At 64.5% G+C, this 135,218-nt stretch overlaps 5 protein-coding genes, 1 long non-coding RNA gene and 1 gene segment (V, D, J or C); 2 read left to right on the top strand and 5 right to left on the bottom strand.

Moving 5' to 3' along the window:
- LOC132669813 (immunoglobulin heavy constant alpha 2-like) overlaps window positions 1–781 on the top strand; it is a 4,883-nt gene extending 4,102 nt beyond the window's left edge. The window contains 2 exon segments of the C gene segment in view: window positions 131–350; window positions 664–781. Of these exon segments, the coding sequence occupies window positions 131–327 (197 nt within the window).
- Window positions 782–44,926: 44,145 nt separating this feature from the next.
- Window positions 44,927–50,503, bottom strand: TMEM121 (transmembrane protein 121). 3 transcript variants are annotated; one of them, XM_078447742.2, is made up of 2 exons: window positions 50,261–50,503; window positions 44,927–46,718 (listed from the first exon to the last, which is right to left on the bottom strand). In XM_078447742.2, exon 2 carries the CDS (start codon window positions 46,543–46,545, stop codon window positions 45,589–45,591), a length of 957 nt encoding a protein of 318 aa, XP_078303868.1. In that variant the 5' UTR covers window positions 46,546–46,718; window positions 50,261–50,503; the 3' UTR covers window positions 44,927–45,588. The 3 variants fall into 3 exon arrangements, with proteins under 3 accessions (XP_078303868.1, XP_060483019.1, XP_060483020.1); XM_060627036.3 differs by lacking the exon at window positions 50,261–50,503 and adding an exon at window positions 48,638–48,743; XM_060627037.3 differs by lacking the exon at window positions 50,261–50,503 and adding an exon at window positions 48,634–48,732.
- Window positions 50,504–52,891: 2,388 nt separating this feature from the next.
- On the top strand, window positions 52,892–57,573 carry LOC144616608 (uncharacterized). The gene is made up of 3 exons (XR_013555941.2): window positions 52,892–53,383; window positions 53,603–55,677; window positions 56,903–57,573. It is a non-coding gene; the product is annotated as an uncharacterized LOC144616608 (long non-coding RNA).
- Window positions 57,574–64,151: 6,578 nt separating this feature from the next.
- Window positions 64,152–72,043, bottom strand: TEDC1 (tubulin epsilon and delta complex 1). 6 transcript variants are annotated; one of them, XM_060620975.3, is made up of 9 exons: window positions 71,607–71,850; window positions 71,432–71,510; window positions 70,662–70,882; window positions 70,241–70,396; window positions 69,032–69,130; window positions 67,983–68,085; window positions 66,536–66,622; window positions 65,970–66,137; window positions 65,599–65,866 (listed from the first exon to the last, which is right to left on the bottom strand). In XM_060620975.3, the coding sequence occupies exons 1-9, from the start codon at window positions 71,745–71,747 to the stop codon at window positions 65,721–65,723; spliced, it is 1,200 nt and encodes a 399-aa protein (XP_060476958.3). In that variant the 5' UTR covers window positions 71,748–71,850; the 3' UTR covers window positions 65,599–65,720. The 6 variants fall into 6 exon arrangements, with proteins under 6 accessions (XP_060476965.3, XP_060476957.3, XP_060476959.3 ...); XM_060620977.3 differs by having other exon boundaries at window positions 70,662–70,864; XM_060620982.3 differs by lacking the exon at window positions 67,983–68,085 and having other exon boundaries at window positions 64,152–65,866; window positions 71,607–72,043.
- Window positions 72,044–74,164: 2,121 nt separating this feature from the next.
- CRIP1 (cysteine rich protein 1) lies at window positions 74,165–75,831 on the bottom strand. The gene is made up of 5 exons (XM_078447745.1): window positions 75,708–75,831; window positions 74,718–74,812; window positions 74,586–74,643; window positions 74,414–74,460; window positions 74,165–74,293 (listed from the first exon to the last, which is right to left on the bottom strand). The coding sequence occupies exons 1-4, from the start codon at window positions 75,745–75,747 to the stop codon at window positions 74,420–74,422; spliced, it is 234 nt and encodes a 77-aa protein (XP_078303871.1). The 5' UTR covers window positions 75,748–75,831; the 3' UTR covers window positions 74,165–74,293; window positions 74,414–74,419.
- A 7,186-nt stretch (window positions 75,832–83,017) lies between these two features.
- On the bottom strand, window positions 83,018–88,175 carry CRIP2 (cysteine rich protein 2). Its single transcript, XM_078447744.1, has 8 exons — window positions 88,042–88,175; window positions 85,181–85,275; window positions 85,033–85,090; window positions 84,538–84,678; window positions 84,390–84,458; window positions 84,215–84,309; window positions 83,633–83,690; window positions 83,018–83,553 (listed from the first exon to the last, which is right to left on the bottom strand). Exons 1-8 carry the CDS (start codon window positions 88,082–88,084, stop codon window positions 83,486–83,488), a joined length of 627 nt encoding a protein of 208 aa, XP_078303870.1. The 5' UTR covers window positions 88,085–88,175; the 3' UTR covers window positions 83,018–83,485.
- A 3,348-nt stretch (window positions 88,176–91,523) lies between these two features.
- On the bottom strand, window positions 91,524–126,480 carry MTA1 (metastasis associated 1). 3 transcript variants are annotated; one of them, XM_078447756.2, is made up of 21 exons: window positions 126,152–126,453; window positions 113,170–113,237; window positions 108,959–109,052; window positions 105,254–105,304; window positions 105,025–105,151; window positions 104,894–104,957; window positions 103,470–103,587; window positions 100,787–100,889; window positions 99,903–100,002; window positions 99,399–99,587; window positions 98,266–98,340; window positions 98,119–98,177; window positions 97,689–97,804; window positions 97,311–97,462; window positions 97,029–97,218; window positions 96,796–96,885; window positions 95,653–95,805; window positions 95,491–95,526; window positions 92,860–92,891; window positions 92,354–92,505; window positions 91,524–92,172 (listed from the first exon to the last, which is right to left on the bottom strand). In XM_078447756.2, exons 1-21 carry the CDS (start codon window positions 126,177–126,179, stop codon window positions 92,022–92,024), a joined length of 2,148 nt encoding a protein of 715 aa, XP_078303882.1. In that variant the 5' UTR covers window positions 126,180–126,453; the 3' UTR covers window positions 91,524–92,021. The 3 variants fall into 3 exon arrangements, with proteins under 3 accessions (XP_078303882.1, XP_078303883.1, XP_078303884.1); XM_078447757.2 differs by lacking the exon at window positions 95,491–95,526 and having other exon boundaries at window positions 126,152–126,456; XM_078447758.2 differs by lacking the exons at window positions 91,524–92,172; window positions 92,354–92,505; window positions 92,860–92,891; ... (1 more) ...; window positions 95,653–95,805; window positions 96,796–96,885 and having other exon boundaries at window positions 97,111–97,218; window positions 97,311–97,415; window positions 126,152–126,480.
- Window positions 126,481–135,218: the final 8,738 nt, after the last annotated feature.

Here is a 135,218-nt window from a genome sequence, read left to right as displayed (position 1 = left end):
TCCCTGAGGCAGCCCCAGTCCTGCGAGAGGGCACCCCACTGTCCCGACCCCGAGGGCGCGTGGAAGGGAAGGCCTGGGCTCGCGCCCACCTGTGCAGGCATGGGTCTGGCAGACTCTCAGTGTCTTGCAGATTTCCGGGAGCCACTTCCCTGGCTGGTGCTGGACGTACCGCAGGAGGACCTGGAGGAAGACGCCCCAGGAGCCAGCCTGTGGCCCACCACGGTCACCTTGCTCACCCTCTTCCTACTGAGTCTCTTCTACAGCACAGCGCTGACCGTGACAAGTGTGCGGGGCCCAACCGACAGCAGAGAGGGCCCCCAGTACTGAGCAGAAGCCAGCCAGGCACACAGGTGGGGTGAGGAGGCAGAGGGGTGGGCTGACAGGGACAGGGGGCTCGGCCACCAGAGCATCTGCCTACTCCACACCCTTGGGGTTGAGGGGGGGGGGGTGGTCTGGCCTCCCAGGGAGGTGATCCCCTCACAGACACTGAGGATGTGGGCGATCCTGGGGCCGGGGCTTCAATGTCCCCCAGCAGGCTCTGGGAGTTAGGTTCCCTGGGTGAAGTCATTGTAGGATTCAATCTGTCTCCCCTGAGGCAGGCCAGGGCTGGGACAGGGCACTGGCAAGGAACTCCCTTGGACCCTGACCCCACTGTGTTTGCAGGGAGGAGGCTGGACGAGCTTCTGGGAAGCCCAGCTGGATGTCAGAGCTCAGTGCTGCTCAGAAACTGCCCGCCCACCCACACACACAGGCCGTGCTGGCACAATAAACTGATCCCAAAGGCAAAGGTTCTCAGACTCTGAATGAGAGGAGGGAAAAGAGAGGGACAGAGGTTTGGGGTAAGGGGACACCTCCCTCAAGGCCCAGGGTGAGGGTCCTTCACCTAGAACCCACCTGATCTGATCCTCCATAAGGCACAGGCACAGGACAAGAACTGTCCTTCACCAAGGACAGTATGAAGCAAGACTCCTGCCAAGAACAGCACCCAGCACCCTGGTCTTGGTCACTGGGCCCTTGTCCTGGTCACTGAGCCCAAGTCATGATTCACTGAGACCTGATCATGATCACTGAGGCCCTGGTCCTCATCACTGAGCCCTGGTCCTGGTCACTGAGCTCTAGTCCTGATCACTGGCCCCTATAGGGTCCTTGTGACTTAGCCCTGGTCCTCATCACTAAGACCTGGTCCTCATCATTGGGCCCTAGTCCTGATCACTGTGACCTGGTCCTGGTCACTGAGCCCTGGTTCTGGTCACTGAGCCCTAGTTATGATCACTGGTCCCTAGTCCTGGTCACTAAGCCCTAGTCCTGGTCACTGAGACCTGGCTATGATCACTGGGCCTTGGTCCTGATCACTGAGACCTGGTCTTGCTCACTGAGCTCTGGTCCTGATCACTGACCCCTAGTCCTTGTGACTGAGCTTTGGTCCCTGTCACTGGGTCCTGGTCCTGGTCACTGGGCCCTGATTCTGGTCACTGAGCCTTGGACCTAATCACTAAGCCATGGTCCTGGCCACTGAGCCTGGGTCCTAATCATTGTGCCTGGCCCTTGTCACTGAGCCCTGGTCCTGACATTGTACCCTGGTACTCATCACTCAGCCCTGGTCTAGTCACTGTGGCCTGATCTAATCACCATGTCCCTGTCATGATTATTTTATTCTGATCACTTATCCATGGTCCTCAACACTGAACCCTGTTCCTGATCACTGGTCCCTGGTCTGATGACTGAGTTCTAGTCCTGATCACTGAGCCTGGTCTTCTTGGTCACTGAGCCTGGTCCTGATCAGTGAGCCCTGGTCCTGGTCACTGAACCCTGGCCTTGGTCACTGAGCCTTGGTCCTAGTCACTAAGCCTGGTCCTGGTCACTGAGCCTGGTCTTCTTGGTCACTGAGCCTGGTCCTGATCAGTGAGCCCTGGTCCTGGTCACTGAGCCCTGGCCTTGGTCACTGAGCCTGGTCCTGATCACTGAGCCTGGTCTTGGTCACTAAGCCTGAGCTTTGTCCTAGTCACCGAGCCCTCGTCCTGGTCACTGAGCCCTGGTCTTGATCACTGAGCCCTGGTCCTGGTCACTGAGCCCTGGTCCTGGATCACTGAGCCCTGGTCCTAGTCACTGAGTCTTGTCTGGTCACTGAGCCCTCATCCTGATCACTGAGCCTGGTCTTGATCACTGAGCCTTGGTCTTGGTCACTGAGTCTGGTCCTGGTCACTGAGCCTGTTCCATACCACTGAGTCCTGGTCCTGGTCACTGAGTCTTGTCTGGTCACTGAGCCCTCATCCTGATCACTGAGCCCTGGTCCTGATCACTGAGCCCTGGTACTGGTCACTGAGCCCTGGTCTTGGTCACTGAGCCTGGGCCTGATCACTGAGCCTGGGCCTTATCACTCTGCCCTGGTCCTGGTCACTGAGCCCTGGCCTTGGTCACTGAGCCCTCATCCTGATCACTGAGCCCTGGTCCTGGTCACTGAGCCCTGGTCCTGGTCACTGAGCCCTGGTCCTAGTCACTGAGTCTTGTCTGGTCACTGAGCCCTCATCCTGATCACTGAGCCTTGGTCTTGGTCACTGAGTCTGGTCCTGGTCACTGAGCCTGTTCCATACCACTGAGCCCTGGTCCTGGTCACTGAGTCTTGTCTGGTCACTGAGCCCTCATCCTGATCACTGAGCCCTGGTCCTGGTCACTGAGCCCTGGTTTTGGTCACTGAGCCTGGGCCTGGTCACTGAGTCTGGGCCTGGTCATTCTGCCCTGGTCCTGGTCACTGAGCCTGGTCTTGGTCCCTGAGCCTGGTCCTGGTCACTAATTCCAATCCCTGGTCACTGACCCTGCTCCTGGTCACTCTGCCCTGATCCTGTCACTAATCCCAATTCTGGGTCACTGAGCCCTGGACCTAAAAACTGAGTCCTAGTGTTCATTACATGGTCAGGTCCTGAGTTAGTGGCCATTTATTCTGAGTTGGAGCCCTTGTTCATGGCCTGCATCACACTTAGATCCTGAGTTCTATTCCCATGCTTTGGGTTCTTAGTCCTGACCCTCATCAGAGTGCCTGCATGGTAGAGAGGGAGCCTCCCAGGTGATCCAAGACCCTCTTGGTCTGGGCACTAGATGGAGGGCGAGGTGATGACCCCATGTCTGGCCTCATCTTTTCCAGGGCCCAGCTGGCATGAGGCAGAGCCCCCATCCATGAGGGTCCCCGATACAGGGGAAGGGAGGAGGCGATGGTGTTTGTGTTCTCTTGTTTTTCTCTTTCTTCTCAGGCTTCACCTGCTGAACACCCAAAATAGTCCTAGGGGAGGCTGAGTCATTGTGAGTGCGGCCCAGGCCAGGTGTCCCAGCCAGAGACTGCTATTCTGAGAATCAGTCCCGAAAACAGAGATCTGGCCAGATGGCCCTGGGGCCTGGGGCCTGGGCAAGGGTCTGGAGGCTGTGGTGGCAGAGAAGTCCCCAAGACCTGCAGAACACTCCAGCCCCCACCACACGTGGGCCCGCATCAGGCCAGGATCAGTCAGGGTCTGTCCAGGGTCAGCTGGGATCACCTTGGACAGCCAGTGTCAGTCTAGAATCAGCCAGGATCAGCCAGGGTCAAACAGGGTCAGCCCGGGGTCAGCCTAGGTGTTGGCAGGATCTGAACAGGTTCTTCTGACATCCACAGGTCAGTAGGGCTCTCACCGGCCACAGGACTCAGCGGCATGCAGCCTCTAAGGCTTCTGAGGGTTGTGCCCACAAAACAGCCAGGCCAGGTGGGACCCTGGCCTTAGAGTCTGACATTGACCTCTGCTGGCCCTGCACCCACACACCCCTCCCTCTGTCGTGCTTCCTCTGTGTTAGGCCTCACAGGCAGCGATAGACTGTGGGCACAGCCCGGGGACTCCAGCAGGCATCCCCCTGGGCTGTGGACCAGGACAGGTACATTCCACAGGGCTCACGGCAGGACCCATATCCCACACCGGGGGACACTGAGGGTCCAGGAAGGGCAGACCACACCAGGGTCAGTGAGAGAGACAGAGAGAGAGACAAAGACAAGAGGGGAGAGAGACAGACAGGGGGAGGTGAAGACAATGGACAGGAGAAAGGAACAGAGAGAGCTGCAGAGAGAAGGTCAAGGCAAAGACACAGAGACGGGGCAGGACACGGGGCAGGCGCTGGAGACAAGCCCCTCACACATGCACCTGCACACCCATGCACGCTCACACACTCCTGCCTCCCTACACACGCACTCAGAGACGTGCCCGTGAACACACACTGACCTCCTCGGTCTCCAGCTCACACACTCACTCATGTCCAGAGGGGGACATTCAGACCCCCACATGCACACTCACACTCTCACACCCATTCTCCTCCCTCCAGGCCCTGGGGGCTCAGGGAGTCCCACTGAGGCTCACGCAGGCCCACCACTCCCTGTGGGGCTGAGCAACGTACCCGGGTGTCTGGGTCCCAGCCTCACCACTCACTAGACCTGTGCCTCCCGGCCCGCCTTGGGGGTCCCATCTGTGAGGTGGGCACAGGCTCAGGGAAGCCCACGGCTCAGGGAAGGCCCCCACACCAACGGTGCAGGAACATGAGGGCAGAGGTCAGCCAGCAGCTGGGAGCAGCCGAGCAAGTCCTGGGCCAGAGCCAGGGGGCTGTGTGCAGGTGGGGGCAGAGCAGCCTGGGGACCCCCTGTGCCCCTCCGGGGTCTGGCCCCTCGGCCGGTGGGGAGCCCAGCCAGCCCTGTGCACCGTTCACCGTCACTGTGCTGGCCGCAGCGGGGCCTCTGGGCCTCGAGGAGAAACCCGCAGGCCTGCCTGGGTCCCCAACAGGGGGCCGGGAAGTGGGGGCCCCCGTGCCGGGGGAGGCAGGAGACTCAGGCCTGGGGCCGGCGCAGGGTCCCCCACAAGGGCGCTGACAGCCAGGGCCGTGGGCCAGAGAGCAAGACAGCCACACGGCACAGCCTGAGGACAGGGAGGGACACCTGGAGGTCGTCAGGACAGAGGGCAGGGTGAACTTCCAGAGTGCTGGGGGCCCTGGCAGGGAGCACTGGGTAATGCACAGGTGCCCCATCACCGTGCTCCACACCCGAAGCCACCAGAGCACTGCGTGTCGACCACGCTCAGCAGCAAGAATGAAAAACGCTCTCAGCCCAGGTCCCACCACACGTCTGTGTCCCGTGTGTCCATGTCCCTCCGGCCCCTCCTCTCCTCCTCTGCACATTCGAAGGCCCCTCTGAAGACCCTTGCTGAGGAGGGCATGTGGGGGGGGGGGGCTAAGGGGCAGGGTACGCCCGGGCTGACCCCCAAGCCTCCTGGCGATCCTCACTCAGCATGTGCCTCTAAAGACCAGGGGCTTTGCAGACGGCCATGCCACCCTGCCATTCCAAGCGAGGACTCCTGACTTCTCGGGGTCCCCCGGACCCACACACATCCCCTCGCCCCCGCACCGTGTCCCCTGTTCTCGGGCTCCCACCCGGACCCCCCGCCCTGTTCCCCTGGCCCTGCCCTGCGGTTCCAGCAGTGGGTCTGGGCACGGGGGCGGCCCCCGCTCCTTGGACCCTCGATCCCAGGCGGTGAGCCCCCAGCCCTCTCTGGAGCTTGCGGAGCTGCAGGTCTGGGCTCGGCGGCCCCTGGCAGTCACTGCCCCGTTGTGGCCCCCAGACTCGCCCACAGGGTGGGGCAGCATCGTGACTCTCTAGAGAGTCACAGGTCAGGACCACTGGCCTCGGACATGCTTTCTCTGGGGGTCACAAGATGCCTTGGGGCCCCCGTCCCCTGGCTGCCGTGTGCAGTAGGGGCCCGGGGTCCAGGCAGAGGTGGGGGCACCGGGGTGAGGGCCGTGCTTTCACTGAGGGTCACAAGATGGGGTCTCCCGCTTCTTCATTCCCTCTCCATGTGTCAGCTGGGACCCCCCCCCCCCGCCACCTCCTCAAAGGAGAAGTTCCCTCATCTGCTATTAGCTGGTGATTGTGGAGCAGGGATCATTCTGGAATGAGCACTGCTGCCTTCCCCTTACTCCTGTTTTCAGAATAAGGACCTGAATCAGTTCCCCCTGTCAAGGGATCTCACTGGAACACGAACTGCTTGGCGCCCCTTCATGCTGCCATGCTTTCCCCGCCCCCCATCACCCTCCCTGGGCATCTCCCTCCATTTGCTCTGGTGACACACTGCAGTTCCCAGGGGACCGGCCCTGGCTGGTGTCCTGCAAACACCAGTGGGGGGGGGGGGGGGGGTCATGGCAGTCCTGGGCCTCCTGGCCTGCTGGCTCCAGCAGCGTGCCGACGGGCACTCCCCCTCTCGGCACCCTCACTGAGATCCCGGTGGGGGGGAGCAGGGGTCTGGTGGCAGCTCCCTCCCCCTGCCTCTGGGGCCCAACTCCAGGGCCTGACACGGTGCTCTCTCCCGCCACCCCACCCCCACCAGGACAGGTGTGACAGGCTCCAGGCTCTGTCTCTGCCCCAGTTACTCATTTTGGGCAAACCAGGCCCTAGATGTGACATGCAAATGGCTGTCTGTTCCAAACTGAGAAACGTCTTTCTCACCCTCTGGGGCCGTTCCCCAAAATAGCTTGCATCGGTCCCCACCTGCAGCCCCAGCCACCGCCCCCCACAGCATGGCCGGGTTGGCCTAGGCCTTGGGTTCGGGGGATCCTCCACCCCTGCCAGCTGGCAGAGGCCCACCTCGGGTCAGTGACAGAGTCACTGCCCTGCCCGTGGGGACTTCAGCTTGTCCTCCTTGTCCCATCTTTGTCATCGGGGTCCCCAGGGAGGCCACCCTGCAGGCTAGCCTGCGAGGGTCCAAGCCCCAGGGCTGGTGGGTGTAGAGGGACCACAAGGGAGCAGAGGAGAAGGTGTGCGGTCCCCACCCTACACACCGGGGCAGCGAGGCTCAGTAGGGCCAGGGGGCTGGCCCCAGGTCACATGGGGATGGGCACTGCTGTCCCGGGCTATGGCTGTGGGTGACCACAGCACCTGAGCCCCTGTCAGCCTGTGGCCCCCCTGCCCTGCCCAGGCCTGGCCTTGTCCCCACCCTACCTGTCCTCCACCTCCCTTTGTCCCTCTGTCTCCTTCCCTGTTTGTCTGTCTGTCCCTGCCTCTTTCTACCTCTGTGTCTCCCTGTCTCCCTCTTTCTCACTGTCTCTCTTCCTGTCTGTGTCTTTCTGTCTCTCTCTCTCCACCTGTGTCTCTTCATGTCTCAATCTGGCATGTAAGGGGAAGGCAGCGGTGCTCATTCCAGAATGATCCCTGCTCCACAATCACCAGCTAATAGCAGATGAGGGAACTTCTCCTTTGAGGAGGTGGCGGGGGGGGGGGGGTCCCAGCTGACACATGGAGAGGGAATGAAGAAGCGGGAGACCCCATCTTGTGACCCTCAGTGAAAGCACGGCCCTCACCCCGGTGCCCCCACCTCTGCCTGGACCCCGGGCCCCTACTGCACACGGCAGCCAGGGGACGGGGGCCCCAAGGCATCTTGTGACCCCCAGAGAAAGCATGTCCGAGGCCAGTGGTCCTGACCTGTGACTCTCTAGAGAGTCACGATGCTGCCCCACCCTGTGGGCGAGTCTGGGGGCCACAACGGGGCAGTGACTGCCAGGGGCCGCCGAGCCCAGACCTGCAGCTCCGCAAGCTCCAGAGAGGGCTGGGGGCTCACCGCCTGGGATCGAGGGTCCAAGGAGCGGGGGCCGCCCCCGTGCCCAGACCCACTGCTGGAACCGCAGGGCAGGGCCAGGGGAACAGGGCGGGGGGTCCGGGTGGGAGCCCGAGAACAGGGGACACGGTGCGGGGGCGAGGGGATGTGTGTGGGTCCGGGGGACCCCGAGAAGTCAGGAGTCCTCGCTTGGAATGGCAGGGTGGCATGGCCGTCTGCAAAGCCCCTGGTCTTTAGAGGCACATGCTGAGTGAGGATCGCCAGGAGGCTTGGGGGTCAGCCCGGGCGTACCCTGCCCCTTAGCCCCCCCCCCCCACATGCCCTCCTCAGCAAGGGTCTTCAGAGGGGCCTTCGAATGTGCAGAGGAGGAGAGGAGGGGCCGGAGGGACATGGACACACGGGACACAGACGTGTGGTGGGACCTGGGCTGAGAGCGTTTTTCATTCTTGCTGCTGAGCGTGGTCGACACGCAGTGCTCTGGTGGCTTCGGGTGTGGAGCACGGTGATGGGGCACCTGTGCATTACCCAGTGCTCCCTGCCAGGGCCCCCAGCACTCTGGAAGTTCACCCTGCCCTCTGTCCTGACGACCTCCAGGTGTCCCTCCCTGTCCTCAGGCTGTGCCGTGTGGCTGTCTTGCTCTCTGGCCCACGGCCCTGGCTGTCAGCGCCCTTGTGGGGGACCCTGCGCCGGCCCCAGGCCTGAGTCTCCTGCCTCCCCCGGCACGGGGGCCCCCACTTCCCGGCCCCCTGTTGGGGACCCAGGCAGGCCTGCGGGTTTCTCCTCGAGGCCCAGAGGCCCCGCTGCGGCCAGCACAGTGACGGTGAACGGTGCACAGGGCTGGCTGGGCTCCCCACCGGCCGAGGGGCCAGACCCCGGAGGGGCACAGGGGGTCCCCAGGCTGCTCTGCCCCCACCTGCACACAGCCCCCTGGCTCTGGCCCAGGACTTGCTCGGCTGCTCCCAGCTGCTGGCTGACCTCTGCCCTCATGTTCCTGCACCGTTGGTGTGGGGGCCTTCCCTGAGCCGTGGGCTTCCCTGAGCCTGTGCCCACCTCGCAGATGGGACCCCCAAGGCGGGCCGGGAGGCACAGGTCTAGTGAGTGGTGAGGCTGGGACCCAGACACCCGGGTACGTTGCTCAGCCCCACAGGGAGTGGTGGGCCTGCGTGAGCCTCAGTGGGACTCCCTGAGCCCCCAGGGCCTGGAGGGAGGAGAATGGGTGTGAGAGTGTGAGTGTGCATGTGGGGGTCTGAATGTCCCCCTCTGGACATGAGTGAGTGTGTGAGCTGGAGACCGAGGAGGTCAGTGTGTGTTCACGGGCACGTCTCTGAGTGCGTGTGTAGGGAGGCAGGAGAGTGTGAGTGTGCACGTGTTCTGAGTGTGTAAAAGGAGGGCTGAGCGTGTGTTTTGGTCCGTGGGAGTCTGGAGCCGGGTGTGGGCCCCATGCTGTTCAGTGTGTGGGACGGAGTCGTTCCTCTGCGCTTCTGCGTGCCGTGCGTGTTCCACGGGCGTGCCGTGCGCGAGTGGGTTCCACACGTCCGTCTCTGTGTAGGTCCTGGCCACCCGCCCTGGAGCGCAGGCGCCTCCGTGAGGCTCAATCACAGGGGTCCTCGCCCTCGCCGCTCGTCCTGCCGGGGAGCAGGCCCGGCCCCGGCCCCCGGGGGCTCCTCAGCTCGCCGAGCGCCCCTGCTCCCTGCTGGGGCCGGCCTACCACACCCTGACGGCCAGCCGGGCCCTGTCACTGCCCACGGGGCTCAGGGGGTGTGAGGAGAAGCAGGAGAGGCCCAGATCGTGGCTGGAGGGGATGACGAGCCAGGCTGGAAAGCGAGAGGAGATGGCCGGGTCTCCTGGGGACACCGACTGCTTGCCTGTGCACACCTGGACACACCCACACACACTGCACATGTCTGTGCACACACCTACACACCGCACACACCTGTGTATATCTGCGTGCACGCGTGTCCATAATATACCCTGCACACATCTGTGCACGCCTGTGCAGGCAGCAGGGCACGTGCACACCAACGGGCCCCGATCACCCCACTCTTCTCACACACACTCGCGTGAGCCGCCCTGGAGCCGAGCTCGGTCCCTGGGGCAGGAATTCTGCCGGCACGGGCACTTCGGCCTCCCCGGGCCTCCGCAGTCACAGGCAAGGTCGGAGCTGTGAGGCCACGGAGGGGAGGCTGTGGCACACAGAGCAAGCGCCGGGTCTTGTCACCCGCGAGGACACCCGGGGAGGCCAGTGCTGGGGCAGCAGCGAGCGTGGACACACACAGGGGGCGTGAGTGTGGGGTGGGACCTCCCTGTCACCGAGGCCCACTCCCCATCTGTCTCCTCAAGCCGGGGAGACTGTGTTTCTGGAACGCTCTGGACAGCAGGACCCTGGGCCACACTCAGGACAGGCGTCTTGGCCGCTGGGGCCTCCCCACTGAGGACACCACCCAGGCCGGGGCTCCACGTGCCGTCCGGCGGGCAGGCGCACACGAGCCCCACCAGGACCCTCGCTGCCCTCGCCGGGGAGGCCGCACACACGGCTCCCCGCCCCCCAGCTCAGTATGGAAAACATGACCCCGTGGGCACCGGTGCGGCTCCCACCCCCACCCTACACAGGCACAAACATACACTTGCAAATATTTCTAAAAACACCAAGGACGGGAACCACAGAGCAGGTGGGGGCCGGGGTGGAAAGCCCCACTGGCCCCTGAGACCAGAGCAGTCCAGCCAGAACTCTCCAGCATCTGCAGTGGGGGGAGGGGAGGCTGGTGCGGGGCCAGCTGCTGGGTGGGAGGGTTCCTGACCATTCTCCCCCCCCCCCGCCCTGGCCATCCCTCCAGGTGGACAGGTCCAGAGCGGCCGGGCCCCCAGGCCGCCTCTCAGAGGACTGCCTCGTGGAAGGGGCTTCCTGTAGGACTTGCAGGCCACCCGGGGACAAAGCCCCCGGCCCACAGCCAGGTCCCACCCACCCCTCAGCTCCGGCCTGCACTGCCCCTCAGGGCCCATCCTGCCCCCAACCCTCGTCCCTGCTGTGCCCAGAATAGGGGCTGCCCCCTCCATGGCCCACATGTACACTTTCAGACTCCGGCTCCCCGGTGGGGCCACCCCTACCCAGCCCAGAGACCCTCAGGGCCTGCCCCGAACGGCCACCCTGGATGCAGACCTGCCCCTTGTTCCTAGCGGGCTGTGGAGGCCCCTGGGAGCCCCCACCCTGCACACAGCTAGCTGCCTGGGAGCCCTGAGGACCAGCGAGGGCATGATGACCATGGCGAGGGACACCCTGGGAGTGCCCCCATCTGGGACATGGCACGGCGGCGTCCTGGCCAGATGGCCTCCCAGGAGCGGGGATCTCTGCCGGCACCCACCTCCCCAGCCAGGCCAGAACCCCCCAGAGGAGACTTCAGTTTGAAGAGAGAGTGCTCCACGAGGATGGCCTAGACGACAGGGCTCCACGAGGATGGCCTAGACGACAGGGCTCCACGAGGATGGCCTAGACGACAGGGCTCCACGAGGATGGCCTAGACGACAGGGCTCCACGAGGATGGCCTAGACGACAGGGCTCCACGAGGATGGCCTAGACGACAGGGCTCCACGAGGATGGCCTAGACGAAGGGATGGCCCTTTCTCACACGGTCTCCCACACACATAGCGTCACCAGAATCACAGCCACATGGAGGTACAGACACACACACACACACACACACACACACACACTCAAGGACACAGACACACGGATAGAGACACGCAGATTCAGAGACACAGACACAGGCACCCTCCCGGCCACTCACACATGCTCAGAGGCTCACACTCAGCTACAGCCATGTGGGCGCTGCATGCACGCACACACACGCAGGCACACACGGTCCAGGGGCTCACACATTCACACAAACGCAGGCTCACACGGCTTCCCAAGGAGCCTGCGGGAGAAGCTCTGAGCCCAGAGACCCCCAGGCCTGTGCTGAAACACCCTCCCTGGGGCCAGGGCTGCGTCCTGGGAACACGGGGACCCCGGTTCTGAGCTTCTGGAAAGGGACGCACCCACGCCCCAGGCCCACACCCAGACTGCCAGAGCGCAAACCCCACACCCAGAGCCCCTCGGACACCCAGGCCCACATCTACCAGCAGGGGGTCCGGGCCAGGAGGGCGGCCGACGGCTCAGGCTGGGAACATACACCCACTCCGCACACACACAGCCCTGGCGGCTGGCTGACAGCCCCTCTGAGACCCCCCAGCCGCGAGGCACGAGGTGTCTGGGACTCACAGTCCCGCCGTCCTGAGCTGGCCCTTGAGTGCCTACCCACCGCCGGGCCCTGCGCCTCCTGATGGGCCCACACTGACCCTTCTCCTGCACGCCTCTCAATGTGCAGCCTCCCCCCACCTTGACTCCCATCTGCTACCCTGGGGACTGTTCTGGAATCCACAGGTGATCATGGCCCCCAGCGCTCTTGGGGTGAATCCTGGCCAAGCCCTGACCTCCTCTGCAGCCACCCCCAGGCCCTGGTTCCCCACACCAGCTCTGGAAGGGTCCGTGGGATAAGGTCTGTGCACAGAGCCACGAGGACCCCAGCCCAAGGGCACACGCAGGCGTGATACCCGCCCCCTCCTGCCGAGCCCTGGGGAAGACTCCTAGTGACCAGATGCTACAACACAGACAGAGGCTGAGTTTGCCCCACTGGGACTGTGCCCCCAGGCTCCAGGGGATACAAGTCCCCCTGGGAAAGGGAGGCATGAAGGCTCGGGTGGCTTTGGGAGGAGGGGGCTGCTATGGCTGGGCCTGGGGCCGGTACAGCTCTCCGGCTGTGCGTCTTGGTTTGGGGCACTTTGCTGTCATAATGTGACATTTCACAATAAAAAGGGATTGTGTTTTCTTTAAGGAAGAAAGGAAGACAAGCCCATCCTGAGCAGAGCAGGAGGGGGCAGCCAGCCTGGGTGCCCTTCAGCGACTTTGGTCCAAAGAAAAGGGAAGGGCAGGTGGTGAGAGAGCTCCAGGGGGCCCAGGAGAGACCCACGGGGCGGGGCAGGGGGCCCGGGGGGCCTCAGACGGGTCCCATGGGGATGGCAGGTCAGCGCACCCTCCAGAAGGCTCCACTCTCCGCCCCGCCCCCCCTTGGCTGATGAGAAGGAGGTTCTGGGTCCCCCGCAGGGTGGAGGGCACTCCATCCTGCACCTTCTACCCTCAGGCCGGGCCCCGCCGGGGAGAGTGAGGGGCTGCATGCTGGGCAGGACCACTCTGACACCCCCGGGACAGGCGGGAGGAGGGAACACCACCCTACAAATAAGAGGGGATCCCTCACCTGGCCTCACCCCAGGCTCTCCCTGCACAGTTAGAACAATTATGTTCTTTGTGCTTTTCTGTGTTAAAAATGTTAACTTCAGGGCACCTGGGTGGCTCCATCGATTGAGCGTCTGACTTCCGCTCAGGTCATGATGTCACGGTTCGTGAATTCGAGCCCCGCGTCAGGCTCTGTGCTGACGGCTGGGAGCCTGGAGCCTGCTTCCAGTTCTGTGTCTCCTTCTGTCTCTGCCCCTCCCCACTGGGGCGCATGCACTCTCTCAAAATAAATATTTTCAACATTAATTTCTAATACTGCTCTCATAAACTTCGGAAACCATATCCTGTGTGGCAAACACACGCACACTCTGTGATCAGATTCTCCTGAGTAAAAGGGGGATGAGTCCCCTCCCCCCCGGCCCGGCCCTTCGTGCATGTCCTCACTGAGGAGGGCCCACGGACACAGAGCGGCCACCTCCAGCCATTTCAACAGATCAACTGTGTTACCTTTCCAACTATAACTACACTCTGGGGATAACATTATGTCTCCAGCAGGGTCTCTGGAACCTGCCCAACCCCAGCACGCCATGAGCTAAGGGCTGTCCTCCCAGGTCCCTGACTGTGTGAGCTCGAGTCATGGGTCTCAGGAGCCTGGGGTCTGGGTCTTAGGAGCCGGGGCTTGAGCCTGGTGGGCTTGGGGCCTAGGTGGTGTGAGCCTGGGGCCTAACAGTGGTGAGCCTGGGGCTTGGTTCTGGTGAGTTGGGGCCTGGGTCTGGTGAACCTTGGGCCTGGTTCTCACAAGCCTGAGGGGTGGGTGGGGTGAGCTTGGGCCTGGAGCTCATGAGGCTGAGCCCTGGATCAACATAGCTCGGCCTGAGTCTGGGGAGCATGGGCCTGGTAAGCCTGGGGCCTATGTGGGGTAAGCCTGGGCTTAGATCTGATGAGCCTGGGGCTTGGGTGGGGTGATCCTGGGGCCTAAATCTGGTGAGCCTGGGGCCTGGGTCTCATGAGCCTGGGGATTGGGTCTGGTGACCAGGGGGCCTGGGTGAGGTGAAACGGGGGCCTGGATCATGAGCCTGGGGCTTGGTCTGGTGAACCTGGGGCCCTTGTGGAGTAAGCCTGGGGCCTGAGACTTGTGAGCCTGGAGCCTGGGTCTCATGAGCCTGGGGCCTGGGTGGGGTGAGCCTGGGGCCTGGGTCTGGTGAGCAGGGGGCCTGGATGGGGTGATCCTGGGGCCTGGGTCTGGTGAGCAGGGGGCCTGGGTAGAGTGATCCTGGGGCCTGGGTGGGGTGAGCCTGGGGCCTGGGTCTTATGAGCCTGGGGTCTGGGTGGGGTGAGCCTGGGGACTAGATCTCATGAGCCTGGGGCCTGGGTCTGGTGAGTAGGGGGCCTGGGTGGGGTGAGCCTGGGGCCTGGGTCTTATGAGTCTGGGGTCTGGGTGGGGTGAGCCTGGGGACTAGATCTCATGAGCCTGGGGCCTGGGTCTTATGAGCCTGGGGTCTGGGTGGGGTGAGCCTGGGGACTAGATCTCATGAGCCTGGGGCCTGGGCGGGGTAGGCCTGGGACCTGAGTCTGGTGAGTCTGGGGCCTTGTTGGTCTAGGCCTGGGGCCTGAGTCTGATTAGCCTGGGGCCTGGGTGGGGTGAGCCTGGGGCCTGGGTGGGGTGAGCCTGGGGACTAGATCTCATGAGCCTGAGGCCTGGGTCTGGTGAGCAGGGGGCCTGGGTGGGGTGAGCCTGGGGCCTGGGTCTTATAAGCCTGGGGTCTGGGTGGGGTGAGCCTGGGGACTAGATCTCATGAGCCTGGGGCCTGGGTCTGGTGAGCAGGGGGCCTTGGTGGGGTGAGCCTGGGGCCTGGGTCTTATGACCCTGGGGTCTGGGTGGGGTAGGCCTGTGGCCTGAGTCTGGTGAGTCTGGGGCCTTGTTGATCTAGGCCTGGGGCCTGAGTCTGATGAGCCTGGGGCCTGGGTGGGGTGAGCCCGGGACCTGAGTCTGGTGAGTCTGAAGCCTGGGCCTCGTGAGACTGGGTCCTGGTCTGGTGAGCGGGGTTTCTAGGTTGGGTGAGCCTGGGGATCTGGGTCTGGTGAGCCTGGGGTAGGTGGGGTGAGCCTGGGACCTGGTTCTCATGATCCTGGGGCCTGGGTGGGATAGACCTGGGGCCTGAGTCTGGTGAATCTTGGGCCTGGTTGGGCTAGGCCTGGGGCATGAGTCTGGTGAGCCTGAAGCCTGGGCCTCGTGAGACTGGGTCCTGGTCTGGTGAGCGGGGTTTCCAGGTTGGGTGAGCCTGGGCCTGGGTTATGAGCCTGGGGCCTGGGTGGGGTGAGCCTGACGCCTGGATCTCATGAGCCTGGGGCCTGTGTCTGTTGGGCCTGGGGCCTGGATCTCATGAGCCTGGTGCCTGGGTAGGGTAGGCCTGGGGCATGAGTTTGGTGAGCCTGGGGCCTGGGTCTGTTGGGCCTGGGTCCTAGAACTCATGAGCCTGAGGCCTGGTTGGGCTAGGCCTGGGGCCTGAGTCTGGTGAGCCTGGGGCCTGGGTCTTTGGGCCTGGGTCCTAGATCTCATGATCCTGGGGCTGGGTGGGATAGACCTGGGGCCTGAGTCTGGTGAATCTTGGGCCTGGTTGGGCTAGGCCTGGGCCTGAGTCTGGTGAGCCTGGGGCCTGGGTCTTTTGGGCCTGGGTCCTAGATCTCAATATCCTGGGGCCTGGGTGGGATAGGCCTGGGGCCTGAGTCTGGTGAGCCTGGGGCCTGGGTCTGTTGGGCCTGGGTCCTAGATCTCATGAGCCTGGGGCCTGGGTGGGATAGGCCTGGGGCCTGAGTCTGGTGAGCCTGGGGCCTGGGTCTTTTGGGCCTGGGTCCTAGATCTCATGATCCTGGGGCCTGGGTGGGATAGACCTGGGGCCTGAGTCTGGTGAATCTTGGGCCTGGTTGGGCTAGGCCTGGGGCATGAGTCTGGTGAACCTGAAGCCTGGGCCTCGTGAGACTGGGTCCTGGTCTGGTGAGCGGGGTTTCTAGGTTGGGTGAGCCTAGGCCTGGGTTATGAGCCTGGGGCCTGGGTGGGGTGTACCTGGGGCCTGGATCTCATGAGCCTGGTGCCTGGGTAGGGTAGGCCTGGGGCCTGAGTCTGGTGAATCTTGCGCCTGGTTGGGCTAGGCCTGGGGCCTGAGTCTGGTGAGCCTGGGGCCTGGGTCTGTTGGGCCTGGGTCCTAGAACTCATGAGCCTGGGGCCTGGTTGGGCTAGGCCTGGGGCCTGAGTCTGGTGAGCCTGGGGCCTGGGTCTTTGGGCCTGGGTCCTAGATCTCATGATCCTGGGGAGGGGTGGGATAGACCTGGGGCCTGAGTCTGGTGAATCTTGGGCCTGGTTGGGCTAGGCCTGGGCCTGAGTCTGGTGAGCCTGGGGCCTGGGTCTTTTGGGCCTGGGTCCTAGATCTCAATATCCTGGGGCCTGGGTGGGATAGGCCTGGGGCCTGAGTCTGGTGAGCCTGGGGCCTGGGTCTGTTGGGCCTGGGTCCTAGATCTCATGAGCCTGGGGCCTGGGTGGGATAGGCCTGGGGCCTGAGTCTGGTGAGCCTGGGGCCTGGGTCTTTTGGGCCTGGGTCCTAGATCTCATGATCCTGGGGCCTGGGTGGGATAGACCTGGGGCCTGAGTCTGGTGAATCTTGGGCCTGGTTGGGCTAGGCCTGGGGCATGAGTCTGGTGAACCTGAAGCCTGGGCCTCGTGAGACTGGGTCCTGGTCTGGTGAGCGGGGTTTCTAGGTTGGGTGAGCCTAGGCCTGGGTTATGAGCCTGGGGCCTGGGTGGGGTGAACCTGGGGCCTGGATCTCATGAGCCTGGTGCCTGGGTAGGGTAGGCCTGGGGCCTGAGTCTGGTGAATCTTGCGCCTGGTTGGGCTAGGCCTGGGGCCTGAGTCTGGTGAGCCTGGGGCCTGGGTCTTTTGGGCCTGGGTCCTAGATCTCATGATCCTGGGGCCTGGGTGGGATAGGCCTGGGGCCTGAGTCTGGTGAGCCTGGGGCCTGGGTCTTTTGGGCCTGGGTCCTAGATCTCATGAGCCTGAGGCCTGGGTGAGATGGGCTTAGGGCCTGAGTCTGGTGAGCCTGGGGCCTGGGTCTGTTGGGCCTGGGTCCTAGATCTCATGAGCTGGGGCCTGGGTGGGATAGGCCTGGGGCCTGAGTCTGGTGAGCCTGGGGCCTGGGTGGGGTGAGCCTGGGGCCTGGATCTCAAGAGCCTGGTGCGTGGGTAGGGTAGGCCTGGGGCATGAGTCTGGTGAGCCTGGGGCCTGGGTCTGTTGGGCCTGGGTCCTAGATCTCATGAGCTGGGGCTTGGGTGGGATAGGCCTGGGGCCTAAGTCTGGTGAGCCTGGGGCCTGGGTGGGGTAAGCCTGGGGCCTGGATCTCATGAGCCTGGTGCCTGGGTAGGGTAGGCCTGGGGCATGAGTCTGGTGAGCCTGGAGCCTGGGTCTGATGGGCCTGGGTACTAGATCTCATGAGCTGGGGCTTGGGTGGGATAGGCCTGGGGCCTAAGTCTGGTGAGCTTGGGGCCTGGGTCTGTTGGGCCTGGGTCCTAGATCTCATGATCCTGGGGCCTGGGTGGGATAGGCCTGGGGCCTGAGTCTGGTGAGCCTGGGGCCTCGGTCGGTGGGGCCTGGGTCCTAGATCTCATGAGCCTGGGGCCTGGGTGAGATAGGCCTGGGGCCTGAGTCTGGTGAGCCTGGGGCCTGGGTCTTTGGGCCTGGGTCCTAGATCTCATGAGCCTGGGGCCTGGGTGGGATAGGCCTGGGGCCTGAGTCTGGTGAATCTTGGGCCTGGTTGGGCTAGGCCTGGGGCATGAGTCTGGTGAGCCTGAAGCCTGGGCCTCGTGAGACTGGGTCCTGGTCTGGTGAGCAGGGTTTCTAGGTTGGGTGAGCCTGGGCCTGGGTTATGAGCCTGGGGCCTGGGTGGGGTGAGCCTGGGGCCTGGATCTCATGAGCCTGGGGCCTGTGTCTGTTGGGCCTGGGGCCTGGATCTCATGAGCCTGGGGCCTGGGTAGGGTAGGCCTGGAGCCTGAGTCTGGTGAGCCTGGGGCCTGGGTCTGTTGGGCCTAGGTCCTAGATCTCATGATCCTGGGGCCTGGGTGGGATAGGCCTGGGGCCTGAGTCTGGTGAATCTTGGGCCTGGTTGGGCTAGGCCTGGGGCCTGAGTCTGGTGAGCCTGGGGCCTGGGTCTTTTGGGCCTGGGTCCTAGATCTCATGATCCTGGGGCCTGGGTGGGATAGGCCTGGGGCCTGAGTCTGGTGAGTCTGGGGCCTGAGTCTGGTGAGCCTGAAGCCTGGGCCTCGTGAGTCCTGGTCTGGTGAGCAGGGGTCCTAGGTTAGGTGTGCCTGGGGCCTGGATCTCCTGAGCCTGGGGTTTGGGTCTGGTGAGCAGGGAGCCTAGGTGGGATGAGCCTGAGGCCTGGACCTCATGAGCCCGGAGCCTGTGTCTGTTGGGCCTGGGGCCTGGGTCTGATGGGCCTGTGTCCTAGATCTCATGATCCTGGGGCCTGGGTGGGATAGGCCTGGGGCCTGAGTCTGGTGAGCCTGGGGCCTGGGTCTGTTGGGCCTGGGTCCTAGATCTCATGATCCTGGGGCCTGGGTGGGATAGACCTGGGGCCTGAGTCTGGTGAATCTTGGGCCTGGTTGGGCTAGGCCTGGGGCATGAGTCTGGTGAGCCTGAAGCCTGGGCCTCGTGAGACTGGGTCCTGGTCTGGTGAGTGGGATTTCCAGGTTGGGTGAGCCTGGGCCTGGGTTATGAGCCTGGGGCCTGGGTGGGGTGAGCCTGGGGCCTGGATCTCATGAGCCTGGGGCCTGTGTCTGTTGGGCCTGGGGCCTGGATCTCATGAGCCTGGGGCCTGGGTAGGGTAGGCCTGGGGCATGAGTTTGGTGAGCCTGGGGCCTGGGTCTGTTGGGCCTGGGTCCTAGATCTCATGAGCCTGGGGCCTGGGTGGGATAGGCCTGGGGCCTGAGTCTGGTGAGCCTGGGGCCTGTGTCTGTTGGGCCTGGGTCCTAGATCTCATGATCCTGGGGCCTGGGTGGGATAGACCTGGGGCCTGAGTCTGGTGAATCTTGGGCCTGGTTGGGCTAGGCCTGGGGCCTGAGTCTGGTGAGTCTGGGGCCTGGGTCTTTTGGGCCTGGGTCCTAGATCTCAATATCCTGGGGCCTGGGTGGGATAGGCCTGGGGCCTGGGTCTGTTGGGCCTGGGTCCTAGAGCTCATGATCCTGGGGCCTGGGTGGGATAGGCCTGGGGCCTGAGTCTGGTGAGCCTGGGGCCTGGGTCTGTTGGGCCTGGGTCCTAGATCTCATGATCCTGGGGCCTGAGTGGGATAGACCTGGGGCCTGAGTCTGGTGAATTTTGGGCCTGGTTGGGCTAGGCCTGGGGCATGAGTCTGGTGAACCTGAAGCCTGGGCCTCGTGAGACTGGGTCCTGGTCTGGTTAGCGGGGTTTCTAGGTTGGGTGAGCCTAGGCCTGGGTTATGAGCCTGGGGCCTGGGTGGGGTGAGCCTGGGGCCTGGATCTCAAGAGACTGGTGCCTGGGTAGGGTAGGTCTGGGGCATGAGTCTGGTGAATCTTGGGCCTGGTTGGGCTAGGCCTGGGGCCTGAGTCTTGTGAGCCTGGGGCCTGGGTCTGTTGGGCCTGGGTCCTAGATTTCATGAGCCTGGGGCCTGGGTGGGATAGGCCTGGGGCCTGAGTCTGGTGAATCTTGGGCCTGGTTGGGCTAGGCCTGGGGCATGAGTTTGGTGAGCCTGAAGCCTGGGCCTCGTGAGACTGGGTCCTGGTCTGGTGAGCAGGGTTTCTAGGTTGGGTGAGCCTGGGCCTGGGTTATGAGCCTGGGGCCTGGGTGGGGTGAGCCTGGGGCCTGGATCTCATGAGCCTGGGGCCTGTGTCTGTTGGGCCTGGGGCCTGGATCTCATGAGCCTGGGGCCTGGGTAGGGTAGGCCTGGAGCCTGAGTCTGGTGAGCCTGGGGCCTGGGTCTGTTGGGCCTAGGTCCTAGATCTCATGATCCTGGGGCCTGGGTGGGATAGGCCTGGGGCCTGAGTCTGGTGAATCTTGGGCCTGGTTGGGCTAGGCCTGGGGCCTGAGTCTGGTGAGCCTGGGGCCTGGGTCTTTTGGGCTTGGGTCCTAGATCTCATGATCCTGGGGCCTGGGTGGGATAGGCCTGGGGCCTGAGTCTGGTGAGTCTGGGGCCTGAGTCTGGTGAGCCTGAAGCCTGGGCCTCGTGAGTCCTGGTCTGGTGAGCAGGGGTCCTAGGTTAGGTGTGCCTGGGGCCTGGATCTCCTGAGCCTGGGGTTTGGGTCTGGTGAGCAGGGAGCCTAGGTGGGATGAGCCTGAGGCCTGGACCTCATGAGCCCGGAGCCTGTGTCTGTTGGGCCTGGGGCCTGGGTCTGATGGGCCTGTGTCCTAGATCTCATGATCCTGGGGCCTGGGTGGGATAGCCCTGGGCCTGAGTCTGGTGAGCCTGGGGCCTGGGTCTTTTGGGCCTGGGTCCTAGATCTCATGATCCTGGGGCCTGGGTGGGATAGACCTGGGGCCTGAGTCTGGTGAATCTTGGGCCTGGTTGGGCTAGGCCTGGGGCATGAGTCTGGTGAGCCTGAAGCCTGGGCCTCGTGAGACTGGGTCCTGGTCTGGTGAGCGGGGTTTCCAGGTTGGGTGAGCCTGGGCCTGGGTTATGAGCCTGGGGCCTGGGTGGGGTGAGCCTGGGGCCTGGATCTCATGAGCCTGGGGCCTGTGTCTGTTGGGCCTGGGGCCTGGATCTCATGAGCCTGGTGCCTGGGTAGGGTAGGCCTGGGGCATGAGTTTGGTGAGCCTGGGGCCTGGGTCTGTTGGGCCTGGGTCCTAGATCTCATGAGCCTGGGGCCTGGGTGGGATAGGCCTGGGGCCTGAGTCTGGTGAGCCTGGGGCCTGTGTCTGTTGGGCCTGGGTCCTAGATCTAATGATCCTGGGGCCTGGGTGGGATAGACCTGGGGCCTGAGTCTGGTGAATCTTGGGCCTGGTTGGGCTAGGCCTGGGGCCTGAGTCTGGTGAGTCTGGGGCCTGGGTCTTTTGGGCCTGGGTCCTAGATCTCATGATCCTGGGGCTGGGTGGGATAGACCTGGGGCCTGAGTCTGGTGAATCTTGGGCCTGGTTGGGCTAGGCCTGGGGCATGAGTCTGGTGAGCCTGAAGCCTGGGCCTCGTGAGACTGGATCCTGGTCTGGTGAGCGGGGTTTCCAGGTTGGGTGAGCCTGGGCCTGGGTTATGAGCCTGGGGCCTGGGTGGGGTGAGCCTGGGGCCTGGATCTCATGAGCCTGGGGCTTGTGTCTGTTGGGCCTGGGGCCTGGATCTCATGAGCCTTGGGCCTGGGTAGGGTAGGCCTGGAGCCTGAGTCTGGTGAGCCTGGGGCCTGGGTCTGTTGGGCCTAGGTCCTAGATCTCATGATCCTGGGGCCTGGGTGGGGTGAGCCTGGGGCCTGGATCTCATGAGCCTGGTGCCTGGGTGGGGTGAGCCTGGGGCCTGGATCTATTGGGCCTGGGTAGGGTAGGACTGGGGCCTGAGTTTGATGAGCCTGGGCCTGAGTCTGGTGAGCCTGAAGCCTGGGCCTCGTGAGTCCTGGTCTGGTGAGCAGGGGTCCTAGGTTCGGTGAACTTGGGCCCTTGGTCTGGTGAGCCTGGGGTAGGTGGGGTGAGCCTAGGGCCTGGATCTCCTGAGCCTGGGGCCTGGGTCTGGCGAGCAGGAGGCCTGGGTGGGGTGAGCCTGGGGCCTGGGTCTGGTGAGCAGGAGGCCTGGGTGGGGTGAGCATTGGGCCTGGGTCTGGTGAGCAGGGGGCCTGGGTGGGGTGAGCCTGGGGCCTGGGTCTTATGAGCCTGGGGTCTGGGTGGGGTGAGCCTGGGGACTAGATCTCATGAGCCTGGGGCCTGGGTGGGGTAGGCCTGGGGCCTGAGTCTGGTGAGTCTGGGGCCTTGTTGGTCTAGGCCTGGGGCCTGAGTCTGATGAGCCTGGGGCCTGGGTGGGGTGAGCCTGGGGCCTGGGTGGGGTGAGCCTGGGGCCTGGGTCTTATCAGCCTGGGGTCTGGGTGGGGTGAGCCTGGGGACTAGATCTCATGAGCCTGGGGCCTGGGTCTGGTGAGCAGGGGGCCTGGGTGGGGTGAGCATTGGGCCTGGGTCTGGTGAGCAGGGGGCCTGGATAGAGTGATCCTGTGGCCTGGGTGGGGTGAGCCTGGGGCCTGGGTCTTATGAGCCTGGGGTCTGGGTGGGGTGAGCCTGGGGACTAGATCTCATGAGCCTGGGGCCTGGGTCTGGTGAGCAGGGGGCCTGGGTGGGGTGAGCCTGGGGCCTGGGTCTCATGAGCCTGGGGTCTGGGTGGGGTAGGCCTGGGGCCTGAGTCTGGTGAGTCTGGGGCCTTGTTGGTCTAGGCCTGGGGCCTGAGTCTGATGAGCCTGGGGCCTGGGTGGGGTGAGCCTGGTGCCTGAGTCTGCTGAGTCTTCGGCCTGGTGGGCTAGGCCTGGAGCCTGATCTGGTGAGTCTGAAGCCTGGGCCTCGTGAGACTGGGTCCTGGTCTGGTGAGCAGGGGTCCTAGTTGGGGTGAGCCTAGGGCCTGGATCTCCTGAGTCTGGGGCCTGGGTCTGGTGAGTAGGAGGCCTGGGTGGGGTGAGTCTGGGGCCTGGATCTCATGATCCTGGGGCCTGGGTCTGGTGAGCCTGAAGCCTGGGCCTCATGAGACTGGGTCCTGGTCTGGTGAACAGGAGTTCTAAGTTGGGTGAGCCTGGGCCTCGGTTATGAGCCTGGGGCCTGGGTGGGATGAGCCTGGGGCATTGATCTCATGAGCCTGGGGCCTGGGTCTGTTGGACCTGGGCCTGGATCTCATGAGCTTGGCGCCTGGGTGGGATAGGCCTGGGGCTTGAGTCTGGTGAATCTTGGGCCTGGTTGGGCTAGGCCTGGGGCATGAGTCTGGTGAGCCTGGGTCTGGGTCTCCTGAGCTTGGGCCTGGGTCTGGCAAGCAGGAGGCCTGGGTTTGGTGAGCCTTGGACCTGGGTCTGGTGAGCAGGGGGCCTGGGTAGAGTGATCTTGGGGCCTGGGTGGGGTGAGCCTGGGGCCTGAGTCTGGTGAATCTTGGGCCTGGTTGGGCTAGGCCTGGGGCATGAGTCTGGTGAGCCTGAAGCCTGGGCCTCCTGAGACTGGGTCCTGGTCTGGTGAGCAGGGTTTCTAGGTTGGGTGAGCCTGGGCCTGGGTTATGAGCCTGGGGCCTGGGTGGGATGAGCCTGGGGCCTGGATCTCATGAGCCTGGGGCCTGTGTCTGTTGGGCCTGGGGCCTGGATCTCATGAGCCTGGGGCCTGGGAAGGGTAGGCCTGGAGCCTGAGTCTGGTGAGCCTGGGGCCTGGGTCTGTTGGGCCTAGGTCCTAGATCTCATGATCCTGGGGCCTGGGTGGGATAGGCCTGGGGCCTGAGTCTGGTGAATCTTGGGCCTGGTTGGGCTAGGCCTGGGGCCTGAGTCTGGTGAGCCTGGGGCCTGGGTCTTTTGGGCCTGGGTCCTAGATCTCATGATCCTGGGGCCTGGGTGGGATAGGCCTGGGGCCTGAGTCTGGTGAGCCTGGGGCCTGGGTCTGTTGGGCCTGGGTCCTAGATCTCATGATCCTGGGGCCTGGGTGGGATAGGCCTGGGGCCTGAGTCTGGTGAGCCTGGGGCCTGGGTCTGTGGGGCCTGGGTCCTAGATCTCATGATCCTGGGGCCTGGGTAGGATAGACCTGGGGCCTGAGTCTGGTGAATCTTGGGCCTGGTTGGGCTAGGCCTGGGGCATGAGTCTGGTGAGCCTGAAGCCTGGGCCTCGTGAGACTGGGTCCTGGTCTGGTGAGCGGGGTTTCTAGGTTGGGTGAGCCTGGGCCTGGGTTATGAGCTTGGGGCCTGGGTGGGATGAGCCTGGGGCCTGGATCTCATGAGCCTGGGGCCTGGGTCTGTTGGACCTGGGGCCTGGATCTCATGAGCTTCGGGCCTGGGTGGGATAGGCCTGGGGCCTGAGTCTGGTGAATCTTGGGCCTGGTTGGGCTAGGCCTGGGGCATGAGTCTGGTGAGCCTGGGGTCTGGATATCCTGAGCTTGGGGCCTGGGTCTGGCAAGCAGGAGGCCTGGGTGGGGTGAGCCTTGGGCCTGGGTCTGGTGAGCAGGGGGCCTGGGTAGAGTGATCCTGGGGCCTGGGTGGGGTGTGCCTGGGGCCTGGGTCTTATGAGTCTGGGGTCTGGGTGGGGTGAGCCTGGGGACTAGATGTCATGAGCCTGGGGCCTGGGTCTGGTGAGCAGGGGGCCTCGGTGGGGTGAGCCTGGGGCCTGGGTCTTATAAGCCTGGGGTCTGGGTGGGGTGAGCCTGGGGACTAGATCTCATGAGCCTGGGGCCTGGATGGGGTAGGCCTGGGGCCTGAGTCTGGTGAGTCTGGGGCCTTGTTGGTCTAGGCCTGGGGCCTGAGTCTGATGAGCCTGGGGCCTGGGTGGGGTGAGCCTGGGGACTAGATCTCATGATCCTGGGGCCTGGGTGGGTAGGCCTGGGGCCTGAGTCTGGTGAGACTGGGGCCTAGTCTGGTTACCGGGGGTTCTAGGTTGGTGAGCCTGGGGCCTCGATCTCCTGAGCCTGGGGCCTGGGTCTGGTGAGCAGGAGGCCTGGGTGGGGTGAGCCTGGGGCCTGGATCTGGTGAGCAGGGGGTCTGGGTGGGGTGAGCCTGGGGCCTGGGTCTTATGAGCCTGGGGTATGGGTGGGGTGAGCCTGGGGACTAGATCTCATGATCCTGGGGCCTGGGTGGGCAGGCCTGGGGCCTGAGTCTGGTGAGTCTGGGGCCTGAGTCTGGTGAGCCTGAAGCCTGGGCCTCGTGAGTCCTGGTCTGGTGAGCAGGGGTCCTAGGTTGGGTGAACCTGGGGCCTTGGTCTGGTGAGCCTGGGGTAGGTGGGGTGAGCCTAGGGCCTGGGTCTCCTGAGCCTGGGGCCTGGGTCTGGTGAGCAGGAGGCCTGGGTAGGGTGAGCCTTGGGCCTGGGTCTGGTGAGCAGGGGGCCTGGGTAGAGTGATCCTGGGGCATGGGTGGGGTGAGCCTGGGGACTAGATCTCATGAGCCTGGGGCCTGGGTCTGGTGAGCAGGGGGCCTGGGTAGGGTGAGCCAGGGCCTGGGTCTGGTGAGCATGGGGCCTGGGTAGAGTGATCCTGTGGCCTGGGTGGGGTGAGCCTGGGGCCTGGGTCTTATGAGCCTGGGGTCTGGGTGGGGTGAGCCTGGGGACTAGATCTCATGAGCCTGGGGCCTGGGTCTTATGAGCCTGGGGTCTGGGTGGGGTGAGCCTGGGGACTAGATCTCATGAGCCTGGGACCTGGGTCTGGTGAGCAGGGGGCCTGGGTGGGGTGAGCCTGGGGCCTGGGTCTTATGAGCCTGGGGTCTGGGTGGGGTGAGCCTGGGGACTAGATCTCATCAGCCTGGGGCCTGGGTGGGGTAGGCCTGGGGCCTGAGTCTGGTGAGTCTGGGGCCTTGTTGGTCTAGGCCTGGGGCCTGAGTCTGATGAGCCTGGGGCCTGGGTGGGGTGAGCCTGGTGCCTGAGTCTGCTGAGTCTTCGGCCTGGTTGGGCTAGGCCTGGTCCCTCATCTGGTGAGCCTGAAGCCTGGGCCTCGTGAGACCGGGTCCTGGTCTGGTGAGCAGGGGTCCTAGTTGGGGTGAGCCTAGGGCCTGGATCTCCTGAGTCTGGGGCCTGGGTCTGGTGAGTAGGAGGCCTGGGTGGGGTGAGTCTGGGGCCTGGATCTCATGATCCTGGGGCCTGGGTCTGGTGAGCCTGAAGCCTGGGCCTCATGAGACTGGGTCCTGGTCTGGTGAACAGGAGTTCTAGGTTGGGTGAGCCTGGGGCCTGGGTCTGGTGAGCCTGGGGCCTGGTGTGGTAAGCCTGGGGCCTGAGTCTGGTGAGCCTGAATCCTGGGCCTCGTGAGTCCTGGTCTGGTGAGCAGGGGTCCTAGGTTGGGTGAACCTGGGACCTTGGTCTGGTGAGCAGGAGGCCTGGGTGGGGTGAGCCTGGGGCCTGGGTCTGGTGAGCAGGGGGTCTGGGTGGGGTGAGCCTGGGGCCTGGGTCTTATGAGCCTGGGGTATGGGTGGGGTGAGCCTGGGGACTAGATCTCATGATCCTGGGGCCTGGGTGGGCAGGCCTGGGGCCTGAGTCTGGTGAGTCTAGGGCCTTGTTGGTCTAGGCCTGGGGCCTGAGTCTGATGAGCCTGGGGCCTGGGTGGGTTGAGCCTGGGGCCTGGGTCTGGTGAGCAGGGGGCCTGGGTGGGGTGAGCCTGGGGCCTGGGTCTTATGAGCCTGGGGTCTGGGTGGGGTGAGCCTGGGGACTAGATCTCATGAGCCTGGGGCCTGGGCGGGGTAGGCCTGGGACCTGAGTCTGGTGAGCCTGGGGCCTGGGTGGGGTGAGCCCGGGACCTGAGTCTGGTCAGCCTAAAGCCTGGGCCTCGTGAGACTGGGTCCTGGTCAGGTGAGCAGGGATCCTAGGTTGGGTGAGGCTGGGGATCTGGGTCTGGTGAGCCTGGGGTAGGTGGGGTAAGCCTGGGACCTGGATCTCCTAAGCTTGGGGCCTGGGTGGGGTGAGCCTGGGACCTGGTTCTCATGATCGTGGGGCCTGGGTGGGGTAGGCCTGGAGCCTGATCTGGTGAGCCTGAAGCCCGGGCCTCGTGAGACTGGGTCCTGGTCTGGTGAACAGGAGTTCTAGGTTGGGTGAGCCTGGGGCCTGGGTCTGGTGAGCCTGGGGCCTGGTGTGGTAAGCCTGGGGCCTGAGTCTGGTGAGCCTGAATCCTGGGCCTCATGAGTCTGGGTCCTGGTCTGGTGAGCGGGCGTCCTAGGTTGGGTGTGCCTGGGGCCTGGATCTCCTGAGCCTGGGGCTTGGGTCTGGTGAGCAGGGAGCCTAGGTGGGGTGAGCCTGAGGCCTGGTTCTTATGAGCCTGAGGTGGGGGGGTGAGCCTGGGGCCTGGATCTCCTGGGCCTGGGGCTTGGGTCTGGTGAGCAGGGAGCCTAGGTGGGGTGAGCCTGAGGCCTGGTTCTTATGAGCCTGAGGTGGGGGGGTGAGCCTGGGGCCTGGATCTCCTGGGCCTGGGGCTTGGGTCTGGTGAGCAGGGAGCCTAGGTGGGGTGAGCCTGAGGCCTGGTTCTTATGAGCCTGAGGTGGGGGGGTGAGCCTGGGGCCTGGATCTCCTGAGACTGGGGTTGGGTCTGGTGAGCAGGGGCCTGGGTAGGGTGTGCCAGGGGCTTGTATCTCATGATTCTCAGGCCTGGGTGGGGTAAGCGTGGGGCCTGCATCTGGTGAGTGTGTGGCCTGTGTGTGGTGAGTTTGGAGCCTGTGTGGGGTTAGCCTGGGGCCTGGGTTTGGTGAAACTGGGGCCTAGGTGGCTGGGCCTGGGGCCTATCAGGGCCAAGCCTGGGGCCTGGGTGGGGTAAGCCTGGGGCTTGGGTCTGGTCAGCCTGGGGTCTGCCTGGGGTGAGACTGGGGTCTGTGTATTTTGAGCCTGGGGCCTGGATCTCATCATCCTGAGGCCTGGGTGGGTTTAGCCTGGAGCCTGAGTCTCATCAGCCTGGTGACTGGGTGGGGTGAGCTTGAGTCTCTGTGGGGTGAGCCTGGGCTTACATCTCATAAACCTGGGCCTATGTAGGGTGAGCCTAGGGCCTAGGTGAGGTGATCATAGGTCCCGGGTGGGGTGAGCCTGGGGCCTGGGTGTCATGAGCCCGGGGCCGGGTCCTGTGTGGTGTGAGCCTGAGGCCTGTGTTCGGTGAGTCTCAGGCCTAAGTAGGGTGAGCCTGGGGCCTGGATCCCATGAGCCTGGGGTCTCAGTCAGGTGAGCTGGGCCATGGATATTATGAGTCTGGGGTCTATAGCAGGTTAACCTGGGGCCTGGGTCAGGTTAGCTGAGCCTCTGTCAGGTGAGCCTGAAACCTGGGACTGTTGAGCCTGGGCCTGAGTCTGGTGGCCTTGGGGCCTGGTAGGGTAAGCCTGGCTCCCGAGTCAGGTCAACCTGGCACCTGGGTCTCATGAAGGTGGGGCCTGAGTGGTGTAAGCCTGGGCCTGAGTTTGGTAGGTTCCTATGGCCTGGGTCTCATGAGCCTGGGGCCTGGGTCAGGTGACCCTGGGGTCTCCTTCAGCTGAGCCTGGGGCCCGGATCCGGTGAGCCTGGGCCTGGGGCCTGGGTTGGGTCAGCTGGGGCTGACGTGGGGTGACGCTGGCCCCAGTGCAGGCCTCCCCCCCGACCCCTCCCAGCCTGGGCGCCCAGCACAGCCCCCAGGAACTGGGCCTCAGGCTCCTGCACACGCCAGTCTCTGCCGCCCCCATGTGGCCGTCAGCAGCATTGCATGCGCGCTGCCAGCAAGAGGCTGTTCCCAGGCCTGGGGCAGCAGCTGGTGGGGGCACAGAACAGGGGACAGGAAGCAGGGAGCAGGGGGAACGGGGTAGGGCCAAGGGGGCGTAGATCAGAAGGCAAGGGGCAGGGGCACGCCCAGCACCACCTGGGAGTTGTGTTTGGGTTCCATCGGGGGTCCACGGCTGGCCCCACACCCTTTTCCTGGAGGTGCCACCCTGGGGGAGGGGGAGGGGGGGTCTGCGCCTGCACCTCACGGTCAGGTGTGCACACGGCAGGTGTGAAGCGGTCCTGAGGGCTCCCGGCCCCGCCCAGCCTGAGGGGCGAGGCCTGAGGGCTGGTGCTCAGCCCCCTGGTGGGTGGGGGTGCTGCCTCCATCACCGCAGCTGGGGGGACGTCCCCCGTAGGCCCCTCTGCCCCACAACGTGGCCTCCCAGGCTCCATTGGCCATGCCCGTGCCACGACCAGGTGCAGCAGGCTCCTGGCAGGCGGTGGTCGCCAGGTGTCCCCGCAGAGAACATGTGGCAGCACTAGCCCTGTGGCCGCTGCCCCCGTCGACCAGTGCCGCCACCGCGGCCACACCGTGGAGCTCGCGCGCCCCCTGGTGGCCACCCCGCGCCACCGCACGTGCCCCCCACCGGGAGGGTTTCCAGGACCAGGGAGGGAGAGAGGTCACAGGGCCATCACCGCCCACGCCCCTCAGGGCCACCTACGGGAACCAGGGCAAACTGCGACATTTCACACCACACGAGGTGCGTCCGGAGCCAGGAAAATGGTCCCGAAGGAAGCCGTGCGGACCAAGCAGCAGAGGATCTAGGCCAGCAACAGCGAGGACAGGGGCCCGGGCCGGACAGCACGGCACTGAGCAAACCCTGGGCGCGCCCAGGAGGGACAGTCACGTGGCAGCCGGGCTAACTGGCCGGGAGGGGGCGAGGGTCGCGGCAGTGGATTCACCCCGTTGTACACGTGCCCTGGGCCCCAGGCCCAGCCGGGAGTTCCCTTGGCCAGAGCTGGACGCGCCACCGAGCGCTGCTTCGGTCACGCCGGGTCATAACCCAGGGTGTGCGAGTGCCCTGCGCCCACACTGACGGAGGTGAATCTGGAACCAAAAGTAACCGAGGGGGAGACAAACCTCCGGTGCGGAGAATCCAGCTACTGTTTGTGGGCGGCCGCCCTGCCGGGGTGTGGGACCGGGTGTGCGGGCTGGGAGGAGGGGCACCCTCCAGCAGACAGCGGGACCGGGCGGAGAGCCCCCCTTGCTGGGGGCGGGGGTGGGATCGGAGGAGGGGGCGCCTTCCTAGAGTCCACATTCGCAGCACCGCACCCACCACACCACCTGACATAGTCCACGCGGTACTCAAGCGCGTGGAGGCCCTCGGGTCAAACAGACCCGCGCGCAGCCGGGGGCACTGCCCTGAAGGTCAGGCGTCTGGAGACCAGCGCCAGCTGGCACCCGCGGGACTGATACAGGCAGAGGAGGAGGTCTGCAGGGCCTGAGGCTCACCACATCCCTTTAAACAAAATTTGTATTTATTATCATTAAGAGAGCGAGTGGGGAGGGGCAAAGAGACGGGGAAGAGAATTCGAAGCGGGCTCTGCGCTGACAGCACTGAGCCGGACGTGGGGCTTGAACCCACCAACCGTGTGATCATGACCTGAGCCAAAATCAGACGCTAACAGGCTGAGCCACCCAGGCGCCCCCACACCCCTTTAAAAGGGGAGGATTTTTGCGGCAAACGGTCGGCCTCCTCTGACTGAGCCCTCTGTGTCTGCCCGCCTCAAAGGCAGGGTCACGGGAGGCTCGGCCGGGTTGAGCTCCCTCCGCGGTCCGGCAGCGAGTGCTGACAGCTGACCCGGCCCCACCGAGGCGCAGCTCAGCTGGGGGCCCCAGACTTTGCAACTGGGCATCTCCCCCTGAGAGCCTGTTTGCCACGTGGCTTGACTCGTGCTCTGCCTGCGGGGGAGGAAGTCAAGGTAATCACGTGGAGATGTCACTGAGTCCGCAATCCTGAACCCGCGTGATAATCTTGTGAACCTTGCTTGTTGAGTAAATAAAGCTGATGCTGTGCAAGGATCCAGCTCGTGTGTGCGCCTTGCGTGGGCTCGTCACAGATAGGCTCCGTGTCCCATGCTTTGGTTCACCTGCAGGCCGCGAGTGAGCACATTTAAGGTAGGCTGGGCCACCCCAGTAGGTTGAGGGTATTGCATGCATTTTTGGCTTAGGATCTTTTCCCTTTACGAGGGGTTTGTTGGGATGTAACCTCACGGTAAGTCAGGGAAAGCCTATATCTTCCTCGTATGTGTGTGGTGCACGTAGCATGTCTTTGCAGCAGCGCCCCTTGTGGCCGCCCTGCGTCACTGCAGGCTCTGGCAGGCCCGGAGCACGGAGTGGGGGGCGGGGGGGGAGGGGCAGAGACTTGCCGGCCCCAGCCCGCTGGGGGTCTCAGGCAGAGCAAGAGCCACACAGGTAGACCTGAGCACGCGTGCGGACGTGCACGTATTCACACGCACCTGCGTCCTGCCTCTGCGCACGGAGAGGTCCTGGGACAATGACAAATACATAGTATATACGGAGACAGGGAGGCAGACAGATCAAGTGGCAACAGCTGTGGAAACGGAGCCGAGGAGCGTTCGTGATGTTCCTGCTAAGGTTCTGTAACTTGGAAATGGTCTCAGTATGGACAGACCTGCGCTGCCCTTCCTCAGGGCCCCCACCCTCACACGTGGGATTTGCAAACAGGAACATTAAGACTGGAAAAGTGACCCCCTTTACCGAGGGCTCAAGGTGGCCCAGACCGGGGGTGGCATCTTTCCCCTGCTGGCCCCAAGGCTGGCCTGTGACCGCCGTCCCCACCCGAGAGCAGCCCACGCAACACCTCTGGCCTGGCCTGGCCGTGTGAGGTGCCAGACTCCCAGCTGGAGAGACTGGGGGTGGGGGGACCCCAGCAGCTGGCCTGGGCTTGGAAGAAGCCCCGTCACCAGTTAACACCTTCCAGTGACCCTCTCGGTGCCCTGGGGATCGATGCCAGCTGAGCCGGAGCCCTGGCCACACACCTGACTTGATGCAGGGCAATCGCTCAGACACCAGCTGTGCTGTGCGTCACCCGGTGCTAAGAACCAGCGTGTGTCACCAGCTCTCATCTGCACAGAAGACATGAAGGGTCCCCCTCTTCATGCAATTCCAACAACAGTGTCGTTGTCAGCAGACTTAGCAATCATAAAGGCTATCGCTTATCACTTCTGTTCTAAACCCAAAGGCAACATTTTCACTTTGAATTGCTGACCCTCATGAGTGGCAAACCCCGCAGATGTGTGCGGGTGTTGAAATCTTGAGAAGTGGCTCCCTGGGGCCCCAGTGTCCCTGTCACATGAGGAGCCGGTCCCCTTCGGGCCTGACCGGCCAGACCCTCCCCCAGCTCACTGGCTTCCTCCCCCAGAAGCCCAAGATGCCCCCACAGGCCCAGGCTTCCTCCTCGTGCCCTCCCAGAAGGGTCTAGCACAGGACAGGTGACCAGGAGTGGGGTCCCTACATCCTGTCTCCCAAGAGCCAACTTCAGTGTCCAGGGGCCCAGCATCCCTGGAGATCTCCAACCATTGCCCTCAGAGTGGATGTTCCTCATTAGCACCGCCAGCTCAGCCCCAGATGGCTGAGGGTCGGTGGCCGGGGGGAGGTCCTGTTGTGGTGAGCTTGACCTGGCACGGGCCTGGGTCAGGTGAGCCTGGGGCCTGGGTCTGGTGACCTGGGACCTGGGTCAGGTGACCCTGGGGTCTCCTTCAGCTGAGCCTGGGGCCCGGATCCGGTGAGCCTGGGCCTGGGGCCTGGGTTGGGTCAGCTGGGGCTGACGTGGGGTGACGCTGGCCCCAGTGCAGGCCTCCCCCCCGACCCCTCCCAGCCTGGGCGCCCAGCACAGCCCCCAGGAGCTGGGCCTCAGGCTCCTGCACACGCCAGTCTCTGCCGCCCCCATGTGGCCGTCAGCAGCATTGCATGCGCGCTGCCAACAAGAGGCTGTTCCCAGGCCTGGGGCAGCAGCTGGTGGGGGCACAGAACAGGGGACAGGAAGCAGGGAGCAGGGGGAACGGGGTAGGGCCAAGGGGGCGTAGATCAGAAGGCAAGGGGCAGGGGCACGCCCAGCACCACCTGGGAGTTGTGTTTGGGTTCCATCGGGGGTCCACGGCTGGCCCCACACCCTTTTCCTGGAGGTGCCACCCTGGGGGAGGGGGAGGGGGGGTCTGCGCCTGCACCTCACGGTCAGGTGTGCACACGGCAGGTGTGAAGCGGTCCTGAGGGCTCCCGGCCCCGCCCAGCCTGAGGGGCGAGGCCTGAGGGCTGGTGCTCAGCCCCCTGGTGGGTGGGGGTGCTGCCTCCATCACCGCAGCTGGGGGGACGTCCCCCGTAGGCCCCTCTGCCCCACAACGTGGCCTCCCAGGCTCCATTGGCCATGCCCGTGCCACGACCAGGTGCAGCAGGCTCCTGGCAGGCGGTGGTCGCCAGGTGTCCCCGCAGAGAACATGTGGCAGCACTAGCCCTGTGGCCGCTGCCCCCGTCGACCAGTGCCGCCACCGCGGCCACACCGTGGAGCTCGCGCGCCCCCTGGTGGCCACCCCGCGCCACCGCACGTGCCCCCCACCGGGAGGGTTTCCAGGACCAGGGAGGGAGAGAGGTCACAGGGCCATCACCGCCCACGCCCCTCAGGGCCACCTACGGGAACCAGGGCAAACTGCGACATTTCACACCACACGAGGTGCGTCCGGAGCCAGGAAAATGGTCCCGAAGGAAGCCGTGCGGACCAAGCAGCAGAGGATCTAGGCCAGCAACAGCGAGGACAGGGGCCCGGGCCGGACAGCACGGCACTGAGCAAACCCTGGGCGCGCCCAGGAGGGACAGTCACGTGGCAGCCGGGCTAACTGGCCGGGAGGGGGCGAGGGTCGCGGCAGTGGATTCACCCCGTTGTACACGTGCCCTGGGCCCCAGGCCCAGCCGGGAGTTCCCTTGGCCAGAGCTGGACGCGCCACCGAGCGCTGCTTCGGTCACGCCGGGTCATAACCCAGGGTGTGCGAGTGCCCTGCGCCCACACTGACGGAGGTGAATCTGGAACCAAAAGTAACCGAGGGGGAGACAAACCTCTTGTGCGGAGAATCCAGCTACTGTTTGTGGGCGGCCGCCCTGCCGGGGTGTGGGACCGGGTGTGCGGGCTGGGAGGAGGGGCACCCTCCAGCAGACAGCGGGACGGGCGGAGAGCCCCCTTGGGGGGGGGGGTCCTGGCAAACACAGGTGGCCAGACAACCAAATCAGCACGCACAGGAAACCGCCATCTGGTCAGAACCTAGTGTGATGGGAAAACACACAAATCCAGGGAGGCGACGTCCCACAAAATACCTGGGCACATGTCTTCCAGTCACCGTGGCCGCCAGCAACAAGGAGCATCTGAGAAACTGTCACAACCAGAGGAGCCTAAGTGATGACAGATATGATGTGGGCCCTGGACGGGGTCCTGGAACAGGGAGCAAATGACCCTGCTAGAAATAAGGAAATGGGAGTAAGGGCCATTACTGACAATCTATCAATTCCTGTCCGTGAATGTGACACAGGATGCTAGCGGCAGGGGCGCCTCGTGTGGGGCTTTTTGCCATTTCCCGATTCGTGAATCCAAGTCACGTAAACCGCGTCCTCTCTGCGTCCTGTCACAGCCATGGCGGCCACGCTGGCCTCCTGTGGGCTCCTGCTTCCTGGCGGGTTTTCCTGGCATCCGGCCTGCCTCCTCCCTCCCATGTCCATCCGGCACAGCTTCCCTATGTCATTTCTTCCAATGTCATGTTTTCACGCCCCGTGTTTCCACCTCGTCCCATCCAGCACTGCTCAGGCCATCCCTCACCCTCGGCGACACCACCACACTTACCCCTGTCCTTGGCGTCCGGCTGGGCCAACACTCCCGCCCAGACCCCACGTGCCTTTGGGCGCCATCCATCCTGAGGTGGCCATGACTCACGCCCCCGAGCAATCCAGTCCCCGCGTCTCAGGACGTGGACTGAGCTAGGGCGCAGGAGTGCACACGGTCACCTGGAGAGGGCCCCGCCACCCCGGAGCCGGCCGACTGCACCTCTGGTCAGCCCACCGTTTCCAGCAACTCTGCCCAGCTGGCTTCGGCTGGGCAAAGACCCAGGACTGGCAGGGCCCTGCCGCTCCCGCCAGGACCCACCAGGAGAGGGTCAGGACAGTGGTGAGGATGCCCTCTGCCTTCCCAGGCGGCCCGCACACACAGTGAACTGCGTCCCTGCGTGCAGACTTCCTGCAGCATGGACACGGGGGGCAGGACCGGAAGGCCCTTGAGCCAGGCTACAGTCCCTGAGCGGTCACTCCACTACCACGCCCCAAACTGTGTGTGTGTCACCTGCGTCCGTCATATTACACACGTCCTGGCACATCGCTTTTCACCGTGAAATTGAGATAGGCCAGTATTAGACCCGCTAAGCGCTGACATCATGACACACGGAGCGTAAATGAACTGTGGCCGGGCCAGCCCCGATCGAGCCACCAGTCAGACACCCGCCTCATGTGCCTGCACCCAAACCCTCCACCTTGGACACGCTCCGCCCCATGGCTCCGCCCCAGGCTACAGCTACGTGGCTCCGCTTTGCAGAGTGTGGCTGCCACACCGCCAGGGACACGGCAGGCTGACTAATGCCATGTCCTGGGCCAGGGCTCCGGCTCAGGGATGATGGCATCAAGTTCACGGGGAACTGAGCTCAGGGGCTCGGTCTGCGATGAGGAGGGTCAGGCAGAACGAGGTTGTGTGGCTGTGACAAGCACCCCCAAAACTGGGAGGCGGAAGCAACAAAGGTGTACTCCTGCCCTTGTGTCCGATGTGGGCCCACAGGGTCAGCTCGTGGCCACTCAGGGGCCAGGATGAGGATGTCCCCTTCCTTAGCTGACCCCCAAGCCCACAGCATCGCCGGTCACCACGAGACGGCCGATGGCTTACGCTTCAGCCCAGATGTGACACACAAGCCACTCTGTCCTCAGCCCATCGGCCGGGGCCTCTCTGAAGCCCAGCCCTGCAGGCGGGGGTGGGCGACCACCCCCACCCCTACCAGACCAGAGTCAAGGTCTCACCGGCAGGTGCACCTGTGCAGGCCTCCAGGTGCGCGGTGGTCTCCCTGGCCAGCCTGGCAGAGGTGAAGCTCGGCCGCCCTCTGGTGGCCATCGTGGGCCATTGCATGTCCTGCCAGCCGCGCCCCAGCCAGGTGGGACTCTGGGGTAGGTGTGAACTTTGTGGGCAGTCCCCCCTCCCAGAAAAAGGCCCTCCCCTCCCCCAGTCACCCTGCCCCCGCAAAAGTCACCTGGTAGGGAGGCCGACCCTGACAGCCCCACCGCCCTGCTCTCCCCTGCATCGGGCTGACCACCTGCACAATACCTGTCTCCCCACAGGTGGAGAGCCTCACCCGGAAGTGACGTCACAACCTCGACACCCAGAAAGAACCCGGGTTGGGGAATGCGCATGCGTGCGTGCGGCTCACCGACGTGGACCCTGCGGTAGGTCCGGGCAGGATCTGAGCGGTCAGGGCAGAGGGGCTGGGCTTCCTGTGCACAGCCCCCTGGGAGAGGGGTCCTCTGCAGTGGCCCCTGGCTGCTCAGCCTGTCACACGGCAAAGAGAGACTCTTCGGAGGAGGCGTTTCCCGGAGCAAAGCCTACCCCCCAGCTCTCTCCGCTGCCCTCACCCATCCCGATCTCCCTACGCTGGCCTCCCACCATTCGCGATGCCTTCATCCATATTTCATTAAAAGTCATAAATACTCTTTTCCTCATAAATTTTTCAGTGAAGTCTTGCAATGTCCATTCACGTCCAATCTCACTGATCCAAGGCTTCTGTCGCTGCGAGTTTTCTTTCCTGGCCATGGTGGCTGTCACGTGCAACTTTCCTTCGCGGAAACCTCGCAGAACCGAATTTTGAGAAGGGCGTTTGTTTTGGCTTTTCCCTGCCGAGGTTGGCGGAAGCAAACGCTACCACGGGCCGTCTTACCCTCCGCCGGTTATCATTTCACACATGATATTCTTTCTCTGTTTAATAAAAGGTTCAACGTTTGTTTTTTGAGACTCCCAGCGAAACGGAAAGGGTCGAACGTGTGTTATGGGTGTTCTGTCCCCAACCCCACGAAAACACAAGTACTGGCCAGACAGCAAAGGCTGCGTTCAGCGAGCCCCGGGGGGCGCCTCCGGTGGTCCCACAAGGAGCGGTGCCGGGGGCGGTGGAGCGAGACCCGAACCCCGGCCCAGGGGCGCGGAACCAGCACACTAAGCCGACTGGTGGGGATGGGGGAGGAGGCGGGGCCGACAAGAGCTTGGGATCTGCAGGCAGAGGGGTGGTGGTCCAGGTAAAAGCCCACGTCTGAGGCAGCCACACCGCTTTGGCCAGAAAGGTCACATGATCAGCGGGGCCCGGCTTTGGGGCATTTTGTGTTCCAGCCTTGTGAGGACAGAGCCAGGGAGCAGGCCGATTCCATAACGGCCATGAGGCGTCACCGGGGATGCAGGCCGCAAGGCCTGAGCACACGGCCCACAAACCCTCCTGAGTCAATCCAAACACGACTCAGCTGTGGGCGACCAGAAACACTTGCCGCGTGGGCTGGAACAGGAGGGAGGTGCACACTTGAGGGAAAGCGGGTCAGGGCGTGGGGCAGCGCGAGGGCTGGGCCCCATCCTCAGCACAGCCAGCCGGTGGCTGTACCACCACGCACCCCGACGGAGAAGCCTCAGAAATGGGGTCTTTATTCAGGAGCCAGGCGTCGAGCTAAAATCACGGTGAGGGCTGGTGGCCTTGCAGAGAAGCACGCAGAACCTTCTGCAGGAGGCTCTGGGCCCTGGGAGAGGGCGCGGGGCCCCAGGCACGGGACAAAGTGGGAACCGAAATGCGCCACGCTACTTAATAAATTTCATCAGGCAATTCACAGGAAAAGAGCTGAACTTTGCATCTTTAAAGTAAACCAAAAATCTAAACAATTGGTTGTGGGGAGTGGGACCCAACAGGAACTAAAGTGGCTACGAGCCTTGGTGTGCCAGACGGGAGGGTTGGGACACCGACTAACCGTAAACCTGGTTGGAAAACCTTGCCGTTAAGTGTGTGAGAGAGAGACAGCTGAGTGGTGTGGGGTCTGTCCACACAGCAGAATCCTGCTCAGCCTTTAAAAGGAAATCCTGGTTCCTGCTACTGCGTGGATGAAGCTTGAGGACACTGCCCTGAGTGACAGAGGCCAGTCTCAGAGGGACACACACCACACGATCCACTCACGCGAGGTCCCGAGAGGGGTCACATCCATAGAGGCAGAAAGTAGATGGGGGTCCCCGGGGGTCAGTGTTCAGAGGACCAAGCTTCACCCTGGGGGGATGGAAAAGTCCTGGTGGTGGACGGTGGTGGCGATCACTCAGCTGTGTAAAACCGTGAGGCCTCCAAGTTGTTCCCTAAAAACGGTTACGATGTAAGTTTTATGTTAACGTATACTTTCCCACAACAGAAAAATCAATGAATAAAATCTGTCATCCTCAAAAAAACTCTGGCAGATTGCAAAAGAATTTTTTGACTCTAGTTTGCAAACCAGCAGAGGACAAAAAGGACAACGGAAAAAGGACGGAGCCCGTGGATGGGAGGGGGGACCAGAGAAAAAGACGACAAATCTAACGAGACTGTAGGAGGAGGTCCGTCCGGACAGACCAGGATTCACAATCAATGCACACGATCACGCTTGCCTTTTCAAACGCAGATCCCCACGCGGACTAACAGTGAAGCGCGCGTGGGGACCAGACCGCGGAGGGCGCGTCTCCGTCAGCTCGGCCGCTGTAACAAACACCACAGCCTGGGGCTTCCTCCTGGTCCTGGATGCTGGAGGCCCGAGATCGGGGCACCACACGGCGGGTTCCCAGCTTGTGGGCGGCGGTTTCTCACTGCGTCCCTACGGGGTGGACAGCGGGAGCCCTGCCGTCCTCCTCGGGGGCGCTGACCCCTCGCGGGGACCGCGCGGCCCCATCTGACTCCAGCCGCCCGCTAAAGGCTTCGCCTCTGAACCCCATCACACTGGGGGCTGGGGCTCCGACGTCCGGCTTCTGGGGGACACACACAGCCCACCCAGAGCGGAACGTCTGAGGGGAAGGGGGGAACACACGTGCGCTTGGGGGAAAGTCCAGGAGGCGGAAGCGGAAGCAGGGTGCGAAGCTGGCCAGCCATAAACTCACGCCGGAGCAACGGGACCACGGAGACCAAACCCGTGGCCGACTCACAGGAACCTGAATCTTTCGCGAAAATGTGCACGGGTACGACAAACACGGTCACGCAAGCGCTTTCAACAAAACCGAGACCTGTGTCGATGGCTTTCAGACCTCACACGTCTGCTCGATTCCCAGACCAGACGCCACAGCTCACGGGCCCAACAAGGGGACAGAAGCCAAAGTCCACTGCTGGACACAGCACGGTGCGTTCGAGGATATCGCAGGCAGAGTCCACAAACCCGCGGAGAAAAGCGGGGCTCACGTATGAAGTCTCGACTCGGACGGAGATTTTCCATCAGCGGCCCTGGACGCCGGGATCCCAAGTATGGACGCACGGCCCGGGCTGCGGCCCACAGGCGCTCGCGCTCGCCGGGGTCGCTTGACATAGGCCTCTTGGAAGACCACTTGGCATCACCCTGTGAAGGTTAACGGCCCCTTCCCTGCATCCTGGCAGTTTTACCGCTAAACACGCTGCCCAAGAAAACCTGCCCGCGGAGGAGGGCTGTGCACAGGTACCGTCGCCAGCGATGCTCACGCAGCCAAAGTCCGGGAAGATCCTCAGATCCTTCGATGGGGCCGGAGTGGACCAGAGGGAGACGTTCACACGGCGGGATGAACCCACACACAAGGCAACACGGGCGAATCTTAGTACAATACGGAGAGAAGAAACAAGCCACAGGAGCGCCTTCAGAGCACGAGACCCTTTCTGAAGCTAGAAGCCGACACGTCAGGGCTGCGTGGACGGGAAGAAGCCCCCGGCCTCAGGGGACGCTGTCCCGGGTGCACGAGGCCTGGCTCCACCTGGTTGTTATCGGGACTCGAAGCGGGGGTGGGGGTGGGGGTGGGGGTGGGGGTGGGGGTGGGGAGGCAGACCTGCCGGAACTTCTCCCGCCAAGGACGCAAACAGGACAAAGGTTTTGGAGGAAAAGACTAAAAACTCTACTTGAATTCCAAGGTGCTGGTCTTTCCGAGACCTCCCTCCAAGAGGCAAAATTTCGCGGGGACACCCGGGCGCCTCGGTGGACACCCGGGCGCCTCGGTGGACCCACGTGTCCAGGTCCGGGTTCGGGACAGCGGGGTGCAAGCCGGGTGCCTCAGCCCAGCTTCCGAGAGCCATGCAGACATCCCACCGGTGTCCCCTTTCAAGGTGAACTCGCACGGAGGAGTGTGTCCTTGACAGGCTGGGGCAGACCAGCAGCCTGGACAGCCTGCCAGACTCACATTGGAGAGCAGCATGAGGGTCCACGCCACCCAGCCACCATCATCGTGGGGACACAGAGGAGTGCACAGTCAGAGACGCTGGCACATCGTCCCCAGTGACTGACAGACCCGCCAGAGGGGATGGGGTCCATCCCACACTGACCACTGGGCCGGGGAGGGTACGGGTGACCCCAAAGGAAATCTGGTTCTTGTCGCCATGCAGGGGCCTCACAACCCAGTGGGCATCCTCCCCTTCCCGTGCCACGACTGCCAACCCTGGCATCCTCCCCCGACACCTGTGAGCTTTACTGCCCTGATGGGGACATGACGATGGCACGTCGGACATTCCCCCTGGGTGTCCGTCAGGGTGTCTCCAGAGGAGATAGGCACCAAGCCGGTGGACAGACCGAAGCGGGCGCCCCCCCCACCCCCACCCAGCATGGGCCTGGAAGGACTGGAAGGCTCGCCCGTCTTCTGCCCTCAGACAGACGTGGGCGCTCTTGGTTCCCGGACCTTTGGGCTTGGCCTGAATGGAGCCCCGGGCTGCCCTGGGCCACACCCTGCGGACACGGAGGGTGGGGCTCCCCAGGCCCCAGGTCCTCGGCACACATCTCTTTCTGTGCCTGTCTGTCTGTCCTACTGGCTCTGTTTCCCTCCAGACAAAAGGAATCTGATCCTGTGACGTGTTTGGTGTCATGAAAACGAGTGGGTGTAATTTGGCTAAATTGAGTTCCTGTTATTATGAGGCTATTTTGCTGCAGAAAACGTGAGTGTGCTTTGGGCTGAAAGATTTAGGGTCAGAAGTTCAAATGCTTCGTCTTTCCGAGTCTGCATCTGGTCGGTGTCTGAGCTCCCCACAGGCAGGAGAAGGTGGGCTGACCCCGGTGCCCCAGGGGAGGAAGGGGTCCCCGGCTCTCGGGTACAGGAGGGTGGGCGGGGGGCCCGGCCAGGGCTGGCCCTGAGCTGAGGGACACCACACGCCTTCCCAACGGCTCAGGAGCGGCCTGAGTCTTGCCATCGGGACCACCCGGGAAGGGTGTGGTTCGCAGGACGCTGCAGACCAGGAAGGCGAGTGGCCCAGAGGGTTTCACCGTATATTTCTGTTCGGGGACATGGATGTGCGCCAGGGTTCTCAGCAGGGGGACTGATGATAATTGCGGCGTCGACCCCGCCAAAGGCGTTGTGCGCAGACGGCTTCTGAGGGGAGCTGGGCCCACGCGGCAATGCCTCGGATGCCCCGGCGGACTCGTGGGTCACGCCAAAGGGGGGGCGCCCACCAGCTGTGTGTGCCGCACCCGCCCGCCCTCCCCATCTTCCCCACGGGCTTGCGGGCAGAGGAACCAGGCGGCATGCGGGAGCTCCCACCGTGTCTCAGACCCAGGGTGCAAAGCCCCGACCCGACCAGGCACGGTCCCCCACGCCCCGCGGCCAGCCATCAGTAGAGGGGCTGTCGCGGGAGCCAGATCTGGACCACAGGGCCCGGGCGTGCCCGTGCCGAGGACTTCAGAGAAACGTTTTCCTGCCAATAGGAGGGGCCCCAGGCCTTCTCTCCCTGCACTTGGATGCTGTGGACCCTTGGGACCACGCAGGGAGACAGCGCCAACGCTCCACGATGGCAGATACAGAAGGACGGAGCCTCGTCCTACACGATGTAGCCAACCTGGCAGGGCTTGCCACAGACCCCGTGCACGGTGACAGACGTCCTCGAGGCCCACCTAGAAACAAGCTAACACTGAGCTCTTCAGAGGAGGTGACCAGGCTGGGGCCTTCTTAGAACAGGACTTCAGGCACCTGATTTCCCGGGTGACGGCACAGCTAGGACACCGTGCCAGCTGGGGACCTCACAGGTGTCCAGACCCGAGGCACACGGTAGGCGTGGGTCGGCACCTCACATCCTGGCGGGGCCAGCTTCCCAGGCATCTGGAAACGGGGGTCTCTCTGGCCAGGACGGCCCAAGTTGGGAGAAGGGCACTCCCGACTCTGGGGTTTGACACAAGTCACCGTCCAGCTGTTATCGTATCAGGGGTTTCTCCTACGACCCCCAACTGAATTTCCTGTGGGCAGAGAATGGAGGAGGACGCGGCGTCTGACCTGGCCTGGGAGGAAGGGGTGCAGGGGGGGGCATGGCTCCCGGAGACACCCCTTCTCTGGACCTGGCTGCAGGGGTCCTCCACGGCCCCCCTCCCCTCCCCTCCCCCTCCAGCTGCCCTCCCCCCGGGAGCCGGGCCCTCTTCACTCTCTTCCCGCCATGCATGAGCTGTCCAGCCCAGCCACCGGCCACAGGATGCTGACGTTGTCAAGTCCCCGGTGGCCTCCCAGGTGGCCCATGGGCATCTCAGTCCACCCCGTGCCCCCAGCCCTGTGGGCTGCCCCTGCCCTGTTGGCCTAGTGCCCACCACGCTGGCCCCAGGCCGCTCCACCAACTGTGAGGAAGGCCTCCCTGCTCCGCCCAGGCCCAAGCCCTCCCTGCTCCTCCCCCAGAGCCTGGCGGCCCCACAAGTCCGCACCCCCCCCCCACCCCGACACACACACAGGGACGGTGTCTGCCTGGGCTCAGCATCGGGGCCCACACGGAGCCACAGCAGACGCTGCATCGGGACCTGCGAGCTCTGAGGGAGCAGAGGACAAGGGGCCAGTGGCTGCCTCCTCTGCATCTGGCCATCACAGGCCACCTCAGGAACCAGAGAAAGGGCAGGCTGGAATGTCGCTGGGTCTGCATCTCGTTGCCAAGGAAGATGCCGGAGGACGGACACCCCAGGCCACGAGCCCACCTGACGCCCCGGCTCCCAGCCCGGCTGCAGCCGAGGCCGAGCAGTCAGGAAAGCAGTGGGCGCCAGCCACAGGCCTCACCACAGGTCCCACATCTGTCCAGATGCCCTCACAGACATAGGAAGGGCACGTGGGCCATTAAACCAAGTCAGGACGGTGTGGGGCCAGTGTCCTCGGCACTAAATGGTCTGGGGAGGCCAACTGAGGCCGAGGTGGTGCTGCGTGGACTGCTTCCCACCTCTGACACCGGATGTAGGGGCCTCACAGCAAAGCCGACCCCACAGAATGATCCCCATCACTGTCCCCCCGACCCGAGGGCCAGCAGGGGTTCCTCTGAGAACAGGCTCTGAGGATAAGAGGTGACGCAGGTGGGAACCCAGTGCAGGTGGTGGAGAGAGGCCGGGGGAACCTGCAGCCTGTCGGAACCCCTCTCCTGCACAGCCCTCGCGCTGTCCCTACCTGGTTCCACAGGAGGCACCGAGGACACACCCAAGACACCAGTGGGGACGGGATGGGCCAACACTGGCTGGGGTGGGGGGAGCACCTGGCCCTCAGCCTCACCTGCCGCCCCCACCCCAGACCACACCCCCCCAAGACTGCACGCACACCCCGCCCCACCTGCGGGCTGTGCCCCTCGCGGCCCCTCGAGCCCTCCACACCCGGCCCGTGGCCCTTCTGGGACAGCTCCCCCTGCAGCGCCCCCCCTCCCCTCCCTGCTCTACTCCAACACAGGAGGAGAGAGCCTCCCCCTGCTCCACACCTGGGCTCCCCGGGCTCAGAGAGAGGCTGCCAAGGCTGTGCAGGGGGAGGGGGTGTGGAAGTGGCCATTCTGGGAGCCGAGGGCAGGGCTGTAGTCAGGGTGTGATGGCATCTGGGGACACTGGTCCCCAAGGCCGGCTGACTGGGAAGCATTCAACTCCAAAAGCCAGACCCCAGGCAACCGCAGGCTGGGGGAGAGGAGAGATGGGGAGGGGCCCGGTGGTCGGCCAGCCCCGCCTGAACTGCGGTTGGCAGGAAGGGGGCACAGAGAGGTCCCTGCTCTGCACCGCCAGCTCAGGGCCCTTCTGGGAGCTGTTGGTTACAGACAGGGACAGTGGACCTTGTCATCAGGCAGCACAGGTGAAACGCACTGAGCACGAGTCTGGCCCGCCACATGGCTCCACGATGAGGACTGGCCGGCCAGACGTGCCGCCCCCTAACACAGTCCCTGTAGCCACAGCCAGGCGTCCTCCAACAGCCTCGTCAGCAGCCCCGTGTGGCCCAAGGCAAAGGGTTCCCTCCCCTCCTTGGCCCGTGGGTGCCCAGGGCCACCTCACAAGCGCATGGCACCGGGCAGAGGCCAGGTGAGAGGCCACCCGCGGATGGTGTCGTGTGCTCTCAGGTGACAGGTCAGGCAGCCTCAAGCGTCCTCTTTGCCCCACCAGGGAGCCATGCTGCTTGGGCCCGGCTGCTGGGGGCTCCATGGGTGTCTGTCCCCACCGGGCCCAGGGCAGGTGGGGCCAGGCTCCATGCTCCTGGCCTCAGGCTCCAGTGTCCACCTGATCCCATATCCTGCCCCTCCACCCCCCCTCCCACCTTCACCCCTCCACCCCCCCTCCACCCCTCCACCCCCCCTCCACCCCCCCTCCACCCCTCCACCCCACCTCACCTCCGACCTCCACCCCACCCTCCACCTCCACTTCTCCATCCCACCTTCACCCCTCCACTCCACCCTCCACCTCCACCCCACCTCCTACCTCCCACCTCCACTCCTCCACCCCACCCTCCACCTCCACTCCTCCACCTTATCTCCACCCCTCCACTACTCCTCCACCCCACCTCACCTCCGACCTCCACCCCACCCTCCACCTCCACCCCTCCATCCCACCTTCACCCCTCCACTCCACCCTCCACCCCACTCTCACCCTCCACCCCACCTCCTACCTCCCCCCTCCACTCCTCCACTCCACCTCCCACCTTCACCCCTCCACCCCCCCACCCCACCTCCACCCCTCCACTACCCCTCCACCCCATCTCACCTCCGACCTCCACCCCACCCTCCACCTCCACCCCTCCATCCCACCTTCACCCCTCCACTCCACCCTCCACCCCACTCTCACCCTCCACCCCACCTCCTACCTCCCCCCTCCACTCCTCCACTCCACCTCCCACCTTCACCCCTCCACCCCCCCACCCCACCTCCACCCCTCCACTACCCCTCCACCCCATCTCACCTCCGACCTCCACCCCACCCTCCACCTCCACCCCTCCATCCCACCTTCACCCCTCCACTCCACCCTCCACCCCACTCTCACCCTCCACCCCACCTCCTACCTCCCCCCTCCACTCCTCCACTCCACCTCCCACCTTCACCCCTCCACCCCCCCACCCCACCTCCACCCCTCCACTACCCCTCCACCCCATCTCACCTCCGACCTCCACCCCACCCTCCACCTCCACTCCTCCATCCCACCTCCACCCCTCCACCCCCCCCACCCCTCCACCCCACCTTTCGCCCCACCTCCCACTCCCGCACTGAGGAGAGAACCAGAGGCTTGGGGGCATCGCAGGGCCTCAGGTATGCAGAGACCTGGGTGAGGTACTCCAGGAAGCACAGAGTTGCAGGCGGGGACAGTGAAGCTGGAGCGGAGAGTGCCTCTGTGACAGCTGGAGGTCCTGACGGTCCACCGCCGGAGGGGGCTCCTCCGGAGGGGGCTGGCCCAGACCCCTCACCTCCCGCTCACACTCACATCCCTCCTCCCACCACGTCCCGCTGTCGGACACTGGACTCAGGAAACAGGGCCGTGCGGCTTTGGATACAAAACTGTAAACACGAGTCTTTAAAATGACAGAGGCCTCCGTGGCCCCAAACGCTGAGCCAGAGGCCCCCACCAAGGGACCCCGAGGGACCGCACCTCCGCCCACTCTGTCCTCCCTTCCCAGCCGCCCCCCGCCCCCCACCGGCCGGCGCACTGGGCGCTGGGGGCAGGCCGGGCGCGCTGGGGGCCGGCTGGGGCGCTGGGCTGCGAGTCCGCGGTCCGAGGGATTCCTGAGATGAAGAAGCGGCCCGCGGCGCCCCCACCCCCCACCCCCGCCCCGGCCGGGGCACTCGCCAAACCTGGCCCTGGGAGGGGGGGGGGGGGGGAGCCCGCCCCCACCCCATCCCATGCAAGCCGCGCGGGCCCCGTCACGTGCCCAGGGCGTCGCGCGTGGGCGAGGGCCCGTGGGGGCGGCCGGGCGGGCCGTGCAGCGGCGGGGGCGGCGGCACCGAGTTGCGCTGCGGCGGCGGCGGCTGCAGCTCCAGCGCGAGCGCGGGCGGCGGGAAGTCCCGCACCTGGCGGCGGTACTCGAGGAAGGTGCAGGCCTTGGTGGCCAGCGCCACCACGTTCTTGCCCACGAAGATGGCCGAGACGCGACTGTCGCGGAAGAGCGCCATGTTGGCGGCACGCGCCAGCACGGCCACCACGTTGACGGTGGCGAGGCTGAGCACGGGGTAGAGCATCATCTTCTGCGGCGCGATGTGCTCGCCCTGCATGCTGACCTCGCTGAGCGCCACGCACGGCAGCACCAGCAGCAGCATGTAGCAGTAGAAGAAGGTGAGGCCCTCGGCCCACAGCGGCAGCCCGGTGCGCGGCGGCTCCCACAGATTGGCCTGCATGTCCAGCAGGTCCAGCAGGTCCAGCGCCACCCAGAAGAGGCGGCCGCGCAGGTCCTCGCGCTTGCGGAAGGTGCGCACGTACTCCATGCGGTCGAGCGCCACCAGCAGCAGGAACAGGCCGGGCACGCACACCGACAGCAGCAGCGTCAGTGCCTTGCGCGCCACCGGGTCGGCCGCGCCTCGCCGCGCCGCCTTGTAGTTCTGGAAGATGAAGTAGAGCTTGATCTCCAGCACGAAGATGTACAGGAACCAGAGGATCATGGCGTAGCCGCGCTTGGCCGTGCGCACCTCGGCGCCCACCCACACGGCCACGTAGCGCAGCACCAGCAGGAAGCACACGTCGCCCACCAGCACGATGATGCACACGCCGATCTTGCGCGGGCCCTGGTTCTGCTCCACCAGGTACGCGTCCATGACCGCCATGCTGCCCATGATCACCAGCGTGGTCAGGCACACGTGGCGCCGGTCCGGGGGCGGCAGCACCATGGTCGGCCGCCGGGGCCCCGGCCTGGGCGCGCGTGGCCCCCACGCGAGGCGGGACGAGGCCCTGCGGCGGCGGAGGCGGTGGCGGCGGCGGCGCTCAGCCCGCGGGCATGGCGCGACAGGACCCGTCCAGCCGCTCTGAGGGCGCCACCGCTGCCGGCCGGCGAGCTCGGAACCTGGGGAAGACCGGAGGAGACGGTGAGGGCGCAGCCCGGGGGACAGCCTCCGCCCTCCCCTCCCCCCCGCCCCCGCGACGCGCTTCCTGCGCGGGGCGCTGTCCCCGCGCGGGGGCGCCGGGGGGCTTCTGTCGCACGCACGCGCCGGTGCGCTCGCGGGGACCCGGAGCCGGGAGCGGGGCCTCCAGGGGGCGCTGCAGCCCTGCCTGAGACCCGAGACCGGCTTCCCGCGGCCGCCGGGAAGGAAATGGAACGGAAGTGGTTTCTCCCGGCCGCGCGCATCCCCGGGCCCCGGCGGTCTGCCCCTGCTGGGCCCACGCCGTCGGCCCTCCGGCGTCCTCTCGCCCCCGGGCGCTTTGCTGGGCGGGAAGCGGGCCTGCGGCCTCAGCTCTGTGCGCTCCCGGAGCCCCCGAGGCCCGCGGAGGCCCAGGCCCCTTCCCTGGGCGCTGCGCTGGCGCTCCGGGCGTGTTTTCTGGTCCAGGACTGAGGGTCATCCAAGTGCTGAGGATCCCCTCCCACAAGCATCGCCACCCCTACCTCGGCGGACTCGGTGCCCCCACACACCCGTCCACAGGCCGTGGACCATTCCCTGCCCCGTCTCACCAGGGCTCCCATTGCCTACGGAGGCTCGTGCCAGTGGACGCCTGTCCCGCCAGGTACGCTGCCCTGCTCCCCGCGAAGGGGTGGCCATCTGCCACTCACCCCCCCCCACCCCCGCACCTTTGGGGCCGTCTCAGGAAGCCCGCCCTGCGCTCTCACCCACAGGGACCTTCTTTGGGCTCTGCAGACCCCTATACTTCTCACACCCTTGGCATCGTCGTGACTGTGCTGGTCAGAGTCCCACACCAGACTGGGTCCCCACACCTGGGCCCGCACCCGTCACCCACTGAAAGTCACTTTGCAGACTTACTTCCACTCACTTCCAGCCAGGCCCCCTCAGCCCGCCTCTCCCCTCCGCAGCACCTCTGGCCCTGGGCTCTGTTTACTGCCCTGTCTAGACAAGGACATAAAATTTAATGTCCCCCGTGCCTGTGAAGCCTGCCCCTAGTGACACCACCGCCCTCAAGACTGAGGAAGGAGGCCCTCCACCAAATCTGCACCCCCACTCCTGACCTCAACACGGCTGCTGCCCCACCCAGGGGTCCCTGCAGCCACACACAGGGCCCCCCCCCCCCCCACCCCGCAACTGTGAGCTCAGACACCTCCAGCGAAGGGTTCCTTGGGGGGAGGGGGGTCATAGCACCATGTCCCTACCAAAACAGTGTCTGGAGCCCCTGCTCCCCACCCACACCACACCCTCACCCCATTTTCAGCCACCAGGTGGGCACGCGTGACCCAAGGGGCCTCCTCCCACCCTGCCTCCTCTGGCTCCAGCAGCGGCCTGGGAATGGCCTTCCTCCCAGCCCTTGGCCAGGCCAAATAGCCAGAGAGCCGCTGCACCGCTCACCCCTCCCCATCTACTGCTTGGCTTTCTCGTTCCCTCTCTCAGCCACTCATCAAACCCGGGTTGACGATGCCAGGACAGACCCCATCCCCACGAGAGCTCGCAGGGGGATCCCCCGCCCCCGCCCCAGAAAGCCGGAGCCAGGGCCTGACCACCGCTCCCGCACACCCTGCCCGGCCTCTCCCTGGGGAGCTGGCCCCAGGCCCTCCTGCCCTGGCTCGTCCTGGGCTGGCCCTGCGGTCCCCCGCGTGCCGCCTGCCCGCCCCCTCCCCGAGCCGCCCCTTCGGTGCCCACCGATGGGGGCGGACAGGAAGGGGCCGCCAGCGCCGACCAGACCCAGGCTGCCCCAGACAGGCTGCGTCTCCGCCCTTCTGCCCAAGCCGGGCCCGGCCCTGCAGCGCCGCTGCGCATCCCAGCCCCTGCGCCCGACCCCCCGCTCGCCCCGCTCGCACCCCCCGGCCCCGCGCCTACCCACCGCCGGCCCGCCGAGCCTCCGCGCCGGGCCGAGGCCGCGCTCCCTGCGCCGTGCTCGCTCCCCTCGCGGATCTCGGCGCGGCCCCCGCCGAGGCCCCGCCCCCGCCCGAGGCCCCGCCCCGCGCGGTGGGGGTCCCGGCGCCCCGCCCCCCCCCCCCCCCCCCCCGCAGCACCCGTTGCCACGGCGACAGCCCGGCGCCGCAGCGGTGCCGGCGACCGCTGGCCCCGGGGAGCTGGACACCGCCGGACCCGCGCGCCATCCCCGGGAAGCCCCTGCACCCTGCTTCACCCCACAGCCGGGTCTTCAGTCCCGCTCACGCCCTGAAATCCCGCTGCGGCCCCACCCAGGCCGCCCACCAGGGTGACCCCACTCGCCCTCGACAGGCAGCCCGAGGACCCCGTTCCCTGCCGCGGAGCTGGTCCGGACGCGGGGCCGGGCTGACCACCGGCCCTGTGCAAGCGGCCTGTGGGGACAGTGCGGTGGGTGTCGGTGCCGCGTCCCAAAGAGCCCCGGGTCCCGGATCTCTCCAGCCTTCCTGGCTTCCTTCGGAGGGTGGGAGACAAGAGCAGCCGGTGGCCTTCGTCTTCAGCCGTCCAGGCGCTCGCTCGGGTTTGGAGGCTCAGGCTTCCTTCCTCCAACCCCGGTCACCACTGTGTCCTCACGGAGCCTCCACCGCACATCCCAGGCCGTCCGCCTTAGGGTGGGAGGAGGGGAGCCCACCTAATGCCTGCTCTCCCACATCCCACGTCCCTCCGACAGAGGACGAGAGGAGCGTCAGAGAGGTGCAGGGGCACCGGCATCCCCCTGATGCAAAGGGGTGAGGCACGACTCACACCAGGTCTGCTTACACTGAGGCCCTGAGCTGTGCTTGGGTCCACACGGGTGATGCGGTCTGTGCAGGAGACTATGGGACTGCCACGCGCTCCCTCGGCGCCGGGGGCGGGGACGTCTCTGGCCCAAGGGAAGCCAGGACCCTGGGCTGCCCAGGCCACCGACCCACAAGAAGCACAGACGAGGTGCTGTGAGAACTTACTGCGGTGAACCCCTCGGGGTGGCTGCTTGGGAGACACCAGCCCCCCACATCTGCTTTCACTGGCAGGAACCTGTGTGGTCAGGACCCCGAAGCTGTCTTTGTACCCAGGGAGGGGCCCCAGACCCCTCGGGGTGGATCTTCTCCCCCAGAGGCCTCCAGAAGCCCCCCTGCCTCAAGGCACAAAAGGCAATACGGAGGGAGGTGGGGAGAAGGCCCAGGGCACACGACCCCCACCGCCTCCGCCCCAGGGAGCGCCAGCTGCACCCTGGCAGCCCCAGGAGGCAGAGGAGGGACGGGCTGCGTAGGAAGAGACCAGAAGCACCTCCCTGTGGCCTCCACTGTCGGGAAGGAGCTGCCCCCTCAGCCCCTGCAGCCTCTCCCCTCTGCCCTGCCCACCTCACCGTCACCCTGCCCACCTCGCCCACCTCACCCCTCTGCCCTGCCCACCTCACCCTCACCCTGCCCACCTCGCCCACCTCACCCCTCTGCCCTGCCCACCTCACCCTCACCCTGCCCACCTCGCCCACCTCTCCCCTCTGCCCTGCCCACCTCACCCAAGTGCTCTAAAAGCCCAGTCCTTAGCCTCAAACCTGCAAAGCTGCTCCAGGGCTCCGCACACCTCCTGCCCCACCCCCAGCACCCTGGCGGCTCTGCGCTGACCTCGCGGCGCTCCCCCTCCTGGCTCTCCCCTTTGTGTTAACATTGCCTGGGCGTGGAGGCGTGGCCCTCGAGGGTGGGCCCAGAGCGGGTGAGGACGGTTAGGACTAGGACTCCGGGGTGGCACCTCGGCTTCTGGCGGCCGCCGGCAACCCCTCCCCTTCCTTGGCTTGTGGACGCACCACTCCCATCCGCCTCGGACATCACGCGGCCTTTCCCTGTGCGTCTGTCTTCTTCACGTGAAAACATGTGATGTTGGAAAGGCCCACCCAGTGACCTCATCCTAACTTGATGGCATCTGCAAAGGCCTCGTTTCCAAATGAGGTCGCATTTGGACGTTCCGGGGGTCAGGACTTAAACATATCTTTGGGGAGACACAGTTTCACCCGTGATGGACCTTCCCGACTTGCCAGTCTGACTGTGACCCCCTCACGAGGTGTCCCCATGGCCTTGACAAGAGGACCAAGCTCCCGGGCCTGGCTGTAGAGCTGCCCCCAGCCTGGCCCTGCCGGCCCCCCAGCCATATCTCTCAAGACAGCCCCTCACGGCCTTGCCAGGCTTGTTTCCCCCCCACCCTCCCCCGGGTACACCATCCCAGAGGCTCCCCTGGCTGGAACACCACTGCCCTGAATCGGGGTGGCATCCCCAACACCGTGCACTTCACTCCAGGCCTGGCCTCCATCCAGCTGTCCTGCCGCACTGCGGTCTGGCCGCCCGCCTTAGCCGCAGCCCCTCGCCACCGGCCATCACGCCATGCAGTCATGAGGATGGGCTCCATGCCCCCCACCTGCCTGGAAGGCTGACGGAGCTGCACCAGATCACAGAGGGACCGTGGGGGGCTCATGGGTGCCTGGGGTCCCTCAGGAGCGAGAGCAACTTCACGTCTCTGACGCCTGTGCCAGGTGAACTCTGTGCTGGTCACAGGCTCCTGGAGGCCCAGAGTGGGTGGGGTCACAGCCCAGGGGGGGCTGCCCATCTCCGGCTCTGAACTCGGCTGCCAGTGACCGGGCAGGCCTCACCTCCCGTGCCCGGCGGAAGCACGTGAAACCCCGCGGGGAGAGCAGCGTCTCCGTTGAAGGCCTCAGTTATCCCACAAGTGATTTTTCAAACACCGCAGGCTGCCAGACTGGACTCCGGGAGCCAGCCAGCAGAAACACAGAGTGAACCCCACAGAGACGAACCCCAGACACCCGAGAGACTGGAGGGATCAGGCGTGGTCCGGCACGGGGCCCTGGAAACGATGTGACGGACGAGACGGGGGGAAAGCACCAAACAGAAATTGTAGGGCTGAGAAACACAATAACCGGAATCAAGAGTCAAAGGGAGGGTGAACGGCAGAGTGGACGCACGGGGAAGACCCAAGGACGGGGACGGCAGGAGGAGCTGGGCGTCCTGAAGCATGGAGCCCGGGGCGGGGGCCACCCGGGCAGGAAGGTCTGCTCCGTGCACGGCTGGAAGCCCAGGGCCCCGAGCAAGACACAGCAGCAGTCTGAGGAGTTTCTGTCTCTGCCGAAAGATGTCAAAGCCTGAGTCCAAGTAGCCCAACCAACCGTAGCATCGTCACAATAAACCCCACACCTGTACACACGTCATACAATCTTTGTCTTTGGTGAAAACCGGAGAGAAAATCTGAAAGGCAGTCGGATGGCAGAAGCCTGAGAGTTGCGCGACAGCTGACTTCTCAGCTGCAACAGCACGACCCAGGAGACAATGGGACGGTGACTTTGACCCACCGCAGGAAAGTGCCGGCTGTGGTCGGCAGAGGAATGGCCCCAGAGAGGTCCACGTCCTAATCCCCCAAACCTGTGACCACGTCACGTTAGGCAACTGGGATTTTGCAGGTGTGATGACATTACGGGCCTGGCAGGGGAGGTCGTCCAGGGTCATCGGTGGGTCCGGTGTCATCACAAGGAGGTGGGGGGGGGGGGGGTGGCGGGAGAGTCAGAGAGACACTGTGAGGCCCCAAGCCCGGGCAGGGATGACGGAGGAGGGGCCGTGTGCCCAGGAGTGCCAGCGGCCCCTAGAAGCTGGAGAAGCGGGATGACAGGGCCTCCAGAAGGAGCCGTCCTCGATTTTAGCACACTGAGACCGCCACCTTCCACAGCTGTAAGGTAGTAGACGGGCGTTGCTTGCAGTGCATGGGGGTGCGTTACAGCAGCAACAGGGAAGGAGTAAGTTGCTGGCCTGCAATCACTCTTTACTCAGACAAACAAGAACTGAGAGAGTTTGGAGCAGGCCTGCAGCAAAAACAGTGTGAAAGTTGCCCTTTAGGCGAAGAAAATAAGGGCAGGGAGGAAAGGAGAGCAGAGAAGGTGTCTGTCATGGTGATAAAAATGCTGAGATGTAGTGACGTGTAGAAAACGCGACGTCGAAATGTGAACCGACAACATATAAAGCAAGAAGGAAACAGAAGACGGTGTCGATGAGCTCCGGAAGCACCAAGCTGAAGCACCAAGGAACAGGCACACACTGTAGGGAGGAGCTCACCAAGCTGGCTTTAAGAGTCAACCCAGGGGCGCCTGGGTGGCTCAGTCTGTTAAGCGGCCGACTTCGGCTCAGGTCACGATCTCGCGGTCCGTGAGTTCGAGCCCCGCATCGGGCTCTGGGCTGACGGCTCAGAGCCTGGAGCCTGCTTCCCATTCTGTGTCTCCCTCTCTCTGACCCTCCCCCGTTCATGCTCTGTCTCTCTCTGTCCCAAAAATAAATAAACGTTAAAAAAAATTTTTTTTAAAAAGAGGCAACCCAAAACAAAACAAAAGGGGGGTGGGGCGTGGAAACAGAGCAGCTGCAGAAATTAGGAAACTTTTCTAAAAGGCAGATTTAAACACCATTGTATGAGTAGTCACATCAAATGTAAATGGACTAAACTTTCCCATTGAAAGGCCAAGACGATCGCTCTGATTTCTTCAAAAAAGAAAACAAAACAAAACAACAAAACAGACCTTGTTTACAAGGAACACATAAAAGCCACGAGAAAGGAAAGGAAGAGACGCGGTCTGGAAATACGCCCCGGAAGCAATGCGGTTACAGAGCAGCCGCGGTGGGTCGCTGCGCAGGTACGTGCCCCCACCCTGGAGTGCTGCGTGGGGGGTGCTCAGGCTGAGTCATCACGGTGCCTGCTTGCACCTGCCGGCGGCCTAGGGCAAGTGTGTGTTTACACCCGCACCCCGGCAAAGATCCATCCAAAGTGGTTACACAGGAAGAGTTGCTGGGTCTTACGTTTGTTCGTTGCCGCCTTCTTTTCATGTCCCGGGTCCCCTTTTGGGGCGAGACAGAGCAGACATGGCCGACTCTGTCTCTCCCACTGGATGCAGCAATTAAAGGAGGACCACGCGTGGCTCACGCGAGGACCCAGCAAAGTCGTAACGGGCCGACTGTGGGAAGAGCCAGAATTTGAAGCACTACCGAAGTGGGGGTGGGTCTCGGGCTCTCCCTCCACACCCCTCGGCCTGGACTCACCCCAGCCTGAAAGCTAGAGATGGGGCTGGGGACGGGGACAGAGAAAGCTCCAGGGGAGCTCTCTAGTTCAGGCTCAGGGGGCAGGAAAGAAAGGGGCGTCCTGATGCTCCCTGAGGCTGGGGGAGCTCCGGGCAGAGTGTCGGAGTGGGGGTGGTTCTCTTCTCCCTCACACCTGCCCCCAGGCGACCCCCCACCCAGCCTGCAGTGGAGGCACCAGTTCACATGTGCCTTGCGAGGGAGAAAACCTTCCTCTCCCGTGGGAGGGGACGTGGTCCCCAGAGGGCGGGGAGGGGAGAGAGCCAAGCGCTGCCCTCTGTCCAAGTCGCAGGAGCCGTCACAGGGAGTGTGCAGGAGGCGGGGTGGCCAAAGCCGCAGACTCTGCCAGAGGACTGGAAAGGGGAGCCCCGGGGAGCCAGAAAGTATCCAGAAAGCATCCCCATGACGTTCGTGCCTTCTGGGCTCACCCCAAGCTGTGTGTGCCTCCCAGGTCTGTGCACTGGGCTACAGGACAGACCGCAGCCGAGTCCCATACCGGCCACCGGGGGTAGTGCCCACACAGGACGGACCCAGGTAACACTGTAAAGGCTTTGAAAACCGCTGGCCTTGAAACCACAACCCACAGAGGGCTGGGCCGATGGCGTGCTAAAAAAAAATGTCAACACTCTCAGTGGGATTTTTAGAAGAGCAGGTATTCATAACATAATCTCTGAGCGTGCGGGATACTATCTGGAATCATCCTGCGTGTGAGGAACCAGAACATCCAACGCGCAAGAGAGGAGAAAATCAAAGCCCCAGGGCAAGCATGACACAAAACCCTCAACAAAATATTAGCAAATAATATCTCCAAGGCACCACAGCCACACAGAGGGTATCCCAGGAATGCAAGGCTGGCTCGAGTCAGGAAAACAAATCCGTGCGAGCCACCATATTCACAGTCTAAAGAAGAAACCACATGATCATGTCAACTGATGCAGAGACAGCATTTGACAGAATTCAACATCCATCCACGATAAATACTCTGAGCAAACAAGAGATAGAAGGGCATTTACTGACTCTAACAAAGGGCACCTACAAAGGGCAAAAACAAAAACAAACAGACAAAACTGAAATACTTAGTCCCAAAGGACTGGATGTTTGCCTTAATTACATATTAATTAACAACATACTTTTAGGTCATTTTACAGTAATCTGGCACATGCCGTTCTGACTGAGCAATAAAAATTAATGGCACCAGGGGTGCCAGGGTGGCTCAGTCAGTTAAGCGTCCGACTTCAGCTCAGGTCATGATCTCGTGATTTGTGAGTTCAAGCCCCGCATTGGGCTCTGTGCTGACAGCTCGGAGCCTGGAGCCCGTTTCGGATTCTGTGTCTCCCTCTCTCTCTGCTCCTCCCCCACTCATCCTCCCTCTCTCTCTCTCTCTCTCTCTCAAAAGTAAATAAACATTAAAAAAATTAATGGCACAAATAGTGGGGCTTCCTGGGCTGATGTGCTGAGAAGGCACAGCATCTCTTGTGTGATATCTGTGCCCAACAGTCAGGGGAGACATGATTGAGGGGTGTTCTACATACTGGTCATGAAAGTCAGGAACACACAGAAGAACATTCCAGATGAAAGAAGACAAGGGAGAGGTGACAGCCAGATGCACACATGAGCCAGGACCGGTCGTAGCCCCATGAAGGACGTCACCAGGACAGTGAGGAAGTTTGCGTGGCATCTGCCAATGAGATGGGGATGTCGGATCAGGGGTGGTTTCCTGATTTTGGAGGTAGAACCGAGGTTATGTAGGAGAAAGTCCTTTGCTTCGGGAACCCTCTGAGGTGTAAGGGAAATAGGTGGTGTGTCTGCAGCCCGTCCCCAAAGGTGCACAGGAGATCTACATGTACAAATATAGGTGAGTGTATGTGTACCACACATATTACGTGTGTGTGTGTGTGTGTGTGTGTGTTCTGTGAATGCGGAGACAGAGCAGAGCCGCGAAGTGTTGACATTTGGGGAATGTGCGTGCTATTTCTGCAGGCTTTTTATTTGAAATCATTTCTTAAATGAAAGGCTTAAAAAATCAAACTGTTCTTCACATGAACGATTAAATGAAAAAATAAGATCACATCAATAGAATCAAGAGACATTTAATAGAAGTCAATAAGCTGTTCATGATGTATTTTTTAAAAGCCTTCAGTAGATTAAGAATGGAAGGGGATTTTTTAATCTGATAAAATGCATCGAGAAGGATCCCTCGCGAAGAGCAATCTTTCTAATGAAGAGTTGGAAACATCCTCTTTGAGACAGAGCAGACAGCTACCGGCACGGCTGGGCTCTGTCCCCGAAGCTCCAGACACAGGAGCTTCTTCCAAGAAGCAAGGGAGCGAAACAGAAGGAGTAGGAGCTGGAGATGAGGAAACGAAGCTGTCATTAGTTTGAGCAGGTGATATGATTTGTGCCTGGAGAAGTCTATAGAACCGAGAGAACAAATGTTTGCAATTAATAAGTGAGTTTAGCAAGATTGTTTGTACCAGGGCAGTATGTAGCAGGCAGTCGTGGGGGCGCCCGGGTGGCTCAGTTGGTTAAGCGTCCAACTTCGGCTCGGGTCAGGATCTCGCAGTTTGAGAGTCCGAGCCCCCGCGTCGGGCTCTGTGCTGACGGCTCAGAGCCTGGAGCCTGCTTCGGATTCTGTCTGCCTCTCTCTCTGCCCCTTCCCACTCGCTCTCTCTCTCTCAAAAATAAATAAACGTTAAAAAAATTTTCAAAATGAATAAAACTTTTTAAAACCTTTTTTAAATAAGTCAGTTACATTTCTATAGTTTTCAACAGTTAGAAAATGAAATTTATATGTGTGTATATATGTAACATATATCAGGTATATGCATATATATATGCATATATAATGTTTAACGGATGTACATATATGCATTTATGCATACCGTTCATAATACAAGTAATATGTCTAATAAAGGAAGTAGAACACCTCTGTGCAGAAAACAAGAAAACATCATGAGATAAATTACCCCTAAGTAGATGGAGATGTGCTCACAAACAGGAAGAATCCGCGTTTATAGAGATAACACATCTCCTCAAACGGGTCGATACACACGATGTAATCGCAAGCAAAATCTCAACAGGTTTCGCTGCTATTTGACGAAGTCGCTGTGAGAAGTGTATGGAAATGCAGAGAGCCAAGGAGAGCCCAAGCCTTCGTGCAGTAGACCAGGGTGGCGAACTCACCCAGCACCCCGCCCATTGTGAGGCTGGAGGAGTCAGCGCCGCGGGGCCCGGGGAACAGAGGGGCGCCGTCTGGAAGGGGCACCGCGCAGCCGCGGGGACAGGTGGCCTCCCTGCAGACGGTACCAGGACAGGGGCTGTCCACACGGTGGGAGGGGGGAAGGGCCAAGATTCCTACAGCTGTGCTCTGAAGAGTGACGTTACTCTAAATCACATATTTTTAAAAGGTGAAAAGCAGTCCCACGTGACTTGTCATTCCAGGGGCAAAGTCAGGAAGAAAGCCCTAGTGGAGGGCAAGATGCAAGACCATAGCTTTCTGACTCTGGAGTTGGAAAAACAAATTGGTTTTTTTTTAAATATTTTTTATTTTTGAGAGAGAGACAGAGCGCAAGCGGGGGAGGGGCAGAGAGAGGAGACACAGAATGTGAAGCAGCTCCGGGCTCTGAGCTGTCGGCACAGAGCCCAGCCTGGGGCTCGAACTAAAAAGCCATGGAGATCATGACCTGAGCCGAAGTCGGACGCTTAACCGACTGAGCCACCCAGGCGACCCGGAGTTGGAAAAGATTTTAAAGGGGACACAAAAAGCAGTAGGGATAAAAAGAAAAGAGTGATAAACTGGATCGCATGAAATTCAGGAGCTTCTGCTCATCAAAAGACACCACTGAGGAGGCGAGAAGGCAAGTCACAGGGAGACGCTTTGTGCAGCGCTAATGAGCGACAGGGGACGCCCATCGGGGACATACCAAGAACCTCTGCATGTTAGTAGGAAGGAGGACAGCCAAAGGGGGGGACATGCGGGCAAACGCAAACAGGCACTTCCCAAAGGGTCAGGGAGGGACGGCCAGCGTGTCTCGCCACCAGGAAAGAGACACGGCGACAGCCCGACAGCCGGAAGAGCCGAGGCTGTCCATACGGTACATCGTAACGTGCAGCGATAAAGCGAGTGAGTCAACCAGCTACGCGCGGCGGCCAGTGCGAAGCTCGCGAACACAGCCCCGAGAGGTGCGGCGGGACACCGCGGGGCCGCCCGAAGCTCCAGCGCCAGACGGAAGCGGGTCGCGGCGCTTAGAGCCGCGGGATTCGCGTGAGCGTGCGGAGAAGCCCAGGGCCAAGGGCCCAGGAGCTACGCGGCCGCGGTCTCCTTCCGGTCCCGCGAGGTGGCTCCGTGGTCTCCTTCCCGTCCGGAGAGGTGGCCGTGTGGGAGCTCACCCTGGGGTGGTTCACGGAGCTCGACACCAAGCATTTGCGCTTTTCTGCACATGTGCTGTGGCTCACGATGAGAACGCGCCGGGGCTCGGTCAGTGGAAAGGCGGACTCTTGGTTTTGGCTCCGGTCGTGATCTCACGGTCATGATCTCACGGTCATGGGATGGAGCCCCAAGTTGGGCTCCACACTGAGCATGGAGCCTGCTTGGGATTTTCTCTCTCTCTGCCCCCCCCCCCAAGTTCACACTTTTTCTCTGTCAAAATAACATTTTTTTTAATAAATAAAATCTTTTTTAAAAAAAGTCATCTGGTAGATAAACAGAATTAAGAGCAACTGCCACAAGAAAAAAAAAATACATGATGTTTAAGCCAACAGAAGAAAACTGGATCCACCCAGTGGAAAGCAGAAAATAAGGAAAAAGAAGGGGGTGGGGGGCGCCTGGGTGGCTCAGTCTGCTAAGGGTCCAACTTCAGATCAGGTCATGATCTTGCTGTCCTGTCCGGTTGGTGAGTTCAAGCCCCACATCAGGCTCTGTGCTGACAGCTCAGAGCCTGGAGCCTGCTTCGGATTCTGTGTCTCCCTCTCTGTCTGCCCCTCCCCCGCTCATTCTCTCTGTCTCTCTGTCTCTCTGTCTCTCTGTCTCTCTCTCCCCCTCAAAAATAAATAAAATTGAAGAAGAAGAGGAAGAAGAAGAAGAAGAAGAAGAAGAAGAAGAAGAAGAAGAAAAAGAAAGAAAGAAAAAGAAAGAAAGAAAGAAAGAAAGAAAGAAAGAAAGAAAGAGAAAGAGAAAGAAAAAGAAAAAGAAAAAGAAAAAGAAAGAGAAGGAGAAGAAGGAGGGGGAGAAGGAGAAGAAGAAAGAAGAAGGAGCAGAAGAAGGCAGCACCTGGGTGGCTCAGTTGGTTGAGCATCTGACTTCAGTTCAGGTCATGATCTCATGGTTCATTGGTTTGAGCCCCATGTCAGGCTCTGTGCTGACAGCTCAGAACCTGCTTGGGATTCTCTCTGGCTCTGTCTCTCCCTGCCCCTCCCCTACTCATGCTCTCTCTCTCTCCCTCAAAATAAATAAATAAACTTGAAAAAAAAAAGGAAAAGAAGGAAACAAAAGTAAATTCCAGATAAAAATAAAATGCGAAGTCCTGTAATCAGTGTACAATTAATCAGAGAAAACACAGAGACTGTGGGGTGCAGCTAGCCAGTTGGAAGGGTGTGTGAGTCTTCACCTTGGGGTTGTGGGTTCAAGCCCCACACTGGGTGTAGAGATGACTTTAAAAACTTAAAAAAAAAACAGTGACTCTTAATGTTGGAATAAAATAAGTCAACAATATGCTGTATTAAAAAAAAAAAAAACATGGTTTGTTTTAAGACACAGTAAAGTTAGAAAATAAAGGACAGACCAGCCTATACCACGCAAATATGAACCAATAGAGGGCTCCAACATCATCTCAGTATACAACCAAATATACTTTAGAGCAGAAAAATAGCGTAAAGCACGCAGAATGAAATTATGTGCTGGTAAAAAGGAACAATAAAACGAGATTTATCTCTTATAAATATATAAATACCTAACAATGTAGCCTCAAAGTATGCCAAGCAATAATTAACAGAATTATCAGGGAAAGTAGATAAACCATTAATTAGGTTTTTCATATAAAGTAACAAGATTGTATTTAAATGTGGGCAGTTTATTCCTGAGCAGGTAAATATTGAAGAAATTGAAATAATAACCAAAATCTTCCCTTCTGGCAACCCCAAGTTCCAGATGGTTCTCCTAAATTTTCAAGGAACAGTGGTTGCTACCTTCACAGGCTATTCCAGAAAACAGATCGCAAAGGCTGTGACGAGGCCAACGTGATCTGGATTCCAAAGCATAGTAAGGCAAGTGCAATGAGAAAAAGGGGAAAATGCAGCCGGTTTCATTTTGAACGTAGACAACGAACTCCCTAAGATTTTAGCGAAGCGAAACCAGCTGGATATTAAAAAGTTACACGATCACAGGCGCCTGGGTGGCTCAGTCGGTTGAGCGTCAGACTTCAGCTCAGGTCACGATCTCCCCGTTTGTGAATTCGAGCCCCGCGTCAGGCTCATGCTGTCAGTGCAGAGCCCGCTTTGGGTCCTCTTTCCCCCTCTCTCTCTGTCCCTCCCCTGCTTGAGCTCGCTCTCTCTCTCTCCCTCTCTCTCAAAAAATAAATAAATAAACATTAAAAAAAAAAAGGTAAACATCGTGATCAAACAGGGCTACTTACCGGAATACAAGGATGGCTCAACTTGGGAAAGCGTGTGGTGTAGTTAATGTATTTCATTACAAACGGGTGAAGGAGAAAATCATAAGATTGTCTTGATGAGTGAAGTTCATGATTCTGAAAAAGCTCTTAGGAAATTAAGAGTGGAAGAAAACTTTCTAAACGTTAGAAAACCAGGGGCGCCTGGGTGGCTGTTGGTTGAGCGTCAGACTCTTGATCTCGGCTCAGGTCATGATCTCGCTGTTGTGGGATCGAGCCCCGCGTTGGGCTCTGAGCAGACAGCGCCGAGCCTGCTTGGGATTCTCTCCCTCCTTCTCTGCCCCTCCCCCACTAATGCACTTGCTCTAAATTAGTTAACAATTAATTAAATGTTACCAAACTTCATGCACGGAAAGCAGCGGTTGATGGAAGCCTTGGGTTTGCACCCTTGCGGCGGGAGAATCAGGACACCTGCCCCTCCCCGCTGCCGAGGGGTGAGGCATTAACGCTGGGGCCACGATGACACTGCAGCCATCTCAGAATGCTTCCGTCGAATCTCCTCCCGGCTCTGCTCCTCTGGCTGAGCCATCAAGTGGAAACGAGAGCCAGAAGCCGTGGTGAGTTGCGCACACGGCTTTAAACCCGCACCACGTGGAGAGAAACGGAATGCAGGCCACAAACACCGGCGTTGGTTGGGGCCGCGGTTCCCGAACCGTGGGTCTAGGCACCCCCAGGTGCCACGGCGAATCCTCAGGGGCAGCACAAGGTGTCGTGAATTTTGAGGGAAACAGGTGAGCGCCACAAGCCGGACACCCCCTCGTGGATCGCGGACCGGACCGCCCTGCTTTCCTTTCTGCAGTGTCTCTGCAAAGCTGGTTTTACAGCAGCTGCTGTGATGAAAAGAGAGCAAATGCCAGGCCGAAATCCGCGTGGCTCAGCCAGTTCGGACGGCAGTGTCCAGTGTGAGGTCTGAAACTCCGGGACGTTGACTTCAGGGGACAACCGCCCGCCGCTGCCGAGTCGAGTCCCCCCAGGGAAACGAGCCCCATGCCCATCTGGTCCCTGCACCCGGCTCACGTGCCAGTGTCTCTGGGGCTGCGCGGGCGCCTCCAGCACCAGAAGGAGGGATATTTGCACACCCCTGTTCACTGCGGCCAACAGCAGGAAGAAAATGGACAAAGAAAACATGGTGTCTCGATAAATGGAATCTTACCGCGCGTTATTCTAAGGAAGGAAATTCTGACACCTGCTACCACGTGGATGAACCATGAGCACATTTTCCTGAGCGACACAAACACCGTGTAATCTACACATCGGAGGTCCGTAGAGGAGGCAAATCCATACAGACAGAAAGTAGATGGGGGGTGCCCGGGGCTGGGGAGGGGTGGGGGTGAGTGTTTAATGGAGACAGAGTTGCACAGAGGGGAGGGGAGAAGGTTCTGGGGATCTGTTGCACAGCAGTGTGAATGCACGTAACACTGCTGACCCATACACTTAAAAATGGTTAAGATCAGGGGCACCTGGGTGGCGCAGTCGGTTAAGCGTCCGACTTCAGCCAGGTCACGATCTCACGGTCCGTGAGTTCGAGCCCCGCGTCAGGCTCTGGGCTGATGGCTCGGAGCCTGGAGCCTGTTTCTGATTCTGTGTCTCCCTCTCTCTCTGCCCCTCCCCCGTTCATGTTCTGTCTCTCTCTGTCCCAAAAATAAATAAAAAACGTTGAAAAAAAAAAAAAATTTAAAAAAAAAATTAAAAAAAAAAAATGGTTAAGATCATACATTTAACATTAGCTTTTCGCCACCAAGAAAGAAAAAAAAAGAAAGAAAAATAAAAATTGTCCCCAAAAAAGGAGGGGGAAAAATCTTGGGTATTATAAATAAAGAATCCAAACAAACCAGAAGGCAAAACATCAGCCATCAGCTCACAGGCCCCACAACCAAGACGGCCACAGACCCAGACCCCAAAACTGCCATCGGCCTGGCCCCAGCCTGGCACCCCCACTCCCCGTCCGCCTCATTGCTGAGCCCCAGCGGCAGAGGGGGCCTGTGGGAACGAAGCCCTGAGCCCCGCGTCCCAGGACAGCCTGACTGGGCCACAGGAGTCTACAGCCCCCACCCCTCCCCACCCCCTCCGAGTGCCTGTGCTGCCCCCAATGCACCCCGTTTCCTCTGTCTCACCACCCTCCTGGGACACTAGGTGCCCCTCGTCCAGGTCTCTGGCCCCCACCCCAGGGCAGGCACACTTCAGCACCAAGTGACTCCTTGCTCACCAACGGTGAGCTCAGCCAAGAAGGGACAGAGAGGGGAGGAGGGCAGCTGGCCACACTCAGTACCCAAGACCCTGGGGGGACACAGGAGCGTGGGACAGGTGCAGGGCTGGAGGCCACGACCACAGGCGACGACCAGGGCGGGGCGTGCAGACCAGGTCACCAGCTGCGCCCCTCGGACCCAACTTCCCCCATAAGTGCCGCTGAGAAGTACCCCATCCCGGGAACACCCCGCAAGTGTCCCCCTGGAGACACGAGCCGCAAAGGGTCCTGGAGGGCCTGGTCCAGTCGCCGCGCCCCAAGCCCAGGCCCGGCCAAGGTCGACCAATGAGGGTGAGGAGGCCGTGCCCTGAAGGGAGAGAAAGCCAGCCCTGGGCGGTGAGGTCAGGGCCAGAAGGACCCAGGCGCTGGAGCAGGGACAGGATGCCGTGATCGCGAGAGGCCAAGTGCGGACGCGCTCACGGGAGGGGCTTCGCCGGAGGTCCTGTCGGTGCCGCAGTGGATAAAACACGGGAGGAGGCCGGCACAGGTGCTGTGGATCCCTGTGAACACAGGCCCAGTGAGCAGGGGACACAGACCGCAGCCCTGCCCTGCTGTGATGGTCGCTGGGCTCTTCCCCACGGCCTCCCCGTGCGTCACCTTCTGCGGCCGGTCTGTACTTCCCCTCACCTTCCCAGTCCTGGCCACGGCATCGCCCACAGTCTGCTGTCCCTGGCTCGGCTGCCGGGCGGCCGTCCCCAGCGTTGGCCCAGGCCCGCCAGCCCCTCCCCTGCGCAGGCCCTGCGCCCACCCAGCGGCTTGCGGGCACATCACCACCCCGTCTCCTCCTCCCCGCGGTGCCTGCCCCAGGCCCGCTCTGTCTTCCTCAAAACCGTTTCCTCTACCCTCTCTTCACAGGTTGCAAGTGTCGCCAACGGATTCTCCCGTGGCCTGTCTTTCCCCGTCTTTACGGGGTCTCCGATAAGCAGAAGTTTCTGGCGTCCATGGGGGCCAGTGGAGTATGGGGTCCTGGGCCCCCACAGGCTGCTCTGCCTTCACATCTCCATGGGGAACCCTGGGCCCCCGCAGCACGGGCCTGTCCCAGGCAGAACCCGCGTACTCGAGCTAGCTGGGCCAGGCCTGCATCTGTTCCGTGGGGCCGCAGGGGGCTGGGTGGCGCCCAGGCCCTGCCGCAGGCCTGCGGACCTGCCACGTCACGTGCAGAAGAGGACTAAGGTCCCTGACCGGGGCTGGGGGCCGGGGACCGTGATGGCTGCGCCCCCGCCTACAGGAAGGCGGCCATGCTTCTGTGCTTCTGAGCCGCTAAGCGCGTGCTAACGTGGCAGCAACAGTAGGAGCCAATGTCAGAGCCCAGCCTGCTCCCTGGACCACCGAGTGTGCCTCGCTTCCCCCCGACTTGGCCTGTGGCACCTCGTGTCTCTCAGAATCCGCGCCGAACTCCCACAGACACACAGACACACGTGGGGTCTCGAGTGGGCTGTATTGGGTCCACAGAACAGTTTGAGAAGGGATAGCTCCAGAACGCCGAGTTTGCATTTGGCTTCTAAAATTCGTTCTCGGGGGCCAATGGGTGTCCTGACTCAACGGCACTCACAGAGGACAGGGAGCTTTGAGTGACTTGTTTCCAGGAAGGGTCCTGTCCAGCGGCTAGGAGGATGGCGGAGGGCCCAGCAGGCAGGGGTTCTAGAAGTGACTTCACACACTGAGGCGGCAGGTGGAGGGCCGGGGCCCCGCGGGCCCTGGGCCACAGCTGGAGCACGTGAGGAGCTGGGAGGGGGCCGTGTGGGGAGGGGAGAACCCGACGCCCCCAAGGGACGGGGGTCGGGGTGGGGGCAGGCTGGCCGAGACCAGGCAACACCAGCAACATGCCAGCCAGGCAGGAAGAGCCAGTGAGAGAATGTTCTTGAGGGGCCCAGGCGTGGAAGTGTCCTCGGGCCTGAACTGGCTGGCAGCAGGAGGCCGCGGACAGGCCCCTAGGCCCGCCCAGCAGCAGCCTGGGGTTCAACCGCCCTAGGACAGGGGAGCCTGGCAAGGGAGGCAGGGACGCGGCTGTCTGCGCCTGCTGGGTGAGGGGTGCCGAGAGGCTGAGCCCCCAGGATGGAGGGGGCCTGTTCCGGCAAGCTGGGGGCGCATCCCCCAGACACAGATGGCTCTTTGTCGGGGCCGAGCCCAGCTCCCCCACCGGTCTCGGGAACAAAGCCCCCTCTGTCCACAGTGGCCTCCCCCTCACCCCCAGCACCGCTCCCAGGAGAGGAGCAGAGCCCCCTACCCCCAGGCTCCCAGCCGGCGTCCCTGCCCCCCACGCACACACCAGGCACCCACAGGGCGGGGTGTGCAGTAGGGGCCCGGGGCACAGTGTGTAGGGGGCATGCGGGGCAATCCCCCGAAGGACCCCGATGCCCACGCCGTGTTGCAGGCCATGCCTGACCCGCCAGCACCTGCGCAGCACAGGACCAGCCCAGCTTCGGCAACCACCCCCCAGGATCCCCTTCCCCTGGGCCTGAGCACAGACCGGACCCTCCCCAACCTGCCCCAGAGAGGAACCTGGAAGGGTGGCAGAGGGAGGGCCAGAACAGAGACTCACCCCTGCAGAGAGGTCTCTACGACTTATTTCTGGGTCCTCTCTTGGTCCTGAAGGCCCATGGACTCCACACTGGGCCTGTCATGCCTGCCCCCAGTATTACTAGCCAAGGGGCTGGGCTCTGCCCCAGGTGGGGACAGCCCCAGGGCTCAGGGAGACCATGCCTGGGGCCCTGTGTCTGCGTCGTCCCCGCCACCACCCTGAAATCTGCCCCTCCGAGGCCCAACCAGGGCAGGTCAGGGCAGGTCCCCCTCTAGGCGGGCACAGGGCCTCAACGACCGGGTGGCAAGATCCAGATGAGGCCGGGCAGGGCTCCCGCCAGCCTGGCCAGTTCCTGCCGACACTGTCTCTGCAGCTGGCACAGCACTGCCTCCAGGCAGGCCTCCCGGCTCCTCAGCACCTCAATCACCTGGGCCGCCCGCAGGCCTGGGCCCCCCGAGGCTCCGGCGTCACTCTTCACCAGCCGGCAGGGCCCGTGGGGCTGGGCTGCGGCCCCACCTCGCTCCCAGGCCCGCTGAAGAGCTGCCAGCTCGAGTCCCACGGCCTCCCGTGAGGCCCGCTGCACCGCACTCCACTCGGGCCCCCAGCCTCCAACCTGCATGGGGCAGACGGCAGCTCGTGAACCAGGGGCGGCCACATCCTGCCCAGGACACGGCCTTCGGGCCCCCTCGGCCCCAACACCAGCCCCCAGCCCTCACCCTGGCCTCCCAGGCTGCCCGCCGGGGCTCCGCGGCTCCCCGCAACTCCTCCTGTAGGGCCTGCAGCTCGCGGGCCACCAGCTCCCACTCGCCAGCCCCCCGCTCGGGGATCCGCGGCACAAACGTGGGCTGCGAGGCCTCTGGAGGGCAGGTGCCCAGGACTGTGTCCTGCGGAGAGAGACCAAGTGAGTGGCAGGCAGCTTGTCCGGGCCTCGACCACAGGTCCAGCCCCTCAGCCAACGGGGACAGAGGGCAGAGAGGCCCGGGGGCAGCGACCACCCCCCCCCCCCCCGGTGGCACAGTGAGCTGGAAGCCAGGGAGGCACCCAGACTTGTGGACCCCTGAGGAGTCTGGGCTCCCCAGCAGCTGGGCAGGGTAGGTGACGGACAGACAGACATCCGCAAAGAGGCAGAGACTCAGAGCCAGCCGGCCTGCAAAGCCAGCTTGGTGGCTGCGTGTGTCTGGGGCCTCCCCCAACCTCCTCTTCCTGTCCGAGAACTAGGAAGGCGCCCCCACCCCGGGGCTGCCGTGGTCAAGGCCGGGACAGGGAGGGGAGCCAGTCACACCATCCACCGCCAGAAGACCAGCTCCTGGCGCCTCCAACGCAGGGCTGCCTCCAGGCACACATTCTCGCTCTCCAGCCTCCGAAGCAGCTGCAAAGCAGACCATAAACCGTGGCCGGGTCAGAACCCCACCTGGGACCCCTGGCCCCGAGCACCCGACCACCGTGCTCACCAGTCCCCCTGGCCCCGCAATGGCAGAGCCGCCCCCCTGCGGCAGCCCCACCTCCAGGCTGGGGCCTCAGAGACACCCACCGTCCCCACAGGGTCAGGGGCTGAGCCCAAGCGTCGACTCGGGACCTCTGCCCCACATCCCTCACTGACTGGGGGGCTGCACCCGGGAGGCTGTAGGCAGATGAGGAGGTCCCAGAAGGGGCAGCCTGCCAGGCTCTCGGGGCGGGAAACCCTCCGTATAACCTCAGGAAGGCAGGGCGGAGGCTGGGCCTGGGCACGGCATGCAGGGCCCAGCTGCACCCCGCACGGCCCCCTGCCCGCCTCAGGCAGCCCCAAACCTGCAGACCCCGCAGGAACATGTGGCCGCGCGCTGGAGCGCAGCAGCACCTGCCCCGGCCTCGGCCTCCACCACCAGGGGGCCCACCGACCGGGGAGGTGCTGTTGAGGCCTCCTCCCCCCCAACCCGCTCCATCCCGCCCCCGCTGCCCCCTCAGGAAGCCACAGGCCTGCACCTGCTGTGGCCCCTCTCTGAAGGCAGCCACCAGCCTACCATCCAGGCCACGGGCACTGCTCCTTCCGGAAGACAGGTGCACCGGGCTTCCTGGGAACGCAGCAGCACGCTCTGAGGCCAGGACAAAGGGCCAGAGCACGGTGGCCACACAAGAGCTCTGACAAGCCACCGCTCACGGAGGGCCAGTGCACAGGCCCTGTACGACAGGCACCCGTGACCCAGGGTCTCCCCTGGCCGGGAAGGGACCCCTGCTCTGCCCCTGCAAACAGCAAACAGGCTGCCAGCCGGGCCACCAGGGGACTGCTTGCTGCTGCAGCAGGAACCTGGGGCTCCAGGGGTCCGGAGGTCAGGTGGGGAGCGCCCTTGGATGCCAAGCCAAGGACCCAGCCCATCGCTGTAAAGCCAGGCACAGAGAGAACCACTCTGTGGGCCCAGGGGAGCACGGCCTGGAGCCCAGAGGGTGCCAGGTGCACCCACGTCCCTGGACGCACACGCACAGTGAATGTGGAACGGTCCCCAGGGGCTCCCCACCTCCCAGGCTATGGGAAGAGGGGCAGGCACAGCAGGAAGAGGCAACACGCCCCCACTGTCCCCCCACGTGCAGGCCCCGTGCCGGAGTCTCCTGAGGCAGCCACCTCCCCGCCGCACCCCACTGCGCTGTGGCCAGGGCAGGGGGGGAGGCACAGGGACATGAGAAGGGCTGCAGGCCCGGCCAGTAACCAAGCACGCTCACTGTCCAGCTACTCCGCAGCACGCCTGGCCACTCACACAGCAACCATAGATCACTCCAGAAGCTTCTGGGACCCATCCCAAGAGTGCGGGCTCTTTGGGTACACCGATCCGGGCTTCTGCCAGCAACCCCTCCAGAAACCTCGGGAGGAAGCCAACCGTGACCCCCAACGACCTCACGCCGTCTGCAGTCCAGAGGCGCCCGCACGCCCCAGCTTCAAGGGCGGGGGGGGGGGGGCGCCACGGGCTCCCACCCACCACCACCACAGAGACCGGGGCCCCAGGCCACATCTGGCTGAAGCCGGCGCAGCCTCAGCCCTGCTCCAACCCAGAGGGACCAAGGGCAGGAAGCCTGGGCCTCGCTGAGTCACCCGTAAAAGGGGACCTTGCCGAGGGCACCTCAGGTCGCCAAGATAACCGCCTCAGCACTTCCAGAGAACGAGCGCAGCCCTGCCTGGGAGGGCTGGCCAGGACTGCAGGCCTGGCAAGCGCCCCCCCCCCCCCCTCCGGTGGCTGCCCCAACCCCACAAAGGAAGGCACAACTCTCTGAAAGCACACAACTCCCGAGCTGGGGTCCGCTGGGCCTGGAAAGAGGGGCCACACCAGCCCTGAGCCTCAGCCCACCTGCCTGGCCAAGTGCCCCCCAGGCTGGACAGTGCCAGCCTCACACTCTGGAGCAGCCAGAGCCCAACCGTCAAGTGACAGCCAGCCCTGGGCCTGTCCCAGGACGTCCTGGCCATGCCAGCCTGAGGGAAGGAAACAATAATGACCGACGGGGGCCTCCTGAAAAGAAAGTCAGCAAAGGATGGGGCATGCTAGACCAGCCCCCCTCTCTCGCTAACCGTGCCCAGCCACACGCACACACACGGCCACGTGGCCTGGATTTCTGCAACACCGGATGGTCTGGGAGCTGGGGGAGGCCCTGAGGACATGTCTGGGACCCCCCACCAGCAAGATGGGGAGTGGGGCAGTCACCCACAGCTCAAAGCCGGTCGCCTGGGTCCTCCCTCCCAGGACCCTCCCCACCTCGACCCCCACCACCTCACGCCGTCTGCAGTCCTACAGCACCGACACGCACCAGCCCTCACCTGCTGGCCGCCCTCCGCGTCCCTGAGCAGCTCGGTCTCGGCAACAGACAGGTGGCCAAGGCTGCGGTCACTGTGGCAGCCGCGGGTATATGAGTGGATCTGAAACAGGCAGCGTGAACCCCAGGCTGAGTAGGAAGGGGCGCCTCTCCCAGCTCCAGGTGAGGCTTTGGGGGCCTGCCTCGCAGACAAGGAAATGGGCCATGCCCGGCCGAGGTGGTCAGGGCAGGCCAGGGTCAGGCTCAGGACAATAGTCAGCACCGCTGGGGAGCCGGCCCTGGGCCCTGCAGGAGGCTCCTGCAGAGAGTGGGGTATGGGCAGTGCCGCCTACAGGTTCCCCATCCTGCCCAGTTCCCAGGGGTGTGGCGGAACTGGAATCGGGCATCCCTGCTTCTAAGCTCACTGACTGCCAGGTCCGTGTGGTGGGAGAAGCAGCCTCTGGACGGGCTAGGAGATCCAGCGAAGACAACGGCAAGGACACAGAGTGACTGTCTGGACCTGGGGGACAGGGAAGGCTTCCCAGCAAGGCCCGGCCCCAAGGCATCACGGAGGTCACTCGTGGCCATGTCCCAAGCAGGAGGAGTGCCAGGAGCCCAGTCCGAGCCAGAGCGACGCAGCTCCCGAGAAGAGCTGAGGGATGAACAGGTCCCCTGCGGGGGCAGACGTGCAGGGTGGGGGGGTCCCAGCATCCAGGAGCCCTACATCGGTGGGAGTCTGAGGCCCCCCGCCCAACCCCCTCTCAGCCCAGGTTTTGCACTGGACCTGTAAGGGTGACCTGTGCCCCACAGCTGAGCCTTAGTGGCCTTCAGGAGCTCTACAGAAGCCGCCCGCTGCCCATCAGCCTCCACCCAGGATGTGGCAGAAGGAGGGGGTACCTTCCTTCCCAAAACATGCCCAGGCAGCAGCGGCTCCCCCAGCACCCAGAGCCTACTTCGTGGCTCAGAGACAGAGTCTGAGGCCTCTGATGACTTCCGGGCACAGGAAAGTCAACCCCACAGGCTCCTGGCCCCGGTGATGCCTAGCTCCACCTGCCCTGTGACCCCTCCTGGACCACCTGGAGCCCTGGGCTCAGGCTCTGGGCCACCACAGGGCAGTGGCCAACCAGTCAGCTCCCAGCCAGGCTTGGGAAGGGCCACATCCAGTCAAAGGCCAGGCTCCAGCCTGTAGTATGGACAGTAAGTGTCCCCGGGGGACAGTCCCCAGTGACAGTACCTTGCCCAGGAGGGCACACTGCTCCTGCTGACTGGTGATCAGCTTCCGCCACTGGAACCGCAGCTTTCCCATCAGCCACTGCAAGTGGCGTATGTCCACAGGGCCATCAGCTTCCACACGGGGTACGGGGGGGCCAGGCCTGGCCAGGGCTTCACACTAGAGAGGGACAAGGGTCACGCCCTGCTCCCACGCCGCCAGCGGAGACCCCAGGAAAAGAGGCCCCTGGAATGAGTGCCATGGTCCTCGGGGGTGCCACACACCCACGTCCAGTGAGCACACACCCAATACTGCCCCCAAGGGAAGGGCAGGGGAGGAGGAGAGAGCAGTGGAGAGGGTGACACCGCCCCCCACAGGGCTGTCCCAGACCGCATCCAGGGTCCCAGCCAGGATCCGGCCCCGTTCCCTCTCACCCCACACCCACCTCGCACAGGGGTATCTCGTCGCCCAGCCGCACGCGGGTCTGGGCCAGCAGCCGCTCGAGCAGGGGCCCGCGGGCCAGAAGCCAGGCCAAGGCCAGCAGGAGCTCGCGACTGCCCTGGGAGCCGTCCTCAGGGAGCTGTGCCAGCGCCCGCCTGGGGTAGCCCTGGGAGCGCAGCTCGGACTTCACCGCTCGGACTTGGGCCTCTGTAGATGGGGGTTCGCCTGCTCAGGGAGGCCACCCATTAGGAGTGCGCCACCAGACCTTCTAGGGGCCCCCGCATGACCCCCAAGCAGAGGCCAGGTTTAGGAGGGGACAATCGGGGGACTTACAGGATGAGAGAGCCAAGGCTAATGGGGTCACGGCTTAGGAGGTGGGCGGGGCTTTGCCAGAGCTGGGAGCGTGGTGGACTGGGTGAAGCCGGGACCCGCCTGAGGCGGGGCTTGCCAGGGGGGCGGGGCTAACCAGTTTGGGACTTTACAGGAGGCGGACCTCGTGATGTGAGTGGGAGGAGCGAAGGCCAACAGGTTGTGGCTTCCTGTTGGGACGCGCTTGACCGGGGAGGGGCTTGCGTGAGTTGGACGGCCCCTGGTGGGTGGAAGGGGCTTGTAGGGGGCGGGGCTAGCCGTTTAGGGGGCCTTGCAGGAGAGGGACCCCGCGAGGCGAGTGGGAGGAGCCAGGGCCCACCGGGCGAGCCTCACTCTGGGGAGTGATTAACGGGGCGGGACTTGCGTGAGTGGGCGGAGCCAGGGCCTCGCCGGAGCGGGGCTTACCCTGGGCTGGGGACGCCGAGGCGCCGTCGGCTGACAGCGGCGAGAGTACGCGAAAGAGCAGCTGCCAGAGCGCCGGGGCCTGCGGGGATCGAAGAGCGACAGTCAGCTGGGCCGGCCGCCACCCCGCGTCCTCCCCGGCTCCTGCCGACCCGGCCCCCTGCCCCGCGGGCCTCACCGCCTCCGGACGGTCGAACTTGGCGCGGCGGAAGATCTCGGGGCTGGGCCCAGCGGGCAGCGTCCGACTCAGCGCGGCGATGGCCTCGGGCAAGGCCCCGACCGCGGCTCCCCGGTCCACCCTGCGCCGCCGCCGTCCCATGCAGCTTGCACTGACTTTCCTCGGATTGCGCGCCGCGGCCGCGGGGTCCCAGCGTCCAATCACCGCGCCGGTGCCGTCTCTGCTAGGCCCACGCCCAATCACCCAACGGGTCGAGACACGCCTCCAGCGTCGGCCCAATGAGCGGTGCCCCCGGCCTTTGAGTGCAGTCTCTTCTGTCCAGTGCGCAGGCACTTCCGGTGCTCTCGGGGCCAATTGGCGACGGCAGCTCCGGGGTACGCTTTTTGTGGCCCAGTCGCTGCGACACCCGACACCCGCCTCGTCCAGACCCCACCAATCAGCGCCTCACCCATCTTAGCGCCAAATGGCAGCCTAGCAACCCGCGGAGGGCTTTGGGCCGCGCTCCGGCCGCCCCCTGCGACCGGGAGCGCAACGCAGCCAGGCGCCGCCGACCCTCGCGGGCGTCCCTGTGGCTCCGCGAGCCCGGCCGGCCCGCTCACCAGGGGTTCCCGCGGGATGCGGGCGGCCCCCTTCCCACCCCAAGCCTACACCCGGACCCCGGCCCGGTCCTCCCGGCCTCGCTGTTCTGCACCCAGGAAGTCTCCTTCCGCCGCCGCATAGGAGCGGCCGAGGACGCGGTGCCAGGGAGGGCAGCGAAGCGCTCGCCCGCGGTCCCAGAGCCCGGCAGTGCACACGGACGCCCCGGCTCGTGAAAGGCGCCGGGCGCGCAGCGCTGTCGCGTGTCCACGGTGCGCGTAGGAAACGCCCCACACAGCAGGTGGCGCGCGCGGGCACGCGGGGCGGCTGTAGAACCCTGCACATCGGTTAGAGCTGACGGACGGCACGCGCGAATTTTGTACGTGTGGCACGTGAATTACACCTCAGCGAAGAGGTCGGGAGGACAGAGCCACCAGCCCTCCGATCCTCGCCCTGCCCACGCCACCCTCCTACGCTTCCTCCACCGCCCCCCACCCCCCGGCGGGGGCCACGCCCGCAGGAAGTGCGTCGGCGGCGGGTCCGGCGCCCCAGGTCCCCACCTTTGCCCTCCTCCCTCTCTCCCGCGCGGCCCGCTCCTTGGCCTGTGTTCCATCCCCACCCCACACACCGTCGCGGAGCCGGTCACCTGCCCCGCGGGAGGGGACACTACTGCCGGTCCCCCAGCTTCGCCGTGCCGGGTCCCGCAGGCAGGCCACTCTGCTGAGCCAGGCGTAGCGCCCTGCGGCCTTCAAAATAAAGACCACACCCCTGAGCCACCCGCCCAGCCCAGCGGGTCTTCTCTCTGAGTGTGCCACCTGAAGTGCTCTCCTGCGTCCTGGCCTGGTCAGGCCCCCTCTGGCGGCAGGCCTCATCCCTTCAACTGTCCCACCTGGCTGTGGGCTACACGGGGGCAGCGCTGCCCCCCCCCCAGCACTTGGCCCAGATTTTCCGGGGTACCCCCACTCCTCACTGTGGCACAAGACACTGCTGAATCTCAGATTCAGCCCCAGCCCCCACCCTTCCACTGTGCTGAGAAACCCCGCCTCACCTTAGCACCATCTGTTCTCTCCCACCCCCTCCCCACCAGATGCACTATGGCTCCCACCCTTTGGCGCTCTGTGAGCCACCCAACAACGCCCCCCCCCCAACACACACACACACCCTACACGAAGCCCTTGAGGCCCCCAACAGCCCGTCCAGCTCAGCCCTGCAAGGCCTGGGTAGGGCCAAGGCCTGGGAGCGGTGGCCCTCTGCCAGGACTGGAGACTGAATGGCCAGTGGGGGTAATGAGGAGGGCTCCAAGTGTGGTCCAGTCTGCAGCTGCTGCCAGAACTGACATGGGCATTTCCAGAAAGCCCCCAACTATCCACTGCCCAGCTAGTCCTCAAATTCCCCACTTGGCCGCTGGCTACTTGCTACTCTGGAGGGAGGGTGTACAAAAAGAGGAGCGGTGCTGTCCAGGCAGATGCCCCTGCAGGAACGTGGCTGGCCTGGTCCACCAAGGCAGGTGGGGAATGGAGACAAGGGTGGGCAGGAAGTGGAGAGAGCAGGCGAGGACTCCCCACCACAAGGCCCCGAAAGCTTCTCAAAAAACGGAACCAGCTTGAGCACAGCTGATTCACCCTGTGGCCACCATCAACCGACTACCAGGCCTCATGTTCCCGCTGACCTGTTGACCCACCCTTAGCCCCATCCCTGAACCGAGGGGGCATTAGGGGGCCTGGGAGCTGGGGAGCTGAGCCACCACGGGGCCTTCCAGGGTGGCCAGCCACCTGTCTTGCAGAGGAAGCTTCAGCCTTGTGGCAGCCCCAGGGAACAGCACAGCAGGAAGAGCAGGGCTCCTGGCAGGGCCAGGAGTCAGAACCCCCAGTGGCGGCTCCCTTGAACCATCCCCCTGTCACCCTGTCAGTGCACTCTGTGGGCATGTACACACACACACACACACACACACACACACACACACACACACACAGAGGCAGGGCTTCTGAGTGCTCAGCTTTATTGAGGGCAAGGGAGACTACAGGGGAGCCCCGGGTGCCTGGGGATAAGGCCTGGAATCGGCCTGGAAGGGCAGTGGCCCAGTAGACAGCCAGGGACAGCGTTTCCACGACCTGCGCAGAGGGGTCAGAGGACAGAAGTGAGTGCAGGTCCAGTGAGCAGTCAGGCCTCACCCAGGAGTGCAGGGACCATCCCGAAGGCCTGAGGGTCTGCGCTGGGGGATGGGGGTGTACCTGGGTTTATTTGAAAGTGTGACTCTCAGCGCCACCCCGCCCAAAGCCTGCAGAGAAAAGAGTAGGCAGGTTACCAGGTTGGCGGGGGGGGGGGGGGGGGGGGGGGGGGAGGTGCTGGGGAGGCTGGGGGGAGGCGGGAAGGCAGCTCAGGGGCCATGCGTAGGAAGCGTACCTTTGGGCCCGAACATGGCGGCGTAGCAGGGGTGGTTGCAGTAGGGCTTGCCTTCATGCTGCAAAGACAAGGGCCATGAGGGGCTGTCACCCCTCACCCTGCGCCCGCCACTGCCCTCCGGGCCCCACCTACCTCAGCGTGGCCCCCCGATGTCAGCGTCTTGCCGCATTTCTCACACTTCAGGCAAGGCCGGTGCCAGTCCTTCCCCAGAGAGGTCACCCGTTCGGCTGCAGAGGTACATACACCCCTCCCCTACTGTAAGACATTGCTCTGGGGCCACAGGGCACCCGTCTGCTAACATGACAGCCTAAAGTAACAGCCTTCTCCAGCTCTTTCTGCTCATGGTCTCACCCAGCCCGCCTGGTGGCCCACGCAGGGTCTCAGCTGGCCTCCGTGCCCGTGGGTGGGGAGGGGCACCCCCAGTCCCCTAGGCGTGTCCAGCCAAACAAACGGCAGGGGGCGCTGCGTGGAGCTGCAGGAAGAAGCCTCCAGGGCCAGGGTGGGGGGCCTGGGTGACCTGCGGGGGTGGTCGGAGATGGGGCCTGCAGGCGCCCTTCTCCGGGGCGAAGGCGGGGGAGACCCTTCCCACTTCCTCCCGCCTCTCTCCTGGGGGGCCCCGGGGCGCGGGGCAGGGAGGCGGCACCCGGGTGTGAGCGCGCCCGGGATCGCGCCCCGGGCGCCGGTTTCCGCGTCTGTTTCTACTTAGCTATGGGAGGGGCGGCCAGAGCGCAGCGTTTCTTCCTTGGCGGCGCGGTCCCCGCCCAGGGCGCGCCGAGGGGGAACGGGACGGTTGGGGAGATCCGGCGACGGGGAGTCCCAGAGTCAGGGAGACCCAGAGAAGGGGGAACCCAGAATCGGGGAGACCCAGCGGGACCGAAGGAAAGAGAGCGGGCCGGAGACGCCGAATCAGCAGAGACCTCGGGCCACCCCACACAGGGGTCCTGATCCGCATACCCAAGCCGTCGCCGGCAGGGCTGAAGTGTGGGCTCCCGGCACGCTGCCCCAGGGTCCCCAGCGCGCCCAGCCCTCCGGAGAAGCCCTGTTCGTAGTCCCTGGGTGCACCGCGGTTCCGGCCGGGAGTGGGCCGGGGCGGGGGGCGGGGGGCGGGAGGGGTGCGCTCACCAAAGTACACTTCCTTGTCGCACTTGGGGCACTTGGGCATGGCGGCAAGGGGTCAGGCGTGAACGACCGGTCAGGAGCAGACAGGAGAGCCGGACTGGGTGGGTCCCGCGGGGTGTGCGCCTTTCAGGGACCCCAAGACCCCGCCCCTTTGGGACCTGCCCCTCGAGCCCCGCCCCCTGAGTCCAGGATTTGGACCCGTGGACTTGGATTCCAGGCCAACCAGCCAAGAAAGGTCATCTGGTCCACCCCCGCCTTCAGGCAGCATCAGGCCTAACCGACGACGGGGTAGGGGGGCGGTTCAAGGAGCGCACGGGATCGCGCACGGGATCCCTGGGGATGCGCTGAAGGGGCGGGGCTCCTCCGGGGGCTACTGCCCCGCCCCTTGCCCAGGGTCCAGGATCTAGGGAAGGGGCTCCCCAGGGCCAGGAAGCCCCGGCCCCCCAGCGGCCCAGCCCCTGTCCCCAGTCCTCCGACACCAGTCCTCCGAGCCCCAGATAGCTGGGATCCAGGGAGTCACCGATAAAATGCAAATAGATGCAAACCAGCGTGTGCGGACTTCCTTCTCCCCACACACTTTGACCCGACCCTCTCCCAGACAGAGGGTTGGGGACCAGCGACGTCTCAGCCTTGTAGCCCCTCCCCCCGTGAATCTCCCCTCCGGCCTTCATCACACGCGGAGCTAGGACGCCCACCCCTCCCCAGCCCCCCACGCCCAAGGGACATCCCGGGCCTCTGCGAGCCCTCCACCCCCGCCGCTGCCTGGGAAGTCCATTGGACAGCAGCCCGGGAAATTTGGAAGAGGGGACTTCGAGACGGGACGTCCCCTCCCTCCCCTCCGCGGTAACAGTGACCAATGTGAGCGCGAGGGGGGGGCGCGGCCACGCACAGGGCATCTCTGCGGGAAGGGCTCCTTATCTCTGCGGGAAGAGCACGAGAGCGCACGACGGGAGTGGTTCAAGTCCTACGCCCAGGGCAAGTGCGGGCCGGTGCCAGGTGGAGACCGTCCTACTCCACCCACCCTGGGAGTGGGAAGTGTCCAGGGGGCTGGTGGGGTCTCCCAGCCGCCTTTCAGCCCAGACCTAGGCTTCAGCCTGGCTGGGGTCCCGGCCTCCATGTCCCCTTAGGAAGTCCCTGCCCGCTAGGCCATTCCCTCCTGGCCACTGGCACCCTGGCCACGGTCCTCTCTGCTGGGGGCGGGGGAAGGGGGCCTGTCCCCTCTGCCTGCTCAGCGGATCCTCCCCCGGCCACACCCAGTTTCTTGGCTCCTCAGCTAAGCTCCAGCCCCCTGTCGAGGCCCCAGCCACTTGGCCCCCCAGCGCCGCAGCCCCCTCCCCGCCTTGGCCCCGACGTCCAAGACCTCAGGACCCCCAGCGCCCCAGCCCCTCCCCCCGCCCCGGCCCCCCAGCGCCCCACCCTTCCTCCCTTTCTCCGGGTTGCCCATGTCCCTCCCTTAGGCTACCACCCTCCTCCTCATCTGCTGACACACCCATCTCTCAACACCAAACCACCCTGGGCCTATCCAGGCCCCATCTTCTTGGAAGGGGCTGGAGACCATCCTGTGACAGGACCCAGGGGCTCCTGGCCTCCCCACAGGCACTCAGCGACTCCAACATCACCCTCCCTGAAGCCCACCTCCCCACCATAGGCCTCCGGCCTGGCACTGGGAGGGAGGAGGGAAACCATGGGTGCCCCCACCCGCACCCCCACAGGGCCCGCCCTCTGCCCCCCAAAAGAGGCCTGGCTTGGGGTAAGGGTGGCAGCGGCCAGGGATGCAGGGCCACGGAGGCCACCTCCAGAGTGAGCCCTCGGTGAGTAGGGCACACTAGCTCCCACACCCTCACGTCCTGCCCCTCATGCTTCCCTGCGTCACCCCCTCCTCCCCGAGACCCCCTTTCTGAGACCACAGTTCTGCCCCCGGCTGGGACTCTGGGAGCCCTGGGGCCTGCAAGGCTTGCACCACATCGCTAAACCCTCAGCGGCTGGCTGGCTGCTGCCCCCAGGAGTGGGGGTGCACACCACGCACCACCGGAGCCCCGGACTCCCACCCATCGATGCTGGCCTGCTCCAGCCTTGAAGCCTCCACACTCACTGCCACGTCCGGGCCCGTGGCCCTCCCTGCCCAGCGCTGGGGCACTTGGGCACGGTTTCCAGAGGTAAGGCCACCAGCCCGACCTCCTCCACCCCCCCATCCCATCCTTTGGTGTCTCCCTGGCCTGCGCCAGATGCTGCTGCAGACAGATAGGGTCACTAGGGTGGATCCTGACTTCCCTCATCTCCTGGCTCCGGGATCTGGAAAGAGGCCGGGATGGGGAAGAGCAAGGGTGGGGGGGGATGAGCGCACAGAAACACACACAGCAGGGGACAGAAATGTAGACAGGCCAGAGAGGCCCAGAGAGGCAGGGGCTGCGGGAAGGGCCCGAGGCCCACTGGTTGGGGGGGGGGGGGGGGCTGTCACAGTGCGTCATGGGGCTCTGGTCACACACATGTTGCTCGTAGCACCAGCAGCTTCCTGAGAAGACTGCCCTGCATGGATGTGCGGCATGTGCTGGGTGGAGGCCTGGGGCTCCAGGGCAGGGCTGCCTCCACCCCTACCAGGGTGATGTGCTAGAGGGGTGCAGTGAGCCCCACAGGGAGCCCGGAAGCACCCACCTCTGTCCTGGTGCCCACGGGCATCACTGTGTGAGTGCACTTGTCCGGGTACCCCAGCTGCCTCCCCAGGTTTCTGTCCGGCCCACAGCACCACCTTAAGGCTCCAGGCAGGTGGGGCCAGGAGCCAGCTCTGCCCACCTGTCCACCCACCCTGCCCCTGGGATGCCCCCCACCCACACGCTGTGACTCCAGCCCCTCCCACCATGGGGGAGCATGAGAGAGTACCATCCCTGGGGTGGTGAGGTTCCAGCTAGCTTTCTCTGCTGTTATTTCCTGTTGCCATGGTCACAGGGCTGCGGGGGCGGGGGCGGAGGGGCGGGGGGAATGCCAAAAGTAGCCAAGGGCCATGTGCCTCGCCCTCTAACTGGTACACAGCAGTTTTTCCAGACATCAGACAGACACACACACACACACACACACACACACACACACACGCTCGCTGGAACCCTCTCAAATCTTCAGCCACAGGCTGGCAATGCTCCTCCAATTCCCTTGGGCTCCCTACCCATCTTGCCCACCTGAGGGGATGGGAGCCCCGCACCAGCTGCCGCCCACACCTCCTGGAGGAGATCGTGCCTCCCCCCAGAGTCTGTACCTCAGCCTCCGTCTGAGGCTCGGCTGGGTACGGGTCAGGGCCCTGACAGCTCGCCGGAGACCTGGGCCCCACCAGGTGCAAGACCTCCTACTTCCATCAGCTCACCTGGCTCAGGGGGCACCTGTGGGCGAGGGGCACTGACCTGGCCCAGGGGCCAGTTCCAGACCCAAATCTGCCTTGCTCAGCCGCCTACCCCTTGCCCCACTGTTTTGGGGGTGCTGTTTGCATTTGTTTCCCAAACAAATGGAGGACACAGTAAGCCCCCTAATACACCCCAAGGTGTAGCCTTCCCCCACTTTGCCCCCTAGTGCTACCAGCAGGCACAGGGGCTGTGTCTGGAGCATGAGGGACAAAGTGGCCAGGACAGGAACACAGAGCAACCCAGCCACTTGCCCCAGGCTGCCTCTGTGCCCACAACATCCTGCCTGGCACAGGGACAGCATGAGGGCACCCCGGGGCCCAAAGACCTGTGGGAGGCGGCTGTGGGGCTCTGGGTGCATCAGCTGAGGCCATGTTCACCTTCTGTCTGCACACCCCCATGCCCTTGGCTGTTCATGCACCACCCAAGCTTGGCTGGGGACCCAGATGGGAACCAGGAGGGACGTTGCCCTGCAGGACGATTCCCAAGAGGGCCCCGATGTACCTCCACAGCAGTGCTGGGCTCCAGGCACCTGAGAGCCAGTGACCACTGAGGAGTCCCTGCCTGGGGCCAGCCACCCTCACCCACTGGGAAAGCTCTGCCCCTCAAGCTGGACAGCACCCCTGCACTCTCTCCCGCTGTTTTCTGTGGCACTTGCTCTGGCCTCCCCCCACCATCCTTGAAGCCCCCACCCCGTGCCCTGGCCTCCAGGCCCCTTCCTCAATATGGACAAGGATGTCCCTTCCTAGGGCTGAAGGGCCAAGTGCCCCAGGGCAACGGCTGGCTCCCTCTCCAGGGTCTCCCCCCCTCCCCCAGGCTCAGCTGAGTCACGGACACTCAGACGTTCCCAGGGCCTATTTTCAGCAGCTTGTCCCCCGGGACCCCCCAGTCTGCTCTGAGGTTCTGCCCCAGAGTGGGCCTGCTGGGCCTTCGAGGGACCTTCCTTGCCCCGAGGCAAGAGAAGGGATCAGACACTGCACTTTCCCAGGACTTGGCTCCTGTCCACCCAGGACCCCCCAGACCAGGTGAGAGGGCAGCTCCTGTCCTCCTCTCTTGGAAGCAGAGGCGGCATGCAGAGAGGATGGGGGGCACACGTGGCCTTGAGCTCCCTCAGTCAGCCCTACCTCGACTGGAGTCGACAGTCTGGACAGATGGGGTGACCCTCCCTTCCCCCGAAGGCTGAGCCTTGTTCCAAGAATCTATGTCCGGGAGCCAAAGACCATGCAGAACCGCCTCAAATTCCAGCCTCTCAGGTCCGGCAGCCGGCCGAGCCCCTCCTCCCCACTGCCAGAGGGCAGCCAAGCCCTGGGAAAATGTGCTGTCCACACCTGGCTGCCCTGGTCCCCCGCCAGTCTTCACCTGGCCCAGCCCCCAGCAGCCCAGAGCCAGGGTCATCGGCCCTTGCTGATTTCTTGACACTCAGCCCCTGGAGCCACAGCTGGTGGTCAGTGAGCTGCTGCTTGGACCCAGGGATGGGAGGGAGTCAGTCCCCCCTCCGCCAGTCCTAAGAAATTCAGGGAGGCTGGCCTGGGCTGGGTGGGGTTCTCAGGGAGCCTCTAGCAGGGGAAGGGCTGCCTAGGGCTGATGCTGGGGGTCACTGACCCAGGGGGGAAGCTGGGCGGGGCCTGGAGGGAGAGGTGCTGGGCATCCAGGACATGGGAACCTAGGGTCTGGACCTCAGCGAAGTGGGGACAGAGGGAGGTGCAGGCAGAGCAGCCCCCCGCCCCTGGCCCCACCCCGGGATGCCTGCCTGGTGACAGCAGCCAGGGCCACACTGGTCCACGTAGGGGGTGGAAGGCATGCGACCTTGCAGGGGCCTAGCCTTCCCAAGCCGGGGAAGACTGGACTGGCAGGAGGTGGGGTGCAGCTGGGGAGGAGGATGGTGGAGGAGGCCCCGGCGCCATGTGCAGCCCTGGGCTCTGGACGGGGAAGGAGGCTGTTAGATGGCATCTCAGGGCCGCCTCCCTGGCCAGCACCGAATGGAGGGCGGGGCGGCGGCGGTGGAGGTCAGGCAAGGGGAAGTGGAGAAGGCGGCACACCCCGGCACACAGGCCCATTGCCGCCTCTCCCGCATCTTGCGGGAGCGTTCGGGGCCGTGGACGACGGAGAAGGCACCTGACTTGCTGGGGGGGCTTCCTGGAGCCGGTGCCATCGAGAAGGCCGCGGCCGCGCGGGGGCACCGCTGTCACACCGTTGTCACAACGACGCGCCTAGCGACGCGCGCGGAGACCAGTGGTAGCGGCACCGCCCGGTTTCCATGGCAACCCCTTGGAAACAAACAAGGCGGCGAGTCCTGCTCCGCCCGCAGGAAATGGGACGCGCTTTCCCGGCCGGCCCCGGGAGCTGGGGGCCGCTGCGTCCCAAGGCGGGCCGCAGTCGACCTTCCCCGAGGCGGTCCCGGCACCCTCGTCCCCGCGCTGCCAGGCGGGCTTTCACCCACCCAGAGCCCCCTCCGCCCCGGGTTTGGGGAAACGGCGCGCCGCCCACCCCCTCTTCTCCCCACATAGTTTCCACTGGAGGCTCCCGAGGGAGGGCCCAAGTTGCGCCCTTAGCAGCTCCCCGCCCGGCAGAGGGCAGGAATTTCCCATCCGACACCGCAGCCAGGGCGAGCGTGTGCTGCTCAGAAAGTCTGGATTCTCCCCCAAAGGTCCCCCCAACCATGGAGCCACAGCCTGGGGCAGGTGGGGGCCTTCCGCCCAGTTTGCACCAGTGCCCCGGTGGTACTTGCTCTGCCCTGGGGGGGGGCGGGGGGGGGGGACACTGGCTGCCCCTGGGGTGCCTGCTCCAGCGGCCCCTCCCCCCCCCCCCCCCAGGCCACCTGCCCTGCACACTCTGGCTGCATTCCAGGGCTAGCCAGGTGAGAGGAGACACTGCTGCCCACAGTGCCATGGGACGGCCTGGCATCGCCGGACACCCGAGCCGGCCGATCCACCCCCAGGGACACGCATGGCCGCTCCAAGGACAATGGCTATGGCATGCACGCAGGCTCAGCTGTGTCTGAGCTGGTGGACTGGAGGGAGAGCCGGGGACGGGCCCTGTGCCAAGGGTTGAGGCACAGAGAGCTGGTCCTGGGGTGCAGGGCACATGGGCCCAGATGCCCTGGCTTTGAGGAGGGCAAAGCTTCTGGGGCTGCGGTGCTAGGGGCAGGTCAGGGTAGATCGGCCTAGTTTCCGCCGGAGCCTGGAGTGGAACAGAAGGTGCGCCCTCTGCTGGGCTGTCCAGAAGCGGCGGAAAAAGGAAGACCGGAGGGAGGGCTCCTGACAGGTTCAAAGGGCAGAGACTGGGCTGCCTGGGGAGGCCAGGAGTGACTCCACTCTCACTGCAAACCCGGACACAGGGACACCGGCTGGGAAGGAGCACCCAAACAGGGGGACTCAAGCCCTCAAGCCCTGGCCTTCAGACTGCCCCCGTTCTGTCCCTTGGCCCCCACTGATGCTGACCACACCCCTTCCCCATCCAAGCCATCGCACTTCCAGGCTGGGTCCTGAAGGCCCACCTTGCCTCTGCCTACTCCCCAGCTCCTGCACTCCTAAAGAGGACCGTCCTCCCATCACCTGCCCCCTTCCCCCCATGTGCCATGCCCTTGGCTCTCTGTCCCAAGGCAGACCCCGCCCTGATGGATGGAGGCATCTCCTGGCTCTAGTGCCCACTGCTGACATTTCTGGGGACCAGGACCCCAAACCCAGGATGCTTCCCATGCTCCCACCTCCGCCTGCTCTGGTCCCTGTCTCAGCCGCCTTTTCCACCTCGGTGCTGGCACCACGGTCCACAATGGAGCTGCCTGCCTCCCCACCCGCCCCTACCAGCCTTGGGACTAGGACCCCACTCCCACCAGAAGCCAGCCCGCGGGTGTGGGGACCGTCTGTGGATGGGACAAGGGGTTACAGTCCCAACGTACGTCCATCCCCCAACAGAGACACGGCAGGGTCCCCCAATCCTCAAACCTTTATTGACGGCAATCTCAGCAGTTACATGTGAGCCGCGTGAGGGTGTCAGGCAAGCACTGCAAGGCGGTGGGGGCGATGGGCAGAGGGCTCCTGGCAGGGACGCCCTGGGTCCGCCCTGGGAACACCGTGAAGAGCGTGGCAGCGTCACCGGCGAGGGGAGCAGAAATAACACTGTGAGGCAGGCCTGGGGCAGTAGGAGGGGGAGAGCGGGACGCCCACCTCAGACAGACCCACGGAGGGCCAGGAGACACGCGGGGCCGTGTGGGACCACGGGCAGGGGAGAGAAACGGGGATAGGCAGGCGGGCCTCCTCCCGCACAACACCCGGGCCCTGGACGTGCAGGGGGAGGACCGGACGGCTGGCCGCTCTCCCCCATAGGGCCAAGCAGTAGGCTCTGGAGCAGGGCCGGCAGAGGAGAAGGCCCCGGCTCCTTGGACGGGCTGCGTCCCTAGGGCTGAGCTTTGCCCTCTGGGTCTCTGTCATAGATGTAGCTGCCCACGGCTCCGGTATTCACTCCTGCAGAAAAGGGCACAAAGGCGGTAGGGAGGAGTGGGGAGGAGGGCACCAGAATCCCAGCCCTCCTGGCGGCTCTCACCTTTCGGTCCAAAGAGTATTCCGTAGCAGGGCTTGTGGCAGTAGGGCTGGCCATCATGCTGGGTGCAGAACAGGGACAGAGCTGAGATTTCTGCGCTCCTCTCCCCACACCCCCACCTGGCTTCCTCGTTGTCCACACACCCTGCCCTCCCTTACAGCCTTCAAGGACCCCAAAGCCATGCCAGGTTCCACTCACCTGATGGATGGGGGGGACGGCAGTGCACCCGTAGGCCTCCACTCTGGCCACCGGGGGATAGCACCCACCGCTGGCTCACCCCCAACCCCACCCCCAGGCCACCCCGGGGGGCGTCACCTCCATGTACCGCCCACCTCCGCAAACACGCCCCCCCACCTCCGCAGGCCCGCCCCCCACCACCGCAGGCTCGCCCCCTCTTCTCCGCAGGCCCGCCCCCCCTCCGCAAACCCGCCCCCTCTCCTCCGCAGGCCCGCCCCCCTCCTCCGCAAACCCGCCCCCCCACCTCCGCAGGCTCGCCCCCTCTTCTCCGCAGGCCCGCCCCCCTCCGCAAACCCGCCCCCCACCACCGCAGGCCCGCCCCCCACCACCCCAGGCTCGCCCCCTCACCTCCGCGTGCCCGCCTGGAGTTAGCGTCTTCCCACAGCGCTCACAGCGCAGGCACGGGCGGTGCCAGTCCTTGCCCAGAGAGGTCACCTTCTCGGCTGGGAGGGGAGACAGACGGTGATGCTGAGGGGCCCTCCTCGGGCACCCCCCAGAGGCTGCTGCCAGCGCTCTCACTCACCAAAGTAGACCCTCTTGTTGCAGCGAGGACACACGTTGGGCTCCCCCGTGAATGTGGTGACACTGGAGGCTGAGGGAAGGAGGAGTCAGGGCAGGGCACGGCCTGGCCGCTGGGACACCCCTCCACCCGGACACGGAGCCCGGCCCACCTTTGCTGGGCCCCCTGGGGGGGCCGCCGGCCTTGCGCTCCTCAGCCCGGACCACGGGCACCTCGATGGGGCCGGTGACCTGGGGGCCCTCGGCGGAGGGTTTCTCGTAGATGTAGGAGCCGGCCCCTCCGATATTCACCCCTGCGGAGTGGCAGACACTGTAGGGTGAGCGGCCTCGCCCACCCCCAGCCCCCACACCCCACTGCACTTCTCTCCACAGCCCACTCTGTGGGGTCGGGACCCCCCCCCCCCTCCCAGAGGGTGCCAGCCGGCTGGGGCAGACTTCTGGGAGGGGCGTGGGGGACGCTAGAATCACCAGGACGGAAGAGACTGTCGGGGGAGGGTCCAGAATGGGCAAGGGGAGAAGGGGGCCAGGGGACCCCGGGGCTGCTGGTGTCTTCCGGGCCCAAGTCTGTGCCGGGTCCAGGAGGCACACCGGACGCCCCTTCCGGGGCCAGAACGGTTCCCAGGCTGGGGGCGGGGACCCAAGCTCACCTTTGGGTCCGAACAGCGTGGCATAGCAGGGCTTGTGGCAGAACGGCCTCCCGTCATGCTAGGCAGAGGGGTGTGGCGTGAGGGCTGGCACCCGCCCACGGCCCAGGCTTGCCTCCCACCCCCGCCCTGCCCGGGAAAGGGGGCTCACCTCAGCGTGGCCCCCGGGGGTCAGTGTCTTGCTGCAGCGCTCACACTTGAGACAGAACTTGTGCCAGTCCTTGCCCAGAGAGCTCACCTTCTCAGCTGGGGGCAGGACAGGAGGTCAGGGCCAGCGCCCAGGGACCTGGCGTGGGCAGACTCCTCAGCCCTCCCTCCAGCCCCACAAGGAACCTCCAAGCCCCCACCACACGCCGGAACCACCTTCTGCCCCTCAGAGCCCCTGCTGGGTCTCTCTCGGTCACCCTCACACCCCTGTGAACCCTCTCAACGACGCACCTGCCCCTCCCTCAAACACTGGCCTCACACTCACACACCTTTCCATCCCTCACAGACTCCTGAACGCTCCCAATTGGGCCCTGAAGGGGTGGGCAGAGCCCCCTGCGGAGGGGACAGCCCCAGCCTCCGGACCCTCCACGGCTGTGGACCCTCCATGGCTGTGCCGTGCCCCCTGCACCCCATGGGACAGAATGCCTACCTGTCTATATTTGGTTTCCCCATGATAAGGCACTGCCTCCAGCTGCTGCTTCCACACTCAAGGTCAGAGACCAGCTGCTAAGGGCCCAGTCACCCCCACCCCACCCCCTGCCCACTGGGCCACCTCCTAAAGGCCGGAAGTGTGGGGGGCCTCCCCAGGAGAGCGCGGCAGGAAAAGGGTGGTGGAGGAGAGGGCAGGAAGAAAGGCTGGAGCCAAGCCGGAATTCCGAAGGGAAGGGAAGGGAAGGGAAGGGAAGGGGTCTGAGCAGAAGCATGGGGGGGAGGCGGGGGCGGAGGTCAGGCGGACTGGGCCCCTGCCACACTGGCCAAGCCCCAGGACCAGCGGATCTTTTGGCCCCCTCGCAGCGACGTTGCTGTGCAGGCCAGGCCTCCCCCAGGGCCCTGGCAGAGTGGAGAGAGAGGGCCCGGCCGGGTCACTCCCCACACCCAGAGGTCCATGGGTGCTGCTGCTGGTGGCCCAGGTTTGGGGCCCTGGGTGCTGGCTCCCCATAGCCCTGGCAGGACCTGCTGGACCGCCACCCACACCCACCCCTTCCTGGAGGCAGCTGGGGCTTTGATCCCTACGGCCACTCTACCCGAGGATGCTGGGACAGGCTGGCCAGCCACCCCTCCCGTGTCCATGCTGGGGCAGTCGGGTGCCACGCCAGCCCGGCACCCTCTCCCAGTCCTCCCGCTGGCCAGCAGCGGCCGTGGCAGCTGCACTCAGGGCTGCCAAAGCCACACCGCACGGGCCAGCACTAGCATATGGCTATGCGGGGGCAGGGGAATGACCCTCAGACCCCACTGGGCGGGGAGATGGCCACATACTGCCAACCCCGTTGGGAAGACAGAATTGATCGGGTCTCTTGGCATGGAAGGGACCGGGCTCCCCACGGGCGGCACCATTGTTAAGGACACAAAGGCAAAGCATTCTGAGGCCACTCTGGGGTGTCCTGGCCCAGGTTTCACTCTGCTCAAGGGTGTGGGCTGCTGGGGCAGGGGTGGGGTGGGGTGCCTGACTGGGGGATGGGCAGGATCCCAGGCCAAAGGCCCCCCTCCTTCCACCAGCGCCTCCCGCCCAGGACAGAAGCCAGGCGGGTCTGAGCAGCCTTTGTTTTCTGCTGGGAGCCAGTGACCGCCCAGGCAGGCAGGCAGAGACGCTTCCGCGGCTGTCCACAGAACTGTCTGCCCCAGCCCTGGAGAGCCCTGAGCTGGCCTGGTCGGGGCCAAGTAGTGGGCAGCGGGCCTGGCGGGAGGACCCCAGGGCTGTCCCCCACCGTGAGCCTTACGGGGATGAGCCCCCCCTCTGGGATGGGGATGGAGGACTGGGCCAGCTACTGGGGAGTCGGCCGGAAGCCCCTGGGCTCCCAGCCAGGCCAGAAGCACTCCAGGCCAAATCCGGTCCCTCCCCTCTGGGAAGAGCAAACAACCATCCACCTCCCTCAGCAGGGAAGCCAAGTGGCTTCCTTCACCTTGGCCTGTCCACATTCCAGACCCCGACCACTGTCCCCACAATGACCAGGGAAGGGCCCCCTGTCTGTGGCTCCAGGAGGGTGTTAGTGGAAGGATCCGGGGGCAGGGACTTTGCCACCCTGGCAAAGTCGGGACAGGATCAGCCAAGAGAAGAGAGAGTGGCTGAGTAAGCCAGACAGGCGGGTGTGATCGCCAGAGAGTGGGTGAGCGCCAGGGGCTGCCGCATACCCTGGGGGGCCATCCTGGCAGAGACCCGCCACACCCTCCCGTCTAGGGCTCTTCTGACCTTGAGGAGGCAGGGGCACTTGGCCACCTGGGCTCCAGTGTCCTCTCATGCTTGCGGGGACCCGTTTGTCATCCCACCTCACCCGCAGCAAAGTCCTGAGGGAACTCGCGCCAAGGGAGGGAGCACGTTGGGACACGCAGGAGTTGGGAGGCCGAGGTCGCCCCCGCGTGGACCGAGTCCAGACAGAGCCCATATCTGACCCGGGCCCGCTGTGGTCAGAGGTCGAGGTGGAGGTTGGGGGGTGGTCACTGCTGGGGGCCAGCCACGTGTCCACGGGAAGGGCCGTGAAAGGCAGGAGCGCACGGGAGGCTCCCAGAGCGTGCGCCCCGCCGACCCCGACCCCGCCCCACTCGGCGCCCGCGAACCCCGAACGTCCCCCCACAGCCCGGCCTCATCCTGGGAGGCTCACGCACTCCCGCGGGGCCCACCGGCCGCTGCGGGGTTCGGGCGTGGCTGCCCCCACCTCGTCCAGCTCCACCCTCCGGCCGCACCCGCGTGGGCAGCGCGCCTAGCCGGCCTCGGGGCCGCGCATCCCGGGGCCGCGCAGCCCGAGGCGGGGCGCGCAGCCCGGGGCTGACCGCGAAGTGCGGCGGGCGCTGGTCCGGCCCAGCACTCACCGAAGTACACCGTCTTGTCGCACTTGGGACACTTGGAGGCCATGGTCCGTGCGCCCGTCGGCCCTCAGCCCGCGCCCTCTCCGCGCCGCCGCCACCGCGCCGCCGCCCCGCCCCGCCCGCCGGCTGCCCGCGCACCCATTGGCTCCGCGGCCGGGGCGGGGCCTCGGGAGCCCGCTCCCCGGGTCGGCGGGGGGCGCCGCGGGGGCGGGGGCGCACCTGCCGGGGCCGCGAGGGCGGCCAGACCCGCCCGGCGGCGCCCCGACGCCGGTGCCTCGCTAGTGTCCATGGCAACGCCGGGGCAGGGGCGGGGCGGGCGGGGGTCCGCAGCCCCCTCGGCTCGGGGGCATTCCTGGCTGTTTAGGGCCTCGGCCCGGAAGGCCGGCCCCCGGACACGCAGACGGACGGCGGCCCTCGGCGCCGGGTGCTCCCCCCCTCCCGCCCCCGGAGGACCCCACCCACCCCGCCGCGCGCCCCCCGCCCCGAGTCCCTTTGTTGCTCGGTTTCTATAGCGATGGCCGCGCGGCGGGATCGGAGCCGGCTCCCCCGCGGGGCGCGGCCACCTGGCCGGGCCCTGGTCCTGCCCCGCCGCCCGCCCCCGCCTGACACCGTCGACGGTGCTGAAGCTCAGTGGGTGGAAGGCAGGGCGCCCGACGCTTCCAAAAACAGCGGGAGAGAAACTGCTGGAAGCGAAAGAGGGGGAGGGCGCCGGGCAGCAGGGGACCTGGGCGTGCTGCCGGCTTGGGAGGCACTCTCCCCATGCTCTCCACCCAGGGGCAGTAGAAATGGGAGAGAAGAGGGGTGACCCCCCCCCCCCCCGGCGTGCTCTCCGTGCAGGTGTCCAGCGGGCTGGCACTGCCATCCGCCTGCGCCCCCACCACCGCTGCAGGATGCCTCCCGCATCCCTCCTCTGGGGCCACTAGCTCCGTGCCCAGGGGCCTCTGACCTCCAGCCTCCTGGCCCCAAACCCGGCGAGCTAGGGATCCCCTGAAGGTCCCCCTCCCAACAGGGGCCTGCCTGATCCCTCCCAACCCTCCCTGCCCCCATCGTGGAGTCTGAAAAACCCGGTCCTACCCGTCCGGGTCCTACCCGTCCCGTGGGGCCCAGGAGGACCCCCTGGTCTCCTCCCTTGGGGCTCTACCTCCCAATAAGCCCTTCCCTGGGCCTCCAGCCTGGCAAATGGACAGAACCCCAAGCCCAAATGACCCCGTCCAGTCTGGGCAGGTCCCTCCAGGCCCCTGGGCCCCCCACCGTGTATCTTGGAGGTTCTGTGCTGGACACCAAGGTCTGCCTCCCCACCCCCACCCCCTTTCCTCTGCCGGATGCACCCGCCGGGTCCCTGGTGCCAGGCATATTTGCACACTAGAGGAGTGAGCAAGCCAGTGTCCCATGGCCCTTAGAACCAGGCCCTCCAGAACCTGGACTTTCATGGCAGTCCTGCCTTGGCCAGCTCCTGCCCCCCCCCCCCCCCCCCCCCCCCCCCCCCCGCCATGCCCTGCACTCACACTCTATCCACTGCTGTTACTGTGAGGACAGCAGCCTAGAAACATGTGGTCCCAAGCCTGACTGACCAGCCTGACCAGCCCCCTTCCCGTCTGCACCCTGACTCTGGCCTCTTGCCAGGCAAGGCAGGCAAGGGGGGTGGGGAGGCCTCCTCGGTCCTCCTCCTGATAGGGTGGCCCGCGATGGGGCTCCCCACAGGTCAGGCATTCACGGCCCCCTGCTTGCTGAGGCTCAGCATCAGGTATCAGGTGTCTTCTGTAAGGAGGCTGTGTGGGAGGGGCCCAGGGCCCAGCCCTGCCTGGAGAGTGAGGAGGCATAGCAAAGGAAACTATGTTGGAACTGACCAGACACCCCAGGGACGGAGGAGGGGGGGCCAGGTTGGGGGACAGGTGCCCCGCACCCAACTACAGTCCTGGGCCTGACTGGAGGCTCCCTGATGTGACGGGGTTATTCTGGATGGATGGACACTGAACAGCAGTGTCTACCTCTGAGACCACAGAAGGCTACAGATGGGGGCAGGGACCGGGCAGTGGGATGGATGAGGACAGCGGGTGTCCAGGAAAGCAGCTAGCCAGCCAGGCGTGAGCGCAGGTCCCTCCCCCGGGGCCACAGTGGCACGGCGTCCTGGCGACGTTGGCAAATAGCACCCGGGGGACACCTTGGCTCTGCTGTGGGGACCCCGGGGCTGGGCTCGGTGGTAGGTGGCAGGAAGCCCGGGAAGGACAGGGGGCTTGGAGGTGTGCAGGCCGGGGCCCCCATGGGGACGACTCCTGCTCGCCTGAAATGCCCCCCCCCCCCCCCCCCCGTCTGAAGAGGAGGGAAGGGGGCCTCAGGAAGCTCTCTTCCCCTTCCTCAGACCCCCAGGTTGGGAAGAGGCTCCCAGGAAGCTCAGTTTTGTCAGCTTGGCGCCCGCCAGAGATGCCACACCTCAGTCTCGGAGTGGGCAGGGCAGGGGCGCCAGGCCTCGGATTGAAGTGGCTGGGTGGGGCCACTTCTTCGACACCCCGGCCTGTCACCTTACGGGGCCCCATCACGGGCTCGAGGTGGGCAGCCAGGACTCCCTTATCTCTCTCCCGCGGGGGAGCACAAGCAGTTTCTATTTGAATTCCTGGCTGAGATGTGCACCCTGTCACAGCAGGGCTGGGAGAGCAGGAGGCGGGGCTCCGGGAGGAAGGAGGTGGGAGCCCCGCCCCGGGAGGGCCCAACTCACCCTTCTCCGGGCCAGCTGGGGTGGCAGAGAGGTGTCCCCCACCCCGCCCCAGACCCCTCTCCTCAGTGGTTAGACGGCTTGCACCTGTCTTGCTGGCCTGCAAAGGTGGGTGCCGAGGAATGGCCAGAGGTAGAATTTCTAAAAACAACGTACTTGCTGAAATCTGAGCAAATTCTCACTCTGGAAAACTCCACACCTGCTGGGGGCTGACCCTGCAGGTCTGGGCAGAAATCCTCAGACAGCTGGGGCAGGGCTCTGCCAGGAGAGGGCGGTGGGCTGGCCTGACCCAGCTGTGCTGGCTTGCCCTGCTGGGAGGGGAGCCATTCGGCCACGGGAGCCAGGCACCTGCCAGTCTGGGTCCAAGGCCAGGTCCAGGCCACTCCCTGCCTCAGCCAGACATGGTTGTGGCAGGGGGGGAGGTGGGGGGGGGGGTGTCTCAGCTCCTCCATGGGAAACAGGGGGTCACTGGGCCAGGCCCTGCAGGAGACAGGTGTGGGGGTAGAGGTGAGGGAAGGACAAAACCCCAGCCCAGCCTGGAGGCCAGGAAGGCCAAGGGTCACATGCTGCTCACTGGGGCTTTTTCTCAAGGGTCCTCCTGCCTATGGACGGTATCTCTGGCCTTGAGGTGCCCACCTGCCTGGCACACTGCCAGGCCACCCTTGACCCAACCCTGGTTAAGTGAGCTCTGCCCTGGGGTGCTGGGGGGGACAGGACAGCCCCAAGGCTCAAGGCAAGGAGAGGGACAGGAGACAAAAGACACGGGAAGGGCCAGTTGGTTTTTTCTTTTTATAACTTTTTTTTTCTTTGTTTTTTTTTAATATGAAAATTACTTGAAAAGACCAGGGGCCAACCCCACCAGGCAGCTCGGCGGCCGCTGGCCATGCCGATCCTAACATTCCAGATGTAAGTTTACAGAGCTTAAGTTCATCTACAAAAAAAGTAATAAAAATAAAATTTAAAATGGCACCTTCAACAGAACACAACAAAACTTGCGGCCGCACGCGAGGCCCACAGGGTGGTGCGGGCTCCCGGGCGGCTCCTCAGCTCCGCTCCGGCCAAAAAGTAAACACAAAGCTAAAAACGACTCCCGGGCTTTCTGGGAGTAAGTGAAAGGGCACTTGCCCCCGAGGTGCCCGGAGGAGCAGTTTCTCTGCAGGGGAAGGGGCAGGAGGGGAGCACTACCAAAACCGGGCAGGGGTGGGCGGGTGGGTGGGCGGGCGGGCGGGGGCGCGGGCTGTGGTCGGAGTGGCCTCGCCGGGCAGCGGGGCACCTAGTCCTCGATGACGATGGGCTCGTCATTGACGGGGGCCGGTGGGGGCGGCCGCAGGGGCAGGGCCTGGCTCTGGCGCAGGGCGATGGGCTTGTAGGGCCTACGGGCGGCACGCTTGGTCTCCGAGGACGATAGCAGCTTGCGGATCTTCCTGTGAACGCAGCGACGCCAGCAGGTGACCAGGGAGCGGAGGCCCCCTGCCCCCCTAGCCTCCAGGGAGGCCCCCCTGGATGCCCCACTCTGCCACCCTCGGGGAGGCAACCCGGCCCCCTCCCAGCCTCAGGGAGGTCCCCTGGACCCCCCCACGCTGCCAGCCTCGGGGAGGCCCCCACCTGGTTTCCTCGGTGGCCATGTAGAACACATCGTCAGGAGCATCGATCCAGTTCATCCTCCGCCGCTTGACAGGGGGCAGGGAGCCCCCCCGGATCAGGCGCACTTTGGTGGGGTAGGACTTCCCATTGAGCAGGAGGTTCCGGCTTGGTCCCTGTGGCAAGGGGAGGCTTGAGGACGACGCCCTGGGGGCCTCCACGCTGCACCGCGAAACCCCCAAGGCAGCAGTCCCAGCAGGAGGCATGTAGGCCTGGCCCTCTGGGCAGGCAGGGGACCCACTGAGGGCCAGGGGCACCCTGGAGCCGGCCCCCTCCCGGTCCCGCTGAGCCTCCCTGATGCTCCTGACACAGGGCCCGACAGGGCCACCCAGGCCTCCCGGCCACCAGCCCAGGGAGCCGTGCGCAGACACACGTTGTGCTTGCGCACTGGGGCGGGGGGTCCTGCCAGGGCGGGGACGGGGGGCGGGGGCAGGGGCAGGGGTCCCGCTGGGGCCCGGCCTTGCTCTTACCATGTGCCTGGTCTGCCCGTGGTTTGCCAGACCTGACAACGGGGAGAAGAGAACGTGAGCCCCCTCAGCCAAAGGGCGGGAAACCTGGGGCCACGTCCTCCCGTGGTCCCAGCCTAGCCCAAGCAGCCCCCACACGATCCCACAGCTCTTGGGGGCTCTGAGGGCCACCTCTGGCCCAGCCAGTGAGGGCGGCACTGGCTTGGGCTCTAGGCGGAAGGCCAGGAGTCTCGGTTCTGACGGCACAGTCCCTGACACGCGGGCTGCCTGCCCTGGATGGGGCCAAGACGGTGGGAGCCTGGTTTACACGGCAGCCGGGCAACGCCTAGCACAGCGATAAACACAGCGGCACCGGGACCCCCTCTCCAAGGCGGCCTCTCCTCGGGCCCCACTGGGCTTCTTCCCCAGGGGCTCCAAGCATCCCTCGCCGACCCTGGGGCTGGCTGCCCTGGAGGAGCAGATGCGAGCTTCTAGCAGTTGCCAGGACACAGGCGCTTCCACCCCACGGGCTGAGGGTCTGGGGCTGCAGGCCTCGGCCCGTGACTTGGAGAAGTCACCGTCTTAGGTCACGGTCCCCCAGACCCCTGCCACGGGCACGCGAGGCTCCCGACTTGCGAACGCATGCCGGTGAAGACCTGGGCAGAGAAGCCGGGTGAGCCCAGGCCTGCCACTGTCTCCCCTGCTCCGCCTGTGCCAGCGAGCGTGCACACGGACGTGAGCGTGCCCGTGCGTGAGCGAGTCCTGCCAGAGGCCCCCCAGAACCAGCTCTTCCCAGATACGCTTCTTGGCCGAGGTCCATTTCCCGAGCGGCTGCCCGGCCCGCCCCCCTGCAAGCCCCCTCCTCGCTGGGGGAGCCCTAGGCAGGGCAGAGGGAGGGGCTCCGGCACGTGGCCTGCAGCCCGAGACCCAGCACTACTTACCCAGGTAAGTGCCTATCAGAGCGATGGGTGCGGAGGAAAGAGAACACACGGTTAGCGTTAGTTAGACAATGAGCGTGGGCGCTGCCGGGGGCCGCGGGCGGTGGGTGCAGAGCGCGTGCGCCTGGTGGGCTGGGTTAGTGAGTTAAGGCCCCAAGGGCATCCGAGTCCAGGCCCTGGCCCGGAGCTCAGCTCATGCCTGCCCGACAGTCTGGCAATGCCCCTGGGCCTAGGCTGCCCGGCGGTGCCTCAGGTGGCCAGCCTGTGGTCTCCTGGGCAGGGGGCACCCCCGACCACACCACCACACGCTAAGACTGAGGGAGACACAGAAGCACACCGATTTGGATAAACCGGTAGAAGTAATTAACTTTATCCACCCTGCTCGTGAAGCGCTTTTTAAAAAGGAAGCCCCAGAGACGCCCGCTGACTTCTGTGGAATGAGCTCATTCACGGGGTATCTAGCAGAGAGCAAGCCGGCCAGCCCCCACTGCGGAGACGGGCACGGGGTGGGGGCCGGCCGCCGAGAGAAGGGTGGGCGGGCCAGGAGTGACGGCAGGGGCACCGGGGACCCAGGGCAGGCCACAGGGAGTGCAAGGGCAGGAGCTGGCACCAGAGCCACCGGCTGACCCCACAGGACGCGCCTGCCGGGGCTCCTGACGCGGCCGAGAGGCAAGGACAAGGCCGGGCTGGATGGGCGCCGCCTGCTGCCACCCACAGGTCCCCATGCCTGGCCCAGCACCGTGGCCGGCACCCCGAGAAGCAGCTCGTCGGTCCTGAGCCTGTGCAAGGGCTCCGGGCATGACCACGCTTGCCGGCCCACAGTGTGGAGTGCCCACGCTGAGACCCCAATCCTCCCAAGATCGCCCCTCCTGGCCCCCCTCTGCCTCCCTCCCACACGGATCCTGCTGAGGGCCAACCCTCCAGGGCCCAGCGGCCCCTCCCTGCCACCGTGGCCACCCCTCTCCTAGCACCTTCTTTGGGAGCAGCCGAAGAGACCGTGGGTGCCCCCTGCCCAGCTAAGGGAGCAAAGCAAGGCCCCGAGTCACTGGGGGAGCGACCACAGACGGGCCCGGACAACCCAGAGTCCTGCTCCCCCAGGCACTGCCAACCTGGGTGCTTGTGGTGGCAGGGTCTCAAATCACCTGCCCCTCCCGCCCCGCACCCCCCCCTCCGCCGACCTCAGTCCCCTTCCCCTGGGTGTCCCACCCCACTCGGGAGAGGGTGTCGCTGCCTTGGCTCTGGGACCCCTTCCCTTGGGGGCACCTCCCTGTGCCGTGCGGACCACGTGCAGCCCACGGCTCGGTCCTATCTGCCCCACTGGGGAGGCCAGGGTCCCAAAGCCCCCCACCCCCCCCCACCCCCAACGGGCAGGGCGCACAAGAGGGTCGTAGGCACAGCACGGGCAGCCACGCGAGCTGAGGCTGACGGCATGCGGGCGGTCACAGCGCGATGGCAGACAGTACAGGCAGGCGGCGGGGGCGCCAGGGCCACACGAGAGGACAGTCCACTGACCGGGCACCGGGCCGGGAGGGAGGGGACGGCCCACCAGCCAGAGGCCCCGGGGCGGGAGGCGGCGTCTGGGCGAGTCGGGGGGAGCACGGGGAGCGGGGTGCGGCCCAGCCCACGTGGACTGCCCCGCGGGCGTGCCCTGAGCCGCCCGCCGTGCACCATGCACGCGAGAGCACAGCAGCCGCGCCGCGGCCGCCCCGGGCCTTACCCCTACTGGGCATCAAGAGGCGCTTCTTCATGTTGCCTGCCAGCGCCCGGCGACGGGAGAGAGAGGGAGAGAGAACACGGTCAGCACGCAGGGGTGCGGCGGGGGCAGGGCCGGGCACCCCAGGGCCGGCAGGCCGCGCCGGCCGCCCCGCCGGGGACTCACCGTCCACCCCGTTGTGCTGCTCGTAGCTCCTCTTGCCCAAGATGGTGGGGGAGCCGTTGTTGATGACGGGGGCCGACTTGGCAGGGGTCAGGCCGCTGAGCACGCCGGACACGCTCTTCACGGGGTCGGGCTTGGGGGGGCGGGGGTGGGTCTCTGTCGGGAGCAACACGGGAGGGGCCCGGTCTGCGGGCAGCGAACGCACACGGCGGCACCCCTGGCCCATCCCGGCGGAGGACGACCACAGGGCCCACCGGGGAGACACCGCCCATCCCGCACCCCTGGGCGTCCCGCAAGCAGGGCTGGGCCCCGCGGGTCACTGGGTAACTGCCAGCAGCTCGCAGGCTCCAGACACAGGCCCGTAAACAAGCAGGCCCATCAGAGGCGTCCAGGTCCAGGCCACCGGAGCTGATGGCAGAGGGCTGGCCGCTGGCCAGACGCTGAATTAACAGCCGGGGTTGGCCCAGCCAAGGACACGCCCCACTGAGGGCTGGCCACGGCAGGCTCAGGCTCATACCTGCCAAGGCCTCCCAGCCCTTCGTGGCTTTCAGGGGGGCTGAGGCCCAGCCCCAAGACCCAGACCCTAGACATCCGATGACGCCAAATGCACTCGTGTCTACACGGAACATGCTTAGCTCACGGTTCTGGAATGTCCTTCCCAGAAGGTCAGACACCTCCGTGCTGGGAGGGACTGACTCGTGACCCCGCTCCGAGCCCAGAGAGGGGGCTGGCTCTGTTCCCTCCTGCCCAAGCTCGCTGGCTGAGCCCCCAGGACAAGCCGCCTACGGCTGGCAGAGTGGTGGGCAAAGCTGAGGCAAAAGGCACTGGCCAAGGCGTTGAGGGTCCCCAGGCCACCAGAGCCCGCGCTGGGAGCTGCGGGCCAGGTGCTTCGGTTCAGCTCACCCCGCAGTGGGCCTTCCCTCAGGGACGGGCGGTGGAGAACCCCGGTGGGTGTCTGCAGGGGGCGCCTGTCTCCTGGGTGTGTCCAACCCAAACCCAGGACCCCCAGGCCCCTACAGGCTGCAGCAACACACAGGCAGCTCAGGGGCCTGGGCAGCGGTCGGGGGCTGTGGGAAGGCATGCCCCCTCCCCCACAGGCGGCCGCTGACTGGCCTCGCTGGCCGTGCAGGGCTGGGGTAGGCTTACCTAGGTACCGGAGCACAGCTTCCAGAGGCTTCCGCACGGCCTGCTTCAGCACCAGTGGGCTCTGGGAGGCTTCGGGCAGCCGGGCTGTGCCTGTGTGTGGGGGCCCGGCATACGTGAGAGGGGCCCGGGGCCAGAGCTCCCAATGGGGCACCCCCAGAGCACCGGCACGCCACTCCCGCGGGGACAGGGCACAGGGCACAGGGCTCGGGACGGAGAGGGAGGGCGCCACTCACACTCAGCCTTGATGGCCGCGCTGTTGATGGGCATGTAGGGGTGTCGGGCCGCGTGCCACGGGCGCAGGATCTCTCGGCACAGGCGCCGGGCGATGCGTGTGAGCTTGGTGGTGTGCAGGTAGAAGGCCTGTCTCGTCTTCATGGCGAACTTGGGGCTCCCGCTGCTCCGCGCTGGGATGCCATGGGGGCTCTGCGGAAGGGGGCGCGCCGCCCCGACACAGCGCCATGACCGCGGGCCGGGCGCACGGCCACGCGTGGGGGCGGGGAGGGGCGCCCACTTACCATGTTACTGCGGTTTGGTCCTGGCCTCTCTCCATCTAACCGGGTTGGCATTTTCAAGCCACCATATTTCTTCCAATATGTCCAGCAAGAGGCGCAGAGGCGACACTGCATGTTAGGGGGACCCCAAGAATACCACTGGTAAGACTGGGCGGCTACGAACAACAAAGTTGGAAATAGACGGGTCCTTAAGCAGAACCAGTGACGGCAGAGAGCATTCCACAGTGTCGCCCGCCCCCTGCCGAGCCGCCCCACCGACCCAAGACGAGGGCTTCCCCGGGCAGGGAGTGACCCCCGCCCCCCGCCCTGGCCAGGACCCCAGGACGGTGCAGGGCGCCCAGCGCTGGGGGTGGGCCCCGATGCCAGGCGGCGGGCACTTACTGTAACAGCTCTCGCAGGCTCGGCCGGCCCCAGGGCTCTGGCCTGGCGCCCCGGCCCCATTCACCACGCCTGCCTTGACGTTATTGACGCTGATCTGGTTCGGGTTTGGCTTGTTACTTAGGGTAAGGGAGAGAGGGAGGACGTCATGGGAGTGCCACGCCGCCTGTGTGCAGCTCCCCGGAAACTGAGGCTGTCAGGCACTGGCGGCCCCCGTCCACGCCCAGGGCAGGCGGTCTCTTGGCCACCAGAGCTGTGCTCAGCTCCGAGTGGAGCCCCAGGCCGGGTGGGCTCGAGTCCTGGAGCCCGTGCTTCCTGAGAGCCACTCCACACCCGCCCCAGCGGCCGAAGGGATGACAGGGGCCTGCCCGGTCCGCAGCCCCAAGGGTGGTGAGGACACGTGGACACGTGGACAGGTGGAGGGCTCACTCACTAGTTGGGAATATACACTTGCTTTAACTTGCTCTCCGCCTCCGCTGCTTTCAAGCGTTTCTGGAAACAGGAGCCACGTGTGAGGGGATGCGGGTGGGGGAGGGCGGCCCACCGGCCCCGTGTCCCCCGCGTCCCCACGGGCACCCACCTGCTGCACGTATCTGTCGGTGGTCTTCCACATGTAGTAGTACTCGATGATGCTGGTGAGCGACTTCCATGGCAGCTGCACGAGAGGGCGGGGCGTGAGGCCGCAGAGGGCCCCTCCCTCCCCGGCCAGGGCCCCTCCCTACCCCCCACCCCCCCACCCCCCCGCCCCCGAGTCCCTTTCCCCTGCACACGCGGCCTAGCGGCGCCCCTCCCAAGGACTCCAAGTTCCCGAAGCGTCAGCAACACAACTCCCGAGTTCTGTTCACACCGCTGCTTCCGGCACCAGCTTTGAACCCCAGGGGCTCCTGTCGGGCCAGCCCTTCCTGCTCTGCCTACGGAAACAGCGTCCTCTGAGCGCAGAGGAAGCGCGTCCGTGGCAGGGATTTAGCTACGAAACCCGTCTGTGCTGCGTCCACTCCACCTGTCACGGAGGTGGCAGCGTGGTCTCTAAGTTGGGGCCCCCGTCCTGTGGCCGCCACGTGAGCCTGGCTGGGCGTCATCTGCGGCCCCGTCTTCGAGCGGCTGCTATTTCCTGAGAGGGCCTTGCTCCCTGTATCTGGGACTCTGAGTCACTCCTGTCAGACTCTGGGCGCGTCAGGACGGCGGCTCTCCCTTCCACTGGGCCCCTCCACCTTTGGCGGGTCCCGTCTGCCTTCCGGAGGCTTCCCAGAAGCCAGCCCACCTGTGACGCTACATCAGATACTGGCCTGCCTGTGTGTCCCAGCCCCACCTGGAGGTCCTGCCGGCGACCCACTGGGTTCGCTGGGGTGGAGGCTGATCTCCTTTTAAACGAGTGTGTGTTTTCACAGGTCATAAGGGCTGGGAGGGGTCCCCGAGGGCACGGGCCCTGCTCGGACAGTCATTCCCAGGAGGGACACCCTCCAGGGACACAATACAAAGACGCCTAAAGACAAGCTCAGCTGCTTAACAGCAGCCATCAACTCACACAAGCACAGAGGTCAGTGCCGGGAGCCTGGGGTGACGCCCAGCGTGATGCCCAGCGCCGCTGACCTTGCACCTGGCAGCAGGTGCAGCTCTTGGCCCCGCCTTCCGGGAGCCGCAAACACACGGTGGGGCTGACACACGGTGGCGGCCCTGGGGAGTGGGGCCCCGAGCCCACCATGTGGCACTCACAAAGTCTTGCTGAATGTCCGTGAAGTCCTTCCCGTACTTCTCCAGGGCCTCCTCGAAAAGGCTGGCCTCCGAGGCGGACCATTCTTCCATCTCGTCCCTGCAGAGCACGGGCCCGCCCTGTGGCACCAGCGCCGAGATGGCCTTGGCAACGTCGTACACGCTCTTGTGCAGCGTGTCCATGGCGTGGAACTGTAGCAGGACACGCAGAGGTCACCCGGGTCATGTCCCAGCTGCCGCGAGGACCCGCAGACGCCCCAGGCAGGGCCGGCCGGCCGGCCCACCCACCCGGGAAGAGATGAGGACGGTCGCAGGAGGCAGCGGGGGCACAGGAGAGACGGAGGGGGGCTCGCTCCCACGCCTAGCCCGGTGGGCTCTCCGGGAGGGCACGGGATGGATGGACTACCCCAGCCTCACGGAGCCACCGGCCGGGAGCCCGGACACAGCTGGCCCCGGCAACAACCAGACGGGGTCCCGTGCAGACGCCCCGGCTTGCGGCCCCCTCACCAAGGTGATGTCCCGGGAGGCGGCCGCGGCGCTCATGTGCAGGCTGGGCTGTCGGACGGAGCTGCTGCAGTCCAGAGCCCTCGCGAAGGTGCCCACAGAGCTGGGGGGGGGGGGGGGGGGGCGGGGAGACACTGACCACCGGAGCCCGACGTGCAGAGGGCGCCCTGGCCAAACCCGGAGCACACCAAGATAAGGGGACACGGCTGGCTAGGAGGCCCCGGGTACCAGGGACAGAGCCTGCCGCCGGCCACCACCGCCTGGGGTTCCACCTCCCCAGCTCACTGCAGGGCCCTCCCTCCACAGTGAAGGCGCAGGGTCCAGAGGAGATGCATGGGAGCCTTCCGGGCGCCGTGTGCCCAGGGGGCACCTGTGTCCTCACAGGGCCTCCCCTCCCGCTGGCCCAGCCCCAGGGCTCCCCCAGGGGGTCTGCTGGAGCAAAGGCTGCTTCTTGGAGCACTGCCTCCCTTGTGGCTCTAAGGCCTGGGTCTTAAGGGCCACGTCCTCCCTTCTCAGCTACCTCCCCCGCCCCGTCTCCAGGACAAGAGCCCACAGCCCATCCAGACACAAGCCTAGCAACTCTATCCAGTCCTTCAGTCCTGGGGACCAGCCCTGTCCGCGCCTGGCCTGCAAGGCCCCGAGGTAAGCAGGCAGGTGCACGGGGGCCAGCCCCTCAAAGCCAGAGCTGCCCCCAGGACCCTCAGGGCCCCCGCAGCAGCCCAGGCGGCCCCTAAGAGCAGCAGGGACGAGAAAAGCTGCCTGGACCTATCTGGAACTGGGGAAGGGGGTGTCTCCACAAAGGGCCCAGCCAGCAGGGGCAGGGGAGCCGTTCAGCCCCTGTGCCTGGGGTCCAGGCAGAACCCCGACTGCCCCTGAGGCCCACTCACCGGGCCACCACCAGGAACTGGTCGATCTGCTTGTCTATGAGGGGGTTGTGGGCCTCCCACACCTTGGTCTCCAGGCGGGACTGGTCTCGGCCATCCTCCTCACCTAGGAGAAACGCGTGATAGGCTGCCAGCAGGACCCTAAGAAGAGCCCGTGGCTTGCAGCCTTTTGGAGCCAAGGGTCCTGGGGGATCAGCCTCCCGGCTGCAGGGCCACACACACCCTTGCCTCCGCTGGGACTCGGGAGGGCTCACTGAGCCCGGGGTGCAAGGCTGCAACACACGTTCACACTGCTGTCGGCCCAAACTTCCAGGTCTGCTCAGCACACAATGGGTTTTCACCTCTGCGAACACAGAGCATCCCAGCCCGGCTCTGGAGGAGGCTGAGGAGGCGCCTGGGGGCCGGGGGAGCGCCTGTGGCCCGAAGCAACCAGGCGTGGGGACAAGGCAGAGGAGGCTCGCTTTGGGTCTAATCAAGCTCCTGATCCCGAGACGCCACGGGGCCACACGGTCCACTCAACGGCCAGGTCGGGGGACTCTGACGTGGCCTCGTCCAGTGCTGGCGTCTGCCACCCAAGGGCCCCTCACAGTACCCAAAAGGCTGCATTTCAGTTTATCCTCCATCTATGTGACCCCCTGCCCCCCTGGCCGCTCCCAACTCTGCAGACTCCAGGGTCGGGGCGTCTCTGGGGGGCCGCGTCCCGTGCAGACGCGAGGGCAGAGCTCCTGAACCCCGCTGGCACAGCCGCTTCGCGGGAAGTACACTCACGGAGAACAGAGCGGAAGCTGCGGGAGACGCCCGGGAACAGCTGGCGTCCCCACGTGGCCAGCCCTTGTGGGTGAACACCTCACAGCCATTCCCGTCCCGCTCCCTGGCCGAGGCCACGTCCGCAACCGGCTCAGGCCCTCAGGCTGCACACGTGCAGGAGACGCACTCGCTCCCCTTGACTGTGGCGGCAATGGGCTCCCTACCACGCGCAGGAGCCCTCGCGGGCACATCCCACGAAGTCGGTGCCCAGGGCGCCCACCGGGGAGCCTGGGTGAACAGGTGGCTGGGGCCCGCGGGCTGCCGTGAGGCAAGGCGGAGCACGGGTGGGATGTTCCTGGCGTTGTAGGCAGTGCCCTTCCTAGGGGGACTCCCCTTGAGATACCCCGCCCCCCCGATATCTGGGGTCCCACGCTTCCTGGCCTCCACGGTTTGAGGGCCACGAGCTGCAACCGGCACCTGCTGGGTGCCACGGCGCACCCGCGTCAGACTTTAAACGTGTTAGGGGAGAGCGTGTGCCTTCATTCACTCTGTGCCCGGCTTGCCGCAGCACCCAGGAGCTGGGGGGCGGGGGCCCCGTGCCGCTCAACCCAGGCCCGGCACCGCCGGGGCAGCCCTCACGGCCTTCTCGGGCCTGCGGGTCAGGGGCCGAGGTCGTCTCCTGCCCGGCACCCGGGTCACGGCCCAGGAAACTGAGGCTGGCTGACATTCGAGCCGCCCGCTCGGGGTCCTTCTCCAGTTACCCCCAGACGCGTCGCCCTCAGCTGGGCCGGGGAGGCGGGACCCGGCAACGGCCGCGGTCAGGCTGGCAGACAGGGGCTGCCACGGGGACACCGTCACGTGGCAAGCAGCGGAACAGTACGGGGGGGCGGGAGGTGGGGAGCGTGCGGCTCCGGGCAGCCCCCAGAAGCGGCCAAGGACCAGAGGGCGGGACATAGGGCGGAGGGCACCCGTGCGCTTCCTGGCGTAGGTCCCCTGCCGCGCGCCGCCTCACCTCCGACTGGACGCACCACCAGCCAAGGGGGAGCCAGCGTGCGAGCGCGCGTGTGTGAGCGTGTATGCACGGATGTGTGTGCACGCGTCCACACGTGTCCGTGAGCACATGCGTGTGAGCACGCGTGTGCATGCGCGTCGTACGTCACGTGGGCATGTACGTGGGGGTGGGGCGCGTATGCGCATAAAAGAAAAGAACACACGCCAGGCGAGACCAGACGTTTTTAAAAAACTAAATCGGCTTCAGAGAAATAGCCCGTTACGTCTGCAGAGCGAGGTCCTGAGAGAGCAGCAGAGAGGGAAGGAGGAGAGAAAGGGGCCCCAGGACCCCAGACCCACTGGCCCAACACACAGCTCGCTGCATACAGAGCACACACCGGTCCCGAGGAGCTCACTGAGGGCCGGGAGACCCAAGACCGCGCCTCGAGTGGGGGGGGGTGGGACACAGGACTGAGGCCGGGCTGGCGCCACAGGAGGAGCTCAAGTGAGGAAGACCCCCAAGGAGATCATCATGGCCTACAGGCCCTGGGGTTAGCTGTCAGTCCGGTAGGGGCACCTGCGAGGAGGGGTGGGGCCGGGGAGGCCCACGGGGTGGTTCCCCAGTGGATGGCGGCCACGGGCGGCCCATTAGACTCAAGGGGCGCAGAGTACGCAGGGCTGCGTGGGCTCCACGCCCGTGAGCCCCGGCCACCAGCACCCTAGCCGCCCACAGCTGCTCCTCAGCCGCTAGCCAGACCTCCTGCCGAGACAGGACGCACAGCCCCTCTGGTCGCTGCGGGGCGCACGGAGTCCCGGAGGGCGCTGCCCACCGGCAGAGGCAAGGTGAGCCAATTCATCCAACCAAGTTTTTTGGAAACAAAGCTCCAAGAGCCGCGCAAAGGAAACGCAGCTGGTGCGCGGACGCCCTGCTGGCGGCCCAGAGCCCTACCTTCCTTCAGCAGGTCAGTGATGTCCGCCTGGTACCGGTTCCCCACACGGATCTCTCCCTTATCTGCCAGCAGGGTTTTCTGCTGGGGGTCGTAGACTAGAGAATAGAAGAAGAAATCCTGAAAAACAGCACACAAGACCGCGTCAGCAGGGTGCCAGAGAGGCCTCACCCGGAGCCCGCAGCCGCGGGGCCGTGAGGAAGCAGGAACACAAAACCCCACGCCGCACAGGCTGGCAGGCCGTGGCCAGGGAGCGTCCGGCCCAGTTCACGTGCAGCCGTCACCGTGGATGCACCACGGGGCCACAGAAGGTTCTGGACTCCGTGCCTAGGGCCGTGCTTCTCAGGAACCGCGCCAAGCCGCTTTGCTCATTTCCAGCGAGTTCAGAGGCCTGACCGGCCCACCCTCGGGGCTCGCCCTGCGGTATTCCGGTGACCCTCTGCTGCCCTAGGCCCCCAACTCTGTTGGGCCCCCTGTAGCCACCCTGCCTGCTCTACTTCCCTGACGCCTGAGGGGCTGTGTGCAGACAGGGCTCGTTTCTGCCACGGCTCAGCGGCCAGTCCTCACGCTTTTGAGGACAACGCGCTCCCCAAGCAGGCGAGGGGACACCAGCAAAGGGCCAGGCCCCCGCCCCGGGGACACACGCGGGCCACAGCCCACAGCAGATCATCCTGTGAGACTGACACCACGGCTCCCTCCGGACGGCTCTCACCTGCCACCGGCTCCTGGCTCACTCAGCAGGACCGACCTGGGGCTTGTCCCCTGGCTGGTGGCTCCCTGCCCGCTCGGCAGGATTGACCTGGGGACTTGTCCCCCCCGGTGGCTTCCCTGACTCCCGGCGAGGAGCCTGAGAGCGGCCGCATCACCGTCCTCACGTCTGCACCCCGTCCCCCAGCCACCGCAGACCTCAGCTCCCCAACGAGCCGGGCTCTGCATGGTGGGAAGGGACCGGGGCTGAGAACGAGCGGGTCGCCTCGGGCCAGCCCCCTCACCTGCCCCAGGATCTCCTTGCCCGGCCACCTGCCCCAACCTGTCCTTCTCATAGCGTCCCAGCCCCTTCAGACCCCTTCTCCACGTCCTCAGTGCCGGCTCTGCCCAGGCCATGCAGCTCCCCAGGGACAAACCCGTTGTCTGGGAACATTTTCACCTGTCACAACTTGGGGGTGGCATCAGTGGGGACCATCCCACAAGCGCATGAGGTCCCCATGCGTGTCTGTGGGACCAGGAGGCGGTCCCATGGCCCCAACTCCTGGCAACACTGACGATGCTGATATTACAGACTCGGGAACCCTTCCGTGGCCTGGCCGCCTTGGCTCCGGCTCGGCCCAGGGACGGTGTGAGCGGGTGGCCTGCAGGGGCACACACCCCCGGCTGAGCCCCCGCGGGGTGGCTGCGGCCTGGCAGGGGGCGGGGCGGCCAGCCTCACCTCCCGCTCCAGGTAGGACTTGAGCGACTCTGTCTCGTTGAGCAGGGTGACGCTGCATTTCCCTCTGCAAGAGAAGGGCAGGCGTCAGAGGGGCAGGGTGGACCCCGGGCACCCGCCGGGCCGCTGGGTACCTGATGTGAGTGGCCGGCAGCGACTCCAGCTGCCGCGAGAGGAACAGCTCGCGGTGCCGCAGCTGGTGCTTGAGCTTCTCAGGCAGGTCTGCCGTTTCGGGGTTCTCCACCTCCTCCTCCGTCTCCCCTGAGGGGGCGAGGGTTTCCCATGAGCTCGCCGCCCCAGGGCCCCCAGCCTGGCACCCGCCCAGCCGGCTCGTGAGGACCCTCCCGCACAGGCAGCTCTCACCTTCCTCGCCGCTGTCGGCCCCCGGTCCGGTTCTATAGCAGACTGACAGAGCTACGTGGCAGACAGACAGACAGACAGACAGACGGTACCCAGACGGCAGGTTAGCAACAGAGCACTGCTGGCCCACCCGGCCACCCATGGCCCGGGGCAGCCCCAGGTCAGGTCGGCAGTGCACCTGCTGTTCCCAGAGTGCTGACCCAGGCGCCCTCAGCCACCCCTCCGGAGCTGGCACATTGGTGCCCACAGGAAGCACACAGTACCAGGGATCAGGGGACCTTGGAGACACGGTGGAAGTCTGGGGCGGTGCGGGGGACGAGGGGGCCAGGGCAGGGACACGCAGAGGTTGGCTATCCCACAGGGGCTGCTGCACTTGGGCAACATCTGGGAACCCCATTCTCCATCCTGGGCCCTCCCTCCGCCCCCGCCCCCCACCCGCCACAGCCCTCTGCTGCCCCCCTGTGGTGACTGCAGGGAGTCCCCAGCCCCCCCCTCCCCCACCCAGCCCCCGCCCGGCTCAGACAGAGGCCCCGGGCTAGGGACACCAGGGGAGGTGGTCCTGTGTTTGCTCCAGGCGTGTGGGCCACCAGAGTCCGAGTGTCCACCACTGGCTTTGTCTTCCCCTGCCTGCCCTGCCCACTCCTGCAGACCCATAGGCACAATGCACCCCCAGCCGGGGGACACTGCCATTGTCCAGACACCCGCCAACCAGCCCACCTTATGCTCACGGCAGTCCTGTGATGGCACCGTGGGCCCAGGCAGCATGGCTAGGAACAGGGCCAGAGACCATCATCCTGGGACCCTCCCCACAGTGGCTGGGAGACCCCCACCCATCATGGCCACCATCAGCAGTGGCAAGGAGGGGCCCCAGGAGTGGCCACGGCTAGGGCCACATCAGCACCTGAGGAGACGGGGAGAGAGCGAGCTTCCCACAGCCCCTGTGCTCCAAGCCTTCCTTCGCGCCTGGTGGACCCCTGGGTGTGGGTGGCACTGGGGCACTTGGTCTCGAGGAACCCAGGGGGTCAAGGTGGGGGAAGGCAGCCTGTGGTGCAGAAAACCCTGCTCTGGGATCCAGTGCGTCCTGGTCCCGGGCCGCGTCGGGGGCCGGCCCTCCCCGGCACAGGCAGGCCCTGCACTCCCACCGCACCCCTGGGACTGACACACACCCCGTGAGCCCCTGCAGCCTACTCTATCACCTGTGCCTGCCGTTCTCCCAGGGCAACAGGGTGCTGCTGTCTCAGGACAGCCCTGTGCGTGCGGGCGTGTGCGTGTGCGCGTGTGCACGCGCAAGTCTCAGGGCAGGGGGCCGCGGCCACGTCCGCTATGGGCTGAGGAGGTCGTTGTGGTTCCCCACAAGGGGCAAGGGCTGAACAAAAGGTGGCTGGGAGACCTCAGGAAGGGCTTCACTGCTGCGGGGATGCCCACGTGGCCGGGGACACCTGGCCCATGCTGGGGGCTGGACGCCCTGGCAGTGGTGGGCAGGGCTTCTGTCTCAGGCACCCAGACCCAGAAGAGACCCTAGCAGCTGACTGGCCATGTGGGCCAGGGGCCTGCCTGACCAAGCAGCGGGCCCCCTGGGTGTCTCCCTTTCACCAGAAGGGTCCCCGGGAAACCCCAGAGTATCCTCACACCCTCCCCTCGATGCTGGGCTGGGGCCTGGGCAGAAGGGTGGATCAGCCTCACCCTGGCCACAGCGAGCTCACGGAGGGACGCACGAGCAGAGACAGCCCCACGCAACACGGTTCCCGGGAACACTACTGCAAGACAGAGCGGCCGGCACAAAGCACGGGGCTTCCCAGAAAGTACCAGCAGGGCCCTGCCCTGACGAGGCCGTGCCACCGGCCTCACTGGGCCCCGTCACGCATGACATGCACCCCGGGACAGCGCTCTGGGGAGCCGCGGAGGCCACTGCCCTCCCAGCAGCTCCAACATGGTCGTCCTGGCAACAGCGCCCCCCAGGTGCTTCCTAGAGCCCTCTTGGCCACCAGCTGACCTCTGGGGGGCCTGGCAGCAGGAGAGCCCGGCCCTGAGGCCACGGTGTGCCACCACGTACTGAGGGGGTGAGGACTGCGGTCGCTCTGGGCGAGGCAGCGGACACGGGGGGAAGAGATCCTCGAGCATCAACAGCGCAAGTCAACAGTAACTCCACCCAACCTGGGCCACAGACACCGGGGTCTGGCCAGCCCACCCCTCAAAGTCCCTCCCACCCTGTGGCATGGAACAGAGACCACCCTTGCTGATGTCTGTAGGGCCAGCAACCTAACAGACCCGTCCTCTGGACTGTGGGCCCGAGACCCCCGGCTCTCTGCCCCGACACCCACGGCCAGGAGGGCAGGGGTGGTGGGTGCGGGCTTTGGGGCTGAAGATCGAGAATGTATGCTTCCCGGGGGCGCTTCATCGTCCACAATTAGACACAGAGCCACCTGTGTCACAAGAAGGCCACCGGTCATAGGACATGCACCGAAGCCTGGACCCGTGGCCTCCCCGTGACCACAGACGTCCCCTCGGTGGACATCTCCTGGGAGGCCAGGCGAGGCGAGGCCAGCACAGAACAGGCTGCACTGATCCTGGCAAGGGTGCGGCCCCCCATGCCAGACCTCACTGCTTCTCTCCTCGCCCCTGAAGCCTTGGGAGACCCAGGCCTGGAGCACCCTCTGACCCCTCCAGGACCCACGGAGGAGCCCGACCTGGCCTGGGCGTCCTGCCTCTCACAGCACCGTGCTGGGGACACAGGCAGAGGGGGTCCCTGGCCTGACTGCTGCCCTGACCTGGAGCCTGACGGACGAGAAGTCGTGACTCCCCCGTGTCTGGACCTCCACCCAGAGGAGCCAGGGTTGATCGGCGGCGGGGGGGGGAGGGGGGGGGGCGGGGCACAGGGGAGGCCTTCACCCATGCAGGAACGATACCCGGTAAACTCCCTAAGAACGGTTCCTGTCCCCTGGCTGGATGGCCCTGTAGGCAAGCACCTGGGAGCCAGGGTCAGTCACAGTCACAACCACTGGTGTGCCCCCCCATCCCAGGAGGGAGAGTCTGGGACCCCTCCCCTTGCTGCCTGGTGGGAGGGGCCGTGCAGGACCCGGGGCTGGAGGTGCACACGGGCAGCCGCACCCCCACGTACGTGGGAGCAGATGCAGGCCGGGCCCCAGCGGATGCCTGTTTTCAATCAGGAGCCTTGGCCACCGATGGGGAGGGAGACCTCAGGGCTCCTGCCAGGCTGCTGGGAGCCCCCCCAACATCAGTGACTCCAAGACTCAGGCTTGAACTACAAATAGAGAGACTCTGGTTCTAAAAGCACTTTCCAGACACCAGCGTAAACCTCCTGGCCAAGTGGAAAGGAGTGAGGCGTAGCGGGACCAGCAGAGTCCCCGCCCCCGCCCCCTGCAGCCCCCTCCCACCTGGCCTCCCTGAAACATCCCAGGACGGCTCGATCATATCAGGAAAAGTCCTGCAGCAAGCACACAGCAGGCCCACCTTTCAGAGAAGGGGACCCCGGGGGACGAGCACAGAGACCCATGCGCCCAGAGCCCAGGTTACAGCTACAGGACAGGTGGCCTCACCAGCCCAGGACCCCACGAGCCGACCCAGGGAGGGGCGGGGGAGGTGGGGGCCAGCCCAGGGGGAAGCAGGAGGGGAAGGTGGGGGCTGGGCCCAGGGGGAGGGGGCGGGGAAGGTGGGCCCCCGCGCCCTGCAGGAAAGGCCCAGACTCACTGGCGTGCTTGTCGGCCAGGGCGATGAGGGTGCTGGAGATGTCCCGCCTCCGGTAGAAGCACACCACCTTGGCCTCCACGTTCCCGTTGGCGGTCTGGAACAGCAAGGCAGGGTCTGAGGACTACCCCCCTCCCCCCACCCCCCACCAACTGACAGCCCCCAGCAGGGCCGACTCTCACATGGGACCCTGAGTGTGACCAGGAACAGACCCATCACAGGAGGGGCCGTGCCCGGGAAGATACGGGGCAGTGACACCTCCAGCCGGCCGGGGATGGGATGCACAGACCTAAGCCCAGCCTGTGCCCCTCCCCTCCAGGTCTGTCTCCCCCCCCCCCCAACCCCTCCCTGTGCCCCTCCCCTCCAGGTCTGTCTCCCTCCCATCCCCCTCCCTGTGCCCCTCCTCTCCAGACCTGTCTCCCCTGCCAATCCCCTCCCTGTGCCCCTTCCCTCCAAGTCTGTCTTCCCTCTCTCCCCACTGTGCTGTCTCCAGGACACAGGTGGACCCCAGCCCACCAGCTGGGGCTCACTTCTGCTGGTCTCCGTGTCCCTCCCCCAGGCCTTGCTCGCTCAGGGCCAGCAACTGGTGGACATTCGGCCAAAGGCGGCTGTGCCTCGGCTCCTGGAACACCCTGCCTTTCCAGCACCCCTCTGGGTGTGACCAAGGCCAGCTGACCCCTGACCCCGGTGCCAGGGAGCAGCCCCCAAGGGGCTGGGAGCAGCCGATGCGTGCCCTGGGGACGATGCCGCCATCCCAGGGCTCAGAGACGCCTTCAAGGGCTTTCAGAGACTTTGACCAACACGGGAAGAGAGCAAGACGCTGAGGGAGTCTCCTGGGTTAGGGTTAGGAACAGACCCTTCCTCAACTAACGGGAGCTTCCAGAACCTTCAATGACACCAGGCTCATGACCACCACTCCCACCTTCCCAGGGTGCAGCGTTCTAGCGTTTACATCCTTAAACGAAGTCGTCTCTAGGTCGAGTGTGGACCGTCCGGCTCATTCCACGGAGCCAACAGCCTCTTAGGAAGTCTGGCGATGTGTCACACACTGAGCCCCGGGCACTCCCCGAGGCTAGCAGACCACCCTCCGCCTAGAAGAACCGACCACCTTCCAGGAAAGCAGGGTAGCCGCGGCGAACGCTCCCTGGAGCCCGCGGACGCCCCGGTGTCCAGTGCGCGCGCATGCCCCACGGCAGTCACGCCCTCGTAAACGGCTTCGGTGCTGGGAGACGCTTAAAGCTGCCTCGGCCACGGGGCCCACGTGGAACAGTGTCTCCTAGAAATGGCTCCCAGGATGGCCTGCTGGGCTCCAGGTGAGGAGACGCTTCGCGGGGACCGCCCCCCAGGACCGTCGTCAGGGCCGCGGCAGCGTCAAGGGCGAAGTCTGACACGACAGCCACTGGACCTGTGAGCTCGGGAGCGGCGCCCCCTCATCCGTGGGGCCGGAGGGTGGCCTGCTGTCTTCAGGGCCCAGGTCCACCACGGAGCTCGCCCGGCAGGGTCTGTGGGGCGCAGCCCTCGGCCCCCACTCGTGGTGGCCCGGCCCAGGCCCGACCCTGGAGACCCAGCACGTGCACCCCTCTCCCCCACACGCCCAGGAGGATGGCTGGCAGCTGGGGGGCAGGGGCTCTCCGCGTGGGTCCCAGGCCCTCCCCCTTGGGGTCCGTGACCCCTCTTCGTCCACCTTCTGTGCTGTGCTGGGCCTGACGTTTCCACACACCCTCACAAAGCCAGACACCGATCTTCCAAAATTTGGCTTCTAATTCCAGGACGGCCTCCCCGCCAGGACCCCAGGACCCCCCCCCACCCCTCCCCGGTTCCCACACCCCAGATGCCAGGCCCCGCCCCTTTTCTTTCAAGCCCACGGTTTCCTTCAGCCCCTCAGGCCCCTTCGGGACCTAACTTCCCGTGGAGAAAAAGCCAGTGCAAGAGAGACTCAGGCAGGGTTCTGAGAAGAAGATGTGACAATTACTTTGAAGGTTTATAAAAGCCCAGAGTCCTGGGAGGGGTGGGGACCTCTGTCACCCGCCACCTCACAACACAGGCTAGGCTTCATAGGAGGAGGTGTAATATCCAAGAAGAGGTCCCCGAAGAGCAGACCCCTGAACCAGTATGACCACTGCTGTGGCTTTTTTGACAGGTTTTAAAAGAAGACTCATTTTAGAATCATTTCCAACTTACAGAGAAGTGGGGGGGGGGGGGGAGTGCGCTGCCCCTGCCCCCCCCCCACCCTCCTGCTGATTCACCCACTCTTGTCTGCGGGTGCCAGTGCTGCCTGGGCCCCAACCTGCTGTCCCACCTCTCAGGCAGGGCCTGGGCTCACCCTCAACTCATCACCTAACCCTGGGCTCTGGCTTTATTGCCAACAGCTCCAGGTTTTACCTTCCACCTTTCTGTGGACAGGGATGTCACCCCCCCCCCCCCCCCGCCCCAGTACAGACAGGGCTTTTACTAAAATTCAAGGCCTTCCTTGAACACCTGGCTCCCCTGGGCCGTTCCCCCGTGACCACGCCCAAGGGACAATGTGGGGAACACACCAGGGACGCATGGGGGACACTGCTCTGGGGTCCAGGGCTCGGGGCGGGGGAGTCAGTGGCCAGGGTGGGACCACCTGCAAACTGACCCCCTTGCAGCCCCTGCTGGGACCCACTCGCCTGGCCCCACTCTGAGTGGCTCCAGAATCCACTTCAGTCAGGCCTGAGTCCCACGTTCCGTGGGGCGGCAGGGGGAGGCTAATGGGGGCTGAAGATGTGCCCACCAGCGTCCGAGCCTGCAGGCCACCCCGTCCTTTTACATGTGATCCCAGGCAAGTCTCTTCGCCACCCTCCCACCTTGACCTGACCTGTCCTCCCACCCCATCGGGGCCCCTGTCCTTTTACATGTGACCCCAGAAAGGTCTCTCTGCCCCCACCCGGACCTGACCTGTAAGGGGGTCCACAGGCACACAGACCCAGGGGTCCGACCAGGCTCAGAGCTGACAAACATCGGCAACCGCCCCTGCTCTTGTCGGTGCCTCCCGGTCACACAACGGGCTCTCCATGTCGCAGCCCAAGCTAGGGGCAGGGACTGCGCCAGCCCGGTCAGCGAGGCCACCTACGGCCATCTATAGTCACCTGCCCCGGGCTGCAAAACCCACTGTCAGTGGCAACTCCAGCTGGCAGCCTGGGGAGGGGGGGGGAGGACCCCCGCCTCCCCCAGCGACGCGCTTTCGCGCGACTGCCCCTTAAGCAACCTCTCTCTGTTGCTTCCTTGTGACCCAAGTCAGCACAAGCTGACACGTGTGGGTGGGTGACCGGCTAAGGATGCCGCCCGCCCCTCCTCCTGGGGCCCCTGACGCTGGGGCCGCTATGAGCAGGTTCCTGCCAATGAGGCGCCCGCGGGGCACAGGGCCTGGCAGCACAGTGGCCTCAACACGTCCTGGTCGCCCGCCCCGGCCCTGAGACCTGCGGACCCGGCCTCAGGGCACAGGCTCTCCCCCCCCCCCCCCCCCCCCCGCGGTGCTGCCGCTGCTGGAGGCTCTTGGGGGCACAGGTGCCGCTAAGTTCGGCCTTCTCACCCCTCCCCGCCTCCTGCCGAGCATCCCAAGCCACACTGCCACCAAGCCTGAGGAAAGCAGCTTCAGGGAGGGCCTCGAAGAGCACAGCAAGGTCTTCCATGGCCAGTAAGCGACCGCCGCAGCCCTGCCCCCCCCCAGGAACCAGGGGGGGAAGGGCCCACAGGGCCAGGGAGTGCACTGACCCGATGCCCCTGCGCCGTGGCCACAGCGGACACACGGGAGGCGTGGGCCCAGCGCCCGGCCCCAGTCATGGCCTCACCCCACGCCCGCCCAGCCTGGGAAGGCCTGCCAGAGGCTCCAGGGACATGGATGGAGGGGAGGACGGTGCACGTGAGCAGGAAGGAGGCAACGTATGGGCAGGGCCCACAGGGGACCGTGGCTGCCCAGGCAGCTTCCTTCCTTCTACAGCGGGGCCTCCGGAACCTCCAGCCCAGACACCGCTGGGACGCTCCTGTCCCGTTTGAGCCCCTGCTAGGCACACCCGTCACAAGGCCACGGGGGCGCCACCGCCCGACTCTCCAAGGATAGGAACCGGTTCCAGGCAAGTGAGCCTTGGTACAAAGCTACCAGAGGGTCTGTGGCCAGCCCCAGAGCCCCCCGCCGGCAGGACCCCCAGCATGCACGCACACACACGCACACACACGCATGCTCACACTACCTTGTTGAGTTCCTCGATTCTGCGGATCAGGTACGGGTTGCTGGAAGAGTTCTCGAAATAGACGTAGTCTGCAAACAGGAAGAGAGAGTGTCACCCACAGCACTGAGCCCTGGGGAGCAGAGAACAGGAGGACACAAAGAATACGGGGTCCACACCATCCCAGTGGGGAGAGGAAGTAACCAGAGACATGTCAGCGGGTGCTGGGCACGGGCTCAAGACGAGGTGGGAGGCGGCCACCCCAGACAGGAGCCCACCCCCAACCCCCATCCCTGGGGCCCTACACCAGCCGCCCACTGGGAGCTCTATCCTCCCAGGAGGGGCTGGGGGTACCACACCGCAGCTCCGCCCTGGGGACGGCTTCCCAGGGGCCACTGCTGCCTGAAAGGTGGGCCCTGAGTCACACAGGCTGGGCGGGCAGGACAGCCAAACACTGCCACCATGAGCCCCAGAGACCATGGCGGCATGCTGGGCGGGGGGCCACCACGGCCCTGCATCTCCTCCCCCTGCCCCGATGAGCCCCTGGCAGTGAGCGGAGGCCAGGGCCTGGGGTGAGGATGGCGTCAGGTACCAGAGGAACAAGGCCCAGACGAGCTACCACCGCCCGGCGGGCCCCCCAAAATGCCAGGTCAGCACGGGCTTCCCTCAGGCTCCATCTCGGGGAGACCTGCCCTGGGAGGCTCACACGGAAAGCCCAGGATGGCCACGAGACCACCGAGTTGCCAGCGGGGCCCCCTGGCTGACGCCTAGGCCAGCTGGGGGAGGTTCGGCGCCGGGGACGCCTCCGCCTGCCCCTCGGTGCCCACAGGGCAGGCCTGCGGGGGACGGCTGGTCGGGAGGCTCAGGCTAAGGCCTGGACGCGGCCCAATGCCCCCACTGAGCACAGATTCTGCGGAAGGACCTGGCCCGGCCCGGCCCACCCGGGCTGCCTGGGACCCCGAGGAGGGGCCCGAACAAGCACGTGTCGCCTGCGGGGCTCACCGGTACAGCCGGAGGACACGGCTGCATCAGACGCGGCCGTGCCCTCACCAGAGCCCCACGGGACCAAGAGGCAAAGACACCAACAACCCACAGGGGCATGCTCATGGGTTAGGGGAAAACAGGGGTCAAGGAGGGGCCGTGGACGGGCGCGAGGTCCGCTTTGAGGGAGACGGAAAGTGAATGCGGAGCGTGGCGCCGCTGCTCAGCTCGCAAAAGAGGAAACTTCAGGGAACTGCGCGCTCAGAACGGGTGGATCCTACCAGGTGCAACTTACATCTCGGAAACGCACTGTTTACACAACGGTCTCACGTTGATCTTCTAAGCTTCTGTTCTAAGAAACTAAAGAACGAATTAAACCAAAAATGTCACTCACGTGCACTCCAGCCCGGAGACAACCCAGCCGCTCACGACTCCAGCGGCCGACCCCTCCAAGGGCGCCTCCCAGGGTGGCGGGCAGGGGGCCCGGGGAGCAGGAGCCACAGAGCCCCACACTCTCCCCGGAATTCACAGAACCGTGCACTCGAGGAGCGCGCGTGGCTGCGCGTCGGCTACGCTGCGGGTGACGGGAAACCGAGCGACGCAAGACCGCAGATAACGAGCCAAACGCAGGACAAGTGAAAACAAGCGCGAGAGAGGAAGCAAAGGAAGGACGCGGCTTCACCGCAACACCGGTAAGCGGGCACACCCAGGGTGGGCTGACCAAGGAGCCAGAGACCCGAGCTAGGGACGCCGGGGCGGGGGCGAGGGCGAAGGGGTGCGACGGGCACTGGGCACGGCTTCGCGCCAGGAACGGAGCCCGGGGAAGACTGGGCAATGCTTCACAGACACGAAGCCCCGAGCTCTCCGTGGAGAAGCCGGTACCCTGACGTCTGCTAAAGGAACTGGGCTCATAGATAAAACACCTTCCAAAGTCAACCAAGAAAGTAAAAAGAGACGGCAGACAGACAGACGGCCCTCCAGGCCCAGGCGGCGTCACTGGGGAACCCGCCAGATGCAGGAGCGGGATCTGACACCAGCTCGTCCAGAGAGCAGACGCGGAGGGACGTGGAGGGAACGGTCCCCACCGGCCCTCGTGGCCACGACGCCAGCACCGTGGCCACGGAGCGCGGGACAACAAAGCGGCTCAAGGAAGCGGCAGCACACCCAGGCCAGGTGTACACGGAGGGGACGATGCGTCGCAGCCACCGGATCCCCCTGAAAACACCGAAGCCCGCGGCAGCCGGGCAGGGAAGGAAGGCTGTGCGGCTGTCTCAGTGGATGCAGGACAGACACGTGCTCCCGACGAAAACTCTCTCAGGAAACCGGAAATCAGAGGAAGCGTCGTCAACCCGATAAAAGGCGCACGTGGAAAATCTAGAGCTGACGTCACACCCGACAATGAAGAACCACGCCTTCCCCCCAAAATCAGGAGTGACGTGAGCACATCGGCTCTCCCTGCCGTGCACACTCCGTCGCCAAAGTCCGCGAGGAAGAGAAGTACAGACACCGGGAAGGGCCCTCCGTCTGCAGAAGACACGCCGTCCACACGGAAATTCCCGGAGTCCACACAAAAGCCATTGAAACGAATGAGGGTTTAGCCAGCTCCCAGAACAGAAAACAGCACATGGACGGTACTATTTACAATAGGCCCGAGGAGCATTAAAAACCTAAGTATCCATTTGGGAAAAGACCTACAGATCTTCAAACGTCGAAAGCCCTGCGCACGGATCTGGCAACTACAAAACACTGGGGAGGAAAAAGAGCGAAGAAAGGGGTCACAGGTTAGAATGCAGGCGCGGTCAAGGGCCAGGTGGCAAAGACCTGAGGCCTGCAGGGCAGGACGCTGCACCAGGAGTATTTTGTAGGTACGAACGCAACACTCCCACACACCTTTATCGATGAAATTAAAATGAAACAGTAATAACCAGACACAGTCTTTTATGACTCTTTTAGAAACTTTTTAATGTTTATTTTATTAATTTTTGACAGAGAGAGACAGAGGCAGCATGAGTGGGGGAGGGGCAGAGAGAGAGGGAGACAGAATCCGAAGCAGGCTCCGGGCTCCGAGCCATCAGCACCGAGCCCGACGCGGGGCTCGAACCTATAAACCATGGGATCATGACCCGAGCCGAAGTCGGACGCTCAGGTCCTGAGCCGCCCAGGCACCCCTCAAACGCAATCTTTCGGAACAACACAAGCCTACTACGGAGAAGAACTGAACTGTTTTGGGACCTTTTGCTTCCCCGCGGTCCAGAGTCAGCGTCGAGCACCATCCAGACTGACAGCGATGCCCGTCAAGTGCTGACGTGTGGCGCGGCGGGTGTGGCCAAGCACGGTATCTACGGGCAAGCATACGCTCTCCTGGGCACACTCACCGCTTGGAAAGCCTACGCCAAGCTCCATCAGGTTTTTCTCCTTGACGTTCTCCTTTCAGCAGACAGGAAGGCCTGGACTGCCCACACCCTGCATGTCTGCATGTCCGCATGTCCCAAAGGAGAGTATGGCCCCTAACCTGCTCCCGGGGGGTAACCCCAAGCCCTTGGGAGTCCCACGCCTGGTGAGCCACGGCTCACTGGGGATGTGCGGCCACATGCCCACGAGGTCGGGCGAGCACGCTTCAGGCACATGGTCACGGGTGGTGGCCAGAGAACCAAGCACTGTCCATGGATCGCTGGGAGAGGCCGGCTGAAAGCCTGATGTGCTCGTTACTTCCGCTGACTTTGGTGCGAACGCTTCTGTTGTAACCAACCGTAAGGAGGGGTATGAAGGCCTCAAGGAGCCCTCGGGCCCACAGTGGCGCAGCAGGAGACCCTCCACAGCAGGGGACGCGGGAGCTGCTGGCAGTCAGGCCTTGGAAACACAGAAAGTCCCTCGGGGCGTGAATGGGGTCCGGAAGCACTGTCGGAGCCCTAGATGAGGTCCCTGTACATGGGATCGGGGCGGAGATCTGCCTCTCGTCGTAGCCAGGACGCTGAGGAAACTACCCAGAGAGGCCGGAGCTTCAGATGTAAGTTGTCACCAAAATGGCTTTACCAGCAGAAGTTCGCACACGTGCAATTTTACATAATTTTCAGATGACCTCACAAAAGACCCCGACCACGTATGCGGCAAGAACTAGCTTCCAAAGGCACACGGTGAAAACGGTGGTTCAGAGCAGTCCTTCGCATCCCCCCAAACTTCAGTTTCGGCCCTGAATTTAAGAAGTCACAATAAGGAGCACCTGGGTGGCTCAGTCAGTTAAGCATCTGACTTCAGCTCAGGTCATGATCTCACGGTTCGTGGGTTCGAGCTGACAGCTCAGAGCCTGGAGGCTGCTTCGGATTCTGTGTCTCCCTCTCTAGCTGCCCCTCCCCCTCTCACACTCTGTCTCTCTCAAAAATAAATGTTAAAAAAAAATATTGTTTTTAAAGAAATTAAAATTTAACAACCAGGGGGCGCCTGGGTGACTCAGTTGGTTAAGCATCTGTTTCTTGGTTTTGGCTCAGGTCATGATCTCAACAGTTCGCAGGTTCAAGCCCCACATCAGGCTCTGTGCTGACAGCACGAAGCCTGCTTGGGATTCTGTCTTCCTCTATCTCTGCCTCAAAATAAACGAATAAACGTTAAAAAAAAAAAAAAAATTTAACTGTGGCTGCACCATGGAGCTGCCTGACGGGGCAAGGAAGACACCAGCTTATACTTCGGACGGACAAGAATTCTGTGAACCGGACTGCCCAGAGGTGTCCGACCGGCCGTCGGCTCAGGTCATGATCTTGGGGTCCGAGGTCAAGTCCCGCGTCGGTCGGGCTCATAGCGAGGAAACTGTTTCAGAACTGTCTCTCTCTGCCCCCACCACCCCTGCTCTCGCACACTCTCAAAATAAATAAAAATTAAAAAAAATAATAATTCACAGAAGCGATGGTGTGTAAGTCCATGAGGTCAGAGGAAGGTCACGCTGATGCATGGGTTCGATGAGGCAGGAGGGACTCACACTTGTCACCAAGCACAGCTTGGAGCCCCGTCCGCATCATCACGTCACGTGCGAGACACGGGTCCCAGCCAGGGTTCCCGAGAGAAACGCACAGGGGGGAGGGGGGCATGCGCGGACCAGGTGGGAGGAGGCACCGGGGTCCCGAGGTCATGCAGCCCCGATGGTCCCGTGGGGAGCTGGCTGAGAGGAGCCGCTTCTTTGGAGACCCTGTGCTTCTGCTGACAACTGTCCGCGCTGAGCTGTGGGGACGCGATGCACACGTGCTGCCTGCCCCCCGACCCCCGGTTCCCGCGAGGGGACGGTGCGGCACGGAGACTCACCCCGACCCCAGGCCGCGGGTGACCCCGGCCCCTGCCCTGCCACTCAGCCCGCCGGCGTGGCTCAAAAGCAGCCAGAGGCTACCCGCAAACGAGCCAGCCAGGCAGCGTCCCGAGCGACACTGCAGTGTGGACCCTCTCGGAACCCACCTACGACAGCCCGACACCACCCGACCCGCACTCCGCTGCTGCTTTTCTGTGGGGAAAATCTACGGGAGAGCCGACTTATCCCGACAGGCTCGGCAGCCGGGGAGCGGGACGAGCCCGAGAGCCCATAGTCCTGGCCCCGAGGCTGCCCACGTGGACCAGTGGCAGGAACCGTGGACACGTGGCAAACCGATGTGATGACAGAGCCAGCACGTCCGGTGAGAAAGGAAGATCATTTTTTTAATGTTTATTTTTAAGAGAATGAGTGCGAGAGGGCAGAGAGAGAGAATCCCACAGCACAGAGCCCCACGCGGGGCTCGAACCCACGAACCGTGAGATCATGACCTGAGCCGAAGTCGGACGCTCAACCGACTGAGCCGCCCAGGCTCCGACACTCACAACGTCAACAAACGATAATGGACGCTCATGAATGTGCCAAAAAAAAAAGTGAGAACCCCAACCCTGGCCTCACACAAAATTTAACCTAAAATGGATCACAAACTCAAAAGTAAAACCCAAAACTATGAAACTTCTATGAGAAAACAGGGCGAGAGTCTTTGTGAGCCTGGGCCAGGCAGGTTTTGTGGAGGCACCAAATACACACATTATAACAGAGAAAACCCGTAAGACGCGCCCCTGAAAGCCAGAGCGTGAAAGCAGCTCCCACAATTCAACAGCAAGAAAAACAAGCACCCCGATTTTTAAACCGGGGCAAAGGCCCGCGCACACACCCGCCCGGAGAGCAGAAGCTCAAGGCCGCTCCGTGGCGGAGGCCGCCAGCCCAGGCCCGGCGCGCCCTGGGGGAGCCGAGGCGCAGCGGTGCCGGCGGGACGCGAGATGGCCCGGCCGTCCCGCCACGCGGCATCTGTGTGTCACCAAGTGAAATCCGCGCTCCCGGTCCAAACACACAGCCCCACTCCTGGGCGCTTTCATCCGGAAGGCAGGACACACGCAGAACTCAGCACGGGAGTCCACACTCATCATCGCCCAAAACTGAGCACGGCCCCGCCAGGGTCTGCGTGCCTCCAAAATTCACGCGGAAGCCCTCACCCCCCCCCCCCCCCCGGGAGATGGTGCCGAGAGGTGGGCCTTCGGGGGTGCCTAGGTCACGAGCGGGTCCCCTCAGCCAGGCAAGCGACCTCGCCAGACACCAGACCTGCTGGCGCCTTGCCCTTGGACGCCCAGTCTCCGGGCCGTGAAAAATCAATGTGTCCGTCACAGGCGGCCCCACCTGTGTCACAGCCGGAGCGGACGAAGACAGGCCCAACTGTCCACCGGCCGCTGGCACGGGCAGGAACGCCGGCCACGGCTCACTCAGGGAGGGGAGCCAGGCTCAAATCGCCGCATACGGTGCGGCTCCACTTCCGGGACTTGCCGCACAACGCAGACGAGCAGGAATGGATGCAGGCCGCGGCCGTCGCGAGCTGGGGGGAGCAAGGGCTCAGAAAACAGACGAGGAGGAAGTTCGTGGGGCCGTGGAAACGTTCTCAAGGGCGGAGGTGGGCACACGCCTGCCATCTGTCAGAGTCAGAGACTGTCCCCGAGAAAGCACTTACTACGTACAAGCCCGACCTCAACAAGCCCGACTTGAGAGAGAGTGAGCAGGGGAGGAGCCGAAAGAGAGGAGAGAGAGAGAATCCCAAGCAGGCTCTGAGCTGTCAGCCCAGAGCCTGATGCAGGGCTGGGCCCCACGAACTGTGAGGTCATGACCTGAGCTGAAATCAAGAGTCATGAGCCACCAGGCGCCCCTACCAACCTGACTCTAAGTGTTAGGGTCCCACGCACAGGGCACGCCCCTCTGTGACTGCGGTCTACGGTGTCTGCTAATACCCAGCGGCTTCTAAGGGACACAGGGTCAGGGGCTGCCAGCCTGATCAACACAGGACCTGGTTCTGTGTCTGCTTCCGTTTAGCGTCCGCCGCGGATTCACTCACTGAGCTCAGGGCCAGCGGCTCTGTAACCAGCACCCAAGGAGCTTTCCTGACGCAGGCGTGCTCCCCGCGAGGGACCTCGCAGCCTCCCTGCACGTACAAACACCAGACCGGATGGCACTCGAAACGATACAACAAAAATGTATGAAACCACGGCACCAGACAGGCCAGAAGGACCCCGGTTTACAGGGCACAAGGCGTCACCTCCTTCGATCCCAGCTGGGGACCTGCTCGTCGGGCACTCACTTCTCACAGCTCTGCACGGCTGCCACAAGGACCGATCTGGGCCACAGACCAACGTGGGGAGTAGGCGGAGGCAGTGGTACGGGATCAGCAGGGATAGTGGGGACGGTGCCCGCTGAGGGCAGACCCAGAGCAGCAGAGGGTGGTCCTGGCAATGAGACCAGCCCACGGGGACGGGGGCCATGGGCAGCCGGGGGGGGGGGGCAAAAGGAGGTCCCACAAGAACACGGACACCCAGCTGTGCCCGGCACATCACCGGAAGGCCCCGCCGCCCGCCCTCCACGCCCTGATTGTCAGAATCCCTCCAGAAGTGGCTCCCACCAGGTCTGTAGGGGCAAGGGACCCCTCCCCCAGGCCCGAGCTCCCCCTCTGCCCCTCCACACTGGGGACACCTGCAAGCCCAGCATTTTACTTTTTCCAAACGTGGGGATGAATCAGGAGAAACCAGCAGTAGCCGGCCAGGCACAGAGCCCTCGAGCCCCGGCCGCCACGTGGAACCTGACTCGCGTCTCTGTGTGACTCTCTCCCAAATAGTGCACAGGAGTCCCAGGACTCCCGCCTGCTAACCCTACGGGCCCTGCAAGCTGACGGCCTGGCCACCTTCACGCAGGCATCCCTCTCCCGTCCCTTCCCTGGAAGGACAGCCAGCAGCACGTCACCGTCCCCGTGGCAGTCTGGGGACCAGAGCCTGCCTGGAGGGGGCGGTACCGATGACACAGGGGCAGCAGCTGATGTCCACTTCGTGCAGGTGGCCAGATGGCGGAGGGCTCCCAGGCACCGGGCCTGAGTGGGCAGGGTCCCCATGTTCCTCTGGACACATCACCATCCAGAGCCCCCTCTGCCACCCCCTCCCTCTTCTTTGAAGATCCTGCTGGTTCTGCTGCCTCAAATGAAAGGTGAGTGGGAGTAGCGCAGAGGGTGGCTCACCACGGCCACGTCACAGGCGGCCTCCTGGGAAGTCCGGCCCTGCAGAGGGCGGGGGTCCCTGCCAGGAGGTGCTGCTGTCTGCACCCTGACCTGGGGGTTCAGCCAGGTGGGCCCTGTGGCTCGGGGCTGGGACAGTGCCAGGCGGGTGGGTTACAAGCCCTCTAAGACTTTGGACTGGACCCTCCGCTCCTCGGAAGCCGTTAAGCAGTTTTAAGCAGCGAGACAGCTTAGAAGGATCATCTCCTAAGGCAGGTCACAGACCACAGACCTGGGGGCCAGCCTGGGGGCCGCAGTGTGTGTGGGGCAGGCAGGCGGTGCCCATGGGCGCCTGAATTGGCAGCGGGGACTAGAGGGACCCTGGGATGTCCTCAGAGCCCAGCCCAGACCCTCGGCCCCCCCAAAGACAGCACCCCTGGTCCACCCGTGCACAGAGCCCTCGGGAGCCCTGAGAAAGCTGCGTTCCGAGTCTGATTTGGGCCAGCTTGGCCCTGGCTGGTCGGTGGGGGGACTGAGAGGACACAAGGGTCCCAGGGAAGCTGGGGCCCCAGGCAGCAGAGCCGGCAGGCTGGGCAGAGGGAACAGGGGCAGCCCTCCCCTTGGACAGGGGGCCACAGGGCGCCCACTGTGCCTGGCGTGACCAGCCCCACATCCACACCTCCAGACCACAGCGCCCGCCCTGAGCTGGCGGCCCGTCCCTCGGGCCCTGGGCATGAGGGATTCCGTTCCGTGGACCGTTTACTCCAACATCCTTCATCAACAGCTTCTTTTGTATTAAGCCACAGCTTCGTGGCCAAATTCTTCTCTCAAGAGACCCGGGAGGCCAAAGCAGTGCTGGCTGCCGCGGAGGGCCCACCCGAGGGGCAAGACCGGGGGCGGCGGACACGCAGGGGCCATGAGCGCTTCCCCGCCGCCTCTGCAAGTTTGGGATGCTCAGATGTACAGACTCCCCACCTGGTCAGAACCTTACAGCGCAGGGACAACGGCAGAGGCACGGCTGACGGGAAGACAGGGTTCCGAGGGGCACAGAGCCCAGAGCACGGCCCCAAGGGAACACTGCCAAGCGGCCAGGAGCGCCAGCACATCCCGGCACCTTTTGAAAGTACGTTTTTAAAAGCCAACTACTACCCAAAAGAATGGGTGTTAGCTTCTTGCAATGAAAGAAAGGAAAGGAGGGGGAACCCCAAGGAAAAGCTTCTATTCTGTCAATCAAAAAGAAATGCCCCAAAGGCTAACCATGTTGTCAGGTGGCTCACGTCCCGACTTAGGCTCTTCATGTCTCAAACCTCACTCGACACCTTTGCCTTAAGTTGCAGAGAGAAGAATCGCCCTGAGGTGCCCTCGGCCCACGGCCCGTTCCAGAAGCCTGCTGAGGCCTGGGAAGACAGACCCCGGAAGAGCAGAGGTCATGGACCCTGACCCTGCCACCCACGGCCAGGCCCCGCCTTGCCACACTCGTAGCCGCCAACAGAAGGCCTCTGTCGACAGCCAGGTCACTTCCCTGGGAAGAGCCAGGCCCTGTCCCCTCCCCGGCTGACCCACTCCACCCAGCTGGTCAGCTGGCACAAAGCCGCCACCCGGCCTTCGCCCCGCCCAGACCTCCTGGCAGGGCCTCGGAGCAGCCTGCCAGGTAAAATGCAGGACACCCAGATAAGTCTGCATTTCTGCTGAGGATTTTCTAGCATCTATGTGTCCTCTGCAATATTTGGGACACGGTTCTAGTCAGAAACTGCTTATGTGACATTCAAATCCAGCTGGTGTCCTACTCTCTCCTTGCTGGATCCGGCATCTCAGGAAAAGGCTCTGTTCCCAGGGTCCTGAGTGGAGATAACAAGGGGCGGGGGGTGTCCCCTTCTCAGAATGTCCCTGCGGCACCCCCCACCACACCAGCGCCACCCAGACAGGGCCATCGGCTTGGGGCCAGAGGGCTACGTCTTCCAGACGCCCCCTCCCTAAGCAAGCGGTGCTGAAGGACAGGACACCAACCTGCCAACAACCCCCCCCCCCCCCCCCGCCGTGACCACCAGCTCTGCCAGGACCCAGGCGGCAGCGACCCCGAGACCCCGTCCACAAACCACGAGCAAACGCCACTTCTGCGGGAACCCACAGGGGGTTGCGAGTGGGAGCGTGTGGTCACACCTGCGGAGCACAGAGATCCTTGTCCGCTGGGGGAAACGGAGGCACGGGAAGGTCTGAGCGGTGGCCAGGCCCCCACCAAGTTCGGAGCCAGACAGGCCTAAAAGCCAAGCAGCCCCGCCCACACACCAAGGGTCCCAGGGGCCTGTGGCCTGGTAGGGGCTCTGCTAAAGCCCCCTACCCCAGAAGGCCTGAGCTGAAGGCACAGCAGCTGCCAGTCGAGGGCCTCCAGCCCTGCAGAGGGGAGACGGTGCCCAGGGGCCCCCGGCCCACCACCCCACCTTGCCCCTCTCTCGTCTGCATCCAGGGGCCAGTGCCTCTGTTCCTGTGATCATGTCTTCATTTATTCAACGGCCCTTGTGGCCCAGACAGCACGTGGGAACCAGGTGTCAGCCAGGACCTACGGGGCCTTGTCACTAGTCAGTGGGAGCCATGGGGGCCTTGAGCCAGGAAGGGGGGTTCTGCACTGCAGGAAGGTGGTGCCTGGAGGGTACGTACGGGGGGGGGGGGGGGGGGGGAGGGGGGCAGGATGGAGAGACTTCTCTACAACACAGGGAGGAGCCCTGAGCCGCAGCCACGGGGGCGGAGGGGGCCAGCTGAGGGAGGGGCCAGGGGCTCCTGGGATGGAGGAGGGCCAGTCAGCCCCCAGGGACCAGGCACCTGTCAAGGTGCCTAGCTGGCAGTGTGATGAAGAAGAACCTCTGGGGTGACACTCCAGCCTTGCCCTCAAGGTGGGAGATGAACAGCCCCTCTGTTCCAGGCCCCTGCACCCCTGCCTGCTGCCCACACACCCTGCTGCTAATAGGATGTAGGCTCCCATTCCCAGGACTGCCTCTGAGCTGGGAGGGGGGGGGGGGGTGGCGGGGTACTGATGGCCAGGCAGGTGCCATGCTGACCCACTGCACAGATGAGGGCAAGCCCAAGGTCGTCACAAGGCTGGCCCGGCTGGAGGGAGACAGGAGACCCAGGCCCCAGGGGGGCCGGCCAGTCAGTGAGGAGGGGAGACTGGGCCAGAGTCCACCCAGAGGGTTCTCGATCCTGACATACTCCACCAAAGGAGGGCGACCAAACATCTGGAGGTCTCGGGAAGGGTGGGCGCCAAAGGAATGCGGGGGCAGGAAGGGCACCCCGCCTCCCTGTGGAAGTGCCAAAGGAGGACAAGCCCAGAACCCCAAGGAACAAAGTGGGGCCCAACGTTGGGGGCTTCCTAGGACCCAAACCAAGGGAGGAAGTGGGGGAAGCCTCCCCCAGGGCCCCACCCAACTCAGCACCACCCCCATCCCCACCCAGAGCTCCTTGCCTGTCCCCAACCCTTGCAAAGCACCTCTTTGCTGGACTGGGGCAACAGGAGGCGGTGAAAAGTTTTGGGGTGCATCAGAAGTGTGCTCAGGGTGAGCGCAGCCTGCTGAGGGCCCCACAGAGGGAATCCTGCTGGGGGAAGCCCCCAAGCACAGAGCAGGCCCTCCTGGGCTCCCAGGAAGGAATGTGGCCCCGGAATGGGGCTCCCCACCCCTGCACTGGAGCCAACCAACCCCCAAGGCCCTCCACACCGCAAAGGCCCGGAAACTTGGTCCGGTGGGGGGGGGGGGCAGCCTGAACCTCCCAAGACCATGTGCTCCCGCTCAGGGGGAGGGGGGCTCAAGCCAGCCCCAGCCGCAGGCTCTCAGGCCCACCAGGCCCAAAGGATGCTCAGCGCTGCCCAGCGTCTCCGGTGCCCGGGGCCCAACAGACCAGCCGCTGGGCCCCCAACAGGTGGGCAGAGCCCCCGCCTCCCTGCAGCCCGCTCGGCCACCACCACCCACTGGCCCCCGTCGGGGCCGGGCCAGGGGCCATTTCGGGTTGCGGACTGGGGCGAGCGGGGCCAGGGCAGAGGTGGCGGCGGAGGAGCAGGCCGCTCAGAAAAGATGGAGTGGGAAGGGGAAGGCGGCGAGGGCGGGGGTGCCGCGGGGAGCGGTGGGGGGGCCGCTGGGGTGGGAGGAAGGATGGTCGGCGCTGGGGCGGGCCTGCGGTGGGGGAGGGGTGCAGGGGTGGAGGGAGGGGACCAGAAGTGGGCCGCGGGGGGGCCGTGCGGCCGGCGCGGCGGGCGGAGCGGGTGGGGGAGGGGATGGAGGAAAATGGGGGAAGGGGAGGGACGAGACGGGGGCCCGGGCAGGGGTGACGGGGGCCCGGGGTGGGGGGGCGGTGGGGGGAAGGTGGTGCTGGCGCGGGCCCGGGGCGGCGGTGTGGGGCCGGAGGCCCGGGGGGCCCGGAGCAGGCCCGGGGGGCCGGGGGGGGGGGGGGCGGCCGGCGGGGGCCGGGGGCCGGGTCCGGGCCCGAAGCGCATAAAGGCGGGCGGCGGGCGGCGGCGGCGGCCTTACCTCCGACCCTGTACATGTTGGCGGCCATGTCCGGGCCGGCGGCGGCGGAGGGCCGGGCGCGCGGGGGCGCGGGGCGCGGGGCCTGGAGGCGGAGGCGCGGGGCGCGGGGCGCGGGCGCGGGCGGGGGGCGGGCGGTTTAAAGGGGCCGCCGCCGCCGCCGCCGCCGAGGCCGCCGAGGCCGCGCAGGGACCGAGGGCCGCGGCGCGGGCGGGAGAGGAAGAGGAGGAGCGGCCGCGGGCAGGGGAGGGGCCTCGGGCGCCGCCGCCCACCGCGCGGCCGTTACCCGGCCGGCCCTCCCCGCGCCGCCGCGCGCCCCCCGCCCCGGGCGCGTCCTTCCGGCAGCCCCCGGCGCGCCGGCCAGGGTGAGCCCTCCCCGCGCGCCCCCTGCTCGGTGGGTCCTCCCACAACCCGCCCGCCACCCCCACCCCCACCCCCCCCCCCCCCCCCCCGCCCCGGGGCTTCCCTGTGCCTGGGTCTTCCTGGCATCCCCAGCGCCCGTTACCCGGGTGGGTCCTGCCCCTGCACCCAACCTGCTCCCCCCGCCCCAGGTGGGTCCTCCCCGTGCCTCCACACCCGGACCCTGCCAGCATCCCTGGCGCCCCTTCCCGCAATGGCCATCACAGCCTCCACGCTGGTCCAGAGCCCCTCCCAGGGCCTCCAGCCCCCTCTCTCCCACTCTCCCCTCCCTGGAGAAGGTGGCTCTCCCAAGTCCCCCCGCCCCGCCCCCCCCACCTGCCCTGAATCCCAGCCGCCCAGCCTCAGCCACATGGCCCTGCTGCTGCACACCTCCCTTCCGGGCCTGGCTCTCTCCACCCACCCCAGGGGGGTCTTTGTCTCTGCCCTCACTGCCCAGCCCCCATGGCCACGCTTGGACACTGGTGGTGCCCCCATCCACATGGGCAAGTTCCCCAGCTGGTGCGGCCTCCCTGAACTGTGGCCTCATGAAAAGGCCAAGCCCAGTCTGCCGCCCATGAGGTTGGGGAGGTGGGCCCTGAGGCTGGAAGGACCGCCTCTGTGTGGAACAAGGTACCTGCTTCTCTTTCTCAGCCCCCCTCAGGACCCTAACTGGGCACGTGTGTGCTTGTCACTTAAGGTCCAAGGATTGTGGAGGATGCAAGGCTGGTGGGCCCAGCCTGAAAGAGCATGAGGGGGAGGAGGTGGCATCCCAGGGGGAGAGAAGCAGGTGTCCCAGCCGAAGTTTGGAGCCAGGAGCGACATCACTCTTGAGGGGCAAGGAAAAGGAAGTATCTGGTCTCCGGCTTGGTGGTCTGAGCAACATTGTGTGTTCCTGCCCTTTACGCAGCAGGGGCAGGTCTGTGGCTAGAGGGGGTGCAGTTTAGTTGAGGGACCCCCCCCCCCAGGCTAAGCACAGGTCTCCGCAGCAGTGGGAGCGGCAGGGACAGAGCCATATAGGAACCCACCCCATAGGGTCCCTGCAGGGGACTAGGAAGGTGGGCAGGAGCCCAGAGCCAGGTGGGGTTCCAAGGAGGGTAGTGCAGCCCAGGGCTCCAGAAGAGGAAATGCCCACTCACTCTCTGAGGAAGTTAGCCAGGAGGGCAGCCGAGGGGCAGGGGGTTTATGGTAGCTGGAGGAGGGGGGAAGGAGGAGTTCAGGTGCAGGACTCAGGGCAAACACGCTGAGGTGGTTTCCCCAAACGTGACCGGGGAGGTGGTCGTGGAGTGGCGTCCCTCCCCCACCATAGGCCCCCTTCCCGACGCCCTAGCCTGAACCTCCTCATCTGGACGGCGAAGCCGCGTCGTGAAATCTTCCAATACGGAACAAATTGGCCAAAAAGTCGCAACTACCAAAAAGTGCCCAGCTGGCCACTGGGGGTGGAGAGAGCCCAAAACGTCCATCGTGTCTTGTAAAGTGCCTGCCTCTGCCTCGGTCCCAGACACAGGAAGGGCTTCATCCTGAGCACCGAGGCCCTGCCCCAGCTGGGAAGGCGGACGCTGACCTCCCTGCAAGGGGACAAGGGTGGGGAGGTGCTGCTGGGGATGGGCGGGCAGGGCCCTCGCGTGGGAGGCAGGGCCACCAGAGGCCAGCATCTCAGGGAAGCCGTCGGGATCCTGAGCTTCCCCACAAAAGGTAAGGATACGCCCCTCACAGAGCGGAGTGGCATTTAAGAAGACCTCAGGAGACACCACCGAGCCCCTGCCAGCTTCCACGCGGCTTTCTCCTCTTTCCAGACTAACATCCGGCGCCCTGCCCTAAACCAGCCCTGAGGCGGTCGACAGATCCCGGGTAAATTGCAGAAATTCAATGTCAATTGCAGAAATTCTATGAATTCATCCATTAGTTAGCAGTGCAAACAGACATTCACAGGGATGTTCTGTGCGGCTAAGTCCACACATCCGACAACAGAGAAACTGGAAGAGGGAGGGAGGAGGCGAGGGGCCAGCGCAAACCCCGTAGAGAACGCTCCTGAAGCAGAAGACGACTCCCCAGGAGTGCCACCAGTCACGAACGAACATGAGAGGAACGTGCGATCACTAATCAGAAGCCCAAGTAGTGGATGACAAAACAGCAGCCTGGAAGCAAGATTAACGCTGAGGAAACTCGCTTCCTCACAATCACAGCATTCTGGAATGAGTCTGAAACAGCACGGGGCACGACGTCAGATTACCGATGGGGCAAAGGCTGGAGACCATCTGCGGGCAAGACAAAGCAACGGAAACAAGAATTTATTTGTTCGACGGTTACTTGTGGAACGTCTGCTTGGTGCCACAGTTTAGATGGGCGGGGGGGCGGGGGCAGGGGGTAAGGAGACACGATCTCTGCCCTCGGGCAGCACACAGCCCAGTGGGGAGGAAGGCAGGGATGATAATACACGATGAGGTCACACGTCCTGAAGAGGGTGGGGGGACAATTGTTGAGAGAGGTCAGGACGTCGGGAAGGAGGGACCCTCAGTCCTGTGCAGGTGCGGCACCCCTCAGGGCCCACGGGGCGCGGGCTTCGCCACTGGAGGGCTCGGAGTGACCTTTCTTCGGGGGACCCCTGGCGGTGGCACCCGGTGGGGGCTGAGAAGATGCAGAGGCTCCAGTGGCAGAGGGCTCGGAGGGGGCGCAGAGATCGGTGTCCCGGAGTGACAAGGGGCCTGCAGGCCGTGCTCAGCAGGATCCGCACTGAGGCCTACCGCGCCTGAACCCGGCCGTCAGGGGTCAGTAGAACTGTTTATCGGGAAGCACAGATCGCAGACACAGCAGACACGGACAGAAAGCCAGGTTGACCCTCACTTCTGCAGTGACACTCAGAGCGGGAAGACCCAGCCCTGAGGGAAAGACGGTGTCACCCAAGACAGGAAGGGTCCCCGGCCAGCTCTGGTGTGGGTCTAAGGGCCTCAGGAAAACCTCTGTAAACCTAGAAGAATCCAAGAAATAAGGGTCTTCAGACACATAAACCCGGACCTTAAATGCAGTCAATGAGGACAGAACCCAAACAAAGCCCGAGTGGCCACGTGGGGGTGGTGAGCTCAGGCCGGTGTAGACCTGAGACCCCCGCCAGCCCCCAGTGGGGGCAGGGCCCGCTCCGCAGCCCTGGAAGTCAGACATCAGCCAGCGCTGTCTGAGGGGAGCCCGCTGCCAAAGCCACGTGACGCTAGCTCTTGATTTTTGCAATTTCTAAAAATAAACTTAGGAGAAGCTTTTAAACTTGGGGTGAAGACGCATCTAATTCAGCAATCATGTTTTCCCTTTAAATTAATTTTTTTTTGATCTTCAAGGGGGAGCTCTCTACTTTATTCCCACGTGCCCTCTGCCCTCCGCCTAGGCCTCTAGAAACCCCCGGGTGACCTTCACCTGACATCAATGGCCTTATCTTGATGAAATTGTGGGGGAGATTTTAAAACTTCATCCTCAGGTTGTTCAACAGTGAACACACATGCTCTTGCAAGGCCAACGAAGTCCTTTTTCTCAGCAGGGGCCCTGGGAGGGGCCCTGGGAGGACACGAACAACACGTCCCAGGCACACAGCAGTTCTGGGGCGCTGCAAGTTCCCCCCTTCCCACCTGGCACGTCCACAGCAGCCTCTGCTCTCTGTCCCAAGCCTGCCTCGTGAGCACAGACAGGTGCTAGGACACCACGCGGTCAGCACGGGCAAGCCTGCGTGTGGGACACTGTCCCCCCCTGCCGCCAGAGCACCCCAATGCCCTCAGCCCAGGGATGTCTCCAAAGGTCTTCCCTAACTCAGAGGTGTTCCCTGATGGGCCACCACCTGGGGGTTCCCCGTGAGTCCTGGGAGGGACGCGTTGTCGCTACTGGAGCTGGAAGAGACACCCGCCTGGCTGAAAGGAAGGGAAGGAGCCGGTAAGAGTGAACATACGGTGGGGAGCACTGCGGTGTCCCTCAGGGGGGCCCGGGGGATGCCCTCAGCAGACGGATGCCGCCCCAGGACTCTCCCTCCCCACTCATCCTACTGCCGTGCACCATCTGCTGGATAGACCCCCCCCCCCCCCCCCCCCCGCCTCCCAGGGACTCTCGGCCGGAGCACTGTGGACACCGGGGGCCCCGTCATTCTTGGTTGCAGGGGGTTTCTGTGCTCTGCGGGATTGAAACAGCACTCCGGTTCTGCCCACTCGATGCCAGGGCCGCCTGTGGAAAGCAGAGCGCCCCCCAAAAGATGTCCGCGTCCTCACCCTGAACCAGCGCGCGTGCCTGTCCGCGTCCTCGCCTTGAACCTGCATATATGCCAGGTTCCACGGGGCGGGGTGGTGGAGGGGGGGCTGGGACTGCCAAGCCAGGACTTCAGAGCAGCCGCAGGACCAGGGGCCCGACATCAGCACGGGGGCCTGAAGTTGGAAGACGTAGAAGCCCCCGAGAAGACGTGCGGCAGGGACAGAGGGACGCTACGCCGCTGGCTTTGAAGGTGGAGGAAAGGGCCACAGGCCAAGGGTTGCAGGCAGCTTCTAGAAGCTGCAAAAGGCCAGACAGATTCTCTCCAAGACCTCCGGAAGGGAAGGCAGCCCTGCCCGCACCCAGGCTGAGATCTGCTTTGGCCTCTGCAGACCTCACAGTCCCCGCGTCTGCTTGAGGACGTGAAGTCTGTGGCCGTCTGTCAGGGCGGCCGTAGGAACCAACGGTCCCGGTGACAGCAAAACCGTCTGCAGGTGGTGAGTGACCCCTGTCCTGGGCCCCGCTCTCCTGGGGAAGGTCCCCACCTGCCCCGCCGCCCAGCCTCTCTGCTCCGCCGCTGTGGTGGGGAGTGTGGGGTGCCTGGCTCCCAGCTGGGGAGACCTCATGCAGGGGAGAGGCCCTGACACCACCTGGAAGGCAAAGGGCTGGCTCTTCCAGCATCCTGGACCCACCACCCGCTGACTGCAGCCTTGAGAGGCTCCCGGCAAGACCAGAACTGGTAGCTCAGCCCAGTGAACCGCTGGATGTCTAGTGACAACCTGGGAGTCCTTTAAAGTCACTGGGCGACAAAGAACAGCAAAGTACGCGTCACTACGTCCTAGCCGTTGACACTTCAGCTCCCACTCTGGACCGTGAGCACTGGTGGGGGTGGGGGTCTTCCTGCCCAGCATGGAGCCTGGCGCCTGACGCCCACCCCCCACTACGTCATCGGAGGTCCCTAGGGAGGAGGGGGAGGGGATCGCGATGTCCCCCAGGCCCTGCCTCCACCTCACCCCAGGGTCCTGTGGGGCAGCAGCATCTGGGCAGGACGGAGCCCAGGCCTGGGGTTCTTCACCTCATCTTGTCCACAGTTCCCTCCCCCCAGCTGCCCCCACACGGAAGCCGGGTCAGCCCGAGAGTCCGTCACCAAATCCAGGGGATGGTGCCCGCCGCCCACTGTTGTCTGTCCAGTGCCCCCGAGGGCTGGGAGCCTGCGGTCACCTCCCTCCTTCCTGCCCTCTCCAGCTTGATCTCTCCAAATGTGGTTCTGCCTCGTCACCCCCGGCTCAGGACTCCCCACCCTGCCCCCCCCCCCCAACCTCCAGAAGCGGACACCATGGACCACAGTGGGTCCAGGGCCAGCTCTTCATGGTCACCCCGGGCCCTCTGCCCACCAAGCACTGTATGGAGGTGGGGAGGCACCACCTCCTCCAGGAAGCCTCCCTCTGTGTTCCGCACCCTGTCCGTGTTCTGCTCCCCCAGGGTTATGTGTGCCCCTTTGGGCCTTCCGGGGGAACAGGGCCCAACATAAGACCTGGTGTCCCCAAACTGGGTGGCATCAGTACCCAGCAGTTCATGACATTCAATGCCACCCTCCTGGAGGACAGGGCTGGGCAGAGGACTTGGTCATGACCAGGCTCTGTACGTGGGGCCTGTGAGGGCAACATGCCCCACTCCGCGTCCCAACCCCCCTCGCCCTGGAGCCACTCGCAGCTGCTTGACCCCAGGAAGGTGTGGGGGGCTATCCTGGAAGGCCCCACTCTGCCCTGTCCCCCAGGCCCCTCCCGGTGGCCTCCTGGAGGCTGGGCTGGGGCAAGGCACCCCTCCCACAGATGGCCTCCAAGGCCTCGGGCAGCCAGAGGGTCCAGGAGGACCTGTTCTCCCATCTGAAGACTCATGAGCCCCTGGTGGGGTGTGAAGAGAGCTCAGCCGCCGCCACCCCCCTCCCCGTGCCCCCCAGGAAAGGCGCTGAAAGACAGACACTGGGCCGAGACACCGGGCTCTTAGGAGGGCGGTGACCTCGAGACCTGCGCCTCCAAAGTCACGGTCTGCCAGAAGGGCGCGCTCGGGGCCAGGAAGGCTTGGAAGGCGTTGGCGGCCTCGGAGGGCCTCGGAGGGTGGGGGAGGAGCACGTCCTTGTCCACGTCCTCGGACACCAGCTGGGCCACGAGCCGCGAGAGGTCCTGAGGGCAACCGCGGGGTCAGGGGGCGGGGCGAGCCGGGGAGAGGAGTCGCTGGGCAGGGGCTGTCTCGCGCCACGCGCCGCCCGCCCCCTGCAGTCCCCTCCCCACCGCCGCCCCGCGCCTCCCGCCCCCTCCCGTCCCCCCGCCCCGCCGCCGCCGCCGCCCCGCGCCCCACCGCCCCCCCCCCCCCCCCCCGCCCCGCACACCCTGGAGTGGGAGGGGGGCCCGGCGGTCCCCGGCCTCTCCCGGCCGCCCTGCACGGCCAGTCGCCGGCGCTCGTCGATGCTGACGCTCCAGCGGTGGCTCGGGCGCCCGCTCTCCGCCGGCTGGCACACCTGCGGGGACACGGAGGCGGTGGGCGCGGGCCACACCTGCGGGCCGCCGACCCTCTGCCCCTCACCTCGCGCGCCCGAGGTGCAGTCTGCTCGCTCCTCCCCGGGCTCGGGCTCAGCCTCCGGGTGTCCCGCGCTGCGGCCTCAGGCCCCGTGGCCCAAGGCGGCTCTGCGCCTGGGGCCCCGGCCCCACCACCTGCCTGCTTCCCTGCTCGAGGGTAGGCCCCTGGACCGCGAAGTCCGCACAGCCAAGGCCCCAGCCCTCCCCACTGGTGCCTGGAGGTGGGAGGCGGGGGGGGGGGGGGGGGCCTCCCCAGCTGGCCCGCGGGAGCCTCAGGACAGATGGGACCCACAGGTGGGCTGCTGCGTCTCAAGTCCCTCTGGAGTGATCATAAGGAGAGACTGGGGGACAGGAAAGAGTCCCCGCCCCCCCCCCCTTGTTCTGGAAGAGGAAGACGGAGTGTGGGAAAGAACCACTCAGACAGCAAGCGTAGCTCAGCGCAAATGTGGCATGGCTCAGACAGGTGGTGCTGCCCCTCCCTCCCTGTGGCCACAGCACTTTGGCGGTTCCTGCTAGGGTCTGCTGCCCCAGGATGGGGGTGGGGGGGCAGGTCCGCAGCAGAGCACCTGCTCTGAGGATGCCTGTGTGCTCCAGGGCACCCCTTGGGTCCCCGCCACCGGCTGTGAGCGCGGCGCCCCAGGGGGACCCGTGACACTGGGAGGCAAGCAGAGGACACACAGGTCCTGCTGACCTCAGACCCCCGAGTGGAGAGCGAGGGTTCGCGCTGTGGATCAAGGAAATCGTTACAGAGCGTCGTTATGGCAAATGTGACTGATAATCAGGACTGGCAAGACGCCAAAAACCCGGCACCTGGGGGCTCAGTCGGTTAAGCGTCCAACTCTTGGTTTGGGCTCAGGTCACGATCTCACAGTTCGTGGGATGGAGTCCCAAGTCGGGCTCTGTGCTGACAGTGGGGAGTCTGCTTGGGATTCTCTCTCTCCCTCTCTGCCCCTTCTCTGCACACACGTGCATGTGTGCACGCTCTCTTTCTCTCTCAAAATAAATAAACGTAAAAGAAAAAAAGATTAAAAAAACAAAAACGAAGAGATCATAACTAGGTAACAAATCACGAGGAAACTGGATCATCTGTGTAGGCCAACATCCAGTGAATCAAAGGTCCGGGAGGAGACTGCCACAAGAATGGGTGCACGCACGCACTTCCAGAGTCGAGAGGAACGGGGCTCCAGGCTGGAAGGGCTCACACAGGACGAGAGGAGACAGACCTGCACCAGGGGTAGAGCTGTGCCATCAGAACAGCGGCAGTGGAGGAAGAGCTCAGAAAGTCGCAGAGACTGAAAGGCAGGGCACATACAAAGGACCTGAGGTCCGCACCGTCTAGGGCATTGGGCAGCAACACTAGAGTTTAGAGGCAATACGACAATGCCTCACAAATCCTGAAAGGAGGATTTCCCACTGAGAAATGCCATGCAAGTGTGGAGGCAGAATAAAGACAGTTTAACAACTTTATAGTCGAGGACTCAAACGTCTTCTGGACCCTTCTGGGCAGCTGTTAGATGAGGCAGCCCGCCGAAACAGGGGAGCAAACCAGTGAGTGGGGAGTCTGAGGGCCCAGGAACAGGGGTCCTGCAGAGGAGGGGCTGGCGGGGCACCCCAGACGAGCAGCCTCCCCTGGGAACAGAGCTGGCCTCCGGACTTCCCCCAAGCGCGGCCTGTGGGACTCCGGAGCGGCCACGGGCAGTTGTCCACGTGCCTGGGGCTCTGAGGAGGAGTGAGCTTCATTAGCACAGGCACAGCAGCTTCTGGATGTGGCTGGGGTCCCCAAGGAGAGTGTGCATAGTGAGGACAGGATCCCCAATCCTGGAATCACAATTCAGGGAGGCCAATTCTCAGGTCATGGATAGCACCGGGAGGGACAGAGG

This window comes from Panthera onca, chromosome B3, assembly GCF_046562875.1.
Source record: "Panthera onca isolate mPanOnc1 chromosome B3, mPanOnc1 haplotype 2, whole genome shotgun sequence".
Lineage (NCBI taxonomy): Eukaryota > Metazoa > Chordata > Mammalia > Carnivora > Felidae > Panthera > Panthera onca.
Note: the sequence above shows the minus strand (reverse complement) of the source record. Positions and strands in the feature narration are given on the sequence as shown.

Excerpts from the sequence above, each read along its gene's own strand:
- CRIP1 (XM_078447745.1), bottom strand. The coding sequence starts at position 75,747 with ATGCCCAAGTGCCCCAAGTGCGACAAGGAAGTGTACTTTG. Across the intron at positions 74,813-75,707 it reads CGACAAGGAAGTGTACTTTG|CCGAACGGGTGACCTCTCTG; the intron begins GTGAGCGCACCC and ends GTACCTCTGCAG. Across the intron at positions 74,461-74,585 it reads CGCCATGTTCGGGCCCAAAG|GCTTTGGGCGGGGTGGCGCT; the intron begins GTACGCTTCCTA and ends TTTTCTCTGCAG.
- TEDC1 (XM_060620982.3), bottom strand. The coding sequence starts at position 71,747 with ATGGGACGGCGGCGGCGCAGGGTGGACCGGGGAGCCGCGGTCGGGGCC. Across the intron at positions 69,131-70,240 it reads AGTGTGCCCTCCTGGGCAAG|ATCCACTCATATACCCGCGG; the intron begins GTACTGTCACTG and ends TGCCTGTTTCAG. Across the intron at positions 66,623-69,031 it reads ACGCGGAGGGCGGCCAGCAG|CTGCTTCGGAGGCTGGAGAG; the intron begins GTGAGGGCTGGT and ends TCTGCTTTGCAG.
- MTA1 (XM_078447756.2), bottom strand. The coding sequence starts at position 126,179 with ATGGCCGCCAACATGTACAGGGTCGGAG. Across the intron at positions 97,219-97,310 it reads GACCAAACCGCAGTAACATG|AGCCCCCATGGCATCCCAGC; the intron begins GTAAGTGGGCGC and ends CCCCTTCCGCAG. Across the intron at positions 92,173-92,353 it reads ATGGCCACCGAGGAAACCAG|GAAGATCCGCAAGCTGCTAT; the intron begins GTGGGGGCCTCC and ends CTGCGTTCACAG.
- CRIP2 (XM_078447744.1), bottom strand. The coding sequence starts at position 88,084 with ATGGCCTCCAAGTGTCCCAAGTGCGACAAGACGGTGTACTTCG. Across the intron at positions 84,310-84,389 it reads CAACAAGAGGGTCTACTTTG|CCGAGAAGGTGACCTCTCTG; the intron begins GTGAGTGAGAGC and ends CTCCCCTCCCAG. Across the intron at positions 83,691-84,214 it reads CTCCAGGCGGGCACGCGGAG|CATGATGGCCAGCCCTACTG; the intron begins GTGAGGGGGCGA and ends TTCTGCACCCAG.
- TMEM121 (XM_078447742.2), bottom strand. The coding sequence starts at position 46,545 with ATGGTGCTGCCGCCCCCGGACCGGCGCCACGTGTGCCTGACCACGCTG.